Source organism: Hordeum vulgare, chromosome 2H, assembly GCF_904849725.1.
Source record: "Hordeum vulgare subsp. vulgare chromosome 2H, MorexV3_pseudomolecules_assembly, whole genome shotgun sequence".
NCBI classification, from domain to species: domain Eukaryota; kingdom Viridiplantae; phylum Streptophyta; class Magnoliopsida; order Poales; family Poaceae; genus Hordeum; species Hordeum vulgare.
In genome coordinates this window covers 32718107-32862285 of record NC_058519.1, presented here as the reverse complement: position 1 = coordinate 32862285, position 144179 = coordinate 32718107, and the positions used below count along the sequence as shown (strand labels likewise).

Genomic DNA, 144179 nt, shown 5'->3' with positions numbered 1-144179 from the left:
ACTCTTTAACCACCTCCATAATCGAGAAAAATTCCTTAGTCCATTAGTTACTAAGGATAAATTTTGACCGCTGCTAGTGATTCAATCATGGATCACTCTCTGTACCTCTCAACATACTTTGAGTCAAGGCACACATCTGGTGCGGTACACAGCATGGCATACTTTAGATTCTACGGCTAAGGCATAGAAGACGACCTTCGTCTATTCTCTTTATTCTGCCGGGGTCGGGTTTTGAGTCTTACTCAAATTCACACCTCACAACGCAACCAAGAACTCTTTCTTTGCTGATCTATTTTGAACTCCTTCAAAAACTTGTCAAGGCATGCATCTTGTTGAAACTTCCATTAAGCGCTTTCGATCTATCTCCATAGATCTTTGATGCTCCACGTTCAAGTAGCTCAATCCAGGTATTCCTTCGAAAACTCCTTTCAAACAACCTTGTATGTTTTACAGAAATTCTACATTACTTCTGATCCACAATATGTCAACCACATATACTTATCAGAAATTCTATAGTGCTCCCACTCACTTCTTTGGAAATACAAGTTTCTCATAAACCTTGTACACACCCAAAATCTTTGATCATCTCATCAAAGTGCTTATTGCAACTCCGAGATGCTTGCACCAGTCCATTGAAGGATCGCTGGAGTTTGCATACTTGTTAGTATCCTTAGGATCGACAAAACCTCATGGTTGTATCTTATACAATGTTTACTCAAGGAAACCGTCGAGGAAACAATGTTTTGACATCCTACGTGCAATATTTCATAAATGATGCAGCAACTACTAACATAATTCCAACAGACCTTTAGCATCGCTACGAGTGAGAAAGTCTCATCACAGTCAACTGTTTGATCTTGTCGAAAACATCTTTGCGACAAGTCGAGCTTTTCTTAATAGTGACTTATCACCATCATCGTCTGTCTTCCTTTTAAAGATCCATTTTACTCAATAATCCTATTACCATCAAGTAATTCTTCCAAAGTCTACACTTTGTTTTCATACATGGATCCTCTCTCGGATTTCATGGCTTCCAGCCATTTGTCGGAATCCGGGCCCACCATCGCTTTCTCCATAACTCGTAGGTTCACTGTTGCTCAACAACATGACCTTGAAGACAGGGTTACCGTACCACTCTGCAGTAGTACGCGACCTTGTCGACCTACGAGGCTTGTAGTAACTTGATCCGATGCTTGATGATCACCATCATTAGCTTCCACTTCAATTGGTGTAGGCGCCACAGGAACAACTTCCTGCGCCCTGCTACACACTGGTTGAAGTGATGGTTCAATAACCTCATCAAGTTCTACTACCCTCCCACTCAATTCTTTCGAGCGAAACCTTTCCTCGAGAAAGGATCCGTTTCTAGAAACAAGCACTTTGCTTTCGGATCTGAGATAGGAGATGTACCCAACTGTTTTGGATACCCTATGAAGAAGCATTTATCCGCTTTGGGTTCGAGCTTATCAGACTGAAACTTTTTCACATAAGTGTCGAAACCCCAAACTTTCAAGAAACGACAGTTTAGATTTCTCTAAACCTCAGTCTATACTGTGTCATCTCAACGGAAATACGCGGTGCCCTATTTAAAGTGAGTGCGGTTGTCTCTAATGCATAACCCATAAACGATAGTGGTAATTCGATAAGAGACATCATAGTATGCACCATACCAAATAGTGCGTGGCTATGACGTTCAGACACATCATCACACTATGATGTTCCAGGTGGCATGAACTGCGAAACAATTTCCACATTGTCTTAACTGCGTACCAAAACTCGTAACTCAGATATTCATTTCTATGATCATATCGTAGACAGTTTATCCTTTTGTTACGACGAACTTCACTCTGAAACGGATTTGAACTTTTCAACATTTCAGACTTGTGATTCATTAAGTAAATACTCCTTTATCTACTCAAATCGTCAGTGAAGTAAGAACATAATGATATCCACTGCGTGCCTCAGCACCCATTGGACTGCATACATCAAAATGTATCACTTCCAACAAGTTACTATCTTATTTCATCTCAATGAAAACAAGGCCTTGCTCATGTGGTATGATTTGCATGTCACTAGTGATTCGAAATCAGGTGAGTACAAAGATCCATCAGCATGGAGCCTCTTCATGCAATTTATACTAACATGACTCAAGCGGCAGTGCCACAAGTAAGTGGTACTATCATCATCAACTCGTATCTTTTGGCACAAATATCATGAACATGTGTAACACTACGATCGAGATTCAATAAACCATTGAAGGTGATTATTCAAGAAAATAGAGTAACCATTATTCTCTTTAAGTGAATAATCGTATTGCAATAAACACGATCCAATCATGTTCATGCTTAACGCAAGCACCAAATAACAATTATTTAGGTTTAACACCAATCCCGACGGTAGAGGGAGCGTGCGACGTTTGATCATATCAACCTTGGAAACACTTCCAACACGTATCGTCACCTCGCCTTTAGCTAGTCTCCGTTTATGCCGTAGCTTTCATTTCGTGTTACTAATCACTTAGCAACCGAACTGGTATCCGATACCCTCATGCTACTAGGAGTACTAGTAAAGTACACATCAACATCATGTATATCTAATATACTTCTCTTGACTTTTGCCAGCCTTCTTATCTACCAAGTATCTAGAGTTGCTCCGCCTCAGTGACTGTTCCCCTCATTACAGAAGCACTTAGTCTCGGGTTTGGGTTTAATCTTGGGTCTCTTCATTAGTGCAGCAACTGTTTTGCCGTTTCACGAAGTATCCCTTCTAGCCCTTGCCCTGCTTGAAACTTAGTGGTTTTACAAACCATCAACTATTGATGCTCCTTCTTGATTTCTACTTTCGCAGTGTCAAAGATCGCGAATCGCTCAAGGATCATTGTATCTATCCTTGATATGTTATAGTTCATCACGAAGCTCTCACAGCTTGGTGGCAGTGACTTTTGGAGAACCATCACTATCTCATCTGGAAGATTAACTCCCACTTGATTCAAATGATTATTGTACTCAGACAATCTGAGCACACGCTCAACGATTGAGCTTTTCTCCTTTACTTTGTGGACAAAGAATCTTGTTGGAGGTCTCGTACCTCTTAACAAGGGCACAGGTATGAAATCACAATTTCATCTCTTTAGAACATCACTTATGTTCCGTGACGTTTTACAATGTTTTCGGCGCCTTGCTTCTAAGCCATTAAGTATTTTGCACTGAACTATCGTGTAGTCATCAGAAACGTGTATGTCGGATGTTCATAGCATCCACAGACGACGCTCGAGGTGCAGCACACTGAGTGGTGCATTAAGGACATAAGCCTTCTGCGCAGCAACGAGGACAATCCTCGGTTTTACAGACTTAGTCTGCAAAGTTTGCTACTATCAATTTTCAACTAAATTTTCTCTAGGAACATATAAAAACAGTAGAGCTATAGCGCAAGCTACATCGTAATTCGCAAAGACCATTAGACTATGTTCATTTCAATTTAGTTCAATTAATCATATTACTTAAGAACTCCCACTCAAAAAGTACATCTCTCTAGTCATTTGAGTGGTACATGATCAAAATCCACTATCTCAAGTCCGATCATCACGTGAGTCGAGAATAGTTTCAGTGGTAAGCATCTCTATGCTAATCATATCAACTATACAATTCATGCTCGACCTTTCAGTCTCATGTGTTCCGAGGCCATGTCTGCACATGCTAGGCTCGTCAAGCTTAACCCGAGTGTTCCGCGTGCGCAACTGTTTTGCACCCGTTGTATGTGAACGTTGAGTCTATCACACCCGATCATCACGTGGTGTCTCGAAACGACGAACTGTAGCAACCGTGCATAGTCGGGGAGAACACAATTTCGTATTGAAATTTTAGTGAGAGATCACCTCATAATGCTACCGTCGTTCTAAGCAAAATAAGGTGCATAAAAGGATTAACATCACATGCAATTCATAAGTGACATGATATGGCCATCATCACGCGCTTCTTGATCTCCATCACCAAAGCACCGACACGATCTTCTTTTCACCGGCGTCACACCATGATCTCCATCAACGTGTCGCCATCGGGGTTGTCGTGCTACTCATGCTATTACTACTAAAGCTACATCCTAGCAAAATAGTAAACGCATTTGCAAGCACAAACGTTAGTTTAAAGACAACCCTATGGCTCCTGCCGGTTGCCGTACCATCGACGTGCAAGTCGATATTATCTATTACAACATGATCATCTCATACATCCAATATATCACATCACATCGTTGGCCATATCACATCACAAGCATACCCTGCAAAAACAAGTTAGACGTCCTCTAATTTTGTTGTTGCATGTTTTACGTGGTGACCATGGGTATCTAGTAGGATCGCATCTTACTTACGCAAACACCACAACGGAGATATATGAGTTGCTATTTAACCTCATCCAAGGACCTCCTCAGTCAAATCCGATTCAACTAAAGTTGGAGAAACCGACACTTGCCAGTCATCTTTGAGCAACGGGGTTACTCGTAGCGATGAAACCAGTCTCTCGTAAGCGTACGAGTAATGTCGGTCCAAGCCGCTTCAATCCAACAATACCGCGGAATCAAGAAAAGACTAAGGAGGGCAGCAAAACGCACATCACCGCCCACAAAAACTTTTGTGTTCTACTCGAGAAGACATCTATGCATGAAACTAGCTCTGATACCACTGTTGGTGAACGTCGCATGGGAAACAAAAATTTTCCTACGCGCACGAAGACCTATCATGGTGATGTCCATCTACGAGAGGGGATGAGTGATCTACGTACCCTCGTAGACCGTACAGCAGAAGCGTTAGAGAACGCGGTTGATGTAGTGGAACGTCCTCACGTCCCTCGATCTGCCCCGCGAACAATCCCACGATCTAGTACCGAATGGACGGCACTTCCGCGTTCAGCACACGTACAGCTCGACGATGATCTCGGCCTTCTTGATCCAGCAAGAGAGACGGAGAGGTAGAAGAGTTCTCCGGCAGCGTGACGGCGCTCCGGAGGTTGGTGATGACCTTGTCTCAGCAGGGCTCCGCCCGAGCTCCGCAGAAACGCGATCTAGAGGAAAAACCGTGGAGGTATGTGGTCGGGCTGCCGTGGAAAAGTCGTCTCAAATCAGCCCTAAAACCTCCGTATATATAGGTGGGAGGGAGGGGACCTTGCCCTGGGGGTCAAGGAGCCCCAAGGGGGTCGGCCGAGTCCAAGGGGGGAGGACTCCCCCCCCCCCCAAACCGAGTTGGACTTGGTTTGGTGGGAGGGAGTCCCCCTTCCTTCCCACTTCCTCCTTTTTTTTCCTTTCCTCTTGATTTTTCTTCTCTTGGCGCATAGAGCCCTTTTGGGCTGTTCCACCAGCCCACTAAGGGCTGGTGTGTCACCCTCAAGGCCTATGGGCTTCCCCGGGGTGGGTTGCCCACCCGGTGAACTCCCGGAACCTATTCGTCATTCCCGGTAACTCCGAAAACCTTCCGGTAATCAAATGAGGTCATCCTATATATCAATCTTCGTTTCCGGACCATTCCGGAAACCCTCGTGACGTCCGTGATCTCATACGGGACTCCGAACAACATTCGGTAACCAACCATATAACTCATATACGCATAAAACAACGTCGAACCTTAAGTGTGCAGACCTTGCGGGTTCGAGAACTATGTAGACATGACCCGAGAGACTCCTCGGTCAATATCCAATAGCGGGACCTGGATGCCCATATTGGATCCTACATATTCTACGAAGATCTTATCGTTTGAACCTCAGTGCCAAGGATTCGTATAATCCCGTATGTCATTCCCTTCGTCCTTCGGTATGTTACTTGCCCGAGATTCGATCGTCAGTATCCGCATACCTATTTCAATCTCGTTTACCGGCAAGTCTCTTTACTCGTTCCATAATACAAGATCCCGCAACTTACACTAAGTTACATTGCTTGCAAGGCTTGTGTGTGATGTTGTATTACCGAGTGGGCCCCGAGATACCTCTCCGTCGCATGGAGTGACAATTCCCAGTCTTGATCCATACTAACTCAACTAACACCTTCGGAGATACCTGTAGAGCATCTTTATAGTCATCCAGTTACGTTGCGACGTTTGATACACACAAAGCATTCCGCCGGTGTCAGTGAGTTATATGATATCATGGTCATAGGAATAAATACTTGACATGCAGAAAACAGTAGCAACAAAATGACATGATCAACATGCTACGTCTATTAGTTTGGGTCTAGTCCATCACATGATTCTCCTAATGATGTGATCCCGTTATCAAGTAACAACACTTGCCTATGGCCAGGAAACCTTGGCCATCTTTGATCAACGAGCTAGTCAACTAGAGCCTTACTAGGGACAGTGTTTTGTCTATGTATCCACACAAGTATTGTGTTTCCAATCAATACAATTATAGCATGGATAATAAACGATTATCATGAACTAAGAAATATAATAATAACTATTTTATTATTGCCTCTAGGGCATATTTCCAACAAAAACTTGTCTGGAACGGCTCGTAGTAATTTCTCCACAACCGTGATGTCCTCCATCTTTGATCCGAGAGCTCGCATCTCATTATCCAGGGAGGTTAGTTTTAACGCAAATTCACCAACCCCTTCTGACGCCTTCATGCTCATCCTCTCGAACTCCCTCCTTAGAGCTTGAACACGTGCCTTCTTGACACGATCATCTCCAGCATGCATCTCCTTGAGCGCTTGCCAAGCTTCCTTTGCCGTCTCTTTCTCCGATATAGACATGAAAACGGCATCAGACACACCTTGGGCTATGATGGCGAAAGCCTCTTGGTCCTTTGGCTCTTCGATCGCGCCTTCACCTTCCACCGCTGCCCAAACTCCACGCGCACACATGAAGATCTTCATCTTCGCAGCCCACACCCCATAATTTTCACCATCAAGCATGGGGTACTGGATGGTCACACCACCACCACTCGCCTTCGAAGTCGACATGATCCTCTTCTTTGATTTTCCGTCGTCCGTGACACAACTTGACGGCGACGACAACTCCACCGTGACGCAACTTGACGGCGAAGCCTCCACACCTTGCTCTGATACCAATTGTTGGCTTTTCGCCCTCAGGATCGAACACACGATCACCCTGCAGCTCGACTAGTCATGTACGTGCAACTCGGCTCAACGTATACGAACTAGTTGTAGCACTCAATATCTCACCGGCGCTTACGCAAACACCGGGGCCAGAACACATGCACGCGAACGCAGCAACACGAAGATGGCCAGAGGCACGTGTCGTGCCTCGTAATAATCTCTTTATTGCTTTTCTCGTTTTTCTGGTACAACTCGATACACGACCCGATGCATATATATATGCACAACACTTCTCTTCTCGACTAGCACAAATCTAATCCTACTCGTACTGTATATCCTAGCACTACACGGATTGCTAATACATAGCTGACTCGGGCACACACATCACCTAAATATTACGACTAGCTATTCCAACCGAAACTAACATGGAAACACATCAATCCGGTTTGGACTAGGCTAGCTGACACACACGTAGCACAGTTTCCCAAACTAATTACACGACAACGTTGATCACACTAGTAATCCTAACCGGACTCAACGAAGCTAGCTCACGTTTGGATTATTCTACAAGGCATAGCTTGGAAGCCGCCCCGCGCACTGGCTATTCTCCGCCTCTGCCGCGCGACGACGTGCTGCCGTCTTCTAGAACCGAAAGAAGGAGGTGGGTGGGGGTGGAAGCGCAACGGGGAGTTGCGCCTGAGACGACCGGTGGCGGACTGCGACAGCGAACGATGGAGGGGGCATGGTAGGGACGGACTGGTGGAGGCGAACAACCTGCTCCCTTTTTTCCCTCTCGCGGAGGTGAAAGATAAGGAAGGAGCAAAGATCAAGAATGAGCACTGGGCCAGATGAAGATATTTACATCATCGGTAAATTTCACTGGACAGTATAAAAAAAAGTCAAAAAAAGAGAAAACGTGAATGCTTGCCGCTTTAGTATTGTAACTTACTCTGATAACATTTACTATTAATGGGTGTATTTATCTTGTGATGTTACACAATGTCAGGATTGTTCTGGAAGATAGTGGAAAAGGCATCGATTACTGTAGACTGTAGAAGTATAGATATTTATATACACGAAACAAAAGGATTGTTTGTAGTACGTCTTAATCAGGCGGACGTAGCGTCAATGTGGATTGCTCTGTAGATTACGCAAGCTAGCATCTAGGATCAAAAGAAGACCATAATAGATATTTTTCGGTCATTTTTTATGCCTACTTTAAGTATTGTGTTTCTTTCGATATTTTTTCAAATTATGATATTGCTTACAGAATGACACAATGATGAATTCAACACAAGATCCTGCTGGTAGGAGATCGAGTACAATGCAACGACAACTTGGTAATAACATTTATATTTACTTCAATTTATGCCATATCAGAGTAGGTAATTAACATTTTGGATTAACATGCAGTTAGGGATGCGTCAGGTAATGTTTACACTTCAGAGGAAAGATATGATGCACATGACTCCTTTCTGCAAGGTACACGACATCCTTAATTCTTAATCACTTATCTGAATGGTGCACATTGATAATGCTAAGTCCCTTAATTTTTTTGTGTTCACTGAAGAAAGGATCTGTTCTGCTAACAACGATGGAAAGTATGACAACTTCTAAAAACCAACATGGACAGCGGAGATCCGGTAAAAAGTTTATGGCATCTAAACTATCTGTAACATTTGCTACAATGCAAAAAACCCTGGATTGCTTAATCTTGAAAAATATTAAACATTATACAGGAACTCAAGACCAATCTAACACTCCAGTGTCTGCTAATGACATGTGTGCACTAGAAGAATGGCCATCCCATGCTCGCCGCAACCGTGCGCAACTACAGGATGGTATTTTCTTTAGTTTATATTTGTGTCATCATTTCATACAATCTACTACCCAGTAATACAATAGTTCTTGTATGATGTGGGATGTAGAAGCTGGTGGACAGAAGAAGAAAGGGCGAGGTGTTCTAAAAGGTTTTAAAGCATCTAAGAAGCGTTTTGCCAATGGATCTGCAAAGCTAAATATTGCATTCTCTGAAAAATTGGATGGTACAGTAGGAATGAACTATCGTTCATTCAAGGATGACGTGGTAGTCATAATGAAAAGAAAGTTACCACTCATTGGAGTAAGGAGGTGGTCGGACATTCACCCTACCATACATCGACTCATTATTGCAGATATGATAGTGCGTACAATCTTTTTCACATGTGTTATCTTACTTTACTATCTATAATGTAGTGCTTATGTATGTTCATTTGTTGTATATATGATTTACATGATAGATGGAATCTGGAAGATACACCTGACACAGAAGAAAAGGTAATCACAATTGCGAAAGAGCGGTACAGAGGCTGGCGATCAATTCTAAGCTCCACTTACAAGGCATACAAAACAGATGCAGCTAGATTGGCTAATCTACTGGAAGATTTACAACTAGAAGAATGGGAATGGATGATTGAGTACTTTGGCACTGATTTAAAATTCCAGGTTATCTGTAAGAACACAATTTGTCTACTATGTGTTAAGATGAAATGGCTTGTTTGACTCGTTACATTTGGTTTTCATGAATTGATAGGAACGCAGCCAAAAGAACACCGATAACCGTAAGAAACAGAAGACAAAACACAGAATTTGATCAAAATCTTACTCGCAAGTAAGTTTTGAGAAGGTATGAGTCTAACTAATTATTTATGCCTCCTTGCTAAACATGGTTTCATGTTTCAATCTTCTCATTGTTATTTCACTTGCAGAGAAACCTGGAAACTGGAGAAGAGCCAGATTGTATTACTCTGTGGGAACTCACCCACACGAAGAATGGAACATGGTCTAACACAGAGTCACAGGATGTTTATGTGAGTACACTGACTTTTTATATTCTATAGTTATTCAATGATGTGCATTCGACATGCTTCATCATCAGCTGGGGTTATTCATGCGTTGGATCATGTTATTCTTGTTTCATCTTTTACAATGTTAAAATAATGCCATATTTATAACTGTTCTTTCCATTTTCAGGACAAAGCATGTGAAGAGGTTAAAAACAAAGAGACTGAAACTCAAGGTCCACTTTCAGATGAGCAAAGACACAATATTTTCCAGACCACATACAAAGGCACTCTGCAATGCAAGTCATCGCAGCCTCGTGGGTACGGATATATGGCCAAACCGTCAACTGGTTCTGAAAGGATTTGTATACAGATTGAAGAGCAAGCTCGTGCTACAACAGCCTTCCAGTAGCGAAACTCTGAGCTCAGCCACCAGGTCAATGATTTACAAGATCAACTACAAGCTGAGCGTGCAAACACACAAGAGATTATTAACTTGGAGCGCGCTGAGAGAGAACAACTTGAGGAAAAGTTAAAAGAAGCGCGTGCTGAAAGGGAAAGATTGTTGGAAGCGGAGCGAACATCAAGATTGAAATTTGAAAAAAACATGATGGCAAAGTTTGTAGAATTCAGCAAACAGATGGGAACCCAACAGGTGATTACATGCATATGCTTCAAACCTCTTAAGATTTATGTTGGTTACTTGCATTGTTAAAAGTGCACTTCTATTTACATGTGTTTACGAACAGGATTGACAAAGAAAATAGTAATCCAAACTTCCAAAATACTCTTTTACAGAGACCTAGTCCTAATAAGGCTGCAGGTGCAAGGCCAACTGTTATTTCTTCAAATGCGCTCATACATGCTTCAACAAGAAATTCTCGAATGTTTAAAGTAATTGTAAGTCACAACTTTGTTTCTCTTCATTTTCAACTGCATTTTATACGTCATCGACCTTCATAATTATCTAGCTTCTTCTTCTTTTTTACCATGTGTTGTTGTTGCATCGAGTCACAACTTCAACAAAAACCGAATAGGTGCTAGGTAGGACATGAACTTCACTAAAATTATACACCGAGTCACAACTTAAATCAATAGTGGAAGCCATACACTCTAGGGGACCACTCTCAGGAACGCGGTAACCCGAGCACCTTGGCTACTGGCCACATGGAAACTGGGACGCAACTGTAGTATCAACCGTTTTTTTTCCTGCAGTTTGACTATCTGGTGCAGTTACATGTGTAGGGTGGTCTCCTAAGTTCTGGAGTAAATATTCTTAGTCTTCCACCATTAGAAAATATAACCACACATGCCCTGCTATTTGGTACACGCAAGTAAATATACAGTGTGATATATATATGTAACTACTAATTGTATTTTGCCAGATTGATTAATCAATACATCTGTCTCCACGGTTCACATATAATTGCAAATAAGATCTTGCAATATCTAAACATTACTTCACTGTGCAAGGAATTATATCAATTCATGGAGATTCTGCTCATCGTCTTACCTCGATGATGCATGAATAAATAGGATTCCCAATCTTCATAGAAATTAATGGTTACTTCAAGTCAACACCTTAATCAAGAATTAAATAGATATTCAGGGCAGAAAGAAGATGTCGGAATTTTAATCATGGTCCACTAAAAAAACATGTGAAAATAGGAATTTCAGGATCAAAATATGCTTATTAAAATTCATATATTTATCCTAACCTCGTCGGAAGAGATTCGGATTCAACAAGTAAGAAGCGAGAGGAATCAGATGAAGGAGTGCTACACGGGGCTTTTTTAGGGAGAGGTGTACGTACAGTTTTTTGTTTGACAAAAGAGGTAGGTACAACTATTCGTACATGGAGTCATGCTACATGTGTACGTACAGTTTTTAGGGAGAGGTGTACGTACAATTTAGTTCAGGTTTGAGCCTTGTCATGTGTATTTTGAGTCTTTTTTCCACCATGAGAGTAACATAAATTGTGGGGTTAAGATTTATCAATTATATAGATCAATGGTGTAATTAATTTTAGTGATATGGATTATTGTGGAGAGTTGTATGGTGCATTCAATTAGTAAATAGGAGATTTTGCATTATTGCAGTACCATCGATATGATTTTTGAGGTATGTTATACTAGGCTCATTAACTGGATTTTTTTTATTTCTTGATTGCAGGGTTCAAATAACTAGCTAGACTGGACTCGAGATGACGGAGGATCCAAAAAACTACCTGGACTAGACTCGAGACCACGCACAATTTAGTCTATGGCTGGGCCAGTTTCATTTGATGGTTTGCTATGAGAATTATGAGTTTTATGAATCTATTATATGTACGGTTTTGAATAGTGTAATTGAATGCCATTTTTTTATGGTTGGAATAGGCTATTACCACGACCCATTTTTGGTTGCCACATGTTTGCATAACGAAAAATATAGTGTTGCAATAGAGCACTTTATATCGTCACAATAGCTTTGGCACCACAATTTTTCCCCATTATGCAATAACTATGTGGCGCGACAAAAGCAAGTTTTGTTGAAATAGAGTATCACCACGAAAAGTTTACATTGTCGCGGTAGCTTCTCGCTACAGACAAGTTGACGTTGCGATAACTATTTGGTGCCACCAAGCTAAGTTTTGTTGAAATACAGTATCACCACGAAATGTGTAAATTGTCGTAATAGTTTCTCGCTGCAAACATTTCATCGGCTGCGATACCTTTTTATCACCACCAACATGATTTTGTTGCAATTTCCTGTTACGACGAATGGAATATTTGTTGGGATACGTTAATGCCAGAAGTGTAGTGGTTCGTGGCAAAATCCCTAATGCCACGAAAATAAGGATTGTTGCCATAGATTGTTGCCACAATTTACTATTGCCACGAAACAGTATGCACCATGAAATGATCGTCGTTGTTATAGGTTCTTGCCACAAATGTCTATCGCCACGAACTATCAGGCGCGACCATTTGTGGCATGTTGCATTAAAGCTATCTCCACAAATCAAATTGTGGCATCAGGTGAGTATTGCGACGGGGGAACATGTGGCAACTTCTCGCAATGGATGTTGCAATAGATCACTTTATTGCCACGATTGATTTTTTGTGGCGATAACCTATTACCATGCGTCCAGTCGCAACGGCTACCAACGAATGTCAATTTTGTGGCAATAGGTACTTATCGCCACAAATCGTCATGTATTGCGACGAACGATTTCGTTGCAATAGACCGAAATCCTCGTAGTGTGTGCAGACCCTGCAGGTTCGAGAACTATGTAGACATGACCCAAGGGACTCCTCGGTCAATATCCAATAACGGGACCTGGATGCCCATATTGGATCCTACATATTCTACGAAGATCTTATCGTTTGAACCTCAGTGCCAAGGATTCATATAATCCCGTATGTCATTCCCTTTGTCCTTCGGTATGTTACTTGCCCGAGATTCGATCGTCAGTATCCGCATAGCTATTTCAATCTCGTTTACCGGCAAGTCTCTTTACTCGTTCCGTAATACAAGATCCCGTGACTTACACTAAGTCACATTGCTTGCATGGCTTGTGTGTGATGTTGTATTACCGAGTGGGCCTCGAGATACCTCTCCGTCACACGGAGTGACAAATCCCAGTATCGATCCATACTAACTCAACAAGCACCTTCGGAGATACCTGTAGAGCATCTTTATAGTCACCTGTTACGTTGCAACGTTTGATACACACAAAGCATTCCTCCGGTGTCAGTGAGTTATATGATCTCATGGTCATAGGAACAAATACTTGACACGCAGAAAACAGTAGCAACAAAATGACACGATCAACATGCTACGTCTATTAGTTTGGGTCTGGTCCATCACATGATTCTCCCAATGATGTGATCCAGTTATCAAGCAACAACACCTTGTACATAGTCAGAAGACCCTGACTATCCTTGATCAACTGGCTAGCCAACTAGAGGCTTGCTAGGGACAGTGTTTTGTCTATGTATCCACACATGTATCTAAGTCTTCATTCAATACAATTATAGCATGGATAATAAACGATTATGTTGATACAAGAATTATAATAATAACTTATTTATCATTGCCTCTAGGGCATAATTCCAACAGTTTCCCACTTGCACTAGTCAATAATCTAGTCCTCACATCACCATGCGAATTACATTGTAATAAATCTAACACCCATACAGTTTTGGTGTTGATCATGCTTTGCCCATGGAAGAGGTTTAGTTAGCTGGTCTGCTACATTCAAATCCGTGTGAACTTTGCATATATTTACATCCTCCCCTTTGACGTAGTCGCGGATGAGGTTGAAGCGTCGTTTGATGTGTCTTGTCTTCTTGTGAATCCGTGGTTCCTTTGCTAAGGCAATGGCACCCGTGTTGTCACAAAACAGGGTTATTGGATTCCGTGCGCTAGGCACCACTCCAAGATCCGTCATGAACTGCTTCATCTAGACACCCTCCTTAGCCGCCTCCGAGGCAGCCATGTACTTCGCTTCACATGTAGAATCAATTATGAAGCTTTGCTTGGAACTACACCAGCTTACCGCACCCCCATTAAGAATAAATACGTATCCGGTCTGCGACTTAGAGTCGTCCGGATCTGTGTGAAAGCTTTCATCGACGTAACCTTTTACGGCGAGCTCTTCGTCACCTCCATACACGAGAAACATCTCCTTAGTACTTTTCAAGTACTTCAGGATATTCTTGACTGCCGTCTAGTGATCCACTCCTGGATTACTCTGGAACCTGCCTGCCATACTTATGGCCAGGCTAACGTCCGGTCTAGTGCACAACATTGCATACATGATAGAACCTATGGCTAAAGCATAGGGGACGGTGCTCATATACTCTCTATCTTTATCAGTTGCTGGGCACTGAGTCTTACTCAATCTCGTACCTTGTAAAACTGGCAAGAATCCCTTCTTGGACTGTTCCATTCTGAACCTCTTCAAAACTTTATCAAGGTATGTACTTTGTGAAAGTCCTATCAGGCGTTTCGATCTATCCCTATACACTACTGGAATCAGAGATTTTGCCGTCTGCCTAGTCTTTGCCGTCTGCTAGCTGACGGCAAAGACACTCTTTGCAATCAGCTTCAGCAAAACTGACGGCAAAGAACTGGCTGATGGCAAAGAAGGTCTTTGCCAGCAATCAACTCTTTGCCGTCTGCCGCAGACGGCAAAGAGGGGCCAGCAGACGGCAAAGAAGCTTATCTGGCCGGGGGAACCTTAGGTCAAACTACTCCCTTCTTTGCCGTCTGCTGGCTGACGGCAAAGATGCCAGAGGCAGACGGCAAAGAGTATAGACCCCTTTGCCGTCCGCCAGCAAACGACAAAGGTCTTGAATCTAGTACTAACTGTCCCGCCCCCACCGCAGCCCTCTCTCTCTCTCAAACGGCCCCTCCCTCTCTCTCTCCTCCACCAATGCCCAACGCCGCCACCACTGTCGCCGGCCACCCCCGGCGCCGCCCCGGTGCCCCTGGTGCCGCCCCCGAAGCCCCACAACCCCCCCCGGCGCCCCCTGGCGCCGCCCCTGAAGCCCCACCGCCGGCGCCCCGTGGTGCCCCTCGTGCGCCCCCGGTGCCCCACCCCCGGCGCCCCTGGTGCCGCCCCCGCAGCCCCACCACCGGCGCCGCCGGCCCAGCCACTACCCCGCAGGCCTCGGCGCCGCCCCCGCAACCCCACTGCCGGTAAGCCCACCCACCCCCGCCCCCTTGTTATTTAGTTATTCGGAGGAAAAAGAAGAAGAAGAGGAGGAGGAGGAGAAGAGGAGAAGAAGAAGAGGAGTAGGAGGAGGAGGAGGAGGAGAAGAAAAAGAAGGGGAAGAAGAAGAAGAATTGGATAAGAAAAAAAATAAGGAGAAGAAGAAGAAGAAGAAGAAGAAGATAAGAAAAAAATAAGAAGGAAAAGAAGTAAAGAAGAAGGGAAGAAGAGAATAAGAAAAAAAATAAGAAGGAGAAGAAGAGAAAAAAGAAGAAGAAGTTGATTTTTTATTGTTTGGTATTTAGTTTTTTGGAATTAGATTATAACTACCGGCATGATTTTTTATTGTTGTTGTAGTAGTTGTTCTTGTTATTGTAGTTGTTGTTGTTATTGTAGTTGTTGTGGCATATATAGTTTAGTTGGTAGGTTAGTTAATTAGTAGTTTTAGTGGTAGTTTCGTTAGTTGGGAGATTTAGTAGGTAGTTTAGTGGTAGATTTTGTTTTGTTATTTAGTGGTAGCTAGATTATTTTTTAGTTACTTAGTGGTATATTCTGTTTTTGTTATTTTGTTGCCGTTTAGTGCTATCTAGGTTTAGCGATAGGTTTAGTTAGCTTCGTTAGTTAGGTTAGTTAGTTAGTTAGCTTAATAGAAAGAATAGGAAGAAGAAGAAGAGGAGGAGGAGGAGAAGAGGAGAAGAGGAGGAGAAGAAGAAGAAGATGATGAAGAGGAGGAGGAGGAGGAGAAGACAAAAATAAGAAGGAGAAGAAGAAAAGAAGAAGAAAAGAAGAAGAGATGAAGAGAACAAGAATACCTTCGCCTCCTTCTCCTTCTTCTCCTCCTTCTTCTCCTCCTCCTCCTTCTCCTTCTTGATTTCTTCTTCTTCTTCTCCTACTCCTCTTTCTTCTCCTCTATCTTATTCTCCTTACCTTATTTTCCCCAACAATGAGATAATTAGCCCATTTAGCTAAAAAATGGCCATTCTTCTCGTCTTTCATATTATCCTTGCTTTAATTAACCCAACAATGACATAATTGCCCATTTAGCTCCAAAATACCATAATAAGCTCAAAATGGCATAAGAACCTTGGTTAGCTCATTAATATTATATACTTAGCTTGTTTTCCTCTAAAATGGGATAATTAGCCCATTTAGCTCAAAAAAGACATAATTAGGTAATTTAGCTCCAACAAGAGGAGAAGAGGAGAAGAAATAGGCAAAATGAAAAGAAAGAAGAAGAAGAAGAAGAAGAAGAAGAAGAAGAGAAGAAGGAGAAGGAGGAGGAGGAGGAGGAGGAGAAGGCCAAGGACCTTCTATCCTTCTCCTCCTCCTCCTCCTTCTTCTTGATTTCTTTTTCTTCTCCTCCTCCTCCTCTTTCTTCTCCTCTTTCATATTATCCTTGCTTTAATTAACCCAACAATGACATAATTGGCCCATTTAGCTCCAAAATACCATAATAAGCTCAAAATGGCATAAGAACCTTGGTTAGCTCATTAATATTATATACTTATCTAGTTTTCCTCTAAAATGGGATAATTAGCCCATCTAGCTCAAAAAAGACATAATTAGGTAATTTAGCTCCAACAAGAGGAGAAGAGGAAAAGAAATATGAAAAATGAAAAGAAAGAAGAAGAAGAGAAGAAGAAGAAGAGAAGAAGGAGAAGGAGGAGGAGGACGAGGAGGACGAGGAGGAGAAGGCCAAGGACCTTCTAGTCCTTCTCCTCCTTATCCTCCTTCTTCTTGATTTCTTCTTCTTATCCTCCTCCTCCTCTTTCTTCTCCTCTTTCATATTATCCTTGCTTTAATTTCCGCAACAATGACATAATTAGCTCATTTAGCTCCAAAATGCCATAATAACCTCAAAATGGCATAAGAACCTTGGTTAGCTCACGAATATTATATACTTAGCTTGTTTTCCTCTAAAATGACATAATTGGAATATTTATGTTGATCGGGTGGATTTACATGTGATAGTTGTCTCGTCGCTGTGAGGTCTGCTGTGCGAAGACCTGCCCATGCGTTGTACGAGCTCCGCCCCTGCATTCGTGGGTCAGTACAAATTTCATCTCCTCCCCGCCCCTTCATTTACTGTGGCTCGGTTTCCGGATGAAACTTTCTAGATTTAGGTAATTCAATTAATTTATCAGTATGCGTGACCAGTATGCGTCTCCCGTTCGAAAGGGCGGCATCTATAAATATGCATGTCTTTGCATATTTATAACCGCCATCCTTTCGAATTGTCCAACATTATCCATGGACAACACGATTATGTGTAGATTGGGTTCGTTTTCCTGTATGCTGTGCTCTCGATCCGATGCAGAATTTCGTCAGTGCCTCCCTGTTGTTCTCCGGATGCACATCCTCTCTGTTTATTGCAGAGACGTGTATCAGGAGAACAGCGGGGAGGTGCTGCCGAAATTTTGCGTTGGATCCGGAGCAGAACATGGGAAAACGAACCCAATCTACACATACTCGGGTGGGATTAGGACCTATCTATACCTGTTAGCGTGTAGGTTGCCTGGACGTAATAAAAATGGCGAACCTGATTAACCGATGAATATAAATGCTAAATTATATATAAATATATTTCTTCTGTCTTTAGTAGCTACGCAAGATGAGTGATCGTGCGTGGATGTATATCGGTCACCCTAGTCAGAAAGAGATGACGAAAGAATGGTTTTTAAAAACAAAGGAATTTGTGAAAGCCGCATTCGCAAATGGCGAGGAAAGAAACTATTGCCCCTGTCCTGGATGCGACAACTATAAAAAGACGACAGAGGCTATAATGATTAAACACCTGCAGAGGAGGGGTTTTAAGCCTAATTATACAGTGTGGACATTTCATGGTGAGTCTATACAACGCACAAGAGCTGAGGTGGTCCGTCGTCGCACGGACGAGCATGGTACCGGGATCGAAGACATGGTGCAAGACTTTGATGATGCTCGGGATTCGGAAGATGAGATGGAGGAATCTGCAAAGGCCTTTTAGGAAATGTTGGAGTCTTCAAAACGTCCTCTCCATGAGCACACTGAGCTCTGTCAGCTGGATGCAATTGCACAAGTAATGGCTCTGAAGGCTCAGTTCAACTTGGGAAGAGAATGCTACGACGCGATGATGACACTATTTGGACGTTTCCTACCCAAAGGCCATGTCATGCCTGCAAACCTGTACCAGTCAGACAAACTACTTCGTGTACTTAAGATGCCCTATGAGAAGATAGATGCATGTGAGAAAGGATGTGTCTTATTTAGGAAGGAGTATGCACACTTGGACTATTGTCCCAATTGCGAGTCTTGCAGGTATCTTGTGGTAGACAACGGTATGGGTGAGAAGAGGCAGACCAAAATCGCAGTTAGTGTTCTTCGGTATATGCCAATCGTACCAAGACTTCAACGTCTTTTCATGGTCGAAGAGACAGCCAGACAGATGACATGACTGGGTTCGCAACCTGAAGCTCATCCTTGAAGCAGCTAAAAAGGCTTATGTCCTTAATGCGCCGCTAGGTGACCCTCCCGCTCCCGCAGCAGCCCAGGACGTTCTAAACGTCTGGCAAGCACGGAGTGATGACTACTCTCTGGTCAGGTGTGGCATGTTATACAGTTTAGAAACGGGGCTCCAAAGACGTTTTGAGCAACACGGGGCATATGCGATGTTCCAAGAGTTGAAGCTAGTTTTTCAAGCTCATGCCCGTGTCGAGAGATATGAAGTCTCCGACAAGTTCTTCAGCTGTAAGATGGAGTAGAGCAGTTCTGTCAGTGAGCACATACTCAAAATGTCTGGGTTACACGGTCGTCTCACTTCACTTGGAGTCAAACTTCCGGATGATGCTATCATTGACAGAATCCTCCAGTCTCTCCCACCAAGCTACAAAGGCTTTGTGCTTAAATACAACATGCAAGGGATGGAGAAAACCATTCCCGAGTTGTACTCGATGCTCAAGTCTGCAGAAGTAGAAATCAAGAAGGAGCATCAAGTGTTGATGGTCAACAAGACCACTAGTTTCAAGAAAGGCAGGGGTAAGAAGAACTTCAAGAAAGACGGCAAAGCTGTTGCCGCGCCCGGTAAGCCAGATGCCGGGAAGAAGAAAAGAACGGACCCAAGCCTGAGACTGAGTGCTTCTACTGCAAGGGAAAAGGTCACTGGAAGCGGAACTGCCCCAAATACTTAGCGGACAAGAAGGCCGGCAACGTTAAAGGTATATGTGATATACATGTTATTGATGTGTACCTTACCAGCGCTCGTAGTAGCTCGTGGGTATTTGATACCGGTGCTGTTGCTCACATTTGCAACTCAAAGCAGGAACTACGGAATAAGCGGAGACTCGCCAAGGACGAGGTGACGATGCGCGTCGGGAATGGTTCAAAGGTCGATGTGATCGCCGTCGGCACGCTATCTCTACTTCTACCGTCGGGATTAGTTTTAAACCTTAATAATTGTTATTTAGTACCAGCTTTAAGCATGAACATTGTATCAAGGTCTTGCTTAATGCGAGACGGCTACTCATTTAAGTCAGAGAATAATGGTTGTTCTATTTATATGAGTGATATGTTTTATGGTCATGCTCCGCTGGTGAATGGTTTATTCTTGATGAATCTCGATCGTGACGTTACACATATTCATAGTGTGAGTACCAAAAGATGCAAAGTTGATAATGATAGTCCCACATACTTGTGGCACTGCCGCCTTGGTCATATCGGCGTTAAACGCATGAAGAAGCTCCATACTGATGGACTACTAGAGTCTCTTGACTTTGAATCATTTGACACATGCGAACCGTGCCTCATGGGCAAGATGACTAAGACTCCATTCTCAGGAATAATGGAGAGAGCCACCGACTTATTGGAAATAATACATACTGATGTGTGTGGTCTAATGAACGTTGAGGCTCGCGGTGGTTATCGTTATGTTCTCACTCTCACCGATGATTTGAGTAGGTATGGGTATATCTACTTGATGAAGAACAAATCTGAGACGTTTGAAAAGTTCAAGGAATTTCAGAGTGAGGTTGAGAATCAACGTGACAGAAAAATTAAATGTCTACGATCTGATCGTGGAGGAGAATATTTGAGTCATGAGTTTGGCACACACCTAAGGAAGTGTGGAATCGTTTCACAACTAACGCCCCCTGGCACACCGCAGCGCAACGGAGTGTCTGAACGTCGTAATCGCACTTTATTAGATATGGTACGATCTATGATGTCTCTCACCGACTTATCGCTATCATTTTGGGGATACGCATTAGAAACTGCAGCATTCACTTTAAATAGGGCACCGTCTAAATCCGTTGAGACGACACCGTATGAACTGTGGTTTGGCAAGAAACCTAAGTTGTCGTTTCTTAAAGTTTGGGGCTGCGATGCTTATGTGAAGAAACTTCAACTAGAAAAGCTCGAACCCAAAGCGGAGAAATGCGTATTCATAGGATACCCTAAGAAACTATTGGGTATACCTTCTATCTTAGATCCGAAGGTAAAGCCATTGTTGCCAAGAACGGATCCTTTCTAGAGAAAGAGTTTCTCTCGAAAGAAGTAAGTGGGAGGAAGGTAGAACTTGATGAGGTAATTACACCAACTCTCGAACAGGAAAGTAGCGCATCGCAAGAAGTTGTTCCTGTGGTGCCTACACCGACTGAAGAGGAAGTTAATGATGATGATCATGAAGCTTCGGATCAAGTTACTACTGAACCGCGAAGGTCCACAAGGGTACGCACCGCACCAGAGTGGTACGGCAACCCAGTGATGGAAATCATGTTGTTAGACAACGGTGAACCTTCGAACTATGAAGAAGCGATGGCGGGCCCGGATTCCAACAAATGGCTTGAGGCCATGAAATCCGAGATAGGATCCATGTATGAGAACAAAGTATGGACTTTGGTGGACTTGCCCGATGACCGGCGAGCCATAGAAAATAAATGGATCTTCAAGAAGAAGACTGATGCAAACGGTAATGTAACCGTTTACAGAGCTCGACTTGTCGCAAAGGGTTTTCGACAAATTCAAGGAGTTGACTACGAAGAGACTTTCTCTCCCGTAGCGAAGCTGAAATCAGTCCGAATCATGTTAGCAATTGCCGCCTTTTATGATTATGAAATTTGGCAAATGGACGTCAAAACAGCGTTCCTTAACGGGAACCTTAAGGAAGAGTTGTATATGATGCAACCAGAAGGTTTTGTCGACCCTAAGGGTGCTAACAAAGTGTGCAAGCTCCAGCACTCCATCTATGGGCTGGTGCAAGCATCTCGGAGTTGGAACATTCGCTTTAATGAGGTGATTAAAGCGTTTGGGTTCATACAGGTTTACGGAGAAGCCTGTCTGTACAAGAAAGTGTGGGAGCTCTGTAGCTTTCCTCGTACTATATGTGGATGACATATTATTGATGGGGAATGGTTTAGAGATGCTGGAGAGCATAAAGGCCTATTTGAACAAGAGTTTTTCAATGAAGGACCTTGGAGAAGCTGCATACATATTAGTCATCAAGATCTATAGAGATAGATCGAGACGCCTCATAGGTCTTTCGCAAAGTACATACCTTGACAAGCTTTTGAAGAAGTTCAATATGGAAAACTCAAAGAAAGGGTTCTTGCCAGTTTTGCAAGGTATGAGATTGCGTAAGACTCAGTCGCCGACCACTGCAGCAGATAGAGAGAAGATGGGTTCTGTCCCCTACGCTTCAGCCGTGGGCTCTCTAATGTATGCCATGCTGTGTACCAGACCTGATATAAACCTTGCGATAAGCTTGGTAGGGAGGTACCAAAGTAATCCCGGTGCGGAACACTGGACAGCGGTCAAGAATATCCTTAAGTACCTGAAAAGGACTAAGGAAATGTTTCTCGTTTATGGAGGTGACGAAGAGCTCGTCGTAAAGGGTTACGTCGACGCTAGCTTCGACACAGATCCGGATGACTCTAAGTCACAAACCGGATACGTATATGTGTTGAATGGTGGGGCAGTGAGCTGGTGCAGCAGCAAGCAAGAAGTCGTGGCAGCATCTACATGTGAAGCGGAGTACATAGCTGCTTCAGAAGCGACTCCTGAAGGAATTTGGCTGAAGGAGCTCATCACCGACCTTGGAGTGGTTCCAAGCGCGTCGGGTCCTATGACACTCTTCTGTGATAACACTGGAGCCATTGCCATAGCCAAGGAGCCCAGGTTTCACCGGAAGACGAAGCACATCAAGCGCCGCTACAACTCCATCCAGGACCATGTCCAGAGTGGAGTAATAGATATTTGTAAAGTACACACGGATCTGAATATTGCAGACCCGTTGACTAAACCTCTTCCACGAGCAAAACATGATCAGCACCATAATGCTATGGGCGTTCGATACATCACAATGTAACTAGATTATTGACTCTAGTGCAAGTGGGAGACTGTCGGAAATATGCCCTAGAGGCAATAATAAAATGGTTATTATCATATTTCCTTGTTCATGATAATCGTCTATCGTTCATGCTATAATTGTATTAACAGGAAACAGTAATACATGTGTGAATGAATAGATCACAATGTGTCCCTAGCAAGCCTCTAGTTGGCTAGCTCGTTAGTCAATAGATGATCATGGTTTCCTGATCATGGACATTGGATGTCATTGATAACGGGATCACATCATTGGGAGAATGATGTGGTGGACAAGACCCAATCCTAAGCCTAGCACTAGATCGTATTGTTCGTATGCTAATGCTTTTCTAATGTCAAGTATCTTTTCCTTCGACCGTGAGATTGTGCAACTCCCGGATACCGTAGGAGTGCTTTGGGTGTATCAAACGTCACAACGTAACTGGGTGACTATAAAGGTGCACTACGGGTACCTCCGAAAGTGTCTGTTGGGTTGGCACGAATCAAGATCGGGATTTGTCACTCCGTGTGACGGAGAGGTATCTCTGGGCCCACTCGGTAGAACATCATCATGAGCTCAATGTGACTAAGGAGTTAGTCACACGATGACGTGCTACGAAACGAGTAAAGAGACTTACCGGTAACAAGATTGAACAAGGTATAGGTATACCGACGATCGAATCTCGGGCAAGTTCTATACCGACAGACAAAGGGAATCGTATACGGGATTGATTGAATCCTTGACATCGTGGTTCATCCGATGAGATCATCGTGGAGCTAGTGGGAGCCACCATGGGTATCCAGACCCCGCTGATGGTTATTGGCCAGAGAGGTGTCTCGGTCATGTCTGCCTGTCTCCCGAACCCGTAGGGTCTACACACTTAAGATTCGATGACGCTAGGGTTATAGGGAATTGTTATACGAGATTACCGAAAGTTGTGCGGAGTACCGGATGAGATCTCGGACGTCACGAGGAGCTCCGAAATGGTCCGGAGGTAAAGATTGATATATAGGACGGATGGTTTCGGACACCGGAAGTGTTTCGGGCATCACCGGTAACGTACCGGGACCACCGGAGGTGGTCCCGGGGGACCACCGAAGGGGGGTGACGACCCCGGGAGGCTAGATGGGCTAAGTGGGGAAGGGAACCAGCCCCTAAGTGGGCTGGTGCGCCCCCCACCCAGCCCAGGTGCACCAGAAAAAAGGGGAAGGGGGGAACCCTAACTAAGGTGGGCCTTAGGCCCACCAGAGGGGTGCGCCACCCCTCCTCCTTGCCCTGGCCGCCACTCCCCCCATCTGGGAGGGCTGCCGCACCCCCTAGCGTGGGAACCCTAGGGGTGGCACCCCCTCTCCCCTTCCCCTATATATAGTGGGCACTTTTGGCCTTTGGAGGACACGGTTTTCCCTCTCCCTCGGCGCAACCCTGCACTTCTTCCTCCTCCTCTCTGCCGGCGCTTGTCGAAGCCCTGCCGGGAGACCTCGTCTCTCCACCAACACCATGCCGTCGTGTTGCTGGTCTTATTCCCCAACTTCTCCCTCCTCCTTGCTGGATCAAGGTGCGGGAGACGTCACCGGGCTGCACGTGTGTTGAACGAGGAGGTGCCGTTGTTCGGCACTAGATCGGAATCGCTGCGAGTACGACTCCATCAACCGCGTTCTAGCAACGCTTCCGCTTAGCGATCTTCATAGGTATGAAGATGCTCTTTCCCCTCTCTCGTTGCTGGTCTCTCCATAGGAAGATCTGAACATGCGTAGGAAAATTTTGAATTTATGCTACGTTACCCAACAGTGGCATCCGAGCCAGGTTTTCTATGCGTAGATTCTATGCACGAGTAGAACACAAAAGTTGTGGGCGATGGTTTGTCAATTTGCTTGCCGTTACTAGTCTTATTCTTTTCCGGCGGTATTGTGGGATGAAGCGGCCCGGACCGACCTTACACGTACGCTTACGTGAGACTGGTTCCACCGACAGACATGCACATCGTGCATAAAGGTGGCTAGCGGGTGTCTATCTCTCCTACTCTAGTCGGATTGGATTTGATGAAAAGGGTCCTTATGAAGGATAAATAGCTTTGGCATATCATCGTTGTGGCTGTCACGTAGGTAAGAAGGCGTTCTTGCTAGAAACCCAAATCAGCCACGTAAAACTTGCAACAACAATTAGAGGACGTCTAACTTGTTTTTGCAGGGTTTGACATGTGATGTGATATGGCCAAAGTTGTGATGTTGCATGTATGATGTATGAGATGATCATGTAATTGTAATAGGTTTCACGACTTGCATGTCGATGAGTATGACAACCGGCAGGAGCCATAGGACTTGTCTTAATTTATTGTATGAGATGCAACGCCATGTGCTTGCTACTTTTACTTCATTGCTAACGGTTAGCCATAGTAGTAGTGATAGTAGTAGTTGGCGTGACGACTTCACGGAGACACGATGATGGAGATCATGGTGTCACGCCGGTGACGATGATGATCATGCGATGCCTGAAGATGGAGATCGAATGAGCAAAGATGATAATGGCCATATCATGTCACTATATGATTGCATTGTGATGTTTATCATGTTTTACATCTTATTGCTTAAAACGACGGTAGCATAATAAGATGATCCCTCCTAAAATTTCGAGAACGTATTCCCCTAAGTGTGCACCGTTGCGAAGGTTCGTTGCCTCGAACGTGATGATCGGGTGTGATAGATTCTAACGTTCGCATACAACGGGTGTAAGCCAGATTTACACACGCGAAACACTTAGGTTGACTCGACGAGCTTAGCATGTACAGACATGACCTCGAATACAAGAGACCGAAAGGTCGAACATGAGTCGTATGGTTGAATACGATCAGCATGAAGTTGCTCACCATGGTGACTAGTCCGTCTCACATGATGATCGGACACGGGTTAGTCAACATGGATCATGTATCACTTAGATGACTAGAGGGATGTCGATTTAAGTGAGAGTTCATACTTAATTTGATTAAATGAACTTAATTGTCTTGAACTTAGTCTAAAAGTTGTCTTTATAAATATTGTAGATGTCCAACGTCAACCTCAACTTCAACGCATTCCTAGAGAAAAACAAGCTGAAAGATGATGGTAGCAACTATGCGGACTGGGTTCGCAACCTGAAGCTCATCCTTGAAGCAGCTAAAAAGGCTTATGTCCTTAATGCGCCGCTAGGTGACCCTCCCGCTCCCGCAGCAGCCCAGGACGTTCTAAACGTCTGGCAAGCGCGGAGTGATGACTACTCTCTGGTCAGGTGTGGCATGTTATACATTTTAGAAACGGGGCTCCAAAGACGTTTTGAGCAACACGGGGCATATGAGATGTTCCAAGAGTTGAAGCTAGTTTTTCAAGCTCATGCCCGTGTCGAGAGATATGAAGTCTCCGACAAGTTCTTCAGCTGTAAGATGGAGGAGAGCAGTTCTGTCGGTGAGCACATACTCAAAATGTCTGGGTTACACGGTCGTCTCACTTCACTTGGAGTCGAACTTCCGGATGATGCTATCATTGACAGAATCCTCCAGTCTCTCCCACCAAGCTACAAAGGCTTTGTGCTTAACTACAACATGCAAGGGATGGAGAAAACCATTCCCGAGTTGTACTCGATGCTCAAGTCTGCAGAAGTAGAAATCAAGAAGGAGCATCAAGTGTTGATGGTCAACAAGACCACTAGTTTCAAGAAAGGCATGGGTAAGAAGAACTTCAAGAAAGACAGCAAAGTTGTTGCCGCGCCCGGTAAGCCAGATGCCGGGAAGAAGAAAAAGAACGGACCCAAGCCTGAGACTGAGTGCTTCTATTGCAAGGGAAAGGGTCACTGGAAGCGGAACTGCCCCAAATACTTAGCGGACAAGAAGGCCGGCAACGTTAAAGGTATATTTGATATACATGTTATTGATGTGTACCTTACCAGCGCTCGTAGTAGCTCCTGGGTATTTGATACCGGTGCTGTTGCTCACATTTGCAACTCAAAGCAGGAACTGCGGAATAAGCGGAGACTGGCCAAGGACGAGGTGACGATGCGCGTCGGGAATGGTTCAAAGGTCGATGTGATCACCGTCGGCACGCTACCTCTACATCTACCGTCGGGATTAGTTTTAAACCTTAATAATTGTTATTTAGTACCAGCTTTAAGCATGAACATTGTATCAGGGTCTTGCTTAATGCGAGACGGCTACTCATTTAAGTCAGAGAATAATGGTTGTTCTATTTATATGAGTGATATGTTTTATGGTCATGCTCCGCTGGTGAATGGTTTATTCTTGATGAATCTCGATCGTGACGTTACACATATTCATAGTGTGAGTACCAAAAGATGCAAAGTTGATAATGATAGTCCCACATACTTGTGGCACTGCCGCCTTGGTCATATCGGCGTTAAACGCATGAAGAAGCTCCATACTGATGGACTATTAGAGTCTCTTGACTTTGAATCATTTGACACATGCGAATCGTGCCTCATGGGCAAGATGACTAAGACTCCATTCTCGGGAATAATGGACAGAGCAACAGACTTATTGGAAATAATACATACTGATGTGTGTGGTCCAATGAACGTTGAAGCTCGCGGTGGTTATCGTTATGTTCTCACTCTCACCGATGATTTGAGTAGGTATGGGTATATCTACTTGATGAAGCACAAATCTGAGACATTTGAAAAGTTCAAGGAATTTCAGAGTGAGGTTGAGAATCAACGTGACAGAAAAATTAAATGTCTATGATCCAATCGTGGAGGAGAATATTTGAGTCACGAGTTTGGCACACACCTAAGGAAGTGTGGAATCGTTTCACAACTGACGCCGCCTGGCACACCGCAGCGCAATGGAGTGTCTGAACGTCGTAATCGCACTTTATTAGATATGGTACGATCTATGATGACTCTCACCGACTTACCGCTATCATTTTGGGGATACGCATTAGAAACTGCAGCATTCACTTTAAATAGGGCACCGTCTAAATCCGTTGAGACGACACCGTATGAACTATGGTTTGGCAAGAAACCTAAGTTGTCGTTTCTTAAAGTTTGGGGCTGCGATGCTTATGTGAAGAAACTTCAACCAGAAAAGCTCGAACCCAAAGCGGAAAAATGCGTATTCATAGGATACCCTAAGGAAACTATTGGGTATACCTTCTATCTTAGATCCGAAGGTAAAACCTTTGTTGCCAAGAACGGATCCTTTCTAGAGAAAGAGTTTCTCTCGAAAGAAGTAAGTGGGAGGAAGGTAGAACTTGATGAGGTAATTACACCCCCTCTCGAACAGGAAAGTAGCACAGCGCAAGAAGTTGTTCCTGTGGTGCCTACACCGACTAAAGAGGAAGTTAATGATGATCATCATGAAGCTTCGGATCAAGTTACTACTGAACCGCGAAGGTCCACAAGGGTACGCACCGCACGAGAGTGGTACGGCAACCCAGTGATGGAAATCATGTTGTTAGACAACGGTGAACCTTCGAACTATGAAGAAGCGATGGCGGGCCCGGATTCCAACAAATGGCTTGAGGCCATGAAATCCGAGATAGGATCCATGTATGAGAACAAAGTATGGACTTTGGTGGACTTGCCCGATGACCGGCGAGCCATAGAAAATAAATGGATCTTCAAGAAGAAGACTGATGCAAACGGTAATGTAACCATTTACAAAGCTCGACTTGTCACAAAGGGTTTTCGACAAATTCAAGGAGTTGACTACGAAGAGACTTTCTCTCCCGTAGCGAAGCTGAAATCAGTCCGAATCATGTTAGCAATTGCCGCCTTTTATGATTATGAAATTTGGCAAATGGACGTCAAAACAGCGTTCCTTAACGGGAACCTTAAGGAAGAATTGTATATGATGCAACCGGAAGGTTTTTTCGACCCTAAGGGTGCTAACAAAGTGTGCAAGCTCCAGCGCTCCATCTATGGGCTGGTGCAAGCATCTTGGAGTTGGAACATTCGCTTTAATGAGGTGATTAAAGCGTTTGGGTTCATACAGGTTTACGGAGAAGCCTGTCTGTACAAGAAAGTGAGTGGGAGCTCTGTAGCTTTCCTCGTACTATATGTGGATGAAATATTATTGATGGGGAATGATATAGAGATGTTGGAGAGCGTAAAGGCCTTTTTGAACAAGAGTTTTTCAATGAAGGACCTTGGAGAAGCTGCATACTTATTAGGCATCAAGATCTATAGAGATAGATCGAGACGCCTCATAGGTCTTTCGCAAAGTACATACCTTGACAAGATATTGAAGAAGTTCAATATGGAAAACTCAAAGAAAGGGTTCTTGCCAGTTTTGCAAGGTATGATATTGAGTAACACTCAGTCGCCGACCACGGCAGCAGATAGAGAGAAGATGGGTTCTGTCCCCTACGCTTCAGCCGTGGGCTCTCTAATGTATGCCATGCTGTGTACCAGACCTGATATAAACCTTGCGATAAGCTTGGTAGGGAGGTACCAAAGTAATCCCGGTGCGGAACACTGGACAGCAGTCAAGAATATCCTTAAGTACCTGAAAAGGACTAAGGAAATGTTTCTCGTTTATGGAGGTGACGAAGAGCTCGTCGTAAAGGGTTACGTCGACGCTAGCTTCGACACAGATCCGGATGACTCTAAGTCACAAACCGGATACGTATATGTGTTGAATGGTGGGGCAGTGAGCTGGTGCAGCAGCAAGCAAGAAGTCATGGCAGCATCTACATGTGAAGCGGAGTACATAGCTTCTTCAGAAGCGGCTCATGAAGGAATTTGGATGAAGGAGCTCATCACCGACCTTGGAGTGGTTCCAAGCGCGTCGGGTCCTATGACACTCTTCTGTGATAACACTGGAGCCATTGCCATAGCCAAGGAGCCCAGGTTTCACCGGAAGACGAAGCACATCAAGCGCCGCTACAACTACATCCAGGACCATGTCCAGAGTGGAGTAATAGATATTTGTAAAGTACACACGGATCTGAATATTGCAGACCCGTTGACTAAACCTCTTCCACGAGCAAAACATGATCAGCACCATAATGCTATGGGCGTTCGATACATCACAATGTAACTAGATTATTGACTCTAGTGCAAGTGGGAGACTGTTGGAAATATGCCCTAGAGGCAATAATAAAATGGTTATTATCATATTTCCTTGTTCATGATAATCGTCTATCGTTCATGCTATAATTGTATTAACAGGAAACAGTAATACATGTGTGAATGAATAGATCACAATGTGTCCCTAGCAAGCCTCTAGTTGGCTAGCTCGTTAGTCAATAGATGATCATGGTTTCCTGATGATGGACATTGGATGTCATTGATAACGGGATCACATCATTGGGAGAATGATGTGGTGGACAAGACCCAATCCTAAGCCTAGCACTAGATCGTATTGTTCGTATGCTAATGCTTTTCTAATGTCAAGTATCTTTTCCTTCGACCGTGAGATTGTGCAACTCCCGGATACCGTAGGAGTGCTTTGGGTGTATCAAACGTCACAACGTAACTGGGTGACTATAAAGGTGCACTACGGGTACCTCCAAAAGTGTCTGTTGGGTTGGCACGAATCGAGATCGGGATTTGTCACTCCGTGTGACGGAGAGGTATCTCTGGGCCCACTCGGTAGAACATCATCATGAGCTCAATGTGACTAAGGAGTTAGTCACACGATGACGTGCTACGGAACGAGTAAAGAGACTTACCGGTAACGAGATTGAACAAGGTATAGGTATACCGACGAACGAATCTCGGGCAAGTTCTATACCGACAGACAAAGGGAATTGTATACGGGATTGATTGAATCCTTGACATCGTGGTTCATCCGATGAGATCATCGCGGAGCTAGTGGGAGCCACCATGGGTATCCAGACCCCGCTGATGGTTATTGGCCAGAGAGGTGTCTCGGTCATGTCTGCCTGTCTCCCGAACCCGTAGGGTCTACACACTTAAGGTTCGATGACGCTAGGGTTATAGGGAATTGTTATACGAGATTACCGAAAGTTGTTCGGAGTCCCGGATGAGATCCCGGACTTCACGAGGTGCTCCGGAATGGTCCGGAGGTAAATATTGATATATAGGACAGATGGTTTCGGACACCGGAAGTGTTTCGGGCATCACCGGTAACGTACCGGGACCACCGGGACCACCGGAGGTGGTCCCGAGGGACCACCGAAGGGGGGTGACGACCCCGGGAGGCTAGATGGGCTAAGTGGGGAAGGGAACCAGCCCCTAAGTGGGCTGGTGCGCCCCCCACCCAGCCCAGGTGCACCAGAAAAAAGGGGAAGGGGGGAACCCTAACTAAGGTGGGCCTTAGGCCCACCAGAGGGGTGCGCCACCCCTCCTCCTTGCCCTGGCCGCCACTCCCCCCATCTGGGAGGGCTGCCGCACCCCCTAGGGTGGGAACCCTAGGGGTGGCACCCCCTCTCCCCTTCCCCTATATATAGTGGGCACTTTTGGCCTTTGGAGGACACGGTTTTCCCTCTCCCTCGGCGCAGCCCTGCACTTCTTCCTCCTCCTCTCTGCCGGCGCTTGGCGAAGCCATGCCGGGAGACCTCGTCTCTCCACCAACACCATGCCGTCGTGTTGCTGGTCTTATTCCCCAACCTCTCCCTCCTCCTTGCTGGATCAAGGTGCGGGAGACGTCACCGGGCTGCACGTGTGTTGAACGCGGAGGTGTCGTTGTTCGGCACTAGATTGGAATCGCTGCGAGTACGGCTCCATCAACCGCGATCTAGCAACGCTTCCGCTTAGCGATCTTCAAAGGTATGAAGATGCTCTTACCCCTCTCTCGTTGCTGGTCTCTCCATAGGAAGATCTGAACATGCGTAGGAAAATTTTGAATTTATGCTACGTTACCCAACACTTTCCACCGAGCTTCTTTAATCCAATGCAGCATTTGATTTTACATCTACCGACCAAGGCAAGATTGGGTGGGCCCGTGCAAGATCGTTGGTGCTATGCAACTGAGAGGATGCAGAAGACCCTTCGTGCTAAATGTAAAAATAAGCGTAGAATTGAAGCATCGATGGCTGAGGCATTCATTACTGAGGAGGTGGCAAACTTTGTGACAGCACACTACGAAGCCAAAAATCATCATTTGCATAATCCGAAGCCTCGGCACAATGATGGAGACCCTAAAAAAGGTGGGTCCAACCTCAGCCTATTCAAAGGGAAGCTCGCACCAGCCGGTGCTTCGAAACCAATAATGTTGGATATCGAAGAATGGCGGAACATTTCGTTGTATATCTTCAACAACCTAACAGAAATGCGGCCGTACATCGAGTGAGTTCTCGGCACATTTTCCCGTAACTTCTAATTCATTTGAACTGCTCTTATTCCCGGATATTTCAAACAGCCGTTACGTCGTCAAATTCTGGTATGGAGCGGTGATCGAAAATGATTCCGTCGAAGAGTATGAGCTTCTGTCAAAGACAGGAGGCGGCTATCCCGGTTTCATCTCTTGGTTCAAACAAACGGTAATTATCAATAATGGACCATTTCATTCTTGGTCTAACTTGCGGCTAATGCAACAACCGTTTCGTATTAAACTTGTAGGCTAATTCAGAGTCTATGGACGCCGAATTGAGACAAGTCGCCAATGGTTTTGACTATAAGGTCTGTTCATTTGAGAAATTCAACATCAATGGGTATCTCTTTCATACCTTTGGCAAAGAGCTATCTATGCCCGACCGGAAATCTACAAATTGTGGTGTCTCTGCTATCGGCGAAGGTGTTATCGAGTATTATGGAAGAGTTGAAGCAATTTATGAACTTCAATTCTATGGTGAAAACCCACCGAACGTCGTAGTCTTCAAATGTTATTGGTTCCAGCCGAAAAAGACTAGAAGGACTCATGAACATATAGGACTAGTCGAAATCAATCCAAACACCCATTTAGATGTTCCCGATTTCTATATTACGGCTCAACAGGCGACCCAAGTTTTCTATCTACCGTGGGCATGCCAAACGGATAAGAATCTGGAAGGTTGATATGTTGTTTATGAAGTGCCGCCACATGTCAGACCACCTCTCCCAAATGAACAGGATTATGAACCGCACATTAACCCAGACACATATGATGGAGAATTCTTCCAAGAAACACGTCTTTCCAAGAAACGTTTCAAGAACCGCCGTGCTTCATCCAAGAACATGGAAGTAGACAGCGACAATGAATCCGACTCCAGCCCTGAGCCGGAACCAGAAGACCTGGAACTCGTAGAGGTTACTGATGCAGATGACCTGTCAATGCTTCAACGATTAAAGGAAGGCCTTTCACAACTTCACGCCGTTGAACCCGATGAGCACGTCATTCATGAAGACATGCGTGATAGTGATGATGATGATGCATTTATTGATGATGATTATTAGTTTGTAAGATTCACAACTTAAATTATATATATTTTAATCTTTATTATTCATGTACATATTATTATTCATGTCAGTCATTCACTTTTTTTATGTTGTACTAATTTCTTTTAATCTTTATCATGGCAGGTGTTGAAAGATGGTGGGTGCGGGTCCAGAGCGCTCGACGGGTTCTTCCCAGGCGCCCCGCACGAGGGGTGGTACTTCCCTTCCACCCCTATCTCTCCGTAGAGTCTTGGCAGACAGTCTTTCGACACCAGCCGTGGGTTCTTCTTCGTCGGCGGCATTGCCCACTGGGAGAGGTGTTGGTCGGGTAGGGAAGAAGGGGAAGGCTACAGGGAGAGGTGGTGGCCGCGGAAGCTCCAGGAGGACTGTTGAGCCGTCCTCGCCACCACCACCAGCTCATTCACCCGAGCATAGGACTAGTATGGTCGACCCGTTTGCGGAGGAGGCTACGGGGACTCCGGTCCAGGAGCCTGGTGTTCACGGGCATTCGTCCCATGAGACTCCGGTCCAGGAGCAGCCTCGGGTCGAGGTGCATTCGGCCCAGGAGCAGCCGGAGGAGACTACGGTTTCGGAGGCTTCACCCGACGTGGAGAGCCCCGGATGGGAGCCTTGGCCGGATCATACCGAGTTGCCGGATTGGACCGAGGGTCCGGGTGGCTCAGGGGGCGGGGATGGCGGGGATGAGCTTACGGATAGTGAGGGCGATGTGCAGGTGGACGGGGCCACCGTGTACAAGCGTGGTAGTACACGTCTCCCGGTCGCCCCGGCTACCCGCGAGCAGAGGCCGATGATTAAACCTGAAGGAGATAGGTAAGTACATTTACCCTTTTTTAGATTTTGCCTTCAAGTTTGTTCAAATATCTAATGCGCTGACCTTATCATACTGCAGGGGATGGTACACCCTCTTGGAGTCCGCAGGCCGAATTCCGTCCTTGGTGTGCTTTGCCAGACAAATTTCCCGGGGTTTGTCACGTTGCCTGGTGAGGGTCAGGTTCCTACACTAGGATTTACCTGGGAGCACTACCAGGCTGCGCAGGCCCCGCCGGAGGAGATTATAGATGGTGTCTTGTGCCACACGAGGGCTGAGATGGTGATCAAGAGCTTTTGGGTAAATTATCCTTTTACAGAATCTAAAATTAACAATATAGCTAATTATTGTACTAATTGGTGTTTTCATGTTTGATTGCAGACCTTCTATAGGTGTGAGGATGGATATGAGGAGGAGGCGGCCAGGGTTCTCGAGGTCGAGTGTAGGTGGTTACTATAGAACTTGCGCCACGAGGCTCGGCCGCAGGCTATTCGAGATTACTACGCCACGCGTGGTATTAAGAAGCAGAAGAAGGATTGCTGCGGAAAGTTTCTGAAGAAGGAGCAATACATGAAGGTAATTACCTATTCTTAAGTCCTTCTACGTAGTTTTCTTGATTTCATTCATAGGCGTAGCGCTGAAAATTCTTTCTAATAACTTACAGGTGCCCCCGAGATGGTGTGCGGATAAGATGGATTGTTGGGAGGCGTTGGTTGATGAGTGGTGCACAGGCAGCTGGCGAGCCATCCACGAGAATGCGAAGGATCGGCGTAGCCAAATGGTTGGTGTGCCACACCATCAAGGCAGCACCAATTTACTTTAGTTTGGACGAAACTGGGTATGTGATTTGCTTCATGATTCATGCAATTCATTCTTGATGCTAATATTTTGTTCCTCTCTTTTAGGCGCATCACAATAAGACTGAGATGCCACACTTCTACGACCTTTATGGCATGGCCCATACTGCCTCGTACAAGAAGGCGAAGGCATTCTCTGAGTCTGACCTGGATGATCCCAATAACTTCACCAACATATGAACCCACCAGAATCTCGTGGCATACAGGGATGCGGGGAAGGCTACGAAAGGGGATGACTTTAACCCTAGCCAGGAACCTTTGGATCCAGAGCTGGTGATGATATCTGGTGGCGGGAGGCCCGATGGCTCGATAGCCATTGGAGATGGGATAATACGTTGTCCACTCACTCTTCCAGAGATCAAGGCGCGCCAGTCGAGCAGATGTCCTGAGATAACGCCTCGTCCACGGCCAGTCGAACTTGCCATCGAGGTTAGTTGTATGGACTAAGAACACTTTCATCCATTTCATTATGTGTGTCACCATAGATCATTACTGTGGTAACGAGGAATGGTGTTTCAGGATGCTCTTCAGAAAGAGAGAGCGGCAAACCAGGCTGCTCTTGAGAAAGAGAGATTGGCAAGCCAGGCTGCTCTTCAAGCTGCTCTTGATGAGAGGGACCAGACCACGGCACGATTGCTTGAGGAGGAGAGGGCCCGGAATGAGGCGGGTCAACAGGCCCTGTACGAGCTTTTTGTGGTAGGTTTTTTCAGATTAGCGAAATCATGTGTGTAATGTCTGTTTCAATACTAACTAATACGACCCACTCTTCAGGGTCTGTGCGAGAAGAGCAGTCAAGTCCCTCCGCCGATGCCCGTCTTCTCTTCGATTGGCACGATGAGTTTCATTATAAACTAGTATTAATAATTGAGTGTCATCATGCTAACTGAGACATTGCAAAATATCTTTTCTGCAGAATAACTCCCGAGCGGCATCGCACGACCCTTCTCCAGGGCAACCGTCTCCAAACGAAGCCGCCGCGAGCAACCGTGGTGTTTCTCCTCCTTGATGACCACTACGGTATGTTTCTCCTCCAAACTTAGCTTGTTTTCCTCTAAAATGAGATAATTAGCCCATTTAGCTCCAAGAAGACATAATTAGGTAATTCAGCTCCAACAAGAGGAGAATAAATAGGAAAAATGAAAAGAAAGAAGAAGAAGAAGAAGAGAAGAAGGAGAAGGAGGAGAAGGAGGAGGAGGAGGAGGAGGAGAAGGAGGAGAAGGCCAATGACCTTCTAGTCCTTCTCCTCCTCCTCCTTCTCCTCCTTATCCTCCTTGATTTCCTCTTCTTCTCCTCCTCCTCCTCCTCCTTATTCTTCTCCTCCTCCTCTTATTCTTCTCCTCCTCCTCTTTCTTCTCCTCCTCCTTCTCCTCTTTCTTCTCCTCCTTATCAAAATGGCATAAGAACCTTGGTTAGCTCAGTAATATTATATACTTAGCTAGTTTTCCTCTAAAATGAGATAATTAGCCCATTTAGCTCAAAAAAGACATAATTAGGTAATTTAGCTCCAACAAGAGGAGAAGAGGAGAAGAAATAGGCAAAATGAAAAGAAATAAGAAGAAGAAGAAGAAGAAGACAAGAAGGAGAAGGAGGAGGAGGAGGAGGAGGAGGAGGAGGAGAAGGCCAAGGAGCTTCTATCCTTCTCCTCCTCCTCCTTCTCCTCCTCCTCCTTCTTGATTTTTTCTTCTTCTCCTCCTCCTCCTCTTTCTTCTCCTCTTTCATATTATCCTTGCTCTAATTAACCCAACAATGACATAATTAGCCCATTTAGCTACAAAATACCATAATAAGCTCAAAATGGCATAAGAACCTTGGTTAGCTCATTAATATTATATATTTAACTAGTTTTCCTCTAAAATGGGATAATTAGCCCATTTAGCTCAAAAAAGACATAATTAGGTAATTTAGCTCCAACAAGAGGAGAAGAGGAGAAGAAATAGGCAAAATGAAAAGAAAGAAGAAGAAGAAGAAGAAGAAGAAGAGAAGACGGAGAAGGAGGAGGAGGAGGAGGAGGAGGAGAAGGCCAAGGACCTTCTATCCTTCTCCTCCTCCTCCTTCTTGATTTCTTCTTCTTCTCCTCCTCCTCCTCTTTCTTCTCCTCTTTCATATTATCCTTACTTTAATTAACCCAACAATGACATAATTAGTCCATTTAGCTCCAAAATACCATAATAAGCTCAAAATGGCGTAAGAACCTTGGTTAGCTCATTAATATTATATACTTAGCTAGTTTTCCTCTAAAATGGGATAATTAGCCCATTTAGATCAAAAAAGACATAATTAGGTAATGTAGCTCCAACAAGAGGAGTAAGAGGAGAAGATATAGGCAAAATGAAAAGAAAGAAGAAGAAGAAGAAGAAGAAGAAGAGAAGAAGGAGAAGGAGGAGGAGGAGGAGGAGGAGGAGGAGAAGGCCAAGGACCTTCTATCCTTCTCCTCCTCCTCCTTCTTCTTGATTTCTTCTTCTTCTCCTCCTCCTCCTATTTCTTCTCCTCTTTCATATTATCCTTGCTTTAATTAACCCAACAATGACATAATTAGCCCATTTAGCTCCTAAATACCATAATAAGCTCAAAATGGCATAAGAACCTTGGTTAGCTCATTAATATTATATATTTAGCTTGTTTTCCTCTAAAATGGGATAATTAGCCCATTTAGCTCAAAAAAGACATAATTAGGTAATTTAGCTCCAACAAGAGGAGAAGAGGAGAATAAATAGGCAAAATGAAAAGAAAGAAGAAGGAGAAGAAGAGAAGAAGAAGAAGAAGGAGGAGGAGAAGGCCAAGGACCTTCTATCCTTCTCCTCCTCCTCCTCCTTCCTGATTTCTTCTTCTCCTCCTCCTCCTCCTATTTCTTCTCCTCTTTCATATTATCCTTGCTTTAATTAACCCAACAATGACATAATTAGGCCATTTAGCTCCAAAATACCATAATAAGCTCAAAATGGCATAAGAACCTTGGTTAGCTCATTAATATTATATACTTAGCTAGTTTTCCTCTAAAATGGGATAATTAGCCCATTTAGCTCAAAAAAGACATAATTAGATAATTTAGCTCCAACAAGAGGAGAAGAGGATAAGAAATTGGCAAAATGAAAAGAAAGAAGAAGAAGAAGAAGGAGAAGAAGAAGAAGAGAAGAAGGAGAAGGAGGAGGAGGAGGAGAAGGCCAAGGACCTTCTGTCCTTCTCCTCCTCCTTCTTCTTGATTTCTTCTTCTTCTCCTCCTCATCCTCCTCTTTCTTCTCCTCTTTCATATTATCCTTGCTTTAATTAACCCAACAATGACATAATTAGCCCATTTAGCTCCGAAATACCATAATAAGCTCAAAATGGCATAAGAACCTTGGTTAGCTCAGTAATATTATATACTTAGCTAGTTTTCCTCTAAAATGGGATAATTAGCCCATTTAGCTCAAAAAAGACATAATTAGGTAATTTAGCTCCAACAAGAGGAGAAGAGGAGAAGAAATAGGCAAAATGAAAAGAAAGAAGAAGAAGAACAAGAAGAAGAAGAAGAGAAGAAGGAGAAGGAGGAGGAGGAGGAGGAGGAGGAGAAGGCCAAGGGCCTTTTATCCTTCTCCTCCTACTCCTCCTTCTTGATTTCTTCTTATTCTCCTCCTCCTCCTCTTTCTTCTCCTCTTTCATATTATCCTTGCTTTAATTAACCCAACAATGACATAATTAGCCCATTTAGCTCGAAAATACCATAATAAGCTCAAAATGGCATAAGAACCTTGGTTAGCTCATTAATATTATATACTTAGCTTGTTTTCCTCTAAAATGGGATAATTAGCCCATTTAGCTCAAAAAAGACATAATTAGGTAATTTAGCTCCAACAAGAGGAGAAAAGGAGAAGAAATAGGAAAAATGAAAAGAAAGAAGAAGAAGAAGAAGAGAAGAAGAAGAAGAGAAGAAGGAGAAGGAGGAGGAGGAGGAGGAGGACAAGGAGGAGAAGGCCAAGGACCTTCTAGTCCTTCTCCTCCTCCTCCTTATCCTCCTTCTCCTTCTTCTTCTTGATTTCTTCTCCTCTTCCTCCTCCTCCTCCTTTTTCTTCTCCTCTTTCGTATCATCCTTGCTTTAATTAACCCAACAATGACATAATTAGCCCATTTAGCTCCAAAATGGCATAATAACCTCAAAATGGCATAAGAACCTTGGTTAGCTCATGGATATTATTTACTTAGCTTGTTTTCCTCTAAAATGGGATAATTAGCCCATTTAGCTCAAAAAGACATAATTAGGTAATTTAGCTCCAATAAATGATATATAGTTCACCGCACATATACTTAGCTTGTTTTCTGCTAAAAATGACATAATTAGTTGAAAAACATGATATTTTGTTCTTCTTCTAACTTTCTTATTCACATTTTTGCAGATTGGATATACTACATGCATGGAAGCTGGCATTCATGGAGTTGAACAATGGCAATGGATGAACTTTATATGTATATCATCTAGTTTTCATTTGAGTTGATGAACAATGTCGAACTATATGTATATGTATATATGGATAAACAGTGCAATACTTGGTATGTTGGTTCTTTGGATATATGGGGATGTACATTGGTGAATCATATATGTGTGGTGAATTATATATATGTGTTGGCAAGTATATGTGTGGTGAACTATATATCATATATGTGTGGTGAATTATATAAATGTGCTATCAAATATATATATATATATATATATATATATATATATATATGTATATATATATATATGTGCTGTGAAATAATATAAAACAAAAAATAGGAACTATATGGGCTCTTTGCCTTGTGCCAGCTGATGGCAAAGACCTGTGCCATCAGCTGGCAGACGGCAAAGGTGCCACATGGCACCCAGCTGTGCATCATGGGGTGTCTATGTAGTCTCTTTGCCGTCAGCCTCCAGGGTGGGCAGACGACAAAGAAGAGGGAACAGAGGAGGGGGGGGAGGAGGAGGCAGACGGCAAAGAGTGGAGAGAGGGGGGAGGGGAGGAGCAGGCAGACGACAAAGATGGACGGGGAGGCAGATGGCAAAGACGGAGGGGGAGGGGAGGGGAGGAGAAGGCAGACGGCAAAGATGGAGGGGGAGGCAGACGGCAAAGATGGAGGGGGAGGCAGACGGCAAAGCCTCCGTTAACCCCTAACGGAGGCAATGCGTGTCGGCTTCCGTCTCGAGCACTTTGCCGACTGCTCCTAAGGAAAGCTGGCAGCAAAGAGCTTTGCCGTCCGCTTTGCCTGGGCAGACGGCAAAGAAGGTCCTATGCCGTCGTAGGCTGACGCAGAAATTTTGCCGGCCGTGAGAATCTTTGCCGTCTGCGATATTGTCTTTGCCGTCCGGGATATTGTCATTGCCGTCTGTGATGGCAGACGGCAAAGAAGCTGATTCCTGTAGTGATAGATCTTAATGCCTATAATGTAAGCAGCTTCTCCAAGGTCCTTCATAGAGAAACTTTTATTCAAGTAATCCTTTATGCTCTCCAAAAACTCCACGTTGTTCCAATCAGCAATATGTCATCCACATATAATATTAGAAACGCCACAGAGCTCCCACTAACTTCTTGTAAATACAAGATTCTACAACCACTTGTATAAACCCAAATGCTTTGATCACCTCATCAAAGTGTTTATTCCAACTCCGAGATGCTTGCACCAGTCCATAAATGGATCGCTGGAGCTTGCACACTTTGTAAGCATTTTTAGGATCGACAAAATCTTCGGGTTGCATCATATACAACTCTTCCTTAAGGAAACCGTTAAGGAACGCCGTTTTGACATCCATCTGCCAGATTTCATAATCGAAAAATGCAGCTATTGCTAACATGATTCTGACGGACTTAAGCATCGCTACGGGTGAGAATGTCTCATTGTAGTCAACTCCTTGAACTTGTGAAAAACCCTTTGCCACAAGTCGAGCTTTATAAACGGTCACATTACCGTCAGCGTCCGTTTTCTTCTTAAAGATCCATTTGTTCTGAATAGCCTTGCGGCCCTCAGGTAGTATTTCCAAAGTCCACACTTTGTTTTCATACATGGATCCTATCTCGGATTTCATGGCCTCCAGCCATTTGTTGGAATCCGGGCCCACCATTGCTTCTTCATAATTCGCAGTCTCATTGTTGTCTAACAACATAATTGATAAGACGGGATTACCGTACCACTCTGGAGTAGTACGCGGTCCATCCGGAGTTTCATGATCATTATCATTAACTTCCTCCTCAATCGGCGTCGCAACGACATGGGTTTCCCCTTGCCCTGCGCCACCATCCAGAGGGATGAGAGGTTCGACAACCTCATCAAGTTCTATCTTCCTCCCACTCAATTCTCTCGAGAGAAACTCCTTCTCGAGAAAAGCTCCGTTCTGAGCAACAAACACTTTGCCCTCGGATTTGAGATAGAAGGTATACCCAACTTTTCCGCTTGGGGTTCCATCTTTTCAGGCTGAAGCTTTTTGACATAAGCATCACATCCCCAAACTTTAAGAAATGACAACTTTGGTCTTTTGCCATACCACAGTTCGTATGGTGTCGTCTCAACGGATTTTGATGGTGCCCTATTTAAAGTGAATGTAGATGTTTCTAATGCATAACCCCAAAACGATAACGGCAAATCGGTAAGAGACATCATAGATCGCACCATTTCTAATAAAGTATGATTACGACAATCGGACACACCATTACGCTGTGGTGTTCCAGGCGGTGTCAACTGTGAAACAATTCCACATTGTCTTAAGTGAGCACCAAACTCGAAACTCGAATATTCACCCCCACGATCAGACCGTAGGAACTTGATCTTCTTGTTACGATGATTTTCAACTTCACTCCGAAATTGCTTGAACTTTTCAAATGTTTCAGACTTGTGCTTCATCAAGTAGACATAACCATATCTACTCAAATCGTTAGTGAAGGTGAGAAAATAACGATACCCGCCGCGTGCCTCCACACTCATCGGACCACACACACATCGGTATGTATGATTTCCAACAAGTCACTTGCACGCTCCATTGTTCCGGAGAACGGAGTTTTAGTCATCTTGCCCATGAGGCATGGTTCGCACGTGTCAAGTGAATCAAAGTCAAGTGACTCCAAAAGTCCATCGGTATGGAGTTTCTTCATGGGCTTTACACCAATATAACCTAAGCGGCAGTGCAATAAAAACATGGCGCTATCATTGTTAACTCTAATTCTTTTGGTCTCAATGTTATGTACATGTATATTATCACTATCAAGATTCAATAAACAAGATCCATATATAATGTTCATGCTTAACGCAGGCACTAAATAACAATTATTTAAGTTCATAACTAATCCTGATGGTAACTGAAGTGAAACTGTGCCGACGGCGATTGCATCAACCTTGGAACCATTTCCCACGCGTATCGTCACTTCATCCTTCCCCAGCCTTCGCTTATTTCGCAGTTCCTATTTCGAGTTGCAAATATGAGCAACAAAACCGGTATCGAATACCCATGCACTACTATGAGAGCTGGTTAAGTACACATCAATAACATGTATATCAAATATACCTCATTTTTCTTTGGCCGCCTTCTTATCAGCCAGATACTTGGGGCAGTTGCGCTTCCAGTGACCCATACCCTTGCAACAATAGCACTCCGTTTCAGGCTTAGGTCCAGCTTTGGGTTTCTTCGTCGGATTGCCAACACGCTTGCCGCTCTTCTTCGAATTACCCTTCTTTCCTTTGCCATTTCTCTTGAAACTAGTGGTCTTATTCACCATCAACACTTGATGCTCTTTACGGAGTTCTGACTCTGCGACTTTCAGCATCGCGAATAACTCGCCGGGTCACTTGTTCATCCCTTGCATGTTGTAGTTCAACACAAAGCCCGTATAGCTTGGCGGGAGTGATTGAAGAATTCTGTCAGTGATATCCTCTTGTGGGAGTTCAATCCCCAGCTTAGCTAGACGGTTGGAGTACCCAGACATTTTGAGCACATGTTCACTGACAGACGAATTCTCCTCCATCTTGCAAGCATAGAATTTATCGGAGGTCTCATACCTCTCGATCTGGGCGTTCTTCTGAAAGATAAACTTCAACTCGCGGAACATATCATATGCTCCATGACGCTCAAAGCGACGTTCAAGTCCCGGCTCTAAGCCATACAAGACTGCACATTGAACTACTGAGTAGTCCTCCTTACGTGTTAACCAAGCGTTCTTAACATCTTGGTCAGCCGTAGCGGGTGGTTCATCTCCTAGCGCAGCATTAAGGACATAATCCTTCTTCCCAGCTTGCAGGAGCAACTTAAGATTACGAGCCCAGTCTACAAAGTTGCTTCTATCATCTTTCAACTTAGCTTTCTCTAGGAACGTATTAAAATTCAGGGTGACTGTCGCGTCAGCCATGACAAAGTGGACTTAGACTATGTTCAAGATAATTAGAGTTTAACTTAATCAACTTACTTGCTAAACTCCCACTCAAAAAGTACATCTCTCTAGTCATTTGAGTGGTTCATGATCCAATTCCACTAGCTCAAGTCCGATCATCACGTGAGTTGAGGATAGTTTCAGTGGTAAGCATCCCTATTCTAATCATATTAACTATATGATTCATGATCGACCTTTCGGTCTCATGTGTTCCGAGTCCATGTCTGCACATGCTAGGCTCGTCAAGCTTAACCCGAGTGTTCCGCGTGTGCAACTGTTTTGCACCCGTTGTTTGTGAACGTTGAGTCTATCACACCCGATCATCATGTGGTGTCTCGAAACGATGAACTGTCACTAGTGGAAAACGGGCCTTTGGCTGGGACCCTTTAGTCCCGGCCTGCCTCTGGGCCAGGACTAAAGGACCGGCCACGTCGCCCCAATTCTCAATGCCTCCCTCGAGGCACAAACCGGGACTAGAGGGCTACGCGGTGGGCAGCCCGCATGTGCGCCACCTTGAGTCCCGGTTTGTGTCTCAAACCGGGACTAAAGTCCTCTGCCTATATATAGCACAGCCCCCCTCTCCCCTCTTCCTTGCATTTTTCTTGGATGGAGGATTGTGGGTGTGTGCTAGATCTCCACTTTTTTTATGGACTAGAGGTGTTTGTTGAAATGTGTGTTAGAGGGATGTCGCATCAGTTCACCGAACACAACTACGATATGAGATGCCTGAGCCACGCTTAAACCTCTTCCTCTTTATGTCTACTTATTCTAAAAGGTTAGCAACTATATTTCCTCGTTTAGACCGTGCGGTACTAATTTTTAGGATCGTGATTGTATTTGATATACTGTCGTATAACGCTGATGAGCCATCCATGGATGTACGGTGATCGACGCACAGCCGCTTACAGAAAAGGCGTGCATTCTTTTCGAGATGCAGCCGATGCGAACAAGCATGGTGGTGGCTTTATGTTTTGTCCATGTGTTGAATGTCGGAATGAGAAGGATTACACTTCCTCAAGAGTCATTCAGAGCCACCTGCTTCGGTCCGGTTTTATGTCGGGCTATAATGTTTGGACCAAGCACGGAGAAAGAGGGGTTATGATCGAAGACGACGATGAAGAAGAAGAGAACGATGATGACAACTACCGATCTATGTTCCCTGAGTATGTTGATACCGCAATGGAAGACAATGAAGAAGAAGATCAGGATGAAGAATGGGAACCAGATGAGCCCGCTGATGATCTTGGCCGGGTCATTTCTGATGCACGGCGAGGTTGCGACACAGAAAAGGAGAGGTTGCAGTTCGAGCAGATGTTACAGGACTACAACAAATTGTTGTACCCAACTTGTGAAGATGGCCAGAAGAAGCTAGGTAGCCACTGGAATTGCTGAAGTGGAAGGCAGAGACCGGTGTGACTGACTCGTCATTCGAAAAGTTGCTGGTACTAATGAAGAAGATGCTTCCAAGAAAGAACGAATTGCCCGCCAGCACGTATGAAGCAAAGAAGCTTGTCTGCCCTCTAGGATTAGACGTGCAGAAGATACATGCATGCCCTAATGACTACATCCTCTACCGCGGTGAGAAGTACGAGAATATGGATAAATGTCCGGTATGCACTGCATTGCGGTATAAGATCAGAAAAGATGACCCTGGTGATATTGAGGGCAAGCCACCCAGGAAGAGGGTTCCTGCCAAGATGATGTGGTATGCTTCTATAATACCACGGTTGAAACGTCTGTTCAGAAATAAAGATCATGTGAAGTTGTTGCGATGACACATGGAAGATCGTATGAAAGACGATAAGTTGAGGCACACCGCTGATGGTCGGTAGTGGAGAAAAATCGAGAGAGAGTTCCCGAGATTTGCAGCTGACGCAAGGAACTTATGGTTAGGTCTAAGTACAGATGGCATGAATCCTTTTGGGGAGCAGAGTTGCAGTCACAACACCTGGCCCGTTACTGTATGTATCGACAACCTTCCTCCTTGGTTGTGCATGAAGCGGAAGTCCATTATGATGCCAGTGCTTATACAAGGTCCAAAGCAACCCGGCAACGATATTGATGTTTACCTAAGGCCATTAGTTGATGAACTTTTACAGCTGTGGGCCGAACCAGGTGTACGTGTGTGGGACGAGTACAAACAAGAGGAATTTGACCTTCGAGCCTTGCTTTTCGTAACCATCAATGATTGGCCTGCTCTTAGTAACATTTCAGGACAGTCAAACAAGGGATACAATGCATGCACGCACTGTTTGGATCAGACAGAAAGTATATATCTGGACAAATGTAGGAAGAATATGTATCCGTACAATCGTCGTTTTCTTCCGCCCAAGCATCCCTTAAAGAAAAAAGACAAGCATTTCAATGGCAAGGCAAAACCCCGGGGGAAGCCTGTCATCCATACTCGTGCTGAAGTATTTGATATGGTCAAAGATTTAAAAGTAATCTTTGGAAAGGGTCCTGGCAGCCAACCTGTTCCTAACGGCCCTGATAAGCGCGTACCCATGTGGAAGAAGAAATCTATATTTTGGGAGCTACCCTACTGGGAAGTCCATGAGGTCCGCTCGGCAATCGACGTGCTGCACCTGACGAAGAATCTCTGCGTGAATATTCTAGGCTTCCTGGGCTTGTATGGGAAGTCAAAAGATACACCGGAAGCACGGGAGGACCAGGAACGTCATAAAGGAAGAGATGGCATGCATCCAGGGCAGTTTCAAGGGCGTGCCAGCTACGCTCTTACTAAGGAAGAGAAGGAAATCTTCTTTGAAGTCCTTTTCAGTATCAAGGTCCCGACTAGCTTCTCGTCGAATATAAAGGGAATCGTAAATATGAAAGACAAAAAATTCAAAAACCTTCTCATGACTGCCACGTGCTTATGACGCAATTGCTTCCGGTTGCATTGAGGGGAATTCTACCGGAAAATGTTCGCCTGGCAATTGTGAAGGTATGTGCATTCCTCAATGCAATTTCTCATAAGGTAATCAATCGAGAAAGTCTATCAGGGTTACAGATTGATGTGGTCCAATGTCTGGTCAGCTTTGAGTTGTTGTTCCCGCCATCCTTCTTCAATATAATGACACACCTCCTAGTTCACCTAGTCGAAGAGATTAGAATTCTCGGTCCTGTGTTTCTACACAATATGTTCCCCTTCGAGAGGTTCATGGGAGTCTTAAAGAAATATGTTCGTAACCATGCTAGGACAGAAGGAAGCATCTCCAAGGGCTATGGAACAAAGGAGGTCATTGAGTTTTGTGTGGACTTTCTTCCTGACCTTAAGCCGATTGGTGTTCCTGAATCTCGGTATGAGGGTAGGCTGACAGGAAAAGGCACACTAGGAAGGAAAGCAAAAGTATGTATGGACGGGCATTCTTTCTCTCAAGCATACTACACAGTTCTACACAATTCCACCGTGGTGGCTCCGTATATCGTGAGACACAAGAATATTCTACGCTCCGAAAACCCGGGGAAGGCTGACTCTTGGATTAAAGGGGAACACGAGAAGACTTTCGGCAGTTGGTTGCAGACACATCTCATGTATGACGACACCGTTGGAGATGAGTTGTACTATTTGGCCAGGCCACCATCTTCGACTATATGTACTTTCCAAGGGTATGAGATAAATGGGAATACATTTTACACGGTTGCCCAAGATAAAAAGAGCACCAACCAAAATAGTGGTGTCCGCTTTGATGCAACAGACGAGAATGGGCACTGTTTGGAAACATATTACGGGTACATAGAGGAGATATGGGAACTTGACTATGGACCTACTTTTAAGATCCCTTTGTTTCGGTGCAAATGGGTGAAGCTGACAGGAGGCGGGGTAGTTGTAGACCAAAAGTACGGCATGACAACAGTGGATATCAACAATCTTGCGTACATGGACGAACCATTTGTCCTAGCCAATGATGTCGCTCACGTTTTCTATACAAAAACGAGAAAAACAAATCAGCAAAAGAAGATATCGTCCGATGAGCCAAAACACCACATAGTTCTTTCAGGGAAAAGAAACATCGTGGGAGTAGATGACAAGACGCACATGTGAGAAGATTATAATAAGTTTCATGAAATTCCGCCCTTCAAAGTGAAAACTGACCCAAGCATCCTACTGAATGATGAAGATTCTCCATGGCTACGACCAGAAGAAAACAGAAATAATAGATAGGAATATTGGTGCAATAATGTAATAATGTATTAAACCTTTTATGTAATGCATGCATGGAATGTACTAAATTTCAAACACTTTTCATTTTCATAGTATCCATGTAAGAGATGAGTTCTCGTTCGAAACCCTGATACTTTGAGAGAGACTGTCCGTTTTGTACACGAAGTGCATCCAGTTTTTGTCGTAGCCCTCTCAACTTTTTAACACATGCTATGTGGGTGAAATGATGATAGCATGCCAACTTTCAACATTTTTAGAGTTCATTTGTAGTGCTTTTCAGTTTCAGGGTCAACTAGCTCAAAACAAATAAGTAAATGCACGAAATATACCAAATGAAGTCAGAAATTGTTGAAATTTTGTGATGTGCCTTTGAATGGTGCATTTTGAACACACAAAAAGTATGGAGTTCAAATAAGTTCAAAAAAATGAAATCCCCTTGTAAGAGATGAGTTCTCGTTCGAAACCCTGATACTTCGAGAGAGATTGTCCGTATTGTACACGAAGTCCATCCAGTTTTTGTCGTAGCCCTCTCAACTTTTTAACACATGCTATGTGGGTGAAATGATGATAGCATACCAACTTTCAACATTTCAGAGTTAAATTTTAGTGCTTTTCAATTTCATGGTCAACTAGCTCAAAAAAATAAGTAAATGCACGAAATATACCAAATGAAGTCAGAAATTGTTGAATTTTTGTGATGTGCCTTTGAATGGTGCATTTTGAACACACAAAAAGTATGGAGTTCAAATAAGTTCAAAAAAATGAAATCCCTTTGTAAGAGATGATTTCTCGTTCGAAACCCTGATACTTCGAGAGAGATTGTCCGTTTTGTACACGAAGTGCATCCAGTTTTTGTCGTAGCCCTCTCAACTTTTTAACACATGCTATGTGAGTGAAATGATGATAGCATGCCAACTTTCAACATTTTCAGAGTTCATTTGTAGTGCTTTTCAATTTCAGGGTCAACTAGCTCAAAAAAAAATAAGTAAATGCACGAAATATACCAAATGAAGTCAGAAATTGTTGAAATTTTGCGATGTGCCTTTGAATGGTGCATTTTGAACACACAAAAAGTATGGAGTTCAAATAAGTTCAAAAAAATGAAAACCCTTTGTAAGAGGTGAGTTCTCGTTCGAAACCCTGATACTTCGAGAGAGATTGTCCGTTTTGTACACGAAGTGCATCCAGTTTTTGTCGTAGCCCTCTCAACTTTTTAACACATGCTATGTGGGTGAAATGATGATAGCATGCCAACTTTCAACATTTTCAGAGTTCATTTGTAGTGCTTTTCAATTTCAGGGTCAACAAGTTCAAAAAAAATAAGTAAATCCATGAAATATACCAAATGAAGTCAAAAAGTATGGAGTTCAAAAAACCATATTATGAAATTAAATATTATCATTGGCGATTCATCTCTATTATGAAATTAAATATATCAAAAAACCATTGCAAAACATATGACAAATTAATACAAGTTCATCATCACATTAAAGCCAAAGAATAGTAGTGATCAAATGTTATTATTGCAAAAAATAAATACATAAAGTTCTCTCATAAAACAACATACAACTATGTAAAACATTTAAATGCAACAACAAACGCGATCAAAATCGCAACTAAGGTAACAATTGACCCAACAGCATAATGATACGAGGCCTCTTTATCAATGGCATATTTTCTAATATTCCTAATCTTCGAGCGCATTTCATCCATCTTCAAGAGCATTGCATCCATCTTCAACCGCATCGCATCGATCTTCATCTTGCGATCATCGATGACATCGGCGACATGCAACTCTAGTTCCATATTATTATCCTCAATTATTTTCAATTTTTTCTTCAAGTATTTGTTTTCTTTTTCAACCAAATTTAACTTCTCGACAAGAATTTTTATGTGGGTTGGAATTTCCGGTTCACATACCTCCTAGATTAAAAAAATATATGTCACGTTGGTCGTCATAATTGTCATAAACACTAAATAAAACAAGTAGTTATAAAAGATAATATATACCACATCCGAATCATAGACAGGACGAGGGCCGACTGAGGCGGATACCAAAACCATCGCACTATATAATAACAAAAAATAATGAAAGTGAGTAATTTATACAAGTATGTATCTAAATCATACAAGTAAGATTCTTTTTCTTTTAAAAAGAAGATAAGAACAAGAGGCTCACCACGGTGATGCTCGCGACGAGATCGGCACAGGGCAACCCCCTACGCATGTGCAGACTCTCAGAAGTTAATTTGAGCATTTGAAATGAGCTACACTAGCAGTGACAAATGAAAGGATGAAGTAGCTAACCTTTTAAAACACTTGTGCAGTTGGTGCACGGCCAAACCTAGACAAATATTAAGGAAAATGGAGCTTGGAGGTCGAGCTTGGAGAGGAGAAAGCTTAAGGAGAGTGGTTCGGGCATGGCATGGTCACACTTCAACAACCAAAAAACAGGGGATATGGTGGGCAGGGGCGAGGGTTTATATAGGAAACACATTAGTCCAGGTTCTTGCCACGCCCCGGGACTAAAGGCCCCTGCTTCCCGCCTTTTGGTCTGGCGAAAAAGGGTCTTTAGTCCCGGTTCGAGCTACGGACCGGGACTAAAGGCCCCTGCTTCCCGCCTTTTGGTCTGCCGAAAAAGGGCCTTTAGTCCCAGGTCGTGGCTCCACCCGGGACTAAAGGTGTCTTTAGTCCCGGATCGAGCCCAACCGGGACTAAAGATCCATCTGTATAAGCGGGAGTTAGAAACTTTGGAACCCAAATCGTCCATTTCTCTTCTTCTTCCTCTCGTTCTCCTGCCCGGCGTGGCAGAGCGACGAACTCGACGACACCGTCAGGCTGCCCGCCGCCTGTCGTCCTCCTCGCCGTCGTCGTCGTCCTGCTCGCTGCCACCGTCCTCCTCGCTGCGCGCCGCCCTCCTCGCCGCGCGCCGTCGACACCTCCAGCCGGTAATCCCCACGCCCCCTCCTCCCCAACACTCCGGCCAGCACAAGCAAAGAAGAAAAAGGAGAAGAAAAGAAGAAAAAGGAGAAGAAAGGAAGAAAAAGGAGAAGAAAAGAATAAAAAGGAGAAGAAAGGAAGAAAAAGGAGAAGAAAAGAAGAAAAAGGGAAGGAGAAGAAAGGAAGAAAAAGGAGAAGAAAAGAAGAAAAAGGAGAAGAAAAGAAGAAAAAGGGAAGAAAGGAAGAAAAAGGAGAAGAAAGGAAGAAAAAGGGAAGGAGAAGAAAAGAAGAAAAAGGAGAAGAAAAGAAGAAAAAGGAGAAGAAAAGAAGAAAAAAGGAAGAAAGGAAGAAAAAGGAGAAGAAAGGAAGAAAAAGGAGAAGAAAGGAAGAAAAAGGGAAGGAGAAGAAAAGAAGAAAAAGGAGAAGAAAAGAAGAAAAAGGAGAAGAAAGGAAGAAAAAGGAGAAGAAAGGAAGAAAAAGGGAAGAAAAGAAGAAAAATATATTTTTTGTCATTTAATTCCTATTGTTATTAGGTTTGTGCTAGATTATTAGGGTTAGTAATATGTAGAATTAGGAAAAAGGAAAATAAGAAGAGGAGGAGAAGAAAAGAAGAAAAAGGAGAATAAGAAGAGGAGGAGAGGAGGAGAAGAGGAAAAATAGAAGAAGAGGAGAGGAGAAGTAGTAGAAGAATAGGATAAGTAGAAGTAGAAGAAGAAGTAGAAGAAGAGGAGAAATAGAAGAAGAGGAAAAATTAGTTTAGGGTTACAAGAAGAAGAAATATATTTTTTGTCATTTAATTTTGCTATTGCATAGTGTATATGCTTAAGTGTTAATAGTGTTTCTTAGATTATTGCTTAATTTTGCTATTGTATATGCTTAAGTGTTAATAGTTTAATTTTTCTATTGTATATGCTTAAGTGTTAATAGTTTATTTTTAGCAAGAAAATTAATAGAACTAGTTTAATTTTGCTATTGTATATGCTTAAGTGTCCGGGACTCGGCTCCGCCCGGCTGGTATTTTAGAGTTTAGGTTCTAGCCAAGACCCGGGACTAAAGGTCCTCCTATATAAAACGACACTTCGAAGTTTCCAACCCCTCATATATAGTTTGTTAGTTTATTAGTTAATCAAATGTCCGTTTTTTGCAGAACTATGGATCCACATATCAGGAACCTCGAAGAGGAAGAACTTCTCGAAGATATAATCAAAGACGGCCCCGACGTTGAACCAGCTGAATCTCCGTCGTCATATCTAAACGACTCCGGATATGGAATGGAGGTCGAGCGACACGAAGATGAAGCCGATGGGCAGGAGATAGGTCCAATGACGGAGAAGGTGATAGCTCCACTGATGGAGAATCCGGTGAAGAAATAATAAAGTCCGGCGAGGTATACATATGAAGTTCGACAATCACTTGTAATATGTGAAAAATATTGGAGATAGCTCTATATTGTATACATATTCATTCATTTGACGAATGTTTCTCCCTCTTAGGCCTCCACATCGAGCAAATCTACGAAACGAGGCCCGACTAGAAAGTTGGATGCACGGACGCATTACACCTTTGAGGTGATAGTGCCTACGGGCGAACCCAAGCTTCCTAAGAATGTTGCTGACACATTCAAGAAGCAATGCGGAGTTCTCGTTAGGGATCACGTCCTGATCAGCGTTCGGGAGTGGAACAAGCGCAAAGGGGTAGACGATAGTGACTATGTCGCCGAAAGGTACTAAGATAATCTTTGGAATGATCTCATGTCACATTTCAACCTGCCAGAATGTGAGAATGAAGACGCTGCAGACAAACTGAGGGCCAAAGTCAAGCAGTGGACTCTAAAGAAGATGGTCGAACTGTTCCGTAGCTGGAAGAAGAAGCTATGGAAAAACTATCTGAAGACAAAGAAAGTGCCAGTATTCGAGGGGTATCTAGCCAAGCAGGCGAATCACTGGAAGGAATTTCAAGCGTACAAGGTGTCAGAAGATGCCCAGGCATTATCACAAAAGAACAAGATAAATGCCGACAAGAAGAAATATCACCACAAGCTGGGGCCAGGGGGCTATGAGACTGCCATCCCAAAGTGGGATAAGAAAGAGCAAGATCTACTAGATAAAGGCATCGTACCTGAACCACTCCGTGATGAGTGGGAATTGAGAGCAAGAAATTGGTTCCTTGCGCATGGTGGGTCGTACGACGAAAAAACAGGGGACCTCATCTGCAATGACGGTCTTAGGATGCCCAGGGAGAATTGGAAAAGGATAGTGAAAGAAATTAAGGAGGGAAAAAGAAAGTTCACTGCAGAAAGAGATAAAGATTTGCTCACACTGGTCCTCGGCAATGATGAACATGGAGGATGAACGCGAGGCTTCGGTCCTTCTTAGCCATGGTGGCTTTGGTTTGCCGGAGACCAAGACACTTATAGAAGCCGAGAGAGAGCAAAGAAGCGGCAGCAGGATGAGGAGAATGACAAGTTCAACCAGTTGCTTGCCAGGATTAACGAGCAACAAAAGCAGATTGATGAGCTTAGAGGAGTACCGCGCCAGGAAGATCCTGCACTTGATATTATCGGCGCCCCATCTAAGCGGAAAAGCAGCGTGGCTGAATCTGAGGCCCCGCCCGACTATGCACAAAGAATGATAGAGGGCGGTCCCGGCTACCCCGTGGATGGAATCAAGGAGTCAACATCATGTGAACTCAATCAGAAATTCAAGAACATATCCATGAAGGTGGACGTCGGACAAGCTATACCTTCTGGCCCTGATGCACGCTGGCATGGCCGTGAGATTCCAGCTGGCTTTGCTAAAGTCGGGGTGGATGAAATCCTGACGGGGTTTCGTGATATGGAGCTCGACATAGCTGGACCCGAAGATGAGAGGACACTCGGAGAAGTACTGGGTGGAGTCATCCTATGGGACAAGAACTACATCAAGCTTCCAGGCTCGGCCCCAAGGACAGCACCGCCTCCGAGTCGTCGCAGGTCAACTACACCTCCATTACCTCCAAGCCCTCCACATGACATCGGCCAGCACAACACGAGTCCATCTCGATCACCGCCGCCGGACTTGGGTCATCCGTCTCCGCCGCCGCCCGCTCCGGATACAAAGCGGGAGCGTGCCACCAAGAACGCTCCGCCGACGATTCCTAAGCCACGGAGCACCCCAAAGCGCAAATGGTCGCCCCTCCCAAAGGTACGTCATGCTAATCTTCCTATCAGACCTTATGATCGTACCCCCGAGGAAAACGCCAGGATAGCAAAGGAACATCATGATGCGCAGATGAAAAAGAAGGAACCCGAGCCCCGCCCGGAATACACCGAGAAGCAAATAGCATTTGCAAAATACTTCACGACCCTTCCATCATAGTATGACTTACACCATAAGCCTGATGACTATACACGCACATTGCAGAAGGAAGAGAAAAAGAGCAGATCACGTGCAAGCCCTCCACATGACGTCGGCCAGCACAACACGAGTCCATCTCGATCACCGTCGCCGGACTTGGGTCGTCCGTCTCCGCCGCCGCCCGCTCCGGATACTAAGTGGGAGCGTGCCACCAAGAACGCTCCGCCGATGATTCCTAAGCCACGGAGCACCCCAAAGCGCAAACGGTCGCCCCTCCCAAAGGTACGTCATGCTAATCTTCCTATCAGACCTTATGATCGTACCCCCAAGGAAAACGCCAGGATAGCAAAGGAACATCATGATGCGCAGATGAAAAAGAAGGAACCCGAGCCCCGCCCGGAATACACCGAGAAGCAAATAGCATTTGCAAAATACTTCACGACCCTTCCGTCACAGTATGACTTACACCATAAGCCTGATGACTATACATTCCAGAAGGAAGTGAAAAAGAGCAGATCACGTGCAAGTGCAAGTGGGAGCAAATCAAGTTCAATTACAAGCAAGAAAAAATCAGACGTTCCTCAGCTTGGACAACAGGCCAAACAGTCGATCCCACCCCTCAAGGTGTTAACCGAGAATGTTCCCCCTCCGGTGCAGGGGCTAGCTTTTGAAAGAGCAAAGGAGTTGGCGGCTGAATGTGGTGTCTCGGTTGAAGATTTGCTGGCTTCCCAAGACGACAGGATACCCAAGGCTGTGGTAGCCCCTAAGCCACAGTTTGTCATGGGTGAGCCTTTGGTCAGCAAAGATGATCTCCCAACAAATATGCGTTGCTTGCATCAATGGTACTTAAGTGAATCAAAGAATGGGAGAACGATGATCATGTTGAGTGTCCCACAGGAGTACTACGGCCGCCCCGAACAAATCCATATCGACTTTGATGAACTCTTCCATATGTACAATGGCGACACCCTCGACAAATCGCTTATGAGTTGCTATTGTGTGTAAGGTTTTCAATTCATTGTCTACATATAACTTGTTTAGTTATTTCAATTCATTGTCTATATATAACTTGTACTCTATGATGCAGAATGAAGATTATGTATTGTAAAAGTAAGAGCATCCTAAATATTGGGTTTATTGATCCAGATAAAATACATATAGCGACGCTAACTGATTATCCCAAGGAGACGGAGGAAAACCTTCTAAGGTTTCTAACAGATCAAAATTTCTGTGACCACATACTGTTTCCATACAACTTCAGGTGAGGGTCTTTACTCTGTTGTGTCCATTCACTTATAAGTGTAATTGATAAGTTACTGACACACACACACACACATATATATATATATACATGTGCAGCTTCCATTGAATTTTGTTGGACATTCAAATTGATAAGGGAAGAGTTGATGCCTTCGACCCATTATCGAGACCCTTGGAACAGTTCCAAAGCCTGCAGGACATGCTCCAAGGGTAATTTCAATCATTCTTGCACTCTATCGGTCTCTTTCGATGATTTTCTGATATATCAATTAATGAAAAACTTAGCAAATCATTATCCTTGTCGGGCAGGGTTTGGAAGCGTTTCAAATGCGTGACTCCCAGTATCGAGCATGAGAAGCTGACCTTTAGAGCGGCTCAGGTAAGTAGTAGTATGATATACTTCTATTTTCAATACATTTATGATGCTATATTATTATTTTGATTATATATATTCTATTCTCGTAAAGTGCGACCAGCAGCCACGGGGAACGCATCTATGCGGATACTATGTTTGCGAGACTATTCGCACGTTTACCTCTGAGCACAAGGATCATAGATTTGACGTAAGCAATGAACATTCACACCACTATTTTTACCCGTCATTCTGTTGGAATTATGCCCTAGAGGCAATAATAAATATAATTATTATTATAATTCCTATATCAAGATAATCGTTTATTATCCATGCTATAATTGTATTGAATGAAGACTTATATACATGTGTGGATACATAGACAAAACACTATCCCTAGCAAGCCTCTAGTTGGCTAGGCAATTGATCAAAGATAGTCAGGGTCTTCTGATTATATACAAGGTGTTGTTGCTTGATAACTGGATCACGTCATTAGAAGAATCACGTGATGGACTAGACCAAAACTAATAGACGTAGCATGTTGATCGTGTCATTTTGTTGCTACTGTTTTCTGCGTGTCAAGTATTTGTTCCTATGACCTTGAGATCATATAACTCACTGACACCGGAGGAATGCTTTGTGTGTATCAAACGTCGCAACGTAACTGGGTGACTATAAAGATGCTCTACAGGTATCTCCGAAGGTGTTCGTTGAGTTAGTATGGATCGAGACTGGGCTTTGTCACTCCGTGTGACGGAGAGGTATCTCAGGGCCCACTCGGTAATACAACATCACACACAAGCCTTGCAAGCAATGTGACTTAGTGTAAGTTGCGGGATCTTGTATTATGGAACGAGTAAAGAGACTTGCAAGTAAACGATATTGAAATAGGTATGCGGATACTGACGATCGAATCTCGGGCAAGTAACATACCGAAGGACAAACGGAATGACATACGGGATTAGATGAATCCTTGGCACTGAGGTTCAAACGATATGATCTTCGTAGAATATGTGGGATCCAATATGGGCATCCAGGTCGCGCTATTGGATATTGACCGAGGAGTCACTCGGGTCATGTCTACATAGTTCTCGAACCCGCAGGGTCTGCACACTTAAGGTTCGACGTTGTTTTATGCGTATTTGAGTTATATGGTTGGTTACCGAATGTTGTTCGGAGTCCCGGATGAGATCACAGACGTCACGAGGGTTTCCGGAATGGTTCGGAAACAAAGATTGATATATAGGATGACCTCATTTGATTACCGGAAGGTTTTCGGAGTTACCGGGAATGTACGGGGAATGACGAATGGGTTCCGGGTGTTCACCGGGGGGGCAACCCACCCCGGGGAAGCCCATAGGCCTTGGGGGTGGCGCACCAGCCCTTGGTGGGCTGGTGGGACAGCCCAAGAGGGCCCTATGCGCCAATGATAGAAAATCAAAGAGAAAGGAAAAAAAGGATGTGGGAAAGGAGAGAAGGACTCCACTTTCCAATCCTAGTTGGACTAGGATTGGAGGAGGACTCCTCCTCCCCTTCGTGCGCAGCCCTTGGGGCTCCTTGAGCCTGAAGGCAAGCCTCCCCACCCTCCTCCTATATATATGGAGCAATTAGGGCTGATTTGAGACAACTTTTAAAAGGCAGTCCGACCACATACCTCCACGGTTTTACCTCTAGATCGCGTTTCTGCGGAGCTCGGGCGGAGCCCTGCCGAGATCAGATCACCACCAACTTCCGGAGCGCCGTTACGCTGCCGGAGAACTCATCTACCTCTCCGTCTCTCTTGCTAGATCAAGAAGGCTGAGATCATCGTCGAGCTGTACGTGTGCTGAACGCGGAGGTGCCGTCCGTTCGACACTAGATCGTGGGACGGATCGCGGGACGGTTCATGGGACGGTTCGCGGGGCGGATCGAGGGACGTGAGGACGTTCCACTATATCAACCGCGTTCACTAACGCTTCTGCTGTGCGATCTACAAGGGTACGTAGATCGGAAATCCCCTCTCGTAGATGAACATCACCATGATAGGTTTTCGTGCGCGTAGGAAATTTTTTGTTTCCCATTCGACGTTCCCTAATAGTGGCATCATGAGCTAGGTTCATGCGTAGATGTCTTCTCGAGTAGAACACAAAACTTTTTGTGGGTGGTGATGTGCGTTTTGCTGCCCTCCTTAGTCATTTCTTGATTCCGCCGTATTGTTGGATTGAAGCGGCTTGGACTAACATTACTCGTACGCTTACGAGAGACTGGTTTCATCGCGACGAGTAACCCCCTTTGCTCAAAGATGACTGGCAAGTGTTGGTTTCTCAAACTTTAGTTGAATCGGATTTGACCGAGGAGGTCCTTGTATAAGGTTAAATAGCAATTCATATATCTCCGTTGTGGTGTTTGCGTAAGTAAGATGCGATCCTACTAGATACCCATGGTCACCACGTAAAACATGCAACAACAAAATTAGAGGACGTCTAACTTATTTTTGCAGGGTATGCTTGTGATGTGATATGGCCAACGATGTGATGTGATATATTGGATGTATGAGATGATCATGTTGTAATAGATAATATCGACTTGCACGTCGATGGTACGGCAACCGGAAGGAGGCATAGGGTTGTCTTTAAACTAACGTTTGTGCTTGCAGGTGCGTTTACTATTTTGCTAGGATGTAACTTTAGTAGTAATAGCATGAGTAGCACGACAACCCCGATGGCGACACGTTGATGGAGATCATGGTGTGGCGCCGGTGACAAGAAGATCGTGCCGGTGCTTTGGTGATCGAGATCAAGGAGCACGTGATGATGGCCATATCATGTCACTTATGAATTGCATGTGATGTTAATCCTTTTATGCACCTTATTTTGCTTAGAACGACGGTAGCATTATGAGGTGATCTCTCACTAAAATTTCAAGACGAAATTGTGTTCTCCCCGACTGTGCACCGTTGCTACAGTTCGTCGTTTCGAGACACCACGTGATGATCGGGTGTGATAGACTCAACGTTCACATACAACGGGTGCAAAACAGTTGCACACGCGGAACACTCGGGTTAAGCTTGACGAGCCTAGCATGTGCAGACATGGCCTCGGAACACATGAGACCGAAAGGTCGATCATGAATCATATAGTTGATATGATTAGCATAGGGATGCTTACCACTGAAACTATACTCAACTCACGTGATGATCGGACTTGAGCTAGTGTAAGTGGGTCATGAACCACTCAAATGACTAGAGAGATGTACTTTTTGAGTGGGAGTTTAGCAAGTAATTTGATTAAGTTAAACTCTAATTATCTTGAACATAGTCTAAGTCCACTTTGAATATATTTGTGTTGTAGATCATGGCTCACGCGACAGTCACCCTGAATTTTAATACGTTCCTAGAGAAAGCTAAGTTGAAAGATGATGGAAGCAAATTTGTAGACTGGGCTCGTAATCTTAAGTTGATCCTACAAGCTGGGAAGAAGGATTATGTCCTTAATGGTGCGCTAGGAGATGAACCACCAGCTACGGCTGACCAGGATGCTAAGAACGCTTGGTTAACGCGTAAGGAGGACTACTCAGTAGTTCAATGTGCAGTGTTGTATGGCTTAGAACCGGGACTTCAACGTCCCTTTGAGCGTCATAGAGCATATGAGACATTCCAGGAGTTGAAGTTTATCTTTCATAAGAATGTACGGATCGAGAGGTATGAGACCTCCGATAAATTCTATGCTTGCAAGATGGAGGAGAATTCGTCTGTCAGTGAACATGTGCTCAAAATGTCTGGGTACTCAAAACCGTCTAGCTGAGCTGGGGATTGAACTCCCGCAAGAGGCTATCACTGACAGAATTCTTCAATCACTGCCGCCAAGCTATAAGGGCTTTGTGTTGAACTACAACATGCAAGGGATGAACAAGTCACCCGGCGAGTTGTTTGCGATGCTGAAAGTCGCAGAGTCTGAACTCCGTAAAGAGCATCAAGTGTTGATGGTGAATAAGACCACTAGTTTCAAGAGAAATGACAAAGGCAAGAAGGGCAATTCAAAGAAGAGCGGCAAAGCCTGTTGCCAATCCGACGAAGAAACCCAAAGCTGGACCTAGGCCTGAAACAGAGTGCAACTATTGCAAGGGTATGGGTCACTGGAAGCGCAACTGCCCCAAGTATCTGGCTGATAAGAAGGCGGCCAAAGAAAAATCAGGTATATTTGATATACATGTTATTGATGTGTACTTAACCGGCTCTCGTAGTAGTGCCAGGGTATTCGATACCGGTTCTGTTGCTCATATTTGCAACTCGAAACAGGAACCGCGGAATAGGCGAAGGCTGGCGAAAGATGAAGTGACGATGCGCGTAGGAAATGGTTCCAAGGTTGATGCAATCGCCGTCGGCACAGTTTCACTTCAGTTACCACCGGGATTAGTTATGAACTTGAATAATTGTTATTTAGTGCCTGCGTTGAGCATGAACATTATATCTGGATCTTGTTTATTGCGAGACGATTACTCTTTTAAGTCAGAGAATAATGATTCTTCTATTTCTATGAGTAACATCTTTTATGGTCATGCACCCAATGTGAGAGGATTGTTCATATTGAATCTTGATAGTGATACACATATACATAACATTGAGACCAAAAGAGTTAGAGTTAACAATGATAGCGCCATGTTTTTGTGGCACTGCCGCTTAGGTCATATTGGTGTAAAGCGCATGAAGAAACTCCATACTGATGGACTTTTGGAGTCACTTGACTTTGATTCACTTGACACGTGCGAACCATGCCTCATGGGCAAGATGACTAAAAGTCCATTCTCCGGAACAATGGAGCGTGCCAGTGACTTATTGGAAATCATACATACCGATTTGTGCGGTCCAATGAGCGTGGAGGCACGCGGCGGATATCGTTATTTTGTAACCTTCACTGACGATTTGAGTAGATATGGTTATGTCTACTTAATGAAGCACAAGTCTGAAACATTTGAAAAGTTCAAGCAATTTCAGAGTGAAGTTGAAAATCATCGTAACAAGAAGATCAAGTTCCTACGGTCTGATCGTGGGGGTGAATATCTGAGTTTCGAGTTTGGTGCTCACTTAAGACAATGTGGAATTGTTTCACAGTTGACACCGGCTGGAACACCACAGCGTAATGGTGTGTCCGAACGTCGTAATCGTACTTTATTAGAGATGGTGCGATCTATGATGTCTCTTACCGATTTGCCGTTATCATTTTGGGGTTATGAATTAGACACAGCTGCATTCACTTTAAATAGGGCACCAACAAAATCCGTTGAGACGACACCATACGAACTGTGGTATGGCAAAAGGCCAAAGTTGTCCTTTCTTAAAGTTTTGGGATGTGATGCTTATGTCAAAAAGCTTCAGCCTAAAAAGCTGGAACCCAAAGCGGAAAAGTGCATCTTCATAGGTTACCCAAAAGAGACAGTTGGGTACACCTTCTATCTCAAATCCGAGGGCAAAGTGTTTGTTGCTAAAAATGGAGCTTTTCTCGAGAAGGAGTTTCTCTCGAGAGAATTGAGTGGGAGGGAGATAGAACTTGATGAGGTTGTCGAACCTCTCATCCCTCTGGATGGTGGCGCAGGGCAAGGGGAAACCCCTGTCGTTGCGACGCCGGTTGAGGAGGAAGTTAATGATGATGATCATGAAACTCTGGTTCAAGTTCCTATCGAACCATGTAGGACGACGAGACCACGTGCTGCTCCAGAGTGGTACGGTAATCCCGTTTTGTCAATCATGTTGTTAGACAACAATGAACCTGCAAATTATGAAGAAGCAATGGTGGGCCCAGATTCCAACAAATGGCTGGAGGCCATGAAGTCCGAGATAGGATCCATGTATGAAAACAAAGTGTGGACTTTGGAAGTACTACCTGAGGGCCGCAAGGCTATTCAGAACAAATGGATCTTGAAGAAGAAGACGGACGCTGACGGCAATGTGACCGTTTATAAAGCTCGACTTGTGGCAAAAGGTTTTTCACAAGTTCAAGGAGTTGACTACGATGAGACATTCTCACCCGTAGTGATGCTTAAGTCCGTCAGAATCATGTTAGCAATAGCTGCATTTTTCGATTATGAAATCTGCTAGATGGATGTCAAAACGGTGTTCCTTAACGGTTTCCTTAAGGAAGAGTTGTATATGATGCAACCCGAAGGTTTTGTGGATCCTAAGAATGCTAACAAGGTGTGGAAGCTCCAGCGATCCATTTGTGGACTGGTGCAAGCATCTCGGAGTTGGAACAAACGCTTTGATGAGGTGATCAAAGCATTTGGGTTTATACAAGTGGTTGGAGAATCTTGTATTTACAAGAAAGTGAGTGGGAGCTCTGTGGCGTTTCTAATATTATATGTAGATGACATATTGCTGATTGGAAACAATGTAGAGTTTTTGGAGAGCATAAAGGATTACTTGAATAAAAGTTTCTCTATGAAGGACCTAGGAGAAGTTGCTTACATTCTAGGCATTAAGATCTACAGGGATAGATCGAAACGCCTGATAGGACTTTCACAAAGCACATACCTTGGTAAAGTTTTGAAAAGGTTCAAAATGGAATAGTCCAAGAAAGGGTTCTTGCCAGTTTTACAAGGTACGAGATTGAGTAAGACTCAGTGCCCAGCAACTGATAAAGATAGAGAGCATATGAGCACCGTCCCCTATGCTTCAGCCATAGGATCAATCATGTATGCAATGCTGTGCACTAGACCGGACGTTAGCCTCGCCATAAGTATGGCAGGCAGGTTCCAGAGTAATCCAGGAGTGGATCACTGGACGGCGGTCAAGAATATCCTGAAGTACCTGAAAAGGACTAAGGAGATGTTTCTCGTGTATGGAGGTGATGAAGAGCTCGCCGTAAAGGGTTACGTCGATGCAAGCTTTGACACAGATCCGGACGACTCTAAGTCGCAGACCGGATACGTATTTATTCTTAATGGGGGTGCAGTAAGCTGGTGCAGTTCCAAGCAAAGCGTCGTAGCTGATTCTACATGTGAAGCGGAGTACATGGCTGCCGCGGAGGCGGCTAAGGAGGGCGTCTGGATGAAGCAGTTCATGACGGATCTTGGAGTGGTGCCAAGCGCACTGAATCCAATAACCTTGTTCTGTGACAACACGAGTGCCATTGACTTAGCAAAGGAACCACGGTTTCACAAGAAGACCAGACACATCAAACGACGCTTCAACCTCATCCGCGACTACGTCGAAGGGGAGGACGTAAATATATGCAAAGTGCACACAGATCTGAATGTAGCAGACCCGCTGACTAAACCTCTTCCACGGGCAAAGCATGATCAACACCAGAACTGTATGGGTCTTAGATTTATTACAATGTAATTCGCATGATGATGTGAGGGCTAGATTATTGACTCTAGTGCAAGTGGGAGACTGTTGGAATTATTCCCTAGAGGCAATAATAAATATAGTTATTATTATAATTCCTGTATCAAGATAATCGTTTATTATCCATGCTATAATTGTATTGAATGAAGACTTATATACATGTGTGGATACATAGACAAAACACTATCCCTAGCAAGCCTCTAGTTGGCTAGCCAGTTGATCAAAGCTAGTTAGGGTCTTCTGATTATATACAAGGTGTTGTTGCTTGATAACTGGATCACGTCATTAGAAGAAACACGTGATGGACTAGACCCAAACTAATAGACGTAGCATGTTGATCGTGTCATTTTGTTGCTACTTTTTTCTGCGTGTCAAGTATTTGTTCCTATGACCATGAGATCATATAACTCACTGACACCGGAGGAATGCTTTGTGTGTATCAAACGTCGCAACGTAACTGGGTGACTATCAAGATGCTCTACAGGTATCTTCGAAGGTGTTCGTTGAGTTAGTATGGATCGAGACTGGGATTTGTCACTCCGTGTGACGGAGAGGTATCTCGGGGCCCACTCGGTAATACAACATCACACACAAGCCTTGCAAGCAATGTGACTTAGTGTAAGTTGCGGGATCTTGTATTACAGAACGAGTAAAGAGACTTGCCGGTAAACGAGATTGAAATAGGTATGCGGATACTGATGATCGAATCTCGGGCAAGTAACATACCGAAGGACAAAGGAAATGACATACGGGATTATATGAATCCTTGGCACTGAGGTTCAAACGATAAGATCTTAAGGTTCGACGTTGTTTTATGCGTATTTGAGTTATATGGTTGGTTACCGAATGTTGTTCGGAGTCCCGAATGAGATCACGGACGTCACGAGGGTTTCCGGAATGGTCCGGAAACAAAGATTGATATGTAGGATGACCTCATTTGATTACCGGAAGGTTTTCAGAGTTACCGGGAATGTACCGGGAATGATGAATGGGTTCCGGGTGTTCACGGGGGGGGGGGGCAACCCACCCCGGGGAAGCCCATATGCCTTGGGGGTGGTGCACCAGCCCTTGGTGGGCTGGTGGGACAGACCAAGAGGGCCCTATGCGCCAAGGATAGAAAATCAAAGAGAAAGGAAAAAAAGGAGGTGGGAAAGGAGAGAAGGACTCCACTTTCCAATCCTAGTTGGACTAGGATTGGAGGAGGAATCCTCCTCCCCTTGGTGCGCAGCTCTTGGAGCTCCTTGAGCCTCAAGGCAAGCTTCCCCTCCCTCCTCCTATATATATGGAGCAATTAGGGTTGATTTGAGACAACTTTTAAAAGGCAGGCCGACCACATACCTCCACGGTTTTACCTCTAGATCGTGTTTCTGCGGAGCTCGGGCGGAGCCCTGCCGAGATCAGATCACCACCAACTCCGGAGCGTCGTCACGCTGCCGGAGAACTCATCTACCTCTTCGTCTCTCTTGCTGGATCAAGAAGGCCGAGATCATCGTCGAGCTGTACGTGTGCTGAATGCGGAGGTGCCGTCCGTTTGGCACTAGATCGTGGGACGGATCGCGGGACGGTTCGTGGGACGGTTCGCGGGGCGGATCGAGGGACGTGAGGACGTTCCACTACATCAACCGCGTTCACTAACGCTTCTGCTGTGCGATCTACAAGGGTACGTAGATCGGAAATCCCCTCTCATAGATGAACATCACTATGATAGGTTTTCGTGCGCGTAGGAAATTTTTTGTTTCCCATGCGACGTTCCCCAACACATTCTTTCTTATCATGATTGATATTCAGATTCATCTCCTCTTCTTATATAGCACACGGCCATGATGACGAAGGTCCTACCAAAGCAACGCGCGATTGCTGTTGCAGAGGAGCTTGCGACCTTTCTGAGGACGGAAGCTATAGATGACAAAGGACGATTTAGTGTAGCTAGGGGCCATTACTGATGTTCGTCCATGTAATCGAATAGACGGGCTCTAGTCCCGATAATTCATATCTCCATATAATTGTATATATATGCTCGCTTGTAAGATAAGATAACCTTATATATATATGCATAATTATTTCTATTTAAATTATATGAAAACTAATTCCCGAACACCAAATGAGGCATCACGTTAATCTCCCGAACACCTAAACCCTAAAACCCTAAAACCCAAAAATAATTTCATTAAAAAAACCCAAAAATAAGCAAAATCTGAAACTCTTTAGTCCCGGCCCGTGTAACGAATCGGGACTAAAGGTCCTGCCCCTGGGCCCTACGAGGCGCCCACGTGGAGCACCTTTAGACCCGGCTTGTAACAGGGCCGGGACTAAAGGTTTGGCCTTTAGTCCCGCCCCTTTAGTCCCGGTTGGTGAACCGGGACTAAAGCCCCTTATGGGCCGGGGCTAAAGGCCCCGTCCCCACTAGTGTGTAGCAATGGTGCACAGTCGGGGAGAACACAATTTCGTCTTGAAATTTTAGTGAGAGATCACCTCATAATGCTACCGTCGTTCTAAGCAAAATAAGGTGCATAAAAGCATTAACATCACATACAATTCATAAGTGACATGATATGGCCATCATCACGTGCTTCTTGATCTCCATCACCAAAGCACCGGCACGATCTTCTATCACCGGCTCCACACCATGATCTCCATCAACGTGTCGCCATCGGGGTTGTCGTGCTACTCATGCTATTACTACTAAAGCTACATCCTAGCAAAATAGTAAACGCATCCGCAAGCACAAACGTTAGTTTAAAGACAACCCTATGGCTCCTGCCGGTTGCCGTACCATCGACGTGCAAGTCGATATTAACTATTACAACATGATCATCTCATACATCCAATATATCACATCACATCGTTGGCCATATCACATCACAAGCATACCCTGCAAAAACAAGTTAGACGTCCTCTAATTGTTCTTGCATGTTTTACATGGTGACCATGGGTATCTAGTAGGATCGCATCTTACTTACGCAAACACCACAACGGAGATATATGAATTGCTATTTAACCTCATCCAAGGACCTCCTCGGTCAAATCCGATTCAACTAAAGTTGGAGAAACCGAAACACGCCAGTCATCTTTGAGCAACGGAGTTGCTCGTAGCGATGAAACCAGTCTCTCGTAAGCGTACGAGTAATGTCGGTCTGAGCCCCTTCGATCCAACAATACCGCGGAACCAAGAAAAGACTAAGGAGAGCAGCAAATCGCACATCACCGCCCACAAAAACTTTTGTGTTCTACTCGAGATGAGATCTACGCATGAACCTAGCTCATGATGCCACTGTTGGGGAACGTCGCATGGGAAACAAAATTTTTCCTACGCGCACGAAGACCTATCATGGTGATGTTAATCTACGAGGGGGATTTTAGATATACGTACCCTTGTAGATCACACAGCAGAAGCGTTAATAAACGCGGTTGATGTAGTGGAACGTCCTCACGTCCCTCGATCCACCCCGCGAACCGTCCCATGAACCATCCCGCGATCCGTCCCACGATGCGCTCTGATCTAGTGCCAAACGGACGGCACCTCCGCGTTCAGCACATGTACAGCTCGACGATGATCTCGGCCTTCTTGATCCAGCAAGAGAGATGGAGAGGTAGATGAGTTCTCCGGCAGTGTGACGATGCTCCGGAGGTTGGTGGTGATCTAATCTTAGTAGGGCTCCGCTCGAGCTCCGCAGAAACGCGATCTAGAGGAAAAAGCGTGGAGGTATGTGGTCGGGCTGCCGTGGCAAAGTTGTCTCAAATCAGCCCTAAAACCTCCGTATATCTAGGTGGGAGGGGAGGGGCCTTGCCTTGAGGCTCAAGGAGCCCCAAGGGGGTCGGCCGAAGGGGGGGAGGAGGATTCCTCCTCCAATCCTAGTCCAACTAGGATTGGAAGGTGGAGTCCTTCCCTTCCTTCCCACTTCCCCTTTTTATTTCTTTTCTCTTTGATTTTCTTTTTTTCCTACACAGGGGCCTTCTTGGGCTTGCCCACCAGCCCACTAAGGCCTATGGGCTTCCCCGGGGTGGGCTGCCCCCCCGGTGAACATCCGGAGCCCATTCGTCATTCCTCGTACACTCCCGGTAATTCCGAAAACCTTCCGGTAATCAAATGAGGTCATCCTATATATCAATCTTCGTCTCCGGACCATTCGAGAAACCCTCTTGATGTCCGTGATCTCATCCGGGACTCCGAACAACATTCGGTAACCAACCATATAACTCAAATACGCATAAAACAACGTCGAACCTTAAGTGTGCAGACCCTGCGGGTTCGAGAACTATGTAGGCATGACCCGAGGGACTCCTCGGTCAATATCCAATAACGGGACCTGGATGCCCATATTGGATCCTACATATTCTACGAAGATCTTATCGTTTGAACCTCAGTGCCAAGGATTCATATAATCCCGTATGTCATTTCCTTTGTCTTTCGGTATGTTACTTGCCCGAGATTCGATCGTCAGTATCCGCATACCTATTTCAATCTCGTTTACCGGCAAGTCTCTTTACTCGTTCCGTAATACAAGATCCCGTGACTTACACCAAGTCACATTGCTTGCAAGGCTTGTGCGTGATGTTGTATTACCGAGTGGCCCCGAGATACCTCTCCGTCACACGGAGTGACAACTCCCAGTCTCGATCCGTACTAACTCAACAAACACCTTCGGAGATACCTGTAGAGCATCTTTATAGTCACCCAGTTACGTTGCGACGTTTGATACACACAAAGCATTCCTCCGGTGTCAGTGAGTTATATGATCTCATGGTAATAGGAACAAATACTTGACACGCAGAAAACAGTAGCAACAAAATGACACGATCAAGATGCTACGTCTATTAGTTTGGGTCTAGTCCATCACATGATTCTCCCAATGATGTGATCCAGTTATCAAGCAACAACACCTTGTACATAGTCAGAAGACCCTGACTATCCTTGATCAACTGGCTAGCCAACTAGAGGCTTGCTAGGGACAGTGTTTTGTCTATGTATCCACACATGTATCTAAGTCTTCATTCAATACAATTATAGCATGGATAATAAACGATTATCTTGATACAGGAATTATAATAATAACTTATTTATCATTGCCTCTAGGGCATAATTCCAACACAGGGCTGGTCTTGGGGGGGGGGGGGGGGGGGTAGACTAGGGTGGCGGCGAGGTAGACCGAGGCGGCGACGGCGAGGTACACAGAAGAAGGGGGCTGGCGGGGATGCAGATCAGGCGGCAGCCGCCATGGGTTCGCGGGAGAGACGAGGGGTGTGAGGGGGTGTCTGCTAGGTCAGGGAGGGGATGTCGAGCGAGGAAACGGCGCGGGAGGAGAGGTCGTTCGATCCAAAGTGAGCCGGGGAGAGATTTCGCGTGGGTCGAACCCAGCATAGTTGAGCCCAGCTCGCCTATATGGGTGAGCTCTCCTCAACATAGCTGGGGGCCTTTTTTGCGTCAATTGGACTATGCTGAGGAGAGCACATACACTCTGTCAAACACCCAAAAGTGGGTTGGAGAGGGAACTTTTACCCTCATGCACCCTACGTGCAGGCTACCAAACACGGCCTAGGTGATTTGCCTTTGTTTGAGATCTGGAGTCCTTATCCTGTTATGGTGTAGCCCTTTTTCGTGTTGGGCACGTAGCTAGGGTTCTTGACAATGCACGAGGGAGATACCAAGCAAAAGCTTTGAACTCTGTTGTGGTAGTCCTGCTGTCCCTGTTCGATGCTCTAGGTGAAAATTTATGTCCGCCTTGCCGGACCTTGTGACGGCCATATGTCATGTCGTTATCCTGTTGGAGGCGTACCTGGGATGTAATTGCTGCCCTTGTTCATGGTGCGGTGGTGTCTTCATGCAAGATCTATGTGACACATCGGCAGTCTCGTCTGCCACCTCTCATTTATAAACGAGCATGTCCTCATCTGACAACTCTCTTGGTATTCTATGATCACTGACGGGGTGAGTGTGCCTGAGGCTGGAGGCAAATTAATCTGACCCTTGGGCGCAAAAAAATCACAAATTAGACTCTGTTTGAATTTCTTTTGCTCAGTTGATCCTTTTGTATGGCGTCCGATACTTAGGCGTCACACTATACTGTGTGATGCCTTACCCGTAGGCACCACACCCCCGATCAAGCTGTCGTCCGACCCCACCGCACCCCAGCAGTGTGATGACTAATCCATCGACATTGCACTGCGGCAGTATGGCGCCGAGGGCTTAGGCGCCACCCCCCCCCCCCCCCCTTATCGAGCCGTGGGAGGACAGCGACGCTTGACGGGGACGACGCCAAGTGCTTAACCGGATTCGTTCTCCCCCATGTTTTAGATCCGCTCTGCTTGAGGAGGTGGGTGAGAGTTCTATGCCTGCCCCTTAAGTTGGGATTGGTGGTGGGCTGGCGAAGACGGTGGTGCTGCAGCAGCATCGGCCAACCATGCCACAGCAGCACAGGCTGGCGGCGAGCGAAGAAGCACAGATATGGTCGGCCAAGTAGGATGGAGTGGCAAGAAGGGAGAGCTATTCTCCGATGTCTGAGTTGTTAACGGGGAATGAAGATGAATCCTTAGGAAAGATAATTCCGCAGGCTCTCGGATGGATAGAATAAGGATGAGGGATCCAGGATGAGCATGGCCAGGTTCACGTTGCATCGCATGAGGGATCGAGGATGAGCATGACCAAGTTGACTTGATTCAAAGATAAGAAGAGAAGCTTCACGCGGTGCTTGACGGGGACGACGACGAGGACGCAAGAGTGGGGTGTGGCGCCTAAGCGTTCGGTGCCACATTGCCGCAAGTGCAACACCGTCGTCTTAGGCGTCACACTGCTGGGGAAGGGGGGGTGCGATGGGATCGAACGACAATGTGGTCGGAGGTGTGGCGGCTGCGGTTAAGTTGTGTGACGTCTAAGTGTCGGGCCCATAAACCGATCAGCTGAGAAAAAATTCAAACGTAGTCCAATTTATAATTTTTTTGCGCCCAAGGTTAGATTTATCGAATTTGCCGAGGCTGGAGTGAGAGGTGCCCTCTCTGAGACAATGTTTCGGAAGTTCGGTAGCATCTTTGGGCAAGGCCGATTGTGGTGTGATGCACATAGGCCCTGACACCTGGTAGTTTTGTCTGTCTCCTCACATTTATGCGCGACGGTGTCGTAAACTACCCTATGCTCGCCGACAAGATCGACATTCCTCTCCAGTGATACGTTTGAACCCCGGTTATTTGTTCCAGTAGGCGTGGTTAGCTCGTGGTCGGATCCTTCGATGGGGTCTTGGTGTGGTTCTGCTATTCCTTTGCTTTTGCTTGGCGTCAAGCTCGCGGCACAATTTGGTGCATTTCTTGTGCATTCCGGAAGATGTCTTTCTTGTTTAGCCTTGTTTTTTCTTTGATCAGCTCTGTGAGTGAGTTTCTCTTAATAAATTGCGTCGTTCACTTCTGGGGCTGTATCTATAAAGCGGAGAGCGGCGTTTTGGCTCCGAGCTCATTTGCTCCGGCCGTGACCAGTAAAATAAAAGAAATTATTAGTAAAATAAAAAACGATACAGTATTTTCTTTTGCATGAAGTATGTTTCAATGCGTTAGCTTTGTGTCAATTGTCAGCCCATTCGGACATCTAAGAACCCCTTGAAAGAAAAGATAAATTTTGGGTCTGTGAAATAGTGCACTATTCATGCACTGTTTGGACTGATTATTTTTCCAAGAGCTACTCCAATGTCCGAATGCGCTGAAAATTGACACGAACATCACACCCTAAAACATCTTTCATGCATTTTATTTTTATTTTTCAAGTATCGTCTCCGAATATACTGTTTATTGGGTGTACATGAGCGCGAACTCAAAAATGAATATTGGGACGAAAGGCTGTTTTCCAAGTAGACGACGAAATGATATATCATAAGCTTTGGTATATGTCCAACCCAACATGATGAAAACGGTCGGAGAATAGGGGAGAAAAGCATCGAATCCAAGAATGGTGTTTTTGCTTATAGGTGTAGATACACCTATAATAAGTACTCCCTCCGTTCCTAAATATAAGTCTTAAACGCGTATTTAAACTTTTAAAAACGTGTATTTAAACAATAGGTGTGTTTACACCTATGAGGCAAAGTGAATTTCGCATCGAACCCCATGTTTGCTCACACGTATCCCCTCCAACTAGTGAGATCATCTACAAATGGACTTGGTAAATTCACCCCCTCTACCCCCGTGGGCGCGTCCGCCGGCACCTCATATGTTACGTCGTATATTCACATATCTCAAATGCAGTCCTCAAATCCATGAATTATATGCACGTCGATCATCTGATACAAATTGTTCGAATTCAAACTATTCGAAAACATCAAACGAAATCATAGTTCAACGAACTGGACATGTCAAATTGAAATCATTATCCGAGCGACAAGGGGTACTTGTCCGATCACTCGTCGGACGTGTTCATCCAAACCTCCTGCTCGTCCAGCACTAGTGGGGACAGGGCCTATAGCCCCGGCCCGTAAGGGGCTTTAGTCCCGGTTCACCAACCGGGACTAAAGGGGCGGGACTAAAGGCTTAACCTTTAGTCCCGGCACTGTTCCAAGCCGGGACCAAAGGTGCTCCACGTGGGCGCCTCGGAGCGTCCTCAGGGGCAGGCCCTTTAGTCCCGGGTCTTAACACGGACCGGGACTAAAGAGTTTCTGCAGATTTTGTTTATTTTTGGGTTTTAGGGTTTTAAGGTTTAGGTGTTCGGGAGATTAACGTGATGCCTCGTTTGGTGTTCGGGAATTAGTTTTCATATAATTCTAAATAGAAATAATTATGCATATATATATATAAGATTAACTTATCTTACAAGCGAGCATATATATACAATTATATGGAGATCTGAATTATCAGGACTAGAGCCCGTCTATTCGATTACATGGACCAACATCAGTAATGGCCCCTAGCTAGACTAAATCGTCCTTTGTCATCTATAGCTTCCGTCCTCAGAAAGGTCGCAAGCTCCTCTGCAACAGCAATCGCGCGTTGCTCTGGTAGGGACTTCTCCCTCATGGCCGTGTACTATATAAGAAGAGGAGATGAATATGAATATCAATCATGATAACAAAGAATGATGGGTAAAAATAGAGGTGTGAATGTTCATTGCTTACGTCGTATCTGTGATCCTTGTGCTCAGAGGTAAACGTGTGAATGGTCTCCCAAACATAGTATCCGCATAGATGCGTCCACCGTGGCTGCTGGTGGCACTTTACGAGAATATAATATATATAATCAAATAATAATCTAGCATCATAAATGTATTGAATATAGAAGTATATCATACTACTACTTACCTGAGCCACTCTAAAGGTCAGCTTCTCAGGCTCGATACCGGCACTAGTGGAAAACGGACCTTTGGCCGGGACCCTTTAGTCCCGTCCTGCCTCTGGGCCGGGACTAAAGGCCCGGCCACGTCGCCCCAATTCTCAATGCCTCCCTCGAGGCTTTAGTCCCGGCCCGTAAGGAGCCTTTAGTCCCGGTTCGTGTCCCAAACCGAGACTAAAGGGCTACGCGGCGGGCAGTGGTGGTGGCAACCGTTCATATCCCCCTTTAGTGGTGGCTCAACCCGGGACTAAAGGCCTAACACGTGGCCTGCCGTAGTGGTGGAAACCGTTGGTATACCTCTTTAGTCCCGGTTGGTGGCTCAACCCGGGACTAAAGGCCCAAACGTTTTGCATCCCGCGTCGTTTCGGGCGATGAAAAGCACGAACCGAAGCACAGTCGCCATTTCTCCGTTTCTTCTTCTCTCTCGCTCTCCCTCTCTGTTCTTCTCCTCTCTTCTTCCCTTCTCTTCTTCCACCATGCCAACTCGCTTTCAAAAGGTGCTCGCACATGGCACGACCATGCTCGATGTCGTGTACACGAACGAGAGCAGGGAGGTGCCGTTTTTTCTTGAACAGTTGAAGGAAAAATGGCTTGACGCCGCAATGGATCATGAGAAGTTCTTGGGGCTTGATCTGGAGTACACGGCCAATCAACGCGGTGTTGCCGTCATCCAACTATGCTTCGCACGCCATGTCTTGAGCTTCCAATGGGCGAGGTAAGTTTTGATGCTTTCTTTGATCCAAGATAATGACATTGTAAGTTTATTTGTTTCAATCATAGTTGGTTCCCTTCAAATAGTTGTAGTGAAACAATTTTGATTAGTTGAAGGGGAACACAATCTAATTGGAATACTGTTCCATATTCTAAAAAATCGTATTAAAATCAACTAGTGTTTAATATGTTCCATTGGAATCATAGTTGGTTCCCTTCAAATAGTTGTAGTGAAACAATTTTGATTAGTTGAAGAGGAACACAATCTGATTGGAATAGTGTTCCATAATCTGAAAAATCGTATTAGAATCAACTAGTGTTTAATATGTTCCATTGGAATCATAGTTGGTTCGCTTCAAATAGTTGTAGTGAAACAATTTTGATTAGTTGAAGGGAACACAATCTGATTGGAATAGTGTTCCACAATCTGAAAAATCTGATTGGTTCAATATGTTCCATTGAAATCATAGTTGTAGTGATACAATTTTATGCGGTGTTCTTTGATCCAAGGTTATGAAAATTGCATATAGCTAGTGATCTCTCTAGGTTCCATTGGATAGCAATATGATATGTCATAGTCATGAAAATTGCATATAGCTAGTGATCTCTCTAGGTTCCATTGGATAGCTATAGTGATCTCTCTAGGTTCCATTGCATATGTTCTATTTGAATACTAAAGATAATTTTCTCTTTAGTTGTAGTGAAACATGTTTCCTTATTGCAGCAGTATGTAACATTTGTTCCATTTTAATTTGTTTCTGTTGCAGTAGTGACAAGCATTGTCCAGAACTCATGGACTTCCTTCGCACCGGCATCACTTTTGCTACCGTTGACATAAGGAACGACAAGCTGAAGATGAGATACAGCTTCGGTATTGAGATACCAACTGGTTTCCTCATTGATCTCCAAACGGTATTCAGGCTTCGACATGTCAGGACTTCGATGCCTCATATGGCAGTTGCCTTGATCGATGAGGAATATGGTGATATGAAGACCAGTTTCCCAAAGTCTCAGCACAAACTTTGGGAGAAGGCCCCACTTGATCCTATCAACATTGAGTATGCAGCAAAAGATGCATACGTTTCATACGAGTTGTACCGCAAGATTCGAGTCGTCAACTATGGCCAGCGTCACCTCGAGGAAGGTGGACATTCTGATTCAGACGAGTAGTGTTCTCAACGTCGAACACTTGTATATATATCTATGGTAGCTATTATTATGTACTGTTTGGACTAGTATCATGTACTGCTTGGACCAATTTATATATGTCTAGTTTCTGTTTGTGCCATTATAGTTTCCAAATTTGAATGGTTTAGCCCTTTCTAACTTCATTTTCTACTTTTGAATGGTTTAGCCCTTTCTAACTTCATGGTATCATGCATTTCGACCACATATATATATACAAAAAGTCTTCAGTTCAAATAAGTTCAAAAAATGAAATCCCTTTTGTAACAGATCTTTTTTTGATTAAAACAGTCATTTAAAAATGAAAGACCATTAGTCCCACGTGGCGTGCAGTGGAACCACGTGGCGTGCCGCGGAACCACTTTTGTTGTGAGGGTCGCTTTTCCTTCTTCTCCTTGTGCTAGATATTTGTTATGCATTAGGGAAAGAAGGAATAGCGACCATAACCGACGGTCAAAAAATCAGGTGAGGGAGTGTCCACCATACATGAGAGAAGAAGAATGCCGACTGTTGTTGTGGGGGTTGCTTCTCCTTCTTCTCTTTGTGCTAGATATTTGTTATGCACTAGGGGAAGAAGGAGTAGCGACCATCATCGACGGTCGAAAAATCAGGTGAGGGAGTGTCCACCATACATGCTATGTGGGTGAAATGATGATAGCATGCCAACTTTCAACATTTTCATAGTTCATTTGTAGTGCTTTTCAATTTCAGGGTCAACTAGCTCAAAAAAAAGTAAATGCACGAAGAATACCAAATGAAGTCAGAAATTGTTGAAATTTTGTGATGTGCCTTTGAATGGTGCATTTTGAACACACAAAAAGTATGGAGTTCAAATAAGTTCAAAAATATTAAATCCCTTTGTAAGAGATGAGTTCTCGTTCGAAATGCTGATACTTCGAGAGAGATTGTCCGTTTTGTACACGAAGTGCATCCAGTTTTTGTCGTAGCCCTCTCAACTTTTTAACACATGCTATGTGGGTGAAATGATGATAGCATCCAAACTTTCAACATTTTCAGAGTTCATTTGTAGTTGTTTTCAATTTCAGGGTCAACTAGCTCAAAAAAAATAAGTAAATGCACGAAGAATACCAAATGAAGTCAGAAATTGTTGAAATTTTGTGATGTGCCTTTGAATGGTGCATTTTGAACACACAAAAAGTATGGAGTTCAAATAAGTTCAAAAAAATGAAATCCCTTTGTAAGAGACGAGTTCTCGTTCGAAACACTAATACTTCGAGAGAGATTGTCCGTTTTGTACATGAAGTGCATCCAGTTTTTGTCGTAGCCCTCTCAACTTTTTAACACATGCTATGTGGGTGAAATGATGATAGCATGCCAAGTTTCAACATTTTCAGAGTTCATTTGTAGTGCTTTTCAATTTCAGGGTCAACTAGCTCAAAAAAAGTAAGTTAATGCACGAAGAATACCAAATGAAGTCAGAAATTGCTGAAATTTTGTGACGTTCCTTTGAATGGTGCATTTTGAACACACAAAAAGTATGGAGTTCAAATAATTTCAAAAAAATGAAATCCCTTTGTAAGAGATGAGTTCTCGTTCGAAACCGTTATACTTCGAGAGAGATTGTCCGTTTTGTACACGAAGTGCATCCAGTTTTTGTCGTCGCCCTCTCAACTTTTTAACACATGCTATGTGGGTGAAATGATGATAGCATGCCAACTTTCAACATTTTCAGAGTTCATTTGTAGTGCTTTTCAATTTCAGGGTCAACTAGCTCAAAAAAATAAGTAAATGCACGAAGAATACCAAATGGAGTCAGAAATTGTTGAAATTTTGTGATGTACCTTTGAATGGTGCATTTTGAACACACAAAAAGTATGGAGTTCAAACAAGTTCAAAAAAATGAAATCCCTTTGTAAGAGATGAGTTCTCGTTCGAAACGCTGATACTTCGAGAGAGATTGTCCGTTTTGTACACGAAGTGCATCCAGTTTTTGTCGTAGCCCTCTCAACTTTTTAACACATGCTATGTGGGTGAAATGATGATAGCATGCCAACTTTCAACATTTTCAAAGTTCATTTGTAGTGCTTTTCAATTTCAGGGTCAACTAGCTCAAAAAAAATAAGTTAATGCACGAAGAATACCAAATGAAGTCAGAAATTGCTGAAATTTTGTGATGTGCCTTTGAATGGTGCATTTTAACACACAAAAAGTATGGAGTTCAAATAAGTTCAAAAAATGAAATCCCGTTGTAATAGATGAGTTCTCGTTCGAAACGCTGATACTTCGAGAGAGATTGTCCGTTTTGTACACGAAGTGCATCCAGTTTTTGTCGTAGCCCTCTCAACTTTTTAACACATGCTATGTGGGTGAAATGATGATAGCATGCCAACTTTCAACATTTTCAGAGTTCATTTATAGTGCTTTTCAATTTCAGGGTCAACTAGCTCAAAAAAAATAAGTAAATGCACGAAGAATACCAAATGATGTCAGAAATTGTTGAAATTTTGTGATGTGCTTTTGAATGTTCATTTTCAACACACAAAAATTATGGAGTTCAAATAAGTTCAAAAAAATGAAATCCCTTTGTAAGAGATGAGTTCTCGTTCGAAACGCTGATACTTTGAGAGAGATTGTCCGTTTTGTACACAAAGTGCATGCAGTTTTTGTCGTAGCCCTCTCAAATTTTTAACACATGCTATGTGGGTGAAATGATGATAGAATGCGAACTTTCAACATTTTCATAGTTCATTTGTTGTGCTTTTCAATTTCAGGGTCAACTAGCTCAAAAAAAAAAAAGTAAATGCACGAAGAATACCAAATGAAGTCAGAAATTGTTGAAATTTTGTGATGTGCCTTTGAATGGTGAATTTTGAACACACAAAAAGTATGGAGTTCAAATAAGTTCAAAAAAATGAAATCCCTTTGTAAGAGATGAGTTCTCGTTCGAAACGGTGATACTTCGAGAGAGATTGTCCGTTTTGTACATGAACTGCATCCAGTTTTTGTCATAGCCCTCTCAACTTTTTAACACATGCTATGTGGGTGAAATGATGATAGCATGCCAACTTTCAACATTTTCAGAGTTCATTTGTAGTGCTTTTCAATTTCAGGGTCAACTAGCTCAAAAAAAATAAGTTAATGCACGAAGAATACCAAATGAAGTCAGAAATTGCTGAAATTTTGTGATGTGCCTTTGAATGGTGCATTTTGAACACACAAAAAGTATGGAGTTCAAATAAGTTCAAAAAAATGAAATCCCTTTGTAAGAGATGAGTTCTCTTTCGAAACGCTGATACTTCGAGTGAGATTGTCCGTTTTGTACACGAAGTGCATCCAGTTTTTGTCGTAGCCCTCTCAACTTTTTAACACATGCTATGTGGGTGAAATGATGATATCATGCCAAGTTTCAAAATTTTCAGAGTTCATTGGTAGTGCTTTTTAATTTTAGGGTCAACTAGCTCAAAAAAACAAGTAAATGCATGAAGAATACCAAATGAAGTTAGAAATTGTTGAAATTTTGTGATGTGCCTTTGAATGGTTCATTTTGAACACACAAAAAGTATGGAGTTCAAATAAGTTCGAAAAAATGAAATCCCTTTGTAAGAGATGAGTTCTCGTTCGAAACGCTGATACTTCGAGAGAGATTGTCCGTTTTGTACACGAAGTGCATCCAGTTTTTGTTGTAGCCCTCTCAACTTTTTAACACATGCTATGTGGGTGAAATGATGATAGCATGCCAACTTTCAACATTTTTAGAGTTCATTTGTAGTGCTTTTCAATTTCAGGGTCAACTAGCTAAAAAAAATAAGTTAATAGTTTGGATAGTCAAAATAATTAGTTTTGAAAATAGAAAATAGCTTTGCATTATTTATTCTGTTTGAGACACTTTTCATTATCATAGTTTTTTCAAATTCTCAAATATGCAAAAAGAATTTTTAATAAACATAGTTTTTAATTGAAAATAACAAAATAGATAATAGTTTGGATAGTCAAAATAATTACTTTTGAAAATAGAAAATAGTTTTGCATTATTTATTCAACTTCAAACACTTTTCATTATCATAGTTTTATCAAATTCTCAAATATGCAAAAAGAATTTTTAATAAACATAGTTTTTAATTGAAAATAACAAAATAGATAATAGTTTGGATAGTCAAAATTATTAATTATGAAAATAGAAAATAGTTTTGCATTATTTATTCAATTTCAAACACTTTTCATTATCATAGTTTTGTTAAATTCTCAAATATGAAAAAAGAATTTTTAATAAACATAGTTTTTAATTGAAAATAACAAAATAGTTAATAGTTTGGATAGTCAAAATTATTAATTATGAAAATAGAAAATAGTTTTGCATTATTTATTCAATTTCAAACATTTTTCATTATCATAGTTTTGTGAAATTCTCAAATATGCAAAAAGAATTTTTAATAAACATAGTTTTTAATTGAAAATAACAAAATATATAATAGTTTGGATAGTCAAAATTATTAATTATGAAAATAGAAAAAATTGAAACTATATTCGAGATCATAGAGAAAATTCAATCTAAATTTTTCTTTAGTGAATTTAGATTGAATTTTCTCTATAATTTCGAATATAGTTTCAATTTTCAATGAGTTTAGGCCCGTAAGCCTGCTTTAGAGAGGAGCTCGATGGAGAAGCTGCGACGGGGCTTATAAACAAGTGTTAGTCCCCCTCGCTGGGCGAGGTGGGACTAAACTTATCGTGCAGCCGAGGAGGGGCTTTAGTCCCGGTGCATGGCTCCAACCGGGACATAAGACCCCTCTTTAGTCCCGGTTGGAGCTCCGCACCGGGACTAAAGACCCCATTTTCGGCACGCGAGGAGGCGGGAAACGAGGGGCTTTAGTCCCGGGCCGTGGCTCCACCCGGGTCGTGGCTCCACCCGGGACTCCTAGATTTCTGCATAGTATTCAAAGTAGGAGTACTTTTCCAATTTGAGCATTCAATAAGCAAAACCAAATCGTAAAATAAAGTAGTATTCAAATTAGCATGCATTCCATTATAAGCAAAACTACGTCATCTCTTTTGTCCGTACATCGTCGAATATTATCACTAATACTCCTCGAATACTATCATACATATAGCATCACTGATACAGCTAGAACCGTAGCGCCCGACAGGTATCGTCGCGGGCGGTGGACACCCAAAGAGAAGGAACCATCACAGGATCATAGCTCCAGTGAGATCCCTGAAGAACTGCCAGGTATGCTCGAACCTGCCCTCCAACGCAACCATGTAGCGACGGACGTGGTCATCCTCCTCGCTGGCACGGTGACATACCACCTGCGCGGTGTCCGGAAGCCTCGGCACCGTCACTGGCCCACGCGACCGCCACCAAACAAGGATCGGGTCAACAACGGGCTGGCTCTTCACCAACCTACGCCCCCCGGAAGGTAGCACCTCCCAATACCAGCCGGGCGGAGCCCAGTCCCGGACATGGCCCCTCTGATCAAGCAGGTGTCCTCCCCCGAGTCGACGACGAGGATGCGGGATAGGCATCGTAAAATGAACTAAAAAAATAAACTAGTTCTATTAATTTTCTTGCTAAAAATAAACTAATTGTATATATAGTAAAATAAACTATTAACACTTAAGCATATACAATAGCAAAATTAAGCAATAATCTAAGAAACACTAATTAAGCATCTATATACGTAGAAATGTCTTCTTCTTCTTCTTCTTCTTCTTCTTCTTCTTTCTTATTTTCTTCTCCGCTTCTTCTTCAACTTCTCTTCTTCTACTTCTCCTCTTCTTCTATTTTTCCTCTTCTTCTCCTCTCCTCCTCTTCTTATTCTCGCTTTTCTTCTTTTCTTCTCCTCCTCTTCTTATTTTCCTTTTTCCTAATTTTATTTTCTTATTTTTGTTCATCTTCCTTCTTCTTGTAACCCTAACCTAATTCTAAATATTACTAACCCTAATAATGTAGCACAAACCTAATAACAATAGGAATTAAATGACAAAAAAATATATTTTCTTCTCCTTTTTCTTCTTTTCTTCTCCTTTTTCTTCTTTTCTTCCCTTTTTCTTCTTTTCTTCTCCTTTTTCTTCTTTTCTTCCCTTTTTCTTCTTTTCTTCTCCTTTTTCTTCTTTTCTTCTCCTTTTTCTTATTTTCTTCTCCTTTTTCTTCTTTTCTTCTACCGGCCGGAGTGTTGGGGAGGAGGGGGCGGGGGCTTACCGGGCGGAGTGGGAGGGGAGGGCGTCGACGACGGCGAGGAGGACGACAGGTAGCGGCGAGGAGGACGACGACGATGGCAAGGAGGATGGCAGGCGGCGGCGAGGAGGACGGCGGGCAGCCTGGCGACGTCGAGTTCGTTGGTGCCGCGCCGGGCAGGAGAGTCCGAGGAAGAAGAACGAAATGGCGATTTGGGTTGGAAATTTCCAACTCCCACTTATATAGTAGGATCTTTGGTCCCGGTTCGGGGCTCGAACCAGGACTAAAGACACCCTTTACTCCCGGGTGGAGCCACGACCCGGGACTAAAGGCCCTTTTTCGAAAGACCAAAAGGCGGGAAGCAGGGGCCTTTAGTCCTGGGTCGGGGCTCGAGCCGAGACTAAAGACACCCTTTAGTCCCGGGTGGAGCCACGACCCGGGACTAAAGGCCCGTGCTCGGCAGGCGGCAGACGAGGTGCTTTAGTCCCGGGTCGTGGCTCCACCCGGGACTAAAGCCCCTCCGCTGGCTGCACTATAAGTTTAGTCCCACCTCGCCGAGCGAGGGGGACTAACACTAGTTTATAAGCCCCGTGGCAACATCTCCCATCAAGCTCCTCTCTAAAGCGGGCTTACGGGCCTAAACTGACTGAAATTTAAAAATTGAAACTATATTTGAAATTATGGAGAAAATTAAACCTGAATTCAAAGTGAGGTCACTTTGAATTTAGGTTTAATTTTCTCTATAAATTCTCATATAGTTTCAATTTTTTTATATTTTTAAAATTAACTATTTTGTTATTTTCAATTAAAAACTATGTTTATTAAAAATCTTTTTGCATATTTGAGAATTTGACAAAACTATGATAATGAAAAGTGTTTGAAATTGAATAAATAATTCAAAACTATTTTCTATTTTCAAAATTAATTATTTTGACTATCCAAACTATTAACTATTTTGTTATTTTCAATTAAAAACTATGTTTATTAAAATTCTTTTTGTATATTTCAGAATTTGACAAAACTATGATAATGAAAAGTATTTGAAATTGAATAAGTAATTCAAAACTATTTTCTATTTTCAAAATTAATTATTTTGACTATCCAAACTATTAACTATTTTGTTATTTTCAATTAAAAACTATGTTTATTAAAATTCTTTTTGCAAATTTGAGAATTTGACAAAACAATGATAATGAAAAGTGTTTGAAATTGAATAAATAATTCAAAACTATTTTCTATTTTCAAAATTAATTATTTTGACTATCCAAACTATTAACTATTTTTTTATTTTCAATTAAAACTATGTTTATTAAAATTCTTTTTGCATATTTGAGAATTTGACAAAACTATGATAATGAACTCCATACTTTTTGTGTGTTCAAAATGCACCATTCAAAGGCACATCAAAAAATATCAACAATTTCTGACTTCATTTGGTATTCTTCGTGCATTTACTTATTTTTTTTGAGCTAGTTGACCCTGAAATTGAAAAGCACTACAAATGAACTCTGAAAATGTTGAAAGTTAGCATGCTATCATCATTTCACCCACATAGAATGTGTTAAAAAGTTGAGAGGGCTACGACGAAAACTGGATGCACTTCGTGTACAAAACGGACAATCTCTCTCGAAGTATCAGGGTTTCGAATGAGAACTCATCTCTTACAAAGGGATTTCATTTTTTTGAACTTATTTGAACTCCATACTTTTTGTGTGTTCAAAATGCACGATTCAAAGGCACATCACAAAATTTTAACAATTTCTGACTTCATTTTGTATTCTTCGTGCATTTACTTGATTTTTTTAGCTAGTTGACCCTGAAATTGAAAAGCACTACAAATGAACCTTGAAAATGTTGAAAGTTAGCATGCTATCATCATTTCACCCACATAGAATGTGTTAAAAAGTTGAGAGGGCTACGACGAAAACTGGATGCACTTCGTGTACAAAACGGACAATCTCTCTCGAAGTATGAGGGTTTCGAACGAGAACTCATCTCTTACAAAGGGATTTCATTTTTTTGAACTTATTTGAACTCCATACTTTTTGTGTGTTCAAAATGCACCATTCAAAGGCACATCACAAAATTTGAACAATTTCTGACTTCATTTGGTATTCTTCGTGCATTTACTTATTTTTTTTGAGCTAGTTGACCCTGAAATTGAAAAGCACTACAAATGAACTCTGAAAATATTGAAAGTTGGCATGCTATCATCATTTCACCCACATAGCATGTGTTAAAAAGTTGAGAGGGCTACGACAAAAACTGGATGCACTTCGTGTACAAAACGGACAATCTCTCTCGAAGTATCAGGGTTTCGAACGAGAACTCATCTCTTACAAAGGGATTTCATTTTTTGAACTTATTTGAACTCCATACTTTTTGTGTGTTCAAAATGCACCATTCAAAGGCATATCACAAAATTTCAACAATTTCTGACTTCATTTGGTATTCTTCGTGCATTTACTTTTTTTTGAGCTAGTTGACCCTGAAATTGAAAAGCACTACAAATGAACTCTCAAAATGTTGAAAGTTGGCATACTATCATCATTTCACCCACATAGCATGTGTTAAAAAGTTGAGAGGGCTATGACATTATTACATTATTGCACCAATATTCCTATCTATTATTTCTGTTTTTTTCTGGGTCGTAGCCATGGAGAATCTTCATCATTCAGTAGGATGCTTGGGTCAGTTTTCACTTTGAAGGGCGGAATTTCATGAAACTTATTATAATGTACTGACATGTCTGTCTTGTCATCTACTCCCACGATGTTTCTTTTCCCTGAAAGAACTATGTGGCGTTTTGGCTCATCATACGATATCTTCTTTTGCTGATTTCTTTTTCTCGTTTTTGTAGACATGTCCTTCACACAGAAAACCTGAGCGACATCATTGGCTAGGACAAATGGTTCGTCCATGTACGCAAGATTGTTGAGATCCACTGTTGTCATGCCGTACTTTTGGTCTACAACTACCCCGCCTCGTGTCAGCTTCACCCATTTGCACCGAAACAAAGGGATCTTAAAAGTAGGTCCATAGTCAAGTTCCCATATCTCCTCTATGTACACGTAATATGTTTCCAAACAGTGCCCATTCTCGTCTGTTGCATCAAAGCGGACACAACTATTTTGGTTGGTGCTCTTTTTATCTTGGGTAACCGTGTAAAATGTATTCCCATTTATCTCATACCCTTGGAAAGTACATATAGTCGAAGATGGTGGCCTGGCCAAACAGTACAGCTGATCTCCAACGGTGTCGTCATTCATGAGATGTGTCTGCAACCAACTGTCGAAAGTATTCTCGTGTTCCCCTTTAATCCAAGAGTCAGCCTTCCTCGGGTTTCGGAGCATAGAATATTCTTGTGTCTCACGATATACGGAGCCACCACGGTGGAATTGTGTAGAACTGTGTAGTGTGCTTGAGAGAAAGAATGCCCGTCCATACATACTTTTGCTTTCCTTACTAGTGTGCCTTTTCCTGTCAGCCTACCCTCATACCGAGATTCAGGAATACCGATCGGCTTAAGGTCAGGAAGAAAGTCCACACAAAACTCAATGACCTCCTCTGTTCCATAGCCCTTGGAGATGCTTCCTTCTGGCCTAGCACGGTTACGAACATATTTCTTTAAGACTCCCATGAAGCTCTCGAAGGGGAACATATTGTGTAGAAACACAGGACCGAGAATTCTAATCTGTTCAACTAGCTGAACTAGGAGGTGTGTCATTATATTCAAGAAGGATGGCAGGAACAACAACTCAAAGCTGACCAGACATTGGACCACATCAATCTGTAACCTTGATAGACTTTCTCGATCGATTACCTTCTGAGAAATTGCACTGAGGAATGCACATAACTTCACAATCGCCAGGCGAACATTTTCCGGTAGAATTCTCCTCAATGCAACCGGAAGCAATTGCATCATAAGCACGTGGCAGTCATGAGACTTTAGGTTTTGGAATTTTTTGTCTTTCATATTTACGATTCCCTTTATATTCGACGAGAAGCCAGTCGGGACCTTGATACTGAAAAGGACTTCAAAGAAGATTTCCTTCTCTTCCTTAGTAAGAGCGTAGCTGGCACGCCATTGAAATTGCCCTGGATGCATGCCATCTCTTCCTTTATGACGTTCCTGGTCCTCCCGTGCTTCCGGTGTATCTTTTGACTTCCCATACAAGCCCAGGAAGCCTAGAATATTCACGCAGAGATTCTTCGTCAGGTGCATCACGTCGATTGCCGAGCGGACCTCATGGACTTCCCAGTAGGGTAGCTCCCAAAATATAGATTTCTTCTTACACATGGGTACGCGCTTATCAGGGCCGTTAGGAACAGGTTGGCTGCCAGGACCCTTTCCAAAGATTACTTTTAAATCTTTGACCATATCAAATACTTCAGCACCAGTACGGATGACAGGCTTCCCCCGGGGTTTTGCCTTGCCATTGAAATGCTTGCCTTTTTTCTTTAAGGGATGCTTGGGCGGAAGAAAACGACGATTGTACGGGTACACATTCTTCCTACATTTGTCCAGATATATACTTTCTGTCTGATCCAAACAGTGCGTGCATGCATTGTATCCCTTGTTTGACTCTCGTGAAATGTTACTAAGAGCAGGCCAATCATTGATGGTTACGAAAAGCAACGCTCGAAGGTCAAATTCCTCTTGTTTGTGCTCGCCCCACACACGTACACCTGGTTCGGCCCACAGCTGTAAAAGTTCATCAACTAATGGCCTTAGGTACACATCAATATCGTTGCCGGGTTGCTTTGGACCTTGGATAAGCACTGGCATCATAATGTACTTCCGCTTCATGCACAACCAAGGAGGAAGGTTGTAGATACATAGAGTAACGGGCCAGGTGCTGTGACTGCAACTCTGCTCCTCAAAAGGATTCATGCCATCTGTACTCACACCTAACCATAAGTTCCTTGCATCAGCTGCAAATCTCGGGAACTCTCTCTCGATTTTTCTCCACTGCCGACCATCAACGGTGTGCCTCAACTTATCGTCTTTCATACGATATTCCATGTGGCATCGCAATAACTTCGCATGACCTTTATTTCTGAACAGACGTTTCAACCGTGGTATTATAGGAGCATACCACATCACCTTGGCAGGAACCCTCTTCCTGGGTGGCTCGCCCTCAATATCACCAGGGTCATCTTTTCTGATCTTATACCGCAATGCAGTGCATACCGGGCATTTATCCATATTCTCGTACTTCTCACCGCGGTAGAGGATGCAGTCATTAGGGCATGCATGTATCTTCTGCACGTCTAATCCTAGAGGGCAAACAAGCTTCTTTGCTTCGTACGTGCTGGCGGGCAATTCGTTCTTTCTTGGAAGCATCTTCTTCATCAGTACCAGCAACTTTTCCAATGACGAGTCAGTCACACCGGTCTCTGCCTTCCACTTCAGCAATTCCAGTGTGCTACCCAGCTTCTTCTGGCCATGTTCACAAGTTGGGTACAACAATTTGTTGTGGTCCTGTAACATCTGCTCGAACTGCAACCTCTCCTTTTCTGTGTCGCAACCTCGCCGTGCATCAGAAATGACCCGGCCAAGATCATCAGCGGGCTCATCTGGTTCCCGTTCTTCATCCTGATCTTCTTCTTCATTGTCTTCCATTGCGGTATCAGCATACTCAGGGAACATAGATCGGTAGTTGTCATCATCGTTCTTTTATTCTTCATCGTCGTCTTCCATCATAACCCCTCTTTCTCCGTGCTTGGTCCAAACATTATAGCCCGACATAAACCTGGACCGAAGCAGGTGGCTCTAAATGACTCTTGAGGAAGTGTAATCCTTCTCATTCCAACATTCAACACATGGACAAAACATATAGCCACCACCATGCTTGTTCGCATCGGCTGCATCTCAAAAAGAATGCACGCCTTCCCTGTAAGCGGCTGTGCGTCGATCACCTTACATCCATGGATGGCTCATCTGCGTTATACGATAGTATATCAAATACAATCACGGTCCTAAAAATTAGTACCGCACGGTCTAAACGAGGAAATATAGTTGCTAACCTTTTAGAATAAGTAGAAATAAAGAGGAAGAGGTTTAAGCGTGGCTCGGGCATCTCACATCGTAGTTGTGTTCGGTGAACTGAAGCGGCATCGCTCTAACACACATTTTAACAAACACCTCTAGTGCAACAAAAAAAATGGAGAGCTAGCACACACCCACACTCTTCCATCCAAGAAAAATGCAAGGAAGAGGGGAGAGGGGGGCTGTGCTATATATAGGCAGAGGACTTTAGTCCCGGTTTGAGACACAAACCGGGACTAAAGGTGGCGCACATGCGGGCTGCACACCGCATAGCCCTTTAGTCCTGGTTTGAGACACAAACCGGGACTAAAGGCTCCTTACGGGCCGGGACCAAAGCCTCGTGGGCGGCATTGCGATTTGGGGCGACGTGGCCGGGCCTTTAGTCCCGGCCCAGAGGGAGGCCGGGACTAAAGGGTCCAGGCCAAAGGCCCGTTTTCCACTAGTGCAGCTTGTCCTTCTCCGCCTGGGCAGCCATCTCCGTCTGCATCTAGGCTATGTGCTGTGCTTGTATCCGAGTCGCCTGATCCGCTGCCACAGCCTCCCTTGCTGCCTCCAGCGCCCTATGGTCATTGATCTTCTTTTCCTTCTCCGAAAGCCACTCCTGGGCATGCTCATCCAAGATGGTTTCGTGCAACATCATGATCTTCACATTCTCCACGTCCCCCGCAAATTGCAACCTCTCCTTCTCGAGCTCAATCTCTCAAAATGTCTTGGCTTTCTCGAGTTCCCATTTTATAGCCACCTCTTGCTTCTCCAACTCGATCTTCTCCCTTTAAATTTGAAGCCTCCAATTTGCCCTCATTCGGTCCAACTCCATTCTCTCCTTATGCGCATCCAAGATGAGCTTGTACATCTCCTCTTTTTTGTTCTGCCTTGTTGAAAAAATGCCCGTCCATGTGGACGACATTTTTATAGCCACAGCGTCATGGGAGATTCTTGCCTTCTCCCACTTGTTTCCCATGAGTTGTCAATTATCCTTTGGCATGATTGCTCCTACATTGGTGATGACAACCTCGTCCTCCTCGTAGTCCAACCCAATGGATTGGTGAGAGCTTGAGCCATCATTCCTCTTCTTTTCGTCTTTGAGATCGGCCACAAATTGTGTCAACTTTGGCATTCCATTCAATAAGAGCCAACAATGACTAAAGCAAATGGCTTCATCTCGACCTCGTGATACAAAGTGGCCGCCACCTCCATCTAGCAAACAACATACATATGAGTAAAAGAATGCAAACACAACAAGCATATTCAAATGACAATAATACGAGGCAATTGAGCTTACATGAGTTGCCACTCCCATCCCACTTTGAGGATGTTTGGTCACTTATGAGTAGTAGCCGATGTACTTGTTCTTTTCTCGTTGAAGGATCCCCATCTATGGTGGAGAGATGCCTTATTGCGGGTGGTCACGATAGGATGCGGCTCCACCTACTCCTTTCGTTCATGATAATCCTTCAAAATCTTGTCCCAATACGTGTTCCCCTTTTGCTCGATGCCGCTTATTGTATCCGATGTTGTGTCCAATCAAGATTAGACCAACAAGATGTCCTCAAATATTGAGAAAGACGGACCTCTTGCCTTAGTAGTCTTGCCCTTCTTCTTCTTCTTCTTCTTGCTCGGATCGGGATCGGATGTTGCCCTAACTACAAATGCGGTGTTGTCCTCCAACTCATAATCCATTTCGGTCAGATCTTCATTGTCATTGGTCATGCTTGCCAAGAAAGCCTCCTAGATGATCATGGTTTGCAAGCATTCATCATTCATCATGTGCGAACTAGTGATCTTTGTAAAACATTGAACATTTGATCGGACAGGAGAAAGCAATACGTAGCCGGTCTCGTTCTGTCATTCCGTCGAACATGTGGACTGTATCCCGGGCAGTGGCGGTGCCCGTGCTCATTCGCTCCCGAACGAGTGGCAATGACTCTCATTCATCGACCCCGGCTTCTACGTGGGCGTAAAGCTGTTTGGAATGGCCCAGTTGGTCGTCGAATCCTCATCCATCCCTAGGGCGGCGGACGGTATAATCTGCGTCGACACTTGGATGGATGGGGTGCAGGGAGCGACCTCCTCGACCATGACCGCACCTACTTGTGACGCTGCCGCCGCCTCCCTCTCTCGCTGCTAACGATGTCGCATCTTCCGGGCAACATTCTATGGCTTGCAAGACGAAGTGGAGGAAGGGACACCAATGAACGAGGCGGACTGTGTCTCCGTCGCGGCGATCGGGACAGGCTGAAAGACATCATGACGATGTATCGGGACCGGTGATAAGGATGAGGAGTAGGGATGCCAGAAAGCGAGGGCTTGGGCGCGCAAAATGTTGGAGGATGGGAGGAGGAGAAAGAGTTTACAGAATTTGGAACAATTTGCGATATGGTCGGGCTGTCGGGTCCGACGTGGCGGACGTGATCAAACGCGTCGGGACTCCTTCATATCCGCCTCATATTTGGTGAATATGAGTGGTGCCAATCAGCCTGGACTTTTGAGGCCCATTTAAGAAATCCATCTAGTTGACTTTTTGTGACCGCATGACATGTTGAGTGTTTAAAAGAGGTATGAGGGTCCGATTGTAGATGCTCCATAGATTCTCATTCATGCCGGATCACCTGAGAGAAAAAGAGCAGAAAAGCGCGCCATGACACCATCATCGACTATGCAGTGCGAGGGGGCCCTTCGGTTAATTAAGTTCTTTCCTCTAATCATTTGCCGTCACAAAACTCCGGCTGTTAATTAAGAGCTACACCGCGTAAGTGTCATGTTCTTTGTCCTTTTCAAATTCCGGATCCGCGAGACGGGGAAGGAGTCCAAGTTTTCCGTTCGGTTTTGACGGTGGGGCGAAACGCATTAGCCGACTACATCCATGCCTTCATCCAGGGTTGTTCTAGTGCGTGGTTTGGCCAGCGCCTGCACTTTCTGCAGTCTTATTGTATTGGTCATCTTCTCAATCTGGAGCAGGCAGTTTCTCCATCTTCCTCCTTTTTAGCCGACCAGTGGACAGCTAGCTAGCTGCTGCTGCCCCAGCGAGTTCAGAGAAGAGAAATCGACGAGACGGCAATGCAATGCAGCCAGCGTGTAGGCCTCTGCGCAAGTGCAGGTGGCACCCCATGCTGCAAAGCGGAGCTTCTCCGGAGCAGAATTCCGCTACGTTAACGGCAACAGCGATTGGCACGCACGACGCAGGTTAACATGGCGGATTGGTAGTACTTCGGTCGATCATGGATGGACCGATCGAGACCGCTCGGGCAGCAGCACAATGGTGACATATGGCTCAGCCCCACCGGCCACCGTCCAGCCGCCGGCCAGGTCCCCGGTTTACACGCACGCACGCACGAACATGCCGCGCGGCGCGAGTGGAGGACAGCGGCAAGGAAGTAGTCGCGTACCGGAGGCCGTGCGGCCACGACTGCGGAACGTACGTAGTACAGATCAACGCCGTGTCGCCGGGCACGCACGCCTAGCTCGTGCCGATTGAGTTACCTTTTCCACTCCGGCGCTGTTGATTGATCTGGCCTTCACCCGCTTCACACGTGTACTGCAATGCTTTTGTGTGTGCTGTGTACGAGCCATTTGTAGGCAAAGCAGTACAGTGTGTAGGTATGCATGAGTATATGGGCAGCGTCCGAAAAATCCATTTCTGAGCCTAATCTCATCTACACTCCTGCTGAGTAAAAATATCAAAATAAATATTTTAAAAATTCAGAAAATTCCTTTTTTTTTGGGGTGATAGATAATTTGATGTGTGAGTTCGCTCTAATTTTTGTACAATTTAAACATGTGAGCAGCTCTCGACAAAAGAGACAAATTCGATGTCTCTATTTTTTTTTTGACCGTTTTGACCCGATTTGTCTTTTTTACCGTGAGTTGTTTAGATGTTTAAATTGTACAAAATTTAGAACGGACCTCATGCTCCAAATTATCTATCATCCAAAAAATTTGAATTTTCTGAATTTGTTTAGTAATTTTTTTGATTTTTTTACTAAACGGGTGTAGATGAGTCTGGGCACCGTAACGCCGCACTCGGCAGTGTCGATCTTTTATTAGTTTGTTGTTGCTGTTTTTTCTTACTTTTTCCTTTCTTTTATCAGAGTATCTAGAGCCGAACTACGCAAATCCGACCCCTATACGTCCGCGGACGCATTCGAACGGTCCCTCATATTTCGCTCTGTGCATTCACATTCCTCATATCCGGACTCTTAAATCTATATAAAGTCATGCACGTCGATTATCCGATACAAATTATCCGAATTCAACAGTTTTAAACAAAAGCAAATGATATCATAGTTCTACTAAACGGACATGCCAAAATAACATCAATGTCCGACCGACAAGTGATGTCGGATCATTGGCCGGACGAGTTCGTCCAAGCGTCCTGCTCCGTCTGGGCATCCATCTTCACCTGCATCTGAGTTGCCTCCTCCGCCTGCATCCTGGCAACGAACTCCGCCTGCATCCGGCCTGCCTCCAACGCTCTACAGTTGTTGATCTCTTTCTTCCTGTCCACAAGTCATTTCTTGGCATGTTAATCCAAACGGGGTTCATCCACGAGCATGTTTCTTTGCATCCTCTGTGCCGCTAGAGAGTTGCAACCTCTTCTTCTCGAGCTCATTATCTCCAAATATCTTGGCCTTCTGAAGGTTGCATTTGATTGTTGCCTCTTGCTTCTCCAACTCGATCTTCTCCCTCTCAATTTCAAGCCGCCTCTCTGCCCTCGTACGACCCCACTGCATCCTTTCCCTTTGTGCATCCAACATAAGCTTGTGCCTCTTCTGTTTCTTGCTCTCCTTTAATGAAAAAATGCCCGTCAATGTCAACGGTATTTTTGTAGCCGTGACGTCACGAGAGATCCTTCCCTTCGCCCACTTAGTTCTCATGAGTAGCCGGTTATCCTTTGGCATGGTAGCTTTTCCATTGGTGACGACAACATCACCATCATCATCGTCCAATCCAATGGATTGGTGGGAGCTTGAGCCATGATTCCTCTTCTTTCTGGCCTTGAGGTCGGCCACAACTGGTTGCCACTTTGGCTTGCCATCCAACAAGAGCAAATAATGGCTAAAAGCAAATGGCCTCTTCTCGGTCTTGTGGTACAAAGTGGCCGCGACCGTCGCCTAGCATACAACATACGTATGAGCACAAGAATAGAACACACACCAACATAATGAAATGACAATAAGATGAGGCAATCGAGCTTACATGAGTTTCCACTCCCATTCCACTTTGAGACCGTTTGGTCACTTATGAGTAGTAACAGACGTACTTGTTCACTTCTCCTTGAATGATCCCCCATCGATGTTGGAGAGATGCCACATTGCGGGTGCTCATGATATGATGTGGCTTCATATACTCCTTTCGTTTCTGATAGTCCTTCCAAATATTCTCCCAATATGTGCTCTCCTTTTGCTCGGTGCCACGTATTGGATCCAATGTTGTGTTAAACCAGGATTTGACCAACAAGATGTCCTCAAATCTTGAGAAAGCAAGCCCTCTTGCCTTCGTCGTCTTTCCCTTCTTCTTCTTCTTCTTGGTAGGATTGGGATTGAATGTTGCCCCAATCACAAACGCGCCCGTCTCCACCATTTCATACTCCGCATGGGTCGGATCTTCATTCGCATTGATCATACTTGCCATGTATGTCTCCTAAACATTCATGGTTTGCAGGCAATCATCTTGTGCAAACTAGCGAACTATACAAAACATAAATCATTATATCAGATAGGAGCAAACGTAGTCGGTCTTGTTGAGACATTTGTCGAACATGTCGAGTGTAGCCCGGGCGGTGGGGTTCTCCATGCTCATCCGCTCCCGGACGAGCTCTGGGGACTCACACTCTTGGACCAACGGCTATCGCATGGTCGAAAGCTCTCCGAAAGCGTCCAGCTGGCCGTCTCATCCTCCTCTTCCTCGGTCTTTATGGTGCCAGACGGCATAATACGTTCTGATGCTTGCATGGATGTGGTGACGGGAGTCCGGCGCGCCGGGGGAGATATCTCATCGATCACACCCACATGTACCTGTGCGGCCAACTCCCTTTGTCGCTATTGGCAACGATGTAGCTTGCGGGCAATGTTCTCCGACTTGCAAGACGAACCGGAGGAAGGGCCACTGACGGACAAGGCAGACTGCGTCTCCGTCGCGACGGTCGGGGACGTGGTGGAAGACATAGTGGCGGCGGATCGGGACAGGTGATGAGGATGGAGAGCAAGGTGCCGGACGGCGAGGTGTCGGACGCGGGAAATGTTGGCGGGCAGCGGGAGGAGGAGGAAGGGTTTGGGGGATTTGGTGCAATTTGTGGTAGGGTCGTGATGTCTGGTTTGACGTGACGGACGTGTCGAGACGCGCATGGGCTCCCCCATATTTGCCCCATATTTGGGCTGGAAATGGAGGTGCTGGTCAGCCCGAGCGTTTGATGCGAGTTTAAGAGGTCTTGAGTCGATTTTTGTGACCGAGCAGTGACCGAGCGGCCTGCCCACACGTTTAAGGATGGTTCGAGGGGTCCGGCTGTAGATCCTCTCACACTGTTGATATATAACTATATGCATCTTAGTTATAGAGCGGCTAAGTTTTACATATCATGACTTGCACTGGGTTGATGCTACATTCTACATTTTGGATTAACGAAAACGCTTTTTATACAAAAAAATGAGTATAGGCCCCGTGAGATGGCAATGATATGATCCTTTCACTCGGACAGAGGAGCAAATAGCTGCACGTGGTGGTGCTATCTCACTAGAGCTCCAGATTGTAGTGTCTATTGATGAGTCTTCATGTGTGTTCCTCTCTTCAGATCCCATGTCTACTACCGACATCTCGGTCTAGCGTGGTTGCGGGATGTAGCCGAATGACTCCTTTGTCAGTTTTGGTGGCCCTCACTCTGGACAGTCTAGCTCAACCCACATAGTTATTGTGATCGTGGAAAAATGGTGACGAAAACACATAATTGATTGTGATTTGTTGGCGTTTCTTGAGTACCCAATCTTAAGCTCGAGGGTGAAAACCTTAGGTCTGTGCCCACTGGGTTCTACCGGACAATGATGAAGTTTTTACGTCGTTATCTTATTGAAGGCACTTTTTGAATATGCTTATACTTATTTTTCAAAGTGAAAATCTACAATCTGACTTCTAATGATTGGATCATGTGACGACATCGCTTGAACGTGGTTTCCTTTCTGAAAGTGTTGCTGGTGAAGAATCTCGTTGTCCTTATGAGTCAAGAGATGATTGGGTGGGTATGCTCATTGTTGTCATTTGTCAATCTCTGTTTTGATCGCTTTACTGTTTTTTTGTTGTTGTTTAGCCATGCTTTGGTCTTGTATTATAAGTTTGCTCTTTGTTGTCATGTTTTTTTTATGTCCGTACGTTAATGCTGGTTATGTGTATTTTAATTATAAAGAGATCGGATATACTCAGTGTTTTTGTATGTACCGCCGCTTTAAGATAAGTGACTTAAAAATGACTTAACTTTAACCCCATTTAAAACGTGTGACACTTGTTTCTTCGTTAGAAATCGAATCCAATTCCTGTGAAATTCCCTACGTGGTCCAGAACAACCATCTACCAACTAGCAGCTAGCTAGTGGAGTTTTAGGGGTTTACGTCATGCACGCGTGTATCAGATAGCTAGATTAACCCAATCCAATCGCCAGATATGCATCAACCTTTTCTTCTTCTCGGCCTAGCTTGTCTCTGCCGTACAAATCACAATCATCAACTAGCCCATAGCAAAATCATACCGGCCACAGAAACTACTACTGCCACAGAAGTGCATTTCTGCAAGTCAAGGAAAAGGTACCTCGACGACTTCCCAAAGCGCAAAAGTCCAAAGCATGCATTCACATCGGACCACACAAGTCAGCTACTGGAAAAGTGGAAATGGACAATACATATGGTTGTATGCATATCTACCTATCCATGCCATTTACCAAAGTCTTCTTGGAACTTGCCGATTTGAGCCTACAAAGTCACCCGAACGCGTACACACGTAGATAGATAATCATGGACAGTGATCGATCGACGGAGAACAAACCACGTACCGGAGACTATAGATATGCTAGTAGATTAGAACATCTATAACCGAACACCTCAAAAGACATCTCATACGCACGCGGACACGTTTAGTCAGTGACCGAACATGAAAGAGAAGAAAAAAGTGACACAACCGGACCCCTCACATCATTCCTGTCCGCGAACCCTCGTATTTCTATCAAATATAGGGAGAATATGAGAGCTTGCGGACGCGTGTGATTAGTTTGCCACGTAGGACGTGCCCCACGCCGGACCACCTTTTTATTTTTCTTTATTCATTATTTTTCTCTCTCTTTTCCTCTTCATCAATCACGTGCAAATGAACGGACATATGAAAAAGAAAATGAGGAGTGTGCTTGCGCGGACGGATAAAAAGTGGAACACGCTCGGTCACTGATTGGACGCGTCCATGGACCTATAGGGGTTTATATTTGCTATGTCTGGTTCTAGATGCTTTTATTTAAAACTGCACTTTCATATTTGCTTATGTTGCCCATTTATTGTTTGCTCATTTTCTCGCTAAAGGACAAATTTATTATCTTAAAATGTAGCATCAAATGAATAAAACGTATTATGAGTAACATCCGGTCTCTGCATAACTAGAATGCACATAGTCAAATCCAAAAGTCCGACAAAAAATCATAAAATAAGAACCGACAAAACGACAACAATAGATTTCTATAGACCGACACTATGCCTATGTCGAAAGGCATGGTGGATCGATCCGTATGTTATGCTGCCGCACATGTTAGAAAAAACCCTCCGTAGCCACCTGCTTCAATCGCATACACACCATCATGAACAACGGTTGGTAGTCCGATCGTTGTAGCATAGACCACGTACGTAACGAGTGTGCATACCAGAAAACTAACTTGCAGAGGAGAAGCATTTTTAGTATTAAAAACAAATCATTTCTACATGATCAAAGCGGCCAAATTAAGGCATACGCTCCACCCTTATTAGCGTTTTAAAACTATTTGTAATACCGTTCAACCAATGAGCAAAAATATTGGCAACACTAGTGGGAGGATTTAAATTTGACGCTATTTGGATGATGAACCGCTTTACTAGTGTTGCCAATTTGACACAAGCCTCTGTACCGAAGAAAACTCATATGGTGTTTGTCCCTTGTTATCTTGATGTGATGAATTGAATATTTCCATGTGAGATTTTGTTACGTCGAATTAAATATTGAATTTTGGATCACTTGATATATGTCTTGCATGTGGATACCCGTGGTGACCATGGGATGTTCTATTGATTCATGTGATATATGTTTTGGTACTGAACTTGCAGATTCCCGTGGTGACAATGGGGTAATCTATGCATATGTACTTTGGAGTGATTCTTTGTTGCACCTTGAGGGATGATCATATGATTCTATTATGTTAGCATTGCTCAGAGATTGCACTAGTGAAAGTATGAACCCTAGGCCTTATTTCTAAACATTACAACACCATTTATGCTCACTTTTTTTTACTTGCAACCTTGCTATTTTTATATTTCTAGATTAGAAAACCCAATATCTACTATACATACTACATTTGTATCACCATCTCTTCGCGGAACTAGTGCACCTATACAATTTTCCATTGTATCGGGTGTGTTGGGCACACAAGAGATTTCTTGTATTTGATTGGAGGGTTGTTTGAGAGAGGCCGTCTTCATCATACACCTCCCACGGATTGATAAATCTTAGGTCATCCACTTGAGGGAAAGTTGATGTTGTTCTATGATACGTCCATTTTGCATAATGATTTCCTATCAATATTTATAGTATTCCAATCCATTATTCCACTTTATGATACAATTCTTATGCCTTTTCCCTGCGAATTTACAAGGTATATCACAAAGAGGGAAATTGCCGAGAACTGGAATTGTGGACCTGGAAACCAAGACAAATGGTGAAAATTCACTCGACTCCAAATGACCTGAAACTTCACATAGAATTTTGTGGAATATATGAGAATTTAAGGGCCAAAAATATACTAGAGGGGGGGGCACCTGCTGGCCACAAGCCAACAGGGCGTGCCCACTGTTGGAAATATGCCCTAGAGGCAGTAATAATTAGTTGTTATTATATTTCTTTGTTCATGATAATCGTTTATTATCCATGCTATACTTGTATTGATTGGAAACATAGTGCATGTGTGGATACATAGACAAAACACTGTCCCTAGTAAGCCTCTAGTTGACTAGCTCGTTGATCAAAGATGGTCAAGGTTTCCTGACCATAGGCAAGTGTTGTCACTTGATAATGGGATCACATCATTAGGAGAATCATGTGATGGACTAGACCCAAACTAATAGACGTAGCATGTTGATCGTGTCATTTTGTTGCTACTGTTTTCTGCGTGTCATGTATTTGTTCCTGTGACCATGAGATCATATAACTCACTGACACCGGAGGAATGCTTTGTGTGTATCAAACGTCGCAACGTAACTAGGTGACTATAAAGATGCTCTACAGGTATCTCTGAAGGTGCTCGTTGAGTTAGTATGGATCGAGACTGGGATTTGTCACTCCGTGTGACGGAGAGGTGTCTCGGGGCCCACTCGGTAATACAACATCACACACAAGCCTTGCAAGCAATGTGACTTACTGTAAGTCACGGGATCTTGTATTATGGAACGAGTAAAGAGACTTGCCGGTAAACGAGATTGAAGTAGGTATACGGATACCGGCGATCGAATCTCGGGCAAGTAACATACCGAAGGACAAAGGGAATGACATACGGGATTATATGAATCCTTGGCACTGAGGTTCAAACGATAAGATCTTCGTAGAATATGTGGGATCCAATATGGGCATCCAGGTCCCGCTATTGGATATTGACCGAGGAGTCACTCGGGTCATGTCTACATAGTTCTCAAACCCGCAGGGTCTGCACACTTAAGGTTCGACGTTGTTTTATGCGTATTTAAGTTATATGGTTGGTTACCGAATGTTGTTCGGAGTCCCGGATGAGATAACGGATGTCACGAGGTTTTCCGGAATGGTCCAGAAATGAAGATTGATATATAGGATGACTTCATTTGGTTACCGGAAGGTTTTCGGGCATTACCGGTAATGTACCGGGAATGACGAATGGGTTCCGGATCTTCACCGAGAGGGGGGACCACCCACACGGGAGGGCCCAAGGACCTTGGGGGTGGCGCACCAAGTAGGTGGGGTCAGCCCAAGGCTGTCTTGCGCAAGAGAAAGAAAAACCAAAAGAAGAGAAAAAAAAGGAAAGGTGGGAAAAGAGAGGAGGACTCCACCTTCCAATCCTAGTTGGACTAGGATTGGAGGAGGACTCCTCCTCCCTTGGTGGCGCAGCCCTTGGGGCTCCTTGAGCCTCAAGGCAAGCCTCCCCTCCCCTCCTCCTATATATATGGAGCTATTAGGGCTGATTTGACACAACTTTTTCAAGGCAGCCCGACCACACACCTCCACGGTTTTACCTCTAGATCGCGTCTCTGCGGAGCTCGGGCGGAGCCCTGCCGAGAATAGATCACCACCAACCTCCGTAGCGCCGTCACGCTGCCGGAGAACTCATCTACCTCTCCATCTCTCTTGCTGGATCAAGAAGGCCGAGATCATTGTCGAGCTGTACGTGTGCTGAACGCGGAGGTGCCGTCCGTTCGGCACTAGATCGTGGGACGGATCGCGGGACGGTTCGCGGGGCGGATCGAGGGACGTGAGGACGTTCCACTACGTCAACCGCGTTCACTAACGCTTCTGCTGTGCGATCTACAAGGTTACGTAGATCGGAAATCCCCTCTCGTAGATGGACATCACCATGATAGGTCTTCGTGCGCGTAGGAAAATTTTTGTTTCCCATGCGACGTTCCCCAACAGTGGCATCATGAGCTAGGTTCATGCGTAGATGTAATCTCGAGTAGAACACAAAAGTTTTTGTGGGCGGTGATGTGCGTTTTGCTGCCCTCCTTAGTCTTTTCTTGATTCCGCGGTATTGTTGGATCGAAGCGGCTCGGACCGACATTACTCGTACGCTTACGAGAGACTGGTTTCATCGCTACGAGTAGCTCCGTTGCTCAAAGATGACCGGCGAGTGTTGGTTTCTCCAACTTTAGTTGAATCGGATTTGACCGAGGAGGTCATTGGATGAGGTTAAATAGCAATTCATATATCTCCGTTGTGGTGTTTGCGTAAGTAAGATGCGATCCTACTAAATACCCATGGTCACCACGTAAAACATGCAACAACAATTAGAGGACGTCTAACTTGTTTTTGCAGGGTATGCTTGTGATGTGATATGGCCAACGATGTGATGTGATATATTGGATGTATGAGATGATCATGCTGTAATAGTTAATATCGACTTGCACGTCGATGGTACGGCAACCGACAGGAGCCATAGGGTTGTCTTTAAACTAACGTTTGTGCTTGCAGATGCGTTTACTCTATTGCTAGGATGTAGATTTAGTAGTAATAGCATGAGTAGCACGACAACCCCGCTGGCGACACGTTGATGGAGATCATGATGATGGAGATCATGGTGTGACGCCGGTGACAAGAAGATCGTGCCGGTGCTTTGGTGATGGAGATCAAGAAGCACGTGATGATGGCCATATCATGTCACTTATGAATTGCATGTGTTGTTAATCCTTTATGCACCTTATCTTGCTTAGAACGACGGTAGCATTATGAGGTGATCTCTCACTAAAATTTCAAGACGAAATTGTGTTCTCCCCGACTGTGCACCGTTGCGACAGTTCTTCGTTTCGAGACACCACGTGATGATCGGGTGCGATAGACTCAACGTTCACATACAACGGGTGCAAAACATTTACACACGCGGAACACTCGGGTTAAGCTTGACGAGCCTAGCATGTGCAGACATGGCCTCGGAACACATGAGACCGAAAGGTCGAGCATGAATCGTATAGTTGATATGATTAGCATAGAGATGCTTACCACTGAAACTATTCTCGACTCACGTGATGATTGGACTTGAGATAGTGGATTTGGATCATGTACCACTCAAATGACTAGAGAGATGTACTTTTTGAGTGGGAGTTCTTAAGTAATATGATTAATTGAACTAATTGTCATGAACATAGTCTAATGGTCTTTGCGAATTACGATGTAGCTTGCGCTGTAGCTCTACTGTTTTTATATGTTCCTAGAGAAAATTTAGTTGAAAGTTGATAGTAGCAAACTTTGCAGACTGAGTCTGTATAAACCAAGGATTGTCCTCGTTGCTGCGCAGAAGGCTTATGTCCTTAATGCACCACTCGGTGTGCTGTACCTGGAGCGTCGTCTGTAGATGTTGTGAACATCCGACATACACGTTTCTGATGACTACACGATAGTTCAGTGCAAAATACTTAATGGCTTAGAAGCAAGGCGCCGAAGACGTTTTGAAACGTCACGGAACATAAGTGATGTTCTAAAGAGATGAAATTATGATTTCATGCTTGTGCCCTTGTTAAGAGGCACGAGACCTCCAACAAGATTCTTTGTCCACAAAGTAAAGGAGAAAAGCTCAATCGTTGAGCGTGTGCTCAGATTGTCTGAGTACGACAATCGCTTGAATCAAGTGGGAGTTAATCTTCCAGATGAGATAGTGATAGTTCTCCAAAGTCACTGCCACCAAGCTGTGAGAGCTTCGTGATGAACTATAACATATCAAGGATAGATACAATGATCCTTGAGCGATTCACGATGTTTGACACTGCTAAAGTAGAAATCAAGAAGGAGCATCAATAGTTGATGGTTTGTAAAACCACTAAAGTTTCAGGAAAGGCAAGGGCTAGAAGGGATACTTCGTGAAACGGCAAAACAGTTGCTGCACTAATGAAGAGACCCAATATTAAACCCAAACCCGAGACTAAGTGCTTCTGTAATGAGGGGAACAGCCAGTGAGGCGAAGCAACTCTAGACACTTGGTAGATAAGAAGGCTGGCAAAGGTCGAAAGAAGTATATTTGATATACATGATGTTGATGTGTACTTTACTAGTACTCCTAGTAGCATGAGGGTATTGGATACCGGTTTGGTTGCTAAGTGATTAGTAACACGAAATGATAGCTACGGCATAAACGGAGACTAGCTAAAGGCGAGGTGACGATACGTGTTGGAAGTGTTTCCAAGATTGATATGATCAAAACGTCGCAGGCTCCCTCTACCATCGGGATTGGTGTTAAATCGAAATAATTGTTATTTGGTGCTTGCGTTAAGCATGAACATGATTGGATCGTGTTTTCTTCAATACGATTATTCATTTAAAGAGAATAATGGTTACTCTATTTCCTTGAATAATCACCTTCAATGGTTTATTGAATCTCGATCGTAGTGTTACACATGTTCATGATATTGGTGCCAAAAGATACGAGGTAATGATGATAGTACCACTTACTTCTGGCACTGCCGCTTGAGTCATGTTGGTATAAATTGCATGAAGACGCTCCATGCTGATGGATCTTTATACTCACTTGATTTTGAATCACTAGTGACATGCAAATCATACCACATGAGCAAGGCCTTGTTTTCATTGAGATGAAACAAGATAGTAACTTGTTGGAAGTGATACATTTTGATGTATGTAGTCCAATGGGTGCTGAGGCACGCAGTGGATATCATTATGTTCTTACTTCAATGACGATTTGAGTAGATACTAGAGTATTTACTTAATGAATCACAAGTCTGAAATATTGAAAAGTTCAATTCTGTTTCGGAGTGAAGTTCGTCGTAACAAGAGGATAAACTGTCTACGATATGATCATAGAAATGAATATCTGAGTTACGAGTTTTGGTACGCAGTTAAGACAATGTGGAAATTTTTTCGCAGTTCATGCCACCTGGAACATCATAGTGTGATGATGTGTCTGAACGGCATAGCCACGCACTATTTGGTATGGTGCATGCTATGATGTCTCTTATCAAATTACCACTATTGTTTATGGGTTATGCATTAGAGACAACCGCATTCACTTTAAAAGGGGCACCGCGTATTTCCGTTGAGATGATACAGTATAGACTAAGGTTTAGAGAAATCTAAGCTGTCGTTTCTTGAAAGTTTGGAGCTGCGATGCTTATGCGAAAAAGTTTCAGTCTGATAAGCTCGAACCCAAAGCGGATAAATGCATCTTCATAGGATATCCAAAACAGTTGGGTACATCTCCTATCTCAGATCCGAAAGCAAAGTGTTTGTTTCTAGACACGAATCCTTTCTCGAGGAAAGGTCTCTCTCGAAAGAATTGAGTGGGAGGGTGGTAGAACTTGATGAGGTTATTGAACCATCACTTCAACCAGTGTGTAGCAGGGCACAGGAAGTTGTTCCTGTGGCGCCTACACCAATTGAAGTGAAAGCTGATGATGGTGATCATCGAGCATCGCATCAAGTTACTACAAACCTCGTAGGTTGACAAGGTCGCGTACTGCTGCAGAGTGGTACGGTAACCCTGTCTTGGAGGTCATGTTGTTGAGCAACAGTGAACCTACGAGTTATGGAGAAAGCAATGGTGGGCCCGGATTCCGACAAATGGATGGAGGCCATGAAATCCGAGAGAGGATCCATGTATGAAAACAAAGTGTGGACTTTGGAAGAATTACTTGATGGTAGTAAGACTATTGAGTAAAGATGGATCTTTAAAAGGAAGACAGACGATGATGGTGATAAGTCACTATTAAGAAAGGCTCGACTTGTCGCAAAGATGTTTCCGACAAGATCAAACAGTTGACTATGATGAGACTTTCTCACTCGTAGCGATGCTAAAAGTCTGTTAGAATTATGTTAGTAGTTGCTGCATTATTTATGAAATATTGCACGTAGGATGTCAAAACATTGTTTCCTCGACGGTTTCCTTGAGCAAACATTGTATGTGATACAACCAGGAGGTTTTGTCGATCCTAAAGATACTACCAAGTATGCAAGCTCCAGTGATCCTTCAATGGACTGGTGCAAGCATCTCGGAGTTGGAATATACACTTTGATGAGATGATCAAAGATTTTGGGTTTGTACAAGGTTTATGAGAAACTTGTATTTCCAAAGAAGTGAGTGGGAGCACTATAGAATTTCTGATAAGTATATGTGGTTGACATATTGTGGATCAGAAGTAATGTAGAATTTCTGTAAAGCATACACGGTTGTTTGAAAGGAGTTTTCAAAGGAATACCTGGATTGCGCTACTTGAATGTTGAGCATCAAAGATCTATGGAGATAGATCAAAAGCGCTTAATGGAAGTTTCAACAAGATGCATGCCTTGACAAGTTTTGAAGGAGTTCAAAATAGATCAGCAAAGAAGGAGTTCTTGGTTGCATTGTAAGGTGTGAATTTGAGTAAGACTCAAAACCCGACCACGGCATAATAAAGAGAATAGACGAAGGTCGTCTTCTATGCCTTAGCCATAGACTCTAAAGTATGCCATGCTGAGTACCGCACCTGATGTGTGCCTTGCAGCAAGTCTGTTAAGAGGTACATAGAGTGATCCAGGATTGAATCACTGATCAGTGGTCAAAGTTATCCTTAGTAACTGAATAGACTAAGGAATTTTTCTCGATTATGGAGGTGGTTAAAGAGTTCGTCGTAAAGGGTTACGTCGATGCAAGCTTTGACACTAATCCGAATAACTATGAGTAGTGAAACGGATTCGTATAGTAGAGTAGATATTTGAAGCATTTCCGAATAGCACGTAGTAGTAGCATCTATAAGATGACATAAAGATTTGTAAAGAACGCACGGATCTGATAGTTCCAGAACCATTGACTAAAACCTCTCTCACGAGCAAGACGTGATCAGACCCCATAACTATATGGGTGTTGGATTCATTAGAATCACATGGTGATGTGAACTAGATTATTGACTCTAGTGCAAGTAGGAGACTGTTGGTAATATGCCCTAGAGGCAGTAATAATTAGTTGTTATTATATTTCTTTGTTCATGATAATCGTTTATTATCCGTGCTATAATTGTATTGATTGGAAACACAGTGCATGTGTGGATACATAGACAAAACACTGTCCCTAGTAAGCCTCTAGTTGACTAGCTCGTTGATCAAAGATGGTCAAGGTTTCCTGACCATAGGCAAGTGTTCTCACTTGATAATGGGATCACATCATTAGGAGAATCATGTGATGGACTAGACCCAAACTAATAGACGTAGCATGTTGATCGTGTCATTTTGTTGCTACTGTTTTCTGCGTGTCATGTATTTGTTCCTACGACCATGAGATCATATAACTCACTCACACCGGAGGAATGCTTTGTGTGTATCAAACATCGCAACGTAACTGGGTGACTATAAAGATGCTCTACAGGTATCTCCGAAGTTGTTCGTTGAGTTAGTATGGATCGAGACTGGGATTTGTCACTCCGTGTGATGGAGAGGTGTCTCGGGGCCCACTCGGTAATACAACATCACACACAAGCCTTGCAAGCAATGTGACTTAGTGTAAGTCAAGGGATCTTGTATTACGGAACGAGTAAAGAGACTTGCCGGTAAACGAGATGGAAATAGGTATGCGGATACCGACAATCGAATCTCGGGCAAGTAACATACCGGAGGACAAAGGGAATGACATACAGGATTATATGAATCCTTGGCACTGAGGTTCAAGCGATAAGATCTTCGTAGAATATGTGGGATCCAATATGGGCATCTAGGTCCCGCTATTGGATATTGACCGAGGAGTCACTCGGGTCATGTCTACATAGTTCTCGAACCCGCAGGGTCTGCACACTTAAGGTTCGACGTTGTTTTATGCGTATTTGAGATATATGGTTGGTTACCGAATGTTGTTCGGAGTCCCGGATGAGATCACGGACGTCACGAGGGTTTCCAGAATGGTCCGGAAATGAAGATTGATATATAGGATGACTTCATTTGGTTACCGGAAGGTTTTCGGGCATTACCGGTAATGTACCGGGAATGACGAATGGGTTCCGGATCTTCACCGGGAGGGGGGACCACCCACCCGGGAGGGCCCAAGGACCTTGGGGGTGGCGCACCAAGTAGGTGGGGTCAGCCCAAGGCTGTCTTGTGCAAGAGAAATAAAAACCAAAAGAAGAGAAAGAAAAAAAAGGAAAGGTGGGAAAAGAGAGAAGGACTCCACCTTCCAATCCTAGTTGGACTAGGATTGGAGGAGGACTCCTCCTCCCTTGGTGGAGCAGCCCTTGGGGCTCCTTGAGCCTCAAGGCAAGGCTCCCCTCCCCTCCTCATATATATATGGAGCTATTAGGGCTGATTTGACACAACTTTTTCAAGGCAGCCCGACCACATACCTCCACGGTTTTACCTCTAGATCACGTCTCTGCGGAGCTCGGGCGGAGCCCTGCCGAGATTAGATCACCACCAACCTCCGGAGCGCCGTCACGCTGCCGGAGAACTCATATACCTCTCCGTCTCTCTTGCTGGATCAAGAAGGCCGAGATCATCGTCGAGCTGTACGTGTGCTGAACGCGGAGGTGCCGTCCGTTCGGCACTAGATCGTGGGACGGATTGCGGGACGGTTCGTGGGGCGGTTCGCGGGGCGGATCGAGGGACGTGAGGATGTTCCACTACATCAACCGCCTTCACTAACGCTGCTGCTGTGCGATCTACAAGGGTACGTAGATCGGAAATCCCCTCTCCTAGATGGACATCACCATGATAGGTCTTCGTGCGCGTAGGAAATTTTTTGTTTCCCATGCGACGTTCCCCAACACCCACCCCCCTAGGCACTCCCTCTTAGCTTGTGGCCCCTCGCAGGTGCCCCAACCTCCCTCTTCTGATATAAGGTGTGTTTTGACCTAGTAAAAAATTAGAAGATACTTTCGTGATGAAGCATCGTTGTCTCGAGGCAGAAACCTGGCCAGGGGCCCTTTTGCTCTCTGACAGAGTGATTTTGCCAAGGAGACTTCCCTCCGGGAGGGGGAAATCGAAGCCATCGCCATCTCCAAAGCTTTCTTCTTTGTGGGAGAACCAACCTTCATCAACATGTTCATCAACACCATCTCATCTCAAATCATAGTTCATCTCTTGTTTTCAATCTTCGTCTCAAAACCTTTGATTGGTACCCTTGGGTTACTAGTAGTGTTGATTACATTTTGTAGTTGATGCTGGTTGGTTTACTTGGTGAAAGATATTATGTTCAAATCCTTAATCATCATTATCACACCTCTGATATAGAATGTGTTGATGATGTGTGAGTTGTTACTTTTGTTCCCGAGGGCATGGGAGAATTCTTGTTATAAGTAATCATGTTAAGTTGATATTCATTCGACATTTTGATGATATGTATGTTGTTGCTTCTCTTAGTGGTGTCATGCGAACATCGACTACATGACACTTCACCATATTTGGGCCTAAGGGAAGATATTGTGGAGTAATAAGTATATGATGGATTGCTAGAATGATAGAAGCTTAAACCCTAGTTTATGTCTTATTTCATAAGGGGCTGATTTGGATTCATATGTTTCATGCCATGGTTAGATTTATCCTAATTCTTCTTTCATAGTTGATGATGCTTACATGAGGGGGTAATCATAAGTGGGTTGCTTGTCCAAGGAAGAACACCTTACCACCGATCCACCCACATAACAAATTATCAAAGTAAAGAACGTGAATCAACTCAACATGTGTGTGTAGTTCACCACAGACCTACGGGTTCATAGGTAGTACCTAGATGGTAATCTCTCTCTCTATCTCTCACTCTCTCTCTCTCTCTTGATCTTCAATAAAATAATCATCGCATCTTTGCTTTGATCTACATGATGTAATTCCTTTTGTGTGGTGCGTTTGCTGAGATCCGATAGGGTTTATGTTTAGATTATTCATGATAAATATTTGAGTCCTCTGTGAATACTTATATGATTCTTATGTGCATGATTATGAGATCTTCATAGTTATCTCTCATCTATTGGAATAGTTTGGCCAAGTTGTTTGTTCTTTTGTGTGCAGCCGGTGAAGACAGTTGTGGTTGATATCCCTATTTGTTCGATAAACCTTGGTGAAAGGACGTGGATGTCGCCTAGAGGGGGTGGGTGAATAGGCGCTTTAAAATAATTACGGTTTAGGCTTGAACAAATGCGGAATAAAAACTAACGTTTAATTTGTCAAGCACAAAACCTACAACAACTAGGCTCACCTAGGTGCACCAACAACTTATGCTAAGCAAGATAAACAACTAAGTGATAGCAAGATATATGACAATAAACAATATGGCTATCACAAAGTAAAGTGCATAAGTAAAGGGTTCGGGTCAGAGATAACCGAGGCACGCGGAGACGATGATGTATCCCAAAGTTCACACCCTTGCGGATGCTAATCTCCTTTGGAGCGGTGTGGAGGCACAATGCTCCCCAAGATGCCACTAAGGCGACCGTAATCTCCTCATGCTCTCGCACAATGCAAGATGCCGTGATTCCACTAAGGGACCCTTCAGGGAGGTCACCGAACCCGTACAAATGGCAAACCTTGGGGGCGGTCACCGATACCCGTACAAATTGCTCGGGGCAATCTCCACAACCTAATTGGAGACCCCGACGCTTGCCCGGAGCTTTACACCATAATGATTGAGCTCCGAGACACCACCAAGCTTCTAGAACGCCAAAGCATCCACGAAGAACAATATCTAGGATACTATGTACCAAAGGTAATAAGCTTCTCAAACTTCACTTCCACGTATCACCGTGGAGAACTCAAACCGATGCAACTAATGCAATGGCAAGGGCACACGGAGTGCCCAAGTCCTTCTCTCCCAAATCCCACCAAATAAGCTAATGCTAGGGAGGAAAATGAGAGGAAGAACGAAGAAGAACATGAAGAACTCCAAGATCTAGACCCAAGGGGTTCCCCTCACTTAGAGGAGAAAGTGATTGGTGGAAATGAGGATCTAGATCTCCTCTCTCTTTTCCCTCAAGAACTAGCAAGAATCATTCGAGGGATTGAGAGTTAGCAAGCTCGAAGAAGGTCAACAATGGGGCAAGAACACGAGCTAAAGAGATAAGGTTCAATGGGAAGAAGACCCCCTTTTATAGGTGGGGGAAAATCCAACCGTTAAGCCTCACAGCCTGCACAGAGCGGTACTACCGTTCGGTAGGTTCACCAACCATGTTGAGGCCAAAAAGTATGCAAAAACGGTCCGACGGAGCGGTACTACCGCTAGGGAGCGGTAGTAAAAGATTACTACCGCTTCGGGGGCGGTACTACCTCTCCGGGGGGCAGTACTGCCGCTCCAGGAGTGGTACTACTGCTCGCACGAGGAGCGGTACTACCGTTGGATAGTGAAACTGCTGTAACTTTCGCATACGGACTCCGAAATCAACGAAACCAAGTTTGTTGGAAAGCTAATGATATGGGCTAACACAATATTGATAAAACTATCAATAAAAAGAAAGTGAGAAAAGTCCCATAAGAAAATGGTGAGAACCCTTATTCAAATAAGACCGGTAAAAACTCTCAACAACGAAAACATCATAGAAGATGCATATGGACTCCGTTTTCGATAAACTCAAGCTTGTCATGAAGATGAACATAAGCTCTAAAACTCACAAAGAGAAACACCAAACAAGAACCAAGAAGTATGATGCAAGGATGCAAATGGTTTGAGCTCTCAACGAACGATATGATCAAGCTACTCACTTGAGAGCCCCCCTGACAGTACGACAATCTATCCTAAAATAGAAAACCTATCAAGGGAAAACCTATACCTTGCACCTCGTCCTATTGAGCTAGATGACGATGATCTTGGCTTCCTCAAGATGGACCACCTTTCTTGATTGCGTTGGCTTGATGAAGACTAGTTGACTGCTCCCCCATACACACTATGGGTGAGCCGCTCTTCAGCATATCTTCACAAGTCCATTGCCACCACAATGGACGGCAAGCATCAAGCATGATATATTTGTGCTGATCCACTTGAACTTGCACACTGCAATCTTGATGACGATCACCACTTGACGTCATCCTTCATGGGTTGTATGAGATCTTCCATTTGACGCAAGCCCATGGAAGCACACCTAACCCCCACATAGAACTCTCACAAAGACCATGGGTTAGTACACAAACACGTAATGGACAATGCTTACCATACCATGGGATCACTTGATCCCTCTCGGTACATCTTGTACGCTTTGTGTGTTGATCATCTTGATTTACTCTTTATCTAAGATCTTGATCAACCTTGTGTCTCTATGACCATTCTTTGGATAATACCTTGAATACCATCTTGGTCATCATATAAACTCCTTGAACCCAACAGATGGACTTTAAGAAGTGCCTATGGACAAATCCTATAAATATAACTTAAGACAACCATTAGTCCATAGGAATTGTCATCAATTACCAAAACCACATATGGAGATATATGCTCTAACAATCTCCCCCATTTTGGTAATTGATGACAACCACTTCAAGAGAGTTTATATAAGGAAATAAGCATAACCAAGCGCGCACATACAAAGCAATAATGCATGCGTGCAAGATGTAAATGCTTACGCAATAAAAGCAAAACCCTCTAAACATATCCAAAGTAAACTCTCTAAACTTCTCCCCCATTGGCATCGATTGCCAAAATGGACGAAAAGTTTAGAAAGCCAATATAGTAGGTGGTCCTCCAAAAAGTGTGTACTTCTCAGCAAATGAGTGCAAAGAAATACACAAATACAATTATAAGTAGTTGGAGGAAAACAAACTATATTGAGGATCCAAAGATTGCAAATAAAATGATCGTATGCCACAAAGACATACAAAAAATAGAGGCAAGCAATCAAAAGATACCAGATGGAACAAAAAATCATATGGTCCTTCGAACCACATGAATAAAAGATATAATGATAAAGGCAACAGAGTGTTTTATCAAAACTAGAGAAGCTCCCCATGATTTGTGCACTAATACGAGATTTTTGTATTTGATACAAGTGCACAAAACAGGATCGTTGCTCCCCCAAAATTAATAAAAACACACAAAGAGTGCAAGGAGATAGATGCGACAATAAGCATATCAATTGCACAAAACAAATGGTTGAGCAACATGTAAAAGAAGCAACTTAAGAATAGGATCAACCAAAATAATGTATGTGAGTCATGGCAAAGCACTTGAGAAGACTACGATAAGGATGAGCGTTACTCATCAACATAGTCTTGATGAAATGAGACACAAAGTGCAAGACATATCATTCCCACACACACATACTAGAAACTGGGTTCACAAGCTTACTAATAAACAAAATAAGAACCAACGCTTGTGACAACCCATGGTGAAGATAGGAAGTAAGAACCTTGTCAAGAGGAGGGCTACCAATCGAAATGGCAAAACCCTCATCAAGACAAGGATGAGGAAAAATAATCTTCATGGCCAAAGAGTGCATCAAGATGTAGGAAAATAAGATACGCACTCAAGAAAAATCCTTTCACGAAGCCACCAAAAACTGAAAAAGGAAATGCAACGGTGGACGTGAAAGAAAAGAGGATATCAATAAGACATGTAACTTCTATCATGTGTAAAAGATTCTAAGTAGAAGACAATCATGATGATATATATCCACAAAGAAGGATGTACACACGAAATGGTTACAAGAAGGAACAAACTAGATATCCAAAAGGAAGTCATAAATATATCAATAAGATCTTTTGATTGGAAGCATAGCACATGGCCTAATATTTTCTTATTCTACAATATGAACTTCCAACATACGAACATCAAAGACATCCCAACTAGTAGTAAGACATCATCGTCCGAATGCTTTGAGAAAGGAAACAAGTACTACAAGAATGAATCATGAGATTCATGCCATGATGCAACCTGGAAAAGAAAAGACAGGTTGGGGCCTTTTCAAGAAAAGAATGATGAAGTGGATACTTGTTACCGAGACAACATTGGATTGATGTAGTAGATAGTTGTTCTTTGATCATCCTAACTTGGCTCCAATAATCACATGGTCTCAACACCTTCCTTATAGGTGAGCCGAGCATCCAATGCATCTCCAATTGTTTCTGGAACAACAAAACAAACAAAATGGTGCCCAAACTCATTGGGACCAAAGAGTTAGAAAACCAACAATACATAGGACAAACTCCACATACATATGTGCATATAGATATGAATTTGAATTTCATGCACACTTTAGCCAATTTATGACAAGGTGGAGTTCCCCTATATATTGGGTCAAAGAAAGAAAGCAAGCAAAAGAAGCTGTATATAGTAGATATGCATGCTCAAGACTCTCAAGAATCAACTCAACACAAAGTTGATAAGTCACCAAAAGACAAGGTATCAAGTGATAATAAGATCCCAAACAAAACAAAACTATCACTTAAAGGATATCAATTAAAAGATACCGCAAGGAATGAGATATCCATTGACACATGCCAAATAAAAGGAAACAAGATACCAATTGAAGGAAAACAAACACGAGGTATCTAATTTCCAAAAGAGAGCGAGGTTCCAACAAACCAAACCCTCGACAAAATTTCGTGATGGCACAAAGCATCATAAAGAGCAAGACTTGCCTCCGATCAACACACACTTGATGAGGATCAACAGATTTTATGATGGGTGAATAAAGAGAGTGTTCTAAGGAAAATAGGATAGCTCCCCCAAGGGACGTGCATTATATAGAATTTGCATTTAAATAAAAAATGCACAAGATGGGATCATCACTTTCTCTATATCTATAAAAACACTAGACATGTTAAAATAGATCCACAAGAGGCAAGGAAGACAAACGAAACACAAAATCCAATGTAAAGACGATTAGCAATTCCTACCACATGATGGGAATACCAATTGTCAAGGACAAGAAGTATTTTGGAAATGATACTCATTGGTAGATCGCAAATATATCCAAGATCATCTTTACCCATAAAACGCAAGCAAATGACACTTGTAGAGCTAACATGCCACCTAGGAACAAGATAATTTACAATATCAACACTAAGTGGCAACACCTCAAATGTACACATTTTCTAGGTTTGTAATATGCTCATAGCATATTACTCCCCCATAATGTGATAAACCAACAATATTAACAAGTCGCAAATTAAAACCAAAAAGAGATAATTAATGGACCATATAGAATTTGAATTTCTCATGAGTAAGACATACCACATAGAAACTAGATAATCTTGAAATATCAATACTAAGTGGTATTCCCCATGTATACACATTTATAGGATTGTGAGGTGTGCAAATCACATCACTCCCCCACAATGGGATAATCCATTAATCTCTCACAAGAGTCAACAAAGATACAAACAAGATGCAAACATGCTCAATACAGGACTCACATGTACATGATATGCAAACCAACATACACATCGATTACTCAAGATAAGCAAGTTGGAAGCACAACATATACAAACACATTCAAGGTACAAAACCACAACATGCAAAGGGGCAAGCAACTAAAAATGTAAACAGTTTAAGTACAAGTTACCGTAAGGAGGCACATTGGATATAAGATAGAAACTCGATAATCCAAATGACTTGGCTTGAGAAAATATGAATGATGAAGACCCCTTAATTCTTCTTTATGTATCCAAGTCTCTAATGTCCTCCACAAACACCTATTGATCAAGTTTCAGCTTGTTGGTCCCCAACCACGTTGGGTCCTAAGAGGTTAGTCACAATAGGCTTGGCAACCCAAATGGTACTTTTCTTGACACCACTTTGAGTACCAACAAACTTGGCAAACACATTGCCAACCTGATCCTTCCCAAGTGAATAGATATTATCAATAATGATTGTGTTGGATAAATTACCTCTCGTGCAAGAAGAAGCGAAGTGACCCTTCTCACGACATAAGTAGCAACATCTACCCTTTAATTTTTCCCTATTTATTTCTCAACATGAGGAGTGTTTTCTTGGGTCTTCTTGGGACGGGGCCTTTCTTCAACTTGTAGTTGAGTATGTGAGTGCACTTGTGGCCTCTTCCCTTGTTGCTTGTGACTTTGGGGCTTCTTCTTTAGTGGGCAAGATCTAACATGGTGCCCTTCAATTTTTCACTTGAAGCAAATAATCTTGGTCGAATTCTTGACTTGTTCTTGTCCCTTCTTCTTGAAGCTTTTGGACTTATTCTTCTTGTTGGAGTTGAATCCAAGTCCATATTTGTCATTTGGGGATTTTTTTCCCACACAAGACATTGTTGAGTGTGGACATTCCTTCATGACTCTTTTCCAAGTCTTTCTTCAAGGAAGTTACTTGGGCCTTGAGCTATTTGATTTCCTCTACATGGTTAGTATCAACACAAGTACTAGAGGAAGTATAAGCTTCATTGTTAGAGCAACAAGGCATGGAAAGTAATTCATCACAAGATGTAGCAACATTGTGAGTAGATGAATTACGAGGACTAGCACATGGCAATATAGCTTTTTGCCTAGAAGTAGTGCTAATGTCCACATGAGGCTCACTCGATGTTACGTTGGTAGTAATAGCCTCATGAGATAATTTTAGCACATTATGGGATACTAGAAGATCATCATGAGAGCTTGTGAGCATTACATGACTTTCTTCCAATTTCCCATAATTGCTATATAGCAACTCGAGTTGAGCCCTTAGTTCAACATTCTCCTTTAAAATGGATGCTTCACAAGAAGTAGAATTAGTAGCCCAAGCATCATTATTAACAATAAGAGGAGAAGGCAACTTGGCAAGCTCTTTAGCATATGAAGCTTCAAGTTGAGCATGAGACTCGGTGAGTTCGATGAGCGAACTCTTAATAGCCTTTGAGCCATTTTCGAGGTGCTCATAGTCCTCAACGAGTTTAGCATATGCAACTTCAAGCTTATCGTTTTTAGTTCTAAAATCATTAGCCACCTCGAGAGCTCTATCATGGGATTCGTTTAATCTAGATAATTCTATAGCAAAGGTTTCCTCAAGAGATTCCTTGGTGGTTTGTTCATTTTCAAGAGCTTGATATAGCTCCGCGATCTCGTTAGCGTATTCACGCTCATGACCTTCCATTGTCTCAATGGTGGCCTCATGCTCCTCGATATGAGCTTCCAACTCCTCAATGTATTTCTTGCCCTCAGTGGCAATAGACATGATTTCCAAGAAGTTGGAACAAGCAAGTTTGTTCTTATAAAGAGATTTAAAAATCATTTCACCCTTAATTTTTAAGGATGCAATATTACCACTCTCTTCATCATTATTCTCATCCCCACTATCATCAACATCATCATCATGAGATATATTGGGATTCAAAGTAGGAGATACCTTTGAAGCCTTAGCCATAAGGCAAAAGTGAGTCACAATAGATGATGATGTAGGATCCCTTGAAGCATCATTCAAGGCCACATCTTGTTCCATGGAGTGATGAATTTCCTCTACATTGTTAGCACAACAACTTGAGGAAATATATACATTTTTATCATGGCAAGAAGATATAGGAAGCATATCATCATGAGATTTAGTCAAGCAGTTTTTACATGATATGCAAGAACTATCAACACAAGCATGTAAAACATTTAGAGTGCTCGAAGTGTTAATGCCCAAAGATGAAGCATTGCAATAATATAGTGATGAAGGATCATCAACAATAAACCCACTATCATTGTTGCAATGATCACCACTACACACCATATCATTACCTTGTGGCAATCCACATGTAGGTGAAGTAGATGAAGTTGAGAAGATCACACGACCAGAGGTGGAGGGAGAACGATCATTCCCACAAATCTTGGACATACCATATTTATCTTGAAGCTTTGTCCACAACTCATGAGCATCCCGGAATGGCATGAGTTGAAATATAACTACATTGCTCAAAGCATCAAAAAGCACATTAGAAGCTTGAGCATTGAGATAAGAGTTTTTCTCATCCTCTAAAGATATATTTTGAGAATCCTTTGGAGGAGAAAACCCATATCAACAATTCTCTCTAAATTTGGGTCCAAGACCCGAAAGTGATTAAGCATGCGAATTACCCAAACATCAAAATTTGTGCCATCGAAACTAAGAGTGTCAGTGAATCCTAAACCCCTAGTCGACATCCTTACTCTCTAGGTGGTTAAACCTAATAAAGAGAGACCTAGCTCTCATACCAATTGAAAGGACGTGGATGTCGCCTAGAGGGGGGGGGGGTGAATAGGCGCTTTAAAATAATTACGGTTTAGGCTTGAACAAATGCGGAATAAAACTAACGTTTAATTTTGTCAAGCACAAAACCTACAACAACTAGGCTCAGCTATGTGCACCAACAACTTATGCTAAGCAAGCTAAACAACTAAGTGATAGCAAGATATATGACAATAAACAATATGGCTATCACAAAGTAAAGTGCATAAGTAAAGGGTTCGGGTCAGAGATAACCGAGGCACGCGGAGACGATGATGTATCCCGAAGTTCACACCCTTGCGGATGCTAATCTCCTTTGGAGCGGTGTGGAGGCACAATGCTCCCCAAGATGCCACTAAGGCGACCGTAATCTCCTCATGCTCTCGCACAATGCAAGATGTCGTGATTCCACTAAGGGACCCTTCAGGGCGGTCACCGAACCCGTACAAATAGCAAACCTTGGGGGCGGTCACCGATACCCGTACAAATTGCTCGGGGCAATCTCCACAACCTAATTGGAGACCCCGACGCTTGCCCGGAGCTTTACGCCACAATGATTGAGCTCCGAAACACCACCAAGCTTCTAGAACGCCAAAGCATCCACGAAGAACAATATCTAGGGTACTAAGTACCAAAGGTAATAAGCTTCTCAAACTTCACTTCCACTTATCACCGTGGAGAACTCAAACCAATGCAACTAATGCAATGGCAAGGGCACACGGAGTGCCCAAGTCCTTCTCTCCCAAATCCCACCAAAGCAACTAATGCTAGGGAGGAAAATGAGAGGAAAAACGAAGAAGAACACGAAGAACTCCAAGATCTAGACCCAAGGGGTTCCCCTCACTTAGAGGAGAAAGTGATTGGTGGAAATGAGGATCTAGATCTTCTCTCTTTTTTCCTCAAGAACTAGCAAGAATCATTGGAGGGATTGAGAGTTAGCAAGCTCGAAGAAGGTCAACAATGGGGGAAGAACACCAGCTAAATAGATAAGGTTCAATGGGAAAGAAGACCCCCTTTTATAGGTGGGGAAAAATCCAACCGTTAAGCCTCACAGCCCGCACAGAGCGGTACTACCGCTCATGGAGCGGTACTACCGCTCGGTAGGTTCACCAACCATGCTGAGGCCAAAAAGTATGCAAAAACGGTCCGACGGAGCGGTACTACCGCTCCTGGAGCGGTACTACCGGTAGGGAGCGGTAGTAAAAAATTACTACCACTCCGGGGGAGGTACTACCTCTCTGGGGGGCGGTACTACCGCTCCAGGAGTGGTACTACCGCTCGCACGAGGAGCGGTACTACCGCTGGATACTGAAACTGCTGTAACTTTCACATACGGACTCCGAATTCAACGAAACCAAGTTTGTTGGAAAGCTAACGACATGGGCTAACACAATATTGATAGAACTATCAATAAGAAGCAAGTGAGAAAAGTCCCATAAGAAAATGGTGACAACCCTTATTCGAATAAGACGGTACCCAATAACGAAAACATGATAGAAGATGCATATGGACTCCGTTTTCGATGAACTCGAGCTTGTCATGAAGATGACCATAAGCTCCAAAACTCACAAAGAGAAACACCAAACAAGAACAAAGAAGTATGATGCAAGGATGCAAATGGTTTGAGCTCTCAACGAACGATATGATCAAGCTACTCACTTGAGAGCCCCCCTGCCCTGACAGTACGACAATCTATCCTAAAATAGAAAACCTATCAAGGGCAAACCTATACCTTGAACCTCGTCCTATTGAGCTGGATGACGATGATCTTGGCTTCCTCAAGATGGACCACCTTTCTTGATTGCGTTGGCTTGATGAAGACTAGTTGACTGCTCTCCCATACACACTATGGGTGAGCCGCTCTTCAGCATATCTTCACAAGAACATTGCCACCACAATGGACGGCAAGCATCAAGCATGATATATTCGTGCTGATCCACTTGAACTTGCACACCGCAATCTTGATGACGATCACCACTTGACGTCATCCTTCATGGGTTGTGTAAGATCTTCCTTTTGACGCAAGCCCATGGAAGCACACCTAACCCCCACATAGAACTCTCACAAAGACCATGGGTTACTACACAAACACGTAATGGACAATGCTTACCATACCATGGGATCACTTGATCCCTCTCGGTACATCTTGTACGCTTTGTGTGTTGATCATCTTGATTTACTCTTTGTCTGAGATCTTGATCAACCTTGTGTCTCTATGACCATTCTTTGGATAATACCTTGAATACCATCTTGGTCATCATATAAACTCCTTGAACCCAACAGATGGACTTCAAGAAGTGCCTATGGACAAATCCTATAAATATGACTTAAGGCAACCATTAGTCCATAGGAATTGTCATCAATTACCAAAACCACATACAGAGATATATGCTCTAACACTTGGTTACATAACTGAGGGTAATACTTACCCACATTATGCCACGATAACCAGTTCCTCTTCACAAAAAACCCACGTAGTTCACTAGTATCAGTCATGAACGTAATACGTACAGAGGAAAGCATAGAAGCTCTCCTGAAGAGGAGTAATAGTAGTAGGTGAAGGCAGGATTCGCCTATTTTCTTATGGATGTGATGCCTATATACACATGATCATTGCCATGAAAATCTCAAAATTATCCTCTTTTCTATCAATTGCCCAACAATAAGTTTTTTACCCACCATATGTTGCTTTCATGAGAGATGCCACTAGGGAACCGTCGGTGTAAAAACTGGTTGATCTCGAGTAGGGGGACCGAACCATGGATCTTGGGTCGATGGGTAACAAGGGACAAAGGAGGCGGTGTTTACCCAGGTTCGTGCACTCTTGATAGAGGTAAAACCCTACGTCATGCTCTTATTGTATTGATGAAGTAATATGAAGTACAATGTTGATCTACCTCGAGATCGGCTGTTGTGGTCTAAAACCCTAATCGTAATGAGCTTAATGTCCCTATGAACTATGGCCTCGTAGTTTATATAGATATCACAGATGCTAGTGTTACACAAAGTCGGTTACATCAAGAAAGGAATATGCTGATTACTACGTCACCTTGGATTGTACGCCAAGCCTTCAGAAGAGCCCATCTTGATTCCAATACCACCAATGATGATCGAACGGCCCATGAGTCCATCCCATGAGAACATATAAGCCTGAGGACCCCTTAGTCCCGGACTCCCTCATGAACACTATGGCCCCAGATCTATTCACTTATATATTTACAAAAGTCATCTTTACCTTGGTGCCATCATGTGCTTTTATTTTATTTTGCAATTTACAACTGTTCACACACCGCATTTGCTTGCAAATAACGAGATCAAGGGGATTAACAACCCTCTTGCCCGCATTGGGTGCAAGTTATTTGCTCTTTTTGTGTGCAACCACTGAAGACGGTTGAGGATTGATAATCCTATTGGTTCGATAAACCTTGGTTTCTTAAGTTAGGGAAGTACTTACCCCTATTGTGTTGCAATTAATCATTCCTCTTCACGTAAAACCCAATGCGGATCACAAGTATCAATGCCTAGTCCTGCAAAATACAAAAATTAATAAACAAGAACTCCCCCTAAAAAGTTGATTGTTTGGAGGGCACCCATGTATAGGGCTAGCCATGGAAAGTGTTTCAATTGTTGAGGGGGTTTAAAATTTTCAATTCTATTTGAGAACTGCCAATAATGTGATTAGCATGGAAGATATTGAAATCCCTTATTGTAACATTGACAAGAAAGGCACATCACCCAAAATATATTCATCTGTGTTTTAAAACAATGAGCTCTAACACCTGTGCAAATCCTTGCTTCTCTCTACGAGGGGGAATCTATTTACTAATATGTTATTTAATTTTCGTGTTGAGTCAACTTCTTATTCGAACCTCAATCTATTAGTCGGCAAGCATCATGTGTTGGGGAAAGATTCAAACACATATATCCAGCCAAATATATTTGATCATGATTCATTATTGTTGACAATTATCTTCATGATAATTACGTTGGGAGGCAAAGCATTACGCCCAACCTTTCTCTATGTTCGATGGATGTTTTTTGGTTCTAAAATTGTGCTTTGACTATTAGCAATCATAAAAGACTATATTATAATTGAGTATGTGGAGCTCTTACTTAGAATTTTCTTAAAATAAGAATTGTTTTATGACTAAGAACATATGTGCTTAAGTTTCAAGAGAATGCATTGTTTGAACCATAACATGTGAATTGATTTCTACTTTATCATGATGAGTTTTATAAGGAAGATTTGTTGTTACGATGCTAGAAAAGTGACTGAAATTATTATTGATCAAAAGTATACACTATGCTAGCATCCACACTTCATAAATTATTTCTTTTATCATTTACCTACTCGAGGACGAGTAGGAATTAAGCTTGGGGATAGTGATACGTCTCCAACGTATCGATAATTTATGAAGTATTCATGACATATTTACCCATGTTTACAATACTTTAATAAGGTTTTGATGCAATTTATATGATTTAATTAGAACTAACCCGGACTAATGTTGTTTTCAACAAATTACCGGGGTGTTGTTTTTATGAAGAAAATAGAAGTTCTCGAAATCATCTGAAACTTTTACGATTTTTTCTAGACAATATGATAAATACCAAAGCGAGGAACCACCGGAGGGGGGTCACATACTGTCGATAAGACAACAGGGCACGCCCACCCCCATGGGCATGCCCTGATAGCTTGTGGGCCCCTCGTGGATCCATTTAGTGTGATTCTAACGATGGAAAATCCTATATATACAGAAATCCTCAGAAATAAACATAGAACTTCCGCTCCACCGCCGCAAGCCTCTGTACGGAACAAAACACCTCCAGAGCCCTATTCGGGCACCTTACCAGAGGGAGCAACCATCACCAGAAGCCATCTTCATCATCTCGGTGGTGTCCATGATGAGGAGGGAGTAGTTCACCATTGGGGCTGAGGATATGTACCAATAGCTATGTGTTTGATCTCTCTCTCTCTCTCTCTCTCTTGTGTTCTTGAGATGGCACAATCTTGATGTATCAAGGACTTTGTTAATATAGTTCGATCATATGGTGTTTGACCCTTGCTATTTTGATGTGATGAATTTAATGTTTCCCTTTGAGATTTTGTTATGTGAGATTGAATATTGGATTCGAGATCACTTGATACATGTCTTGCATGTGGATGTCCATGGTGACAATGGGGTACTCTTCTATTGATTCACTTGATATATGTTTTGGTACTCAGCGCTCAGATTCCCGTGATGATAATGGGGTAATCTATGCATATGGGTTGATATATTTCTTTTAGTACTTTATCCTATAGAAATCTTGGGGCACTCTTTGAAGTTCTTTGTGTTGGATTGAATATGATGAATCTGAAATTGTTTAATGCATGTCGAATAATTAACCCATGGATACTTGAGGTGACGTTGGAGTATCTAGGTGACATTAGGTTTGATTGATGTGTAACATATGTGTTATTCTAATACGAAATCTAGGGTTGTTTGTGAAACTTATAGGAATAGCTCAATGAATTGACTGGAAATGATAACTTTGAGGAGGTTCGACTACCTACAACAATTTTCTCTTATGTTCTCCACTAGATATGAACTTTGGAGTGATTCGTCATGGCACGTTGAGGGGATGATCATATGATTCTATTATGTTAGTATTGTTGAGAGATTACACTAGTGAAAGTATGAACCCTAGGCCTTATTTCTAAGCATTGCGCCACCATTTATGCTCGCTTTTGTTACTTGCTAACATGTTGGTTTTACATTTTCAGATTACGAAAACCTATATCTACTATCAAAATTACACTTGTATCACCATCTCTTCTATGAACTAGTGCACCTATACAATTTACCATTGTAGTGGGTGTGTTGGGGACACAAGAGACTTCTTGTATTTGATTGCAGGGTTGTTTGTGAGAGACGATATTCATCCTAAGCCTCCCACGGATTAATAAACCTTAGGTCATCCACTTGAGGGAAATTCGTTGTTGTCCTACAAAACTCTGCACTTGGAGGTCCAACAAAATCTACAAGAATAAATTGTGATACGTCTCCAATGTACCAATGATTTATGATGTATTCATGCCATATTCATCTATGTTTACAATACTTTTATATGGCTTTGATGGAATTTTTACGATTTATTTAGAAGTAACCCAGACTGGCGTTGTTTTCAGCGGAATTATTGTGGTGTTTTTTGTGTAGAAAATAAAAGTTGTCGGAATCTCCCGAAACTTTTTATGATTTTTTCTGGACCGAAAGAAGACCTGGAAGCTTCGAGAGGACACCGGAGGCTCCATGGGGGAGACACTACACAACAGGGCATGCCCAGGGTGGGTGGTTGCGCCCTCATATGTGGTGGTCCCATCGTGGCTCCGTTTGGCGTGATTCCAACGGTGAAATATCCTATATATACCAAAACCCTCACAAATAAACACAGAAATTTTGCTCCGCTGCTGCAACTCCCTATATATAAGAATAGACATCAAGCTCTTTTCTGGCCCTGTTGCCGAGGAGGTGAGTTCTTGAAGGTATATCTTTAGATCTTGCAATTAAATCTTTTAGTTTCTGGTTTATCACTAGTTTGGTTTATTAAAGAGAACTACAAAAAAAATGAAGTTTAGGTTGCCTCATTTTCTTCGCTTTTATAATGTCTAACGTGAAAATGATGGTTTGAAAAATTATACTCAATTGTTAGAGGAAGAATTTGTAAAAATGATTAATGTGAAATCCTTTAATGACGAGCATGATTGCAATGTTGTTAGTATTTGTTCTATGAATATCTATGATGCTAATGATATGCAAAACAATGACCTCGAGGATGTTATATTTGATGAAGATGATATTTTTAGTCCCCCAAGTTTTGATGAGAAAATTTATTATGATGAAAGCATGTCTCCTATTTATGATGCTTATGATGATAAAATGGATTAGAGAGGTCATGACTCTATTTAGTGATGAGTCCACTATTTTGGAAGAGGTTTCAATTGACTATGACAACAAAGTTACTCTCTATGATCATTATTGTGATGACGTGTATGCTACAAAAAAATTATACTCATGAAACTCATCATCATGATTTTAATTTTTAATTGGATTAGGCCACTCAAATATCACATGATAGTTATTTTGTTTTGTTTTCTCCAATTACTATGAATGAGAAGAATTTTTCTTGTGTGGGTAGTAATAAAAATTCTATGCTTTGTGCATCATGAAAAGAATGCAATATGTGATAGTTATATTTTTGAATTATGCTACTAACATTATTATGAGAGAGGAATGTATGCTTGTAGGTATTCCAATAATATAAACTTTCCTCCCTATGTGCTCAAACTTTTAAAGTTACGCTTGTTTTGCTTTCCTATGCAAGTTGATTCTTGCCACAATAATTAGTTTTCTTGAAAAATCCGAGGGATAGGAAGTGGTTTAGACTTAGATGTGCTTGTCATGTTATTCATGATGGTCTCTTGGATGTTTCAATTACTACTTTTTATGTGAGCATCATTGAAATCATCATGCCTAGCTAAAAGGCATTAAAGAAAACCGCTTGTAAAGAGATAACCCAACAATTTTACTTTATATTTTTGTGTGTTCACATGATTAATCCGCTGTAGTAATCATACTTTGTGTCTTCTATTTCAATTAGGTGCCAAGTAAAGTTTTTGGGATAGTGGGGATACTTGTTAGTTTGACTCTGTGCAAAATCTAAAACTTTAATGTCTCGTGAAGAATTTCTGTGTTTTCACTCGACAGTTAAAATATTCTGATTTTTACACAGATTTTCTATGTAAAGTATTGTTGGGGAATGTTGCATGGGAAACAAAAAATTTCCTACGCACACGAAGACCTATCATGGTAATGTCCATCTACGAGAGGAGATTTGGATCTACGTACCCTTGTAGATCGCACAGGAGGAAGCATTAAGAAACGCGGTTGATGTAGTGGAACGTCCTCACGTCCCTTGGTCTGTCCCACGAACCGTCCCGCGATTCGTCCACGAGCTGTTCCGATCTAGTGCCGAACGGACGGCACCTCCGCGTTCAGCACACGTACAGCTCGACGATGATCTCGACCTTCTTGATCCAGCAAGCAAGACGGAGAAGTAGATGAGTTCTCCGGCAGCGTGACGACGCTCTGGTGGTGGTGATGATCTACTCCTGCAGGGCTCCGCCTGAGCTCCATAGAAATCCGATCTAGGGGTGGAACTATGTGGTTTAGGGTTGAGTTGCACGTGGCAAAAGTTGTCTCAAATCAGCCCTAAATCACCACTATATATAGGAGGGACGGGGAGGAGGCTTGCCTTGAGGGCCAAGCCCTCAAGGGTGTGTCGGCCAGGAGGAGAGGAGGAATCCTACTCCAATTAGGATTGGAAAGTGGAGTCCTTCTCTTCCTTCCCACCTCCCCTTTTTTTCTTTCTCTTTGGTTTTTCTTCTCTTGGCGCCAATGCCTTCTTGGGTGTCCCACCAGCCCACTAAGGGCTGGTGCGCCTCCCTAAAGCCATTGGGCTCCCTCCGGGTGGGTTCTCCCCCTCCCAGTGAACTCCCGGAACCCATCCATCACTCCCGGTACAATGTCGGTAATGCTCGAAAACTTTCCAGTAACCAAATGAAACCATCCTATATATCAATCTTCGTTTCCGAACCATTCCGGAGACCCTCGTGACGTCCGTGATCTCATCTAGGACTCCGAACAATATTCGGTAACCACACATATAACTCAACTATATTAAAACATCATCAAACCATAAGTGTGCAGACCCTACGGGTTCGAGAACTATGTAGACATGCCCCGAGGCACTCCTCGGTCAATATCCAATAGCGGGACCTGGATGCCTATATTGGATCGTACATATTCTCCGAAGATCTTATCGGTTGAACCTCAGTGTCAAGGATTCATATAATCCCGTATGTCATTCCCTTTGTCCTTCTGTATGTTACTTGCCCGAGATTTGATCGTCTGTATCCACATACCTATTTCAATCTCGTTACCGGTAAGTCTCTTTACTCATTCTGTAATACAAGATCCTGTGACTTACACTTAGTCACATTGCTTGCAAGGCTTGTGTGTGATGTTGTATTACCGAGTGGGCCACGAGATACCTCTCCGTCACACGGAGTGACAAATCCCACTCTTGATCCATACTAACTCAACGGACACCTTCGGAGATACCTGTAGAGCACCTTTATAGTCACCCAGTTACGTTGTGACGTTTGATGCAAACAAGGTATTCCTCCGGTGCGAGTGAGTTATATGATCTAATGGTCATAGGAAGAAATACTTGACACGAAGAAAACAATAGCAACAAAACGACATGATCAATATGCTACGTTCATAGTTTGGGTCTAGTCCATCACATGATTCTCCTAATGATGTGATCCAATTATCAAGTGACAACACTTGTACATAGCCAGAAAACCTTGACTATCATTGATCAACTAGCCAGCCAACTAGAGGCTTGCTAGGGACATTGTTTTGTCTATGTATCCACATATGTATCTATGTTTTCATTCAATACAATTATAGCATGGATAATAAACGATTATCTTTAAACATGAAATATAATAATAACTATTTATCATTGCCTCCAGGGCATATTTCCAAGAGTCTCCCACTTGCACTAGAGTCAATAATCTAGTCCTCACATCGCCATGCGATTTACATTGTAATAAATCGAACACCCATACACTTCTGGTGTTGATCATGTTTTGCTTGTGGAAGAGGTTTAGTCAGCGGGTCTGCTACATTCAGATCCGTGTGCACTTTGAAAATATTCACGTCCTCTCCTTTGACGTAGTCGCGGATGAGGTTGAAGCGTCGTTTGATGTGTCTGGTCTTCTTGTGAAACCTTGGTTCCTTTGCTAAGGCAATGACATCAGTGTTGTCACATAACAGAGTTAATGGATTTAGTGCGCTCGGCACAACTCCAAGATGTGTCTTGAACTGCTTCATCCACACACCCTCCTTTGCTGCCTCCGAGGCAGCCATGTACTCCGCTTCACACGTAGAATCTGCTACGACGCTCTGCTTGGAACTGCACCAGCTTACCACACCACTATTAAGAATAAATACGTATCAGGTTTGTGACTTAGAGTCATCCGGATCGGTGTCAAAACTTGCGTCGACGTAACCTTTTACGACAAGCTCTTTGTCACCTCCATAAACGAGAAAAATGTCCTTAGTTATTTTCAGGTACTTCAGAATATTCTTGACCGCCGTCCAGTGATCCACTCCTAGATTACTCTGAAACCTGCCTGCCATACTTATGGCTAAGCTAACGTCTGGTCTAGTGCACAACATTGCATACATGATAGAACCTACGGCTGAAGCGTAGGGGGCGAAACTCATTTTTTCTCTATCTTCCGCAGTTGCTGGGCACTACGTCTTACTCAATTTTATACCTTGTAACACTGGCAATAACCCTTTCTTAGACTGATCCATTTTGAACTTCTTCAAAACTTTATCAAGGTATGTGCTTTGTGAAAGTCCTATCAGGCGTTTTGATCTATCCCTATAGATCTTAATGCCTAGAATGTAAGCAGCTTCTCCTAGGTCCTTCATAGAGAAACTTTAATTCAAGTAATCCTTTATGCTCACCAAAAGCTCCACGTTGTTTCCAATCTGTAATATGTCATCCACATATAATATTATAAACGCCATAGAGCTCCCACTCACTTTCTTGTAATTACAAGATTCTCCAACCACTTGTATAAACCCAAATGCTTTGATCACCTCATCAAAGCGCTTATTCCAACTCCGAGATGCTTGCACAAGTCCATAAATGGATCGCTGGAGCTTGCATAATTTGTTAACATTCTTTGGATTGACAAAACCTTCGGGTTGCATCATATACAACTCTTCCTTAAGAAAACTGTTAAGGAACGCCGTTTTGACATCCATCTGCCGGATTTAATAATCGTAAAAAGCAGCTATTGCTAACATGATTCGAATGGACTTAAGCATCGCTACTGGTTTGAATGTCTCATCGTAGTTAACTCCTTGAACTTGTGAAAAACCCTTTGCCACAAGACAAGCTTTATAAACGGTCACATTACCGTCTGCGTCCGTCTTCTTCCTAAAGATCCATTTGTTCTAAATAGCCTTGTGGCCTTCAGGTAGTACTTCCAAAGTCCACACTTCGTTCCTGTACATGGATCCTATCTCGGACTTCATGGCCTCCAGCCATTTGTTGGAATCCGGGCCCACCATTGCTTCTTCATAATTCGCAGGTTCATTGTTTTCTAACAACATAATTGATAAGACAGGATTACCGTACCACTCGGGAGCAGTACGTGATCTTGTCGACCTGCGAGGTCCGATAGGAACTTGATCCGAAGTTTGATGATCATCATTATCAACTTCATCCTCAACCGACGCCGCAGCAACATGGGTTTCCCCTTGCCCTGCACCACCACCTAGAGGGATTAGAGTTTCGACAACCTCATCAAGTTCTATCTTCCTCTCACTCAATTCTGTCGAGAGAAACTCCTTCTCAAGAAAAGCTCCGTTTTTAGAAACAAACACTTTGCCCTCGGATTTGAGATAGAAGGTATACCCAACTGTCTCTTTTGGGTAACCTATGAAGATGCACTTTTCCGCTTTGGGTTCCAGCTTTTCAGGCTGAAGCTTTTTGGCATAAGCATCACATCCCCAAACTTTAAGAAACGACAACTTTGGTCTTTTGCCATACCACAGTTCGTATGGTGTCGTCTCAATAGATTTGCATGGTGCCCTATTTAAAGTGAATGCAGTTGTCTCTAGTGCATAACCGCAAAAGATAACGGCAAATCGGTAAGAGACATCATAGATCACACCATCTCTAATAAAGTACGCTTACGACGTTTGGACACACCATTACGCTGCGGTGTTCCAGGCGGTGTCAACTGTGAAACAATTCCACATTGTGTTAAGTGAGCACCAAACTCGAAACTCAGATATTCACCCCCACGATCAGACCGTAGGAACTTGATCTTCTTGTTATGATGATTTTCAACTTCACTCTGAAATTGCTTGAACTTCTCAAACGTTTCAGACTTGTGCTTCATCCAGTAGACATAACCATATGTACTCAAATCGTCAGTGAAGGTGAGAAAATAACGATATGCGCCGCGCGCCTCCACACTCATCGGACCGCACACATCGGTATGTATGATTTCCAACAAGTCACTGATAACCCACAAGTATAGGGGATCGCAACAATTTTCGAGGTTAGAGTATTCAACCCAAATTTATTGATTCGACTCAAGGGGAAGCAAAAGAATATTCTCAAGTATTAGCAGTTGAGTTGTCAATTCAACCGCACCTGGAACATTTAGTGTCTGCAGCAAAGTATCAGTAGCAAAGTAGGGTGATAGCAGCAGTAGCAACAGTGACCAGTAGCAGCAAAGTAACAGCAGTAGCAACAGAGTAACAGTAGCAGCAGTGAAATCAGTAGCGGCAAAGTAACATAGCAAGGACTAGTAAGAAAAACTACTAGGCATTGGACCGGTGATGGATGATTATGTCGGATGCTATTCATCATGTAACATCTATAACACGGAGAGATAAGTAACTAGCTCCCGTTCATCAATCTAATGTAGGCATCTATTCCGTATGTAGTCATACGTGCTTAGGGAAAAGAACTTGCATGACATCTATTGTTCATCCCCCCCCATGGCAGCGGGGTCCTAATGGAAACTACGGGATATTAAGGTTCTCCCTTTAATAAAGAACCGGACCAAAACATTAACACTTGGTGAATACATGAACTCCTCATACTATGGTCATCTCCGGGAGTGGTTCCGGCTATTGTCACTCCGGGGTTGCCGGGTCATAACACATAGTAGGTGACTACAACTTGCAACATAGGATCTAAAACACACATATATTGGCGACAACATAATAGATTCAGATATGAAATCATGGCACTCGGGCCCTAGTGACAAGCATTAAGCATGGCAAAGTAGTAGCAACATCAATCTCAGAACATAGTGGATACTAGGGATCAATCCCCGTCAAAACCAACTCGATTACATGATAGATCTCATCCAACCCATCACCGTCCAGCAAGCCTATGATGAGATTACTCACGAACGGTGAAGAGCATCATGGAATTGGCGATGGAGGAAGGTTGATGATGACGATGGCGGCGTTCTCCTCTCTCCGGAGCCCAGAACGGACTCCGAATCTGCCCTCCAGATGAAGAACAGGAGGTGTCGGTCCCTCCGTATCGTAAAACGCGTTGAATCCTTCTTCCTGATATTTTTCCGGACGAAACGGACTATATAGAGCTGGATTGAGAGGCGGTGGAGCGTCGTGGGCTCCACAAGACTGCCAGGCGCGGCCAGGGGGGGTCGCGCCTGGTGGGCTTGTGGGCTCCATGCTCCACGTCCTCCGTTGATTCTTGCGCCAGTATTTTTCATTAATTCGAGAAAAATTCTCCGTAAATTTTCATGTCATTCCGAGAACTTTTATTTCTGCGCAAAAACAACACCATGGCAATTCTGCTGAAAACAGCGTTAGTCCGGGTTAGTTCCATTCAAATCATGGAAATTAGAGTCCAAAACAAGGGAAAAAGAGTTCGGAAAAGTAGACGACGGAGACGTATCAACTCCCCCAAGCTTAAAGCCTTGCTTGTCCTCAAGCAATTCAGTTGAAAAACTGAAAGAGACAAAAGAAAAACTTTGACGAACTCTGTTTGATCTTGTTGTTGCAACTATGTCTAACTCATAACCAGAATTTCAGCAAGATGACAAGCAAACCACATAAGCAAATGACATCTAGGTCTCACGGTAAACTCATATCAATGGCATAATCAACTAGCGAGCAAATAATAATAAGTCTCAAACGTCAACACTTCAATCAAAACAATCATGAAGCAGTATGAACAGATGGTATCTCGGTAGCTCTTTTTGAGACCGCAAAACATAAATGCAGAGCACCTTCAAAGACCAAGGTCTGACTAAACATTGTAATTCATAGCAAAGAAGATCCAGTCACAGTCATACTCAACACAATTAAAAGCAAAGCATAAAAATGACACAGGTGCTCTCTAATTGGTGCTTTTATAAGAGGAGGATGACTCAACAGGAACAAAAATAGATAGGCCCTTCGCACAGGGAAGCTTTGAAGACAGAGATAATAATTTTGGGTGGCATGCTTTCATTGTCAACGCAATGACTAAGAGTTCTCACCATCTTCCACGCTACACATGCTATAGGCGGTTCCCAAATAGAAAAGTAAAGTTTTGACTCCCCCACCACCAATCAATCACACTCCACGACTAGCCGAATACTCGGGTGCCGTCCATACCAACATCAATCCTGGGGGAGTTTTGTTTTCAATTATCTTTTCAATTTGAGCATGGAACTGGGAATTCCAATTCCCGTCCCTTTTCTCGTGAATGATAGTGAATAAACACATATCGAGGATAACACGCCTAGCATGGAAGATACTGATAGCCCCCTATCACCACACGAGCGGTTCGGGCAAGCAAAACAGATTATTTATTCAAGGTTTAGGGAGTGGCACATGCAAATTTACTTGGAATGGCAGGTAGATACCACAAATAGGTAGGTATGGTGGACTCATATGGAACAAATTTGGGTTTATGGAAGTGGATGCACAAGCAGTATTCCCGCTTAGTACAGGTGAAGGCTAGCAAAAGACTAGGAAGCGACCAACTAGAGAGCGACAACAGTCATCAAAATGCATTGAGATTAACTAACAGTGTGTGCAAGCATGAGTAGGACATAAATCACCATGAACATGAATAGCATAGAGGCTATGTTGATTTTGCTTCAACTACATGCGTGAACATGCGCCAAGTGAAGCCACTTGAATCATTCAAAGGAGGATACCATCCTATCATACTACAACACAGTCATCTCAAAATTCATGTGGGCATCCAAGACAAACCAGTATAAGCTCCTAGCTAAGTAAGCATGGCATAAGCAACTATGATCTCTAAGTTGTCATTGCAAACATGTTTCTCTCACAACAAAGCTGAATCAGGCACGATGAGCTAGTCATATTTACAAAAACAAAATAGATCGAGTTCATACCAGCTTTTCCAGGCTTAGTCACTTCATCATAAATCGTCATTATTGCCTTTCACTTGCATGACCGAATGATGTGAACTATAATAAGCGTGCTCGTGCATTGGACTACCCTGGAATCTGCAAGCAAACACAAAGGAGAAGACAAAGTAATATGGCTCTTTAACAGATAAACAATATGCATGCGAGAGCCACTAAACATTGTAACCATGATCTTCTACCTTGACCCAAAGAAAAATAAAACTATTTACACAGGAAAGCTCCTAACAAGCAAAAGAAGAACAAGAAAATATTTTTGGGTTTTCTCAAACTAGACAGACACACGAAAAAAAAACGAGAAAAAGAAAATAACTAGCATGGATGATAAAGTGGCAAAGTGTGAACACCGGCGAACAAAGTGAAAGCATAAGCAAGAATGTAAAGTCGGTGAGAAACACGTACTCCCCCAAGCTTAGGCTTTTGGCCCAAGTTGGTCTACTCCCAAGGATGGTCCTGGCGACACCCAAAATCATAATGGGGGTTATACGGGAGCGCTACAGCCACTGCCTGAATAGCTGCCTCACGGAGACGAGCAGCCTTTGCCTCCCTCTCATACTCCTCTGCTTCTCCTCTGGTTATGTAATATCTCCGTTTTACCTGAAAGTCAAAGAAGGCAGGAGCAGGAAGGGTAATATGGAAAACACGATGCCGGTTAAATATTAAACGGTATAGGAGGGATTCATCATCCCTCTCAAGGAACTGGTAGCGTGTCAAAGCGACCCGGTCAAGGAAAGCTGTATGGAGCGGGGGATCTCCTTCGCGGATGGGTACTCCAAGAAAATTTGCTATGCGAGTGGCATAGATCCCACCAAAGAAATCCCCTTCATTAGCATTATTATTCAGCCTCCTCGCTATTATAGCTCCCATGTAGAAACTCTTGTCACCCGTTACGGCGCTCTTAAGGATACTAAGGTCAGGTGCGTAGAGGTGACAATGCTCAATCTTTCCATTAATGCATCTGCCTATGAAGAGGGCAAAGTAATGCAAGGCAGGAAAATGAATGCTCCCCATGGTAGCCTGCATAATATCTCTAGTTTCTCCAACAGTTATACCAGAGAAAACATCTCTAATCGAAGATTTAGGAGGATCATTGAGACTACCCCAAACAGGTATCTTGCAAATTCTATTGAAATCCTCTAAATCCATGGTATACGATTTGTCACAGAGATCAAACAGTACCGATGTGTCACGACCAACTGAAAATTTGAATCTACGAACAAAAGAGGCAGTGAGAGCAACATACTGTTCACATTTATCGGAGATGAATTCTTTGAGTCCGACGTTGTGAACAAGTGCATCAAACTCGTCTTTGAAACCTGCCTCAGTCATAAATTCATCAGAAGGCCATTCACATGGTTGTACCTATGCGTCCCTTGGTTGGTAAGGATCGGGCTCCCGTATCGCAAGACGGGGACCTCTCTTGCTTGAGGAACCACCATGATAGTTTCTCCTAAACATCTTCCTTTTCTAAAATTTTCAGTGACCCTAAGGAAAAGTGAACAAGGCTCAATTAAACTCGTAGCAACTACTACCACAATTGCCTAGAGGCCATATTACGCATCAAAACCACTTAGGACCAGCTAGAATTAGCATGCAAAGCTCAAGAACATGGTCACCAAGGTAGCAAAAATACGGAAAGTATAAGGCACTAGAGCAAAAACTAATTGGACCAATGGAGGAGTCAATTACCAAGGAGTAATTTCCCCAAAACAGTTCGGAGAATGGTGCTTGGAGCAAAGAGATCGAAAATCCCAGCAAGAGGAGCAAGAACACGGGTTTGAGCTGCGAAAAGATTTTTTCTGGAGGTAGGAGAACCAGATGAGAGCAAGAATGAGTGGAGGGGGTGCACGTGGGCCCCACAAGCTAGGTAGGCGCGACCAGGGGGTGCCCGCGCCTCCAGGGTTTTTGGCCCACTGGTGCAGCCCCCAGACTAGCTCTTCGTCTCGGTATTTTTTTAAAAATCCAAAAAAATCAGACTTGATTTTCAGGACGTTCGGAGAACTTTTATTTTCGGGGTACTTTTCTCCGGGATGCAAAACAGAAAACAGGGAAAACTAAACTAAATCTATCATTTTTCTTCTAAGCAACCGAAGGTGAAAGCTTGGAACACAGGTTTTTGACTCCTCGATTAATCCATCTCATGGTCATCGAAAGAAATCCGTCAATGAGGTTGATCAAGTCTCTTTGACAAACTTTTTCGAATCACAAAAGAGAACGGAGAATTTTCGAATAGTCACTAGGTCACCTCAATGGGGATGTGTATCTCCCCAACAAGAAAATCATACTTCATCTTAACACGAGGTATAGGGCATTCAAAGCTCCCAATAAGTATCGATGAAGTTTTTTCGATAGCATTGATGCAATGTACTCGATATTGTTTCTTCGGAAAGTGCATCGTATGCTCATTACCGTTGACAAGGAAAGTGGCATTGCCTTTGTTGCAATCTATAACAGCCCATGCGGTGTTTAAAAAGGGTCTTCCGAGGATGACCGCCATGGCATCGTTCTCGGGAATACCCAAGATAACAAAGTCTGTCAAGATAGTGACATTGGCAACCACAACAGGCACATCCTCGCAAATGCCAATAGGGAAAGCAGTTGATTTGTCGGGCATTTGCAGAGAGATTTCAGTGGGTGTCAACTTATCCAGTTCAAGTCTACGATAAAGAGAGAGAGGCATAACACTAACACCGGCTCCAAGGTCGCATAAAGTAGTTCTAACGTAGTTACCTTTAATGGAGCAAGGTATAGTGGGCACACCGGGATCACCTAGTTTCTTAGGAGTTCCACCCTTGAAGGTATAGTTAGCGATCATGGTGGAAATCTCAACCTCAGGTATCCTTCTCTTATTAGTAACAATATCCTTCATGTACTTAGCATACGGAGACATTTTGAGCATATCTGTCAAACGCATTTGCAGAAAGACAGGTCTAATCATTTCAACAAAGCGCTCAAAATCCTCATCATCCTTTTTCTTGGATGGTTTGGGAGGAAAGGGCATGGGTTTCTGAACCCATGGTTCCCTTTCTTTACCATGCTTCCTAGGAGTGAAGTTGTTCTTATCGCATCTTCTATTCTTAGAATGTGGGTTATCAAGATCAACAGGTTCAATCTCCACATCCTTTTCATTGCTAGGTTGAGCATCATCATGAACATCACTATTGATATTATCATTAGGCTCATGTTCATCACCAGATTGTGTCTCAGCATCAGAGGAAGAGACATCGTTTGGACTCTCAGGTGTAACAACAACAGGGTTGCTAGCGTGCAAATCCCTATCATCTTTCTTCTTCTTTCTAGGATGACTAGGTGCATCACTGCTAACTCCTTGAAAATCTTGTTCAATTCTCTTAGGATGACCTTCAGGATACAAAGGTTCCTGGGTCATTCTACCACCTCTAGTAACGACTCTAACAGAATTGTCATTTAACTCATTGAGCAAGTCATTCTGAGCCTTAAGTACTTGTTCTACCTGAGTAGTAACCATAGAGGCATGTTTACTCAGGAGCTTAAGATCATTGACATTTCTGTCAACACAAGCACTTGAATGGCTAAGCATACGAGCATTCTGTTCCAATTGTCTGCTAACATAATCATTGAAACTCTGTTGTTTGGCAACAGAGTTATCAAATTCATCCAGGCATAAGCTAGCAGGTTTACCAAAAGGAATATCACTCTCATCAAACCTACACAGAGAATTTACTTCTACTACCTGTATCGGGTTATTGAGACCATGGATCTCTTCGATAGGTGGTAGATTTTTGACATCTTCAGGTTTAGTGCCTTTCTCTCGCATAGATTTCTTAGCTTCTTGCATATCTTCAGGACTGAGGAATAAAATACCTCTTTTCTTCGGAGTTGGCTTAGGAGGTGGTTCGGGAATTGTCCAAGCATTCTCATTGCACAAGATGTTATTCAGTAGAATCTCAGCTTGTTCTACAGTTCGTTCCCTAAAAACACAACCAACACAACTATGTAGGTGGTCTTTGGAAGCAACGGTAAGTCCGTTATAGAAGATATCAAGTACGTCATTCTTCTCAAGATGGTGATCAGGCAAAGCATTCAGTAGCTGGACGAGCCTCCCCCAAGCTTGTGCGAGAGTCTCTTCTCCACCTTGAGCAAAGTTGTATATTTCCTGCAAGGCAGCTTGCTTCTTATGGGCAGGGCAATATTTTTCAGAGAAGTAGTAGACCATATCCTGGGAGCTACGCACACAACCAGGAGCAAGAGAAGTGAACCAAGTCTTAGCATCATCCTTTAGCGAGAAAGGAAATAGCTTGAGGATATCGTAGTGGCGGATCTTTTCCTCACTAGTGTATAGGGTGGCTATATCGTGCAGTTTGGTAAGATGGGCTACAACCGTTTCAGACTCATAACCGTGAAAAGGATCAGATTCGACCAAAGTGATTAACTCAGGGTCGACAGAGAATTCATAATCCTTATTGGTCACAAAGATAGGCGAAGTAGCAAACTTCGGGTCGTATTTCATCCTAGCGTTCAGAGATTTTTCTTTCCACTTGAGCAGTAGTTTCTCAACATCATAGCCATCCTTACACGCAAGAAAGTCCTCAGCTATCTCTCCCTCCATAACATAACGCTTAGGCATAACAGGCAATTCAGGTCTAGGAGAGCTAGTTCTAGCAGGCAAAATAGTAGGTTCTGCTTCAATAGTATCAACAGTTTCAGAAGTATCATCACATCTAGCAGCAACTCTAGCAATTTGTGCATCAAGGAATGCACCTAGTGGCAAAGCAGTATCAAGCATGGCACCATCAGGCAAAGCAGTATCAAGCATAGAATCATCAGGCAAAACAGTATCAAGCATAGCATCATCATGAGCATCATGGGCAGCAGAAGTAGCATCATCAAGCACAGGCGACATATCAAGATTTCTAGCAGGAGGCGATGTCGCAAACTTACTCATAACTAAAGGTGAATCAAGTGCAGAGTTAGATGGCAGTTCCTTACCTGTCCTCGTAGTTGAGGGCAAGACTTTAGTTGTTGGATCTATCGGATTCCTCATAGTGACCTGCAGATATAATCCCAAGTGACTCAGAGAATATAGATGTGCTTCCCCGGCAACGGCGCCAGAAAATAGTCTTGATAACCCACAAGAATAACCCACAAGAATATCACAGTTTTCGAGGGTAGAGTATTCAACCCAAATTTATTGATTCGACTAAAGGGGAAGCGAAAGAATATTCTCAAGTATTAGCAGTTGAGTTGTCAATTCAACCACACGTGAAAGATTTAGTTTCTGCAGCAAAGTATCAGTAGCAAAGATGGGTGATAGGAGCAGTAGCAACAGTAACCAGTAGCAGCAAAGTAACAGCAGTAGCAACAGAGTAACAGTAGCAGCAGCGACAGCAGTTGCGGCAAAGTAACGTAACAAGGACCAGTAGGAAAAACTCGTAAGCATTGGATCGGTGATGGATGATTATGCCGGATGCTATTCATCATGTAACAACTATAACACGAAGAGATAAGTAACTAGCTCCCGTTCGTCAATCTAATGTAGGCATGTATTCCGTATGTAGTCATACGTGCTTAGGGAAAAGAACTTGCATGACACATATTGTCCATCCCTCCCATGGCATCGGGGTCCTAATGGAAACTACAAGGTATTAAGGTTCTCCATTTAATGAAGAACCGGATGAACACATTAACACTTGGTGAATACATGAACTCCTCATACTATGATCATCTCCGGGAGTGGTTCCGGCTATTGTCACTCCGGGGTTGCCGGGTCATAACACATAGTAGGTGACTACAACTTGCAAGATAGGATCTAAACACACATGTATTGGCGACAACATAATAGGTTCAGATCTGAAATCATGGCACTCGGGCCCTATTGACAAGCATTAAGCATGGCGAAGTAGTAACAACATCAATCACAGAACATAGTGGATACTAGGGATCAATCCCCGTCAAAACTAACTCGATTACATGATAGATCTCATCCAACCCATTGCTACTGCGTTAACAGACCTTCCCTGGCAACGGCGCCAGTAATCCTTCTGCTACGGGCTACGCCTATAGGGACTTCCTTAGCAAATATGAAAATGTGAAGTGGGGGAGAGGAAAACGAGAGGCAACTAGCAAAAAAGGTAAATGAAAGAGATGAGTTTGTGACACCTACTTGGATAGATCTTGACTTGATCTCTCCTCCCCGGCAACGGTGCCAGAAACCCTTCTGCTACTGCGTCAATAGACCTTCCCTGGCAACGGCGTCAGGAATCCTTCTGCTACGGGCTACGCCTATATGAACTTCCTTGGCAAATATGCAAAGGATTTCCCCGCGGCCTTGGAGCCTAGATTTGGTGTTCCCTTGAAGAGGAAAGGGTTATGTAGCATAGCGGCGGTAAGTATTTCCCTCAGTTTGAGAACCAAGGTATCAATCCAGTAGGAGGATCGCGTCAAGTCACAAGTACCTGCACAAACGCAAAGAGCTTGCACCCAACGCTATGAAGGGGTTGTCAATCCCTTATAGATTGTTTGCAAAGTGAGAACTGAAAGCAAAGAGTAAACAAAGCAAAGTAAAAGTAAAAGTGGAGACGATAGTTGTGAATAGACGCGGGGGCCATAGTGTTCACTAGTGGCTTCTCTCATGAAATCAAGTAGGCGGTGGGTGAACGAATTACTGTCGAGCAATTGATAGAACCGTGCAAAGTCATGACGTTATCTAAGGCAATGATTATATCTATAGGCATCATGTCCAAAACAAGTAGACCGATACTTTCTACATCTACTACTATTACTCCACACGTCGACCGCTATCCAGCATGCATCTAGTGTATTAAGTTCAAAAGAATAGAGTAATGCCTTAAGCAAGATGACATGATGTAGATGGACAATCTCAAATTTATGATGAAAGCCCATCTTGTTACCCTTGATGGCAACAACACGATGCGTGCCTTGCTGCCCCTTTTGTCACTAGGAAAGGTCACCACACGGTATGAACCCAAAACCAAGCACTTCTCCCATTGCAAGAATCATAGATCTAGTTGGCCAAACAAAACCCAAGACTCGGAGAGACTTACAAGGATATCAAATCATGCATATAAGAAATCAGCAAAGACTCAAATATAATTCATAGATAATCTGATCACAAATCGACAATTCATCGGATCTCGACAAACACACCGCCAAGAGGATTACATCGGATAGATATCCATGAAGATCATGGAGAACTTTGTATTGAAGATCCAAGAGAGAGAAGAAGCCATCGAGCTACTAACTACGGACTCGTAGGTCTGAAGTGGACAACTCATGAGTCATTGGAGAGGCGATGATGTTGATGTAGAAGCCCTCCAACTCCAAAGTCCCCTCCGGCAGGGCACCGGGAAGGGTCTCCAGATGAGATCTCGCGGAAACTGAAGGTTGCGGCGGCCGAAAAGTGTTTTCGTGGATGCCCTGATTTTTTCTGCGATTTTAGGGAATTTATAGGCCAAAGAGCTAGGGCAGGGGAGCGCCAGGGAGGCCACAAGCCTGGTAGCCGCGGGCCCCCTGGCGGCGGCTACAGGGCGTGTGGGCCCCCTGTGGCACTCCTGCCTTGGCCCTCAAGTCCCTCGATCTTCTTCTGTTCTGGAAAAATTTATTTCGGGGATTTTATTCCGTTTGGACTCCGTTCCAAAATCAGTTCTAAAAAGAGTCAAAAACACAGAAAAACAGGAACTGACACTTGGCACTGAATTAACAAGTTAGTCCCATAAAATATATAAAAGGTACATAAAAATCCAAAGTTGACAAGATAACAGTGTGAAACCATCAAAAATTATAGATACGTTTGAAATGTATCAAGCATCCCCAAACATAACTCCTGCTCGTCCTCGAGTAGGGAAGTGATAAAGAATGAATTTTTGATGCTTTCATGCTACCTAGCATAGATGTCCTTTGTAACTCCTCTTATGTGACGTGAATGTTCAGATCCATTAGATTCAAAACAATAGTTTGCTATAGATGTTGAGACAATAATACTTCAAGGAAACTAGCAAGGTAATCATGAACTTTCAAAATAACAAGGACAAAAGAAAGTTATCCCTACAAAATCATATAGTCTGGCTATGCTCTATCATCCTTGCACAACGAATTTAAATCATGCACAACCTCGGTATTGGCCAAGTAATTGTTTTCACAGCTTTACTTTCTCAAACTTTTTCAACTCTCACGCAATACATGAGCGTGAGCCATGGTTTTAGCACTATAAGTGAAATGGAGTGTGGTGGAGGTTACAAGGCAAACAAGGAGGAGATGGTCACATTAACTAGGCATATCAATAAGCTATGGAGATGCTCATCAATAGATATCAATGTGAATGAGTAGGGATTGTCATACAAATGATACACTAGAGCTAAGAGTATGTGAAAGCTCTTAAAGAAAACTAGTGGGTGTGCATCCAACTTGCTTGCTCATGAAGACCTAAGGCAATTTTGAGGAAGCCTATCATTGGAATATACAAGCCAAGTTATATAATGAAAGTTTCCCACTAGCTATATGGTGGTAAAAAATCTAGAGACTCTCAATCATGAAGATCATGGTGCTCAACAAGCACAAGTGCGGAAAGGTAGTAGCATTGTCCCTTCTCTCTTTTTCTCTCATTTTTTTGGTGGGCTCTTTGGTCTCTTTTTTCTTATTTTTTAAATATATTTTTGTGGGCATCTTTGGCCTCCTTTGTAAATGGGCTTCGCTGGCCTCTTTTATTTCCTCACATGGGACAATGCTCCATCAATGATGATCATCACACTTACAACTCAAAACTTAGAGCAATGATGACTCTATATGGAATGCCTTCGGTAGTGTACCGTGACAATGATCTAGCATGGCATAGACATCAATGGAAACATCATTCTAGCTATCTTATGATCATGCAATGGCAATGTAGAAGTGGTGGCACATGTCATGGTGGTAGTTGCATGTCAATGTATCTCAGAATGGCTTTGAAAAAGCCATAGTGGGTAGGTATGGTGGCTGTTTTGAGGGAGGCTAATGGTGGGTTTTGTGCACCGGCGAAAGTTGCACGACACTAAAGAAGATAGTGATGGTGGAAGGTGTAAGTGCATCTAAACCATGGACTCAACATTAGTCATGAAGAACTCATATACTTGTTGCAAAAGTTTTAGTAGTAATCGAAACAAAGAATTCAACGCATACTCCTAGGGTAAGGGTTGGTAGGTATAAACCATCGCGCGATCCCGACCGCCACACAAAGGATGACAATCAATAGACTAATCATGCTCAGACTTCATCACATAGCGGTTCACCATACGTGCATGCTACGGGAATCACTAACTTCAACACAAGTATTTCTAGATCCACAACACCTTACTAGTATAACTTCAATATTACCACATCCACAACTCAAAACTAATTGAGATGAATCAAACTTCTCTAACTACTCAATGCACATGAAGGTGGAAGTTTTCATATCCCTGTGGATAACTACCCCTTTTGAGACTACTTTCATAGCATAGATCAACTACCAATCCATGCACCGCTATGCTCTAATAGATGTAAGTGAAGCACATACAGCAAAATCAACTAGCTCAAAAGATATAAGTGAAACACATGTGAGCTGAATTGTCTAACCAAAGAATATAAGTGAAGCTTGACAAAATCACGGTGAGTGCATGTCTCTCTATCTAGGTGTGCAGCAAGTAAGATTGTGACACAACAAAAATAAAAGACTCCTACGATACAAGACGCTCCAAGCAAAACACATAACATGTGGTGAATAAAAATAAAGCCCCGAGTAACGTTACCGATGGATTGAAGACGAAAGAGGGGATGCCTTCCCGAGGCATCCCCAAGCTTAGGATTTTACGGCATCCTTGAATCAACTTGGGGTGCCTTGGGCATCCCCAAGCTTGAGCTCTTGCCACTCTTTATATCTTTTTCCATAAGAACTTCACCCAAAACTTGAAAACTTCACAACACGAAACTTAAACACAAACTCGTGATAACATTAGTATAAGAAAGCAAACCACCACTTCCTTAGGTACTGTAGCAAACTTAAATTCTACTTATGCTAATGTTGTGTTAGTGTATTTTCAATCTTCCATGGCTAATACTCCCTGATAATATCCATAGTTTCATCAAAATAAGCAACCAACTCAACAAAAACAGAATCTGTTAACAGCAGACCAGTCTGTAGCAATCTGTATACTTCGTATACTTATGTTACTTCAAAAATTATGAAATATTACGACAGCCTGAAGAATTTGCGTAGCAATCAGAAGCAAAACAAATCAACTCAAAAGCTCTTACAGAAAAAAAAAATCTTTTCGCGAGCAGAAAGTTTCTGTCTTTTCCAGCATGGCCAAACGATCATCCCCAAGACTAATCATAACGGTTTCACTTGGCACAAACGCAAAAAGAAACACAAAAAGTACAATCATAACAGAATTATGAAAGTGTGGAAAACACAAAATAGAAAGAAAAAGGATAGATTCGTTGGGTTGCCTCCCAACAAGCGCTATTGTTTAACGCCCTTAGCTAGGCATAAGGTGATGGAATCACGTATAGTCATCTTTGGTGCTCAAACCATAAGTAGCCCTCATCATAGATTCATAAGGCAATATTATTTTCTTTCTAGGAAAATGCTCCATGCCCTTCTTTACAGGAAATTGAAATCTAATATTCCCTTCCTTCATATTGATGATAGCACCAATAGTCCTTAGGAAAGGTCTACCAAGAATAATGGGACATGAAGAATTGCAATCTATGTCAAGTACAATGAAATCCACGGGTACATAGTTCTTATTTGCAACAATAAGAACATCATCGATCCTTCCCATGGGTTTCTTGACAGTAGAATCCGCAAGATGCAAATTAAGAGAACACTCTTCAATCTCATGAAAACCAAGAATATCACATAAAGACTTTGGAATCGTGGAAACACTAGCACCCAAATCACATAAAGCATTGAATTCATAGTTTTTGATTTTGATTTTGATAGTATGTTCCCACTCATGATGAAGTTTTCTAGGTATAGAGACTTCTAATTCGAGTTTCTCTTCAAGAGATTTCATCATAGCATCTATGATATGAGCGGTAAAGGCTTTGCTTTGGCTATAAGCATGTGGAGAGTTTGCAATGGATTGCATCAAATAAATGCATTTAAACAAGGAGCAACTATCATAATTGAATTCCTTGAAATCCAAAGTGGGAGTTTCATTACTACCCAATATTTTGATTTCTTCTACTCCACTCTCCACACCTTTATCATCAAGATAGGTGGACTCCGAATCATTGGGGCGTTTTTCAACCAAAGTGGATTCATATCCAGCCCCTTCATCAATAGATTTGACACGCGAAAACAAAGATTCAAGGGGAGTCACACCAAGCACTTTAAGATATTCGTGATTTGCATCACTAGAACGCACCCTTTTAAACCATTCATGCCTAGCGCGAATTTGGGCGGTTCTTTCTTTGCTCTCATTCATGGAGACACGCATAGCTTTTAAAGTTTCATCCAAGTTGACCTTGGGAGGAGCACATCTAACTTTCGAAGCATCATTATCACAAGACATCCTATCAACGCTCTTAGCCAAATCGTCTATTTTGAGTAGTTTTTCCTCTATAGACGCATTGAAAATCTTTTGAGAGTTGATGAACTCTTTGATAATACTCTCTAAATCAGAGGGTAATTTGTTGTGATTTCCATAAGTGTTGTTGTAGGAATTGCCATAATTGTTAGACGAGTTATTAGGAAAAGGCCTAGGAACATAGTTTCCTCTAAAAGCATTGTTGTTGCCAAAATTGTTCCTACCAACAAAATTAACGTCCAAACTAGCGTTGCTACTCTAAATCAAGGAAGATAGTGGCATGTCATTAGGATCTAAAGGAGCATTTATACTAGCAACCAAATTCATCAACTCGCCCATCTTAGCACTAAGCGAGTTAATTTCTTCTATAGCGTGTACCTTTTTGCTAGCAGGTGACCTTTCAGTGTGCCACTGAGATTAGTTGGTCATGATATTGTCTAGGAGTTTTGTAGCGTCTCCTAACGTGATTTCCATGAATGTTCCACCTGAGGCGGAGTCCAAGATATTGCGAGAAGCAAAATTCAAACCAGCATAAAAGATTTGTATAATCATCCACAAACTCAAGCCATGAGCGGGAGAATTTCTAATCATTAACTTCATCCTCTCCCAAGATTGTGCAACGTATTCATGATCAAGTTGCTTGAAATTCATGATATCGTTACGGAGAGAGATAATCTTAGCCGGCGGAAAATATTTGGATATGTAAGCATCTTTGCACTTATCCCACGAATCGATACTTTTTTAGGCAAAGAAGAAATCCATGTTTTTGCGCGATCTCGCAACGAGAAAGGAAAAAGCTTCAACTTAACAACATCATTATCCACATCTCCTTTCATTTGCATATCGCAAAGTTCAATGAAGGTATTGAGATGGGATGCGGCATCTTCACTAGGAAGGCCAGAGAATTGCTCTTTCATAACAAGATTCAGCAAGGCAGCGTTGATTTCATAAGATTCCGCACTAGTGGCAGGAGCAATCGGAGTACTAATAAAATCATTATTATTAGTACTCGAGAAGTCGCAAAGTTTGGTGTTTTCAGCCATGATGACTTCAAAAAACCAACAAAAACACAAGCAAGCAAGAAAATTAGCAAAGAAAAACGGCAAAAGGCAAAAGAAAATGGCAAAGGACAAAGGCAAAAAGGCAAATGAAAACGGCAAATGTGAAGTGGGGGAGAGGAAAATGAGAGGCAACTGGCAAAAAAGGTAAATGAAAGAGATGAGTTTGTGACACCTACTTGGATATATAGATCTTGACTTGATCTCTCCTCCCCGGCAACGGTGCCAGAAATCCTTCTGCTACTGCGTCAACAGACCTTCCCTGGCAATGGCGTAAGGAATCCTTCTGCTACGGGCTACGCCTATAGGGACTTCCTTGGCAAATATGCAAAAGATTTCCCTGCAGCCTTGGAGCCTTGCGTTGGTGTTCCCTTGAAGAGGAAAGGGTGATGTAGCACAGCGGCGGTAAGTATTTCCCTCAGTTTGAGAACCAAGGTATCAATCCAGTAGGAGGATCGCGTCAAGTCACAAGTACCTGCGCAAACACAAAGAGCTTGCACGCAACGCTATGAAGGGGTTGTCAATCCCTTATAGATTGTTTGCAAAGTGAGAACTGAAAGCAAAGAGTAAACAAAGCAAAGTAAAAGTAAAAGTGGAGACGATAGTTGTGAATAGACCCGGGGGCCATAGTGTTCACTAGTGGCTTCTCTCATGAAATCAAGTAGACAGTGGGTGAATGAATTACTGTCAAGAAATTGATAGAACCGCGCAAAGTCATGACGTTATCTAAGGCAATGATTATATCTATAGGCATGACGTCCAAAACAAGTAGACCGATAGTTTCTACATCTACTACTATTACTCCACACGTCGACCGCTATCCAGCATGCATCTAGTGTATTAAGTTTAAAAGAACAGAGTAACGCCTTAAGCAAGATGACATGATGTAGATGGACAATATCAAATTTATGATGAAAGCCCATCTTGTTACCCTTGATGGTAACAACATGATGCGTGCCTTGTGGCACCTTCTGTCACTGGGAAAGGTCACCACACGGTATGAACCCAAAACCAAGCACTTCTCCCATTGCAAGAATCATAGATCTAGTTGGCCAAACAAAACCCAAGACTCGGAGAGACTTACAAGGATATCAAATCATCCATATAAGAAATCAGCAAAGACTCAATTATAATTCATAGATAATCTTGTGGGCCCCCCTGGTGGCGGCTATAGGGCTTGTGGGCCCCCTGTGGCTCTCCTGCCTTGGCCCTCAAGTCCCCCAATCTTCTTCTGTTCTGGAAAAATTTAGTTCGGGGATTTTATTCCGTTTGGACTCCGTTCCGAAATCAGATCTGAAAAGAGTCAAAAACACAGAAAAACTGGAACTGGCACTTGGCACTGAATTAATAAGTTAGTCCCAAAAAAGATATAAAGGGTACATAAAACATCAAAAGTTGACAAGATAACAGCGTGAAACCATCAAAAATTATAGATACGTTTGAGACGTATCACCCATCACCGTCCAGGAAGCCTATGATGAGATTACTCACGAACGGTGAAGAACATCATAGAATTGGCGATGGAGGAAGGTTGATGATGACGATGGCGACGATCTCCTCTCTCCGGAGCCTAGAACGGACTCCAGATCTGCCCTCCAGATGAAGAACAGGAGGTGGCGGCGCCTCCGTATCGTAAAATGCGATGAATCCTTCCTAATTTTTTTTCCGGACGAAACGGACTATATACAGCTGGATTGAGAGGCGGTGGAGCGTCGTGGGCTCCACAAGCCTGCCAGGCGCGACCAGGGGGGCCCGCGCCTGGTGGGCTTGTGGGCTCCATGCTCCATGTCCTCCGCTGATTCTTGTGCCAGTATTTTTCATTAATTCCAGAAACATTCTCCGTATATTTTCAGGTCATTCCGAGAAGTTTTATTTCTGCGCAAAAACAACACCATGGCAATTCTGCTGAAAACAACGTTAGTCCGGGTTAGTTCCATTCAAATCATGCAAATTAGACTCCAAAACAAGGGCAAAAGAGTTCGGAAAAGTAGGTACGACGGAGACGTATCAGTCACTTGCACGCTCAATTGTTCCGGAGAACGGAGTCTTAGTCATCTTGCCCATGAGGCATGGTTCGTACGTGTCAAGTGAATCAAAGTCAAGTGACTCCAAAAGTCCAGCGGAATGGAGTTTCTTCATGCGGTTTACGCCAATATGACATAAGCGACAATGCCATAAAAACATGGCGCTATAATTGTTAACTCTAACTCTTTTTGTCTCAATGTTATGTATATGTGTATCATCGCTATCAAGATTCAATATGAACAATCCTCTCACATTGGGTGCATGACCATAAAAGATATTACTCATAGAAATAGAACAACCATTATTCTCTGACTTAAACGAGTAACCGTCTCTCAATAAACTAGATCCAGATATAATGTTCATGCTTAATGCAGGCACTAAATAACAATTATTTAAGTTCATAACTAATCCTGATGGTAACTGAAGTGAAACTGTGCCGACGGTGATTGCATCAACCTTGGAAGCATTTCCCACG

The 144179-nt window shown here is 43.3% G+C and overlaps 1 long non-coding RNA gene across 1 annotated transcript; it reads left to right on the top strand.

Annotated features, from left to right (window-relative positions):
* Nucleotides 1–8646: 8646 nt before the first annotated feature.
* LOC123429414 lies at nt 8647–9077 on the top strand. The gene is made up of 3 exons (XR_006622665.1): nt 8647–8684; nt 8781–8882; nt 8970–9077. It is a non-coding gene; the product is annotated as an uncharacterized LOC123429414 (long non-coding RNA).
* The last annotated feature ends 135102 nt before the right edge of the window (nt 9078–144179 follow it).